The sequence below is a fragment of the Myodes glareolus genome, chromosome 10, assembly GCF_982192425.1.
Source record: "Myodes glareolus chromosome 10, mMyoGla1.1, whole genome shotgun sequence".
NCBI classification, from domain to species: Eukaryota; Metazoa; Chordata; class Mammalia; order Rodentia; family Cricetidae; genus Myodes; species Myodes glareolus.
Window position 1 is genome coordinate 61,733,970 of NC_142035.1, and position 144,179 is coordinate 61,878,148.

The 144,179-nt window shown below is 40.1% G+C and overlaps 1 protein-coding gene across 1 annotated transcript; it reads right to left on the reverse strand.

Annotated features, from left to right (window-relative positions):
• Positions 1–6,258: 6,258 nt before the first annotated feature.
• Positions 6,259–82,975, reverse strand: Spred1 (sprouty related EVH1 domain containing 1). Its single transcript, XM_085696486.2, has 7 exons — positions 81,981–82,975; positions 42,490–42,664; positions 25,972–26,140; positions 23,957–24,003; positions 18,836–18,994; positions 13,048–13,149; positions 6,259–11,173 (listed from the first exon to the last, which is right to left on the reverse strand). The coding sequence occupies exons 1-7, from the start codon at positions 82,010–82,012 to the stop codon at positions 10,526–10,528; spliced, it is 1,332 nt and encodes a 443-aa protein (XP_085552612.2). The 5' UTR covers positions 82,013–82,975; the 3' UTR covers positions 6,259–10,525.
• Positions 82,976–144,179: the final 61,204 nt, after the last annotated feature.

Sequence of the window (144,179 nt, forward strand, 5' to 3'; positions counted from 1 at the left end):
TAAACCTGGGCTGGTATGTATGGGACCTATGTTTGACCTTTAGAAACCAGAGTTTGTTGTTTGGATTTTAAGTGTGCTGGCATGTGCCTGCTCCATGGCAGCCAGCCTAGCTTACCTGTCTCCTCCCCCTGCCAACATAAATAGACTTTTGGATTATGTCTGAGGAATGATACCCAAGGTTGACCTCTGACTTCCTCATGCAAGAGTACATTATACCAGCATTTTACATATGAGCATGTTCTCTCTCTCTCTCCCTCCCTCCCCACCCCTCTGGTTCCAATCTCCTTGTCTGTGCTTCCTTTCTCTGATCCCCACCCATCCTCCCACCCTTGCACTGTGTCCACTTGTATGTAGAAAAGTGTGAAATATGAAACAAGAACACCCTTTTCTGTTCCATTCATTCATACAAAATAGCAAGAACTTTATTAGTGAAATCTTGTTATTTATCTATGCAGTAGTTTTATTACATGGAAATGAACCATGTGGAGAAAGAGACAAGAAACTGAACACTATGGACCATTATTTGCAAAAAGGATGATTTGCGCTGGAGAGCAAAGTCAGTTTCTCTAAAGACAACATTGAATAGATACCAGGAAAGCCCAGTCTTCCACACTGTGAATAAAAAATAGAAATAAAAAGGATATACTCTTCTAGGTATGGAGATGAACATGAGCGAACACATAGAGACAGACACAGAGACATCTGGAAGACTCCAGGGTAGACATGACTAGTAGATTGAGCCAGACCATGTCTGTGCGAGTTTGGGGGTGAGCAGGAGCAAAGAGGACAAAATACAAAGAGCCTCAATGTACCCAAAAAGGCTGGATTATATAGAGAAGAGCAGTTGCGGAGAGGGTGGTCCAGCCCCTGGGACTCAAGTTTAGGGTGGGGGACAGGGTGTGCCAGCCAGTACAACTGCTCTGATGTTAATAGGCACCTCAGCCTCTTGTTCCAGGTTGAGACCTAACACGTTATATGCTTATTTGACAGTAGTCTAATCTTAGGTTCTTACTTTGGCCTTAAGCTGCTCCTTCTGGGTTGTTTTGTCTCTTCGGTCTTGGCTCCATTTTACTTTTTCCTTTTTAAAATTAAACCTTAAAGGTATAACATTTTATCAAGTACTGCTCTGGCTATATCTTACATGTTTTGTTATTTGGTATCTGTTAACTATTGTTGTTCGGGTTTAAATAACAACACCTTTGGCCAGGCGGCGGAGGCGCATGCCTTTAATCCCAGGACTCAGAGGCAGGAAGGAGTTCCAGGACAGTCTGGGCTGTCACACAGAGAAACCCTGTCTCAAAAAAAACAAAACAAAACAAACAAACAAACCAAAAATAAACCAAAAAAAAACCAAAACCAAACACAAAACAAAAAAAAAACCCTAAACATAAAAATCTCAACTTCTTAAAAAAATTCATTATTTACTTTGTATTTGTGTGCCTATGTGTACATAGTTTTATATAGAGAGGTCCGAGGACAACCTGTCCTTCTACCATGTGGGTTCTGGGTATAGAACTGAGATCCTTAGGCTCGGTGGCAATTTAACTAACCTTTAGTCCTTTAGCTATCGAGTCATCACCATAGTGCTAATCTTAATTTTGAGAGGTCTTACTGTAATTTTAGTTACTTTTGCAGTGCTTTTAATGTTTCTTCTGTGTGTGCTTGTGTGTGTCCCTGTGTGGGAATGTGGGTGCACAAGTATCAGTATGAGCATGGAGGTCAGACCACCTCAGGTGATTTGAGACAGCATCTCTTTTTTGCTATTTTCCATTGCATACGCCAGGCTAGCTGACTTGTCAGTGTCCAGGGATTCTCCTGCCTCAGCCTCCCATTTTCCCGGAGCCTTAGAATTAGAGGCATGTGCTACCATGTCTGTCTTTACAAGGCAAATGAGTACTCCAAGGCCTTTAATGTTTCTTATTTAACTTCACTGAGATGTCTATAACCAAGCCTTCTGAAAATGTTTTATTGCTCAAAAGTCATTTTTATAAAGTTTCTTTGTATGAAAATAAAGCATGTTTCACACTTAAATATTTTTATGTGTTTGTTTCCCCCACATGCATGTATGTATATATATGTATATATACACACATATATGTATATATATACATATATATGCGCACTATGTGTGTACAGTGTCTGCCAAGACCAAAAGAGGGTATCGGGTTCCCTAAAACTGGAGTTACAGGCAGTTGTGAGCTGCCACATGGGTGCTGGGAACCGAACCCAGGTCCTCTGCAAGACCAGCAAGCACTCTCACCCACTGGCTAATGTCTCTAGTCTCAGATTTTGCAATGTTGGAATATGGTGTGTATTCATTATGGACAGCTTTATTTTAGCTCAGAATTCAAGAGCTGCAGGAGCTTATGGCAGCTGGCCACACTTTCTCTGCATCCAGAAGTAGTGATGAATAAATGCTGGTGCTTAACTGGCTTTCCCCCCTTTATATAGTCTGGGACTGTCTTCCCACCTCAGTCACTCTCAACTAGGTAATTCTTCACAGATGCTCTAGAGATTTGTTTCCAAGGAGATTCTAGATCCTCTCAATCTCGATGATAAAGATGACAATCAGGATTAACCACCAACCAGGGAACAAATTAAAAGCCTAAGAAAAGAACCATTCACTGGAAGAAAAGGGTTTCAGATATTCAGGAGTTAAGTATCATGATAGTATGTAGGCCAGACCAATAGATTGGTTGTTGAGGTGCCTGCTTATTGTGCTCAGGACAGTGAGTTCATTCTCAGAAACACAAACTTTTAACAACCTTCTCCCTCCAAAGGGAAACGACTTTAATCAACTGCAGATCAAGCTGCAGGAAGTAATGGATGAGTGCCCACATTTGCTAAGCACAATAGACTTGAGGTTGCACTATGACCAGGAAGCAAACAGAGGCCTCTTTGTTAGCATGTAAGGCATTGCACAAACACGGTAGGTACAGAGGCTCACCCTGACTTTCTACTGTCATCTTCTAAACATTCACAGCAGAATTCTTTTAGTGGCATTAACACCAAAGTCAGGAAGGATTTTGTCTCATTCATGTGTATGTGCTTGTATGAATTTATGTGCACCATGTATGTACATGTGCCCACAAAGGTCAGAGGAGTGTCAAGATCCTCCGGAACTGGAGCTGTGTGTGCGCTGAGAAACAAAACTTGACCCTCTGTTAAGAGCAGGTAGTGCTCTTAACCCCCTTTCCATCTTTCCATCCCTGCACTGACTTCCCTTTGAAACCTTAATATTGCTTCAATGTTATTGTGGACACAGCAGGGGTAAAAGAATGGAAGCAAGAAGCACTTACATAAGCGGAGGAAAAACAAACAAACAAAAACCACCCAAGCCTAGAGTTTGATGGGAATGGTGCACACGAGAAGCTGTACTGTTGGGAGCTGTGCACACCTGAGCCTTGTTCTGAGATGGGAGCTGTGCACACTTGAGCCTTACACCACTCCCATCTCAGTGCAAGGCTCAGGGTGATGATTAGGCCAACTGGATGGTAGCGGTGCAGCGGTCCATCGAGGCAGAGAAGAACAAGGACAAAGGTCTGAGGGATGAGGACAATCACTGAGAACTGGAGCATCCTCAACTTTCTGGAAGAGACACACTCGGGCAGATGAGCAGCTGTTTTAATGAAGGTTATGATGCAACTCAACATCCTTGCAGAAATCTCTACATTTCCTTGACCTGTTACATGCAGCATTCCTGTCTTAAGAGTGCCTTACAGTCCGCGATCTGAGTAAATCTGATGACTCCCTCAGCATCTCATGAAGTAATTGATCTTAAACCGATTTTCTCCTTTCAGAACACCACATCATTTGTAACCATGTTGCTTTCATACTTCAAGTAGATCTACTAACTAGCAGGGAGTTCATGAATTCACTGTTCTTTTAAATTTTAAGAGTAAAAACACTGGCTTCCCCAAAAGGTCTTCTAGGTATGAACTGACATTGCCTAAAAAAACACATCTGTGTCATAGATTCTACAAATTGATTAGAACTTTTTCATCATGGAGACTTGTAATTTTGCAGACCGGGAATCAGAATTCCTTTAGTAACTATTTACCATGCCTCTTCCATATCAGGTAAAACCTTTGGGATGAAATTTAGCAGATGACTCTATACCTTGAAGCTAAAAATGCCATCAGATAGCATCTGAGACCTTTAGCAATGCTTTCCTCCTGTCATATCCCTTTTTCCCAAGGTCCCCACTCATGTATGTGGGGGCTGCATTTATGACTGAGCTTTTGTTCTGTGACCACCAGTTTATTCGATAACTTCCACAGCAGAATGTGTCATTCAGGGTAACCCGAATCCATGTTCCTAGGCTATGTTCACTTAAATCTGGCTTAGAATAAATCTCTCACTTTCCTTTTGGAACAAGAGCTGTGTGTTTTGTGTTGATGTGGCCTTAGAAGAACGGAAGGTGGAGGGCTTTTTATGTGTATATGCTAAATACACTGTTAAAATTCCTTTTTATGAATTCTTCTGCAGACTAAGTTGAAAAAAATATTTTTAGAGCACAAAAAAGTAGGCAAGAAAGTATGGAGGACAAAAGTTCTAAGATACAGCAAACCTTAAAAAAAGTCAAGTTGATGGCTCCAATATGACAGTATGAGTTAATAAGTAATGGGAAGAAAGTTCAATCAATTTTCAGTTGGTCCTGTCCTTCCTGCCTACTCATACACAGCCTCTTAACTGTTGAAAATTATTTCCTTAGAGCAACCCCAACTTTTGAGGGAAGACAGTAATTTTGTCATGTTTAAGATGTAACCCCCAATATAAACTCAACTCTTGCTCCAAGAGGCTTGTGGGAAAGCTGACAGGAACAGCTCACCATTCTTTGAGTGGTGATGAGAGACTCAACTGGAGAGTACTGTTCTTCCTCTCCCTCAAGGGGAAGTATCCGGCCCTGCTTTGGTGAAAAAGAACCCCTCCAGGAAAATGGCACCAGTGAGTAATTCCACATTAGATGGTATCCAGCCTTTACAGTGAGAGTTAGCCAAAGTGCCCAGGCCTCAAGAATTTCCAAGAGCTCTACCGCAATTCCATACTCTCGCTTTTATGGGATTCTCCATGCCTCAGTAAGATGGCTGAATAGGGGTCCAGGAATGAAAGGGAATAGAAAAAACCGACTCCCTTATGACCCAATTCCAGAATAAACACCTATCTGATCCTATGAAGTACATCTCCATCTGCCATAGAGGAGTAAACTGCACCAGGACTCTATAGTGTTCTCTCACGGGACCTAGGAGGATTTCTTAACCTCCCCAGTCTAAACCGTCTTAGAAAAGAGGAGCCATATACTTCAGTTAAGTAAGGATTAGAAGTGACCAGATATAGGGTACTTCATGGAACAACAAAAGTCCTAGTTATCTGTGTTAGACTTAATATTTCAAATGGAATTTTGAACCATCATTTACTTCAAGGATCTAAAAACTCAGATCAGAGCAGTTACTTTTAACTAAATTCACGACAACTATCATAAATTCAGATTTTTAATTATTTCTGTGCATGTACATGCCTGGATGAATGTATGATGTGGGTGTGTGCCCTCCATAGTAAGAGTGTATCAGATCCCCTGAAACTAAAATTACACTCACTGCGAGCAGTCTGAGGTGCCACACCTTTAACCACTGAGCCATGTCTCTAGCTGTCTGTCTCCTTAAGGAGGATTACTGCATACACCACTATCCTGATGGCATCACAGGACAACTGAACTTACCTGATAGAAAACTGTTCTTAGACTTGGTATTGATTTGATGTGAATAACATAAGTAACTTTCTGAAAAGACTGTAAATAAGCATGATTCTGTGCCATACATAATCAGGTTATAGTTTGTTCTTCAAATGACCAGAGCTGTAACACAATAACCTAAAAGCATTACTCTGGTGTTGAGATGTCACAATTGAGACTGTCCTAGCAGTTCCCCCTTATTTTTGTTGTAATACAAAGGCAAGTGGCTAGTGTACACACACACACCCAGACATCTTGCAGTTTGTTAAACATTTGCCACACATCTTTAAGGCGGCTAATTCTAGCAACTGCAGCACCGGGGCAAACCAGTAATTATGTAAATTAACTAGCAATTATCTGGAATCAAGGGTGATGTCATGAAGTTGAACTGCAGGTGAACTTTCAGTTAGAATATGGCTCTGAAGAATGAAACCACATTTCAGATGAAAGTGCTCAGTCCCCCTGCTTTCTTCCCCAGTGATTACCACCTTACACAGCATATGTTCTGAAGAAGTAAGAGAACGCCCTTTTAAATTTCATGATTGGTTTAATCAGGTAATTCCAGGGGAGGGGAAATCACTGAAACAAATCGTCTACCGGCTGATAAGTCCAATTACATGGTATGATGGAACAAAAGCAGTTACAAACTTGTATGTGCATATTTACATTATATACTCACAACTCTCAAGCTAGCTGACTATGTGGAGAGATGCATTAGGACAGCAGTTAAACAGGCTTCCACTGCTTGTTAGAGAGGATGTGGTCAGGCTCCTAGTGGGGTAATATACACGTGAGGCACTTCTGAGGTCAAGGAAATAGAAAGCAAAACATCCTACACACTGGAAATGTTAACACAAAAATGTGTGTATCTTTAACACAAAGGCGTTCAACTAGATTTTTCTTGAAAAATTTCAAAAATTATCAACTTTTGCAATTGTAGCTTTTGGGAGGATGGATGACATTAGTGTACCAAAGCAACCAAAAGGTTTCTAACTGCTGGGCTGTTAGGCAACCGAGTTGGTAACTCTTCTTCCCTCCCCGCTCACTTTTTGGTTTGTATAAATCGCCTCTGCTTGTCAGTGTGCAAATTCTTGATATTTGTAATCTGACTCACCATAAAACACACACGGCCTCAACGTCGCTTTCCAGTGTCCCCTAATACTTACAAGTGTGATTCTGGACGTCAAATCAAGAGTAAGCAACATTTAGTGATGAATTGGTTTTATCGGTTAACTAAAGTTCTCCAAGTTATTTTTCAGAAAGAGGTTACACTTGCTCAATGCACTGTTGGACTACAAGTAAAATGACTTTAAAGCACATTAATCCAAGTTACACATTCCAAATATAATCAAGACATTCAATTTCAACAGAAGAAAGATCCATAAAATTCTCTACATTGCCCATTTAGAGGAAAGTACATGTTTCCTATACTCTGAAGACTAACGTGAGTATAAAGAAATACCTGTGTGCCACTTAATTAAGGGGAGAGGGGAAGAGGGAGAGGAGAAGACTCACCCAAGGAATGAGATGGCACTATACACATGAACTGAAAGTGCATTTGTATTATTTCAGAAGCTCACTTTAGGCACTGCTGAATAACCAATGAAAATAGGTAGTTTCAAGTTTTTCCCTTTAAGTTTGAGGCCCTGTCTCATTACCATCATCTACTCGGAAACACACACACACTCTCTGGAGTTGTCATGATAAAATACAGGCAATTATGTTTATTTTTTAAAAATTCTCCCTGACTGGCACTGGGAAGAAAATAGGAATACCATTTTGGTAATGGCTTCTGAGTTAAAGGAACTGGTTGTATAAATGCTTCAGTACATACGTAAGTCTGACTGCCAGTTCCAAGCTTCAATAAATATTTTAAACAGGATATGTAAGAAAAAAGTGCTTAAAATCTTCCAGCAACTAAAAAATGCATCAGAGTAAAGATTTATTTACATTCCTTTGAGCTGTTCCTTACCCTTGGTTTCTCTGGTGGGCAGTGGGCCACCCTCTGAACAGCCCTTTATTGGGCAGAGGCCACCTCTTCTCTTGACACTGGTCTAAAATCATCCAGCAGGTGGCACTGGAACTCCACAAGTACTCCTGATCAGCAAATCAAAGGCTCTGAGGCCCCTTTAAGCCACAAGAATCACTTGAAGACCAAACAAGCCCACCAGGTAGAATTCTTTCTGGTCATACCATTTCGGTGATTTTCAATATTTACTTTACTTTAATAGTTTTGTTGAGCCATCGGCTTAAACTTTAGACAAAAGAGGAGTTTTAAAAGGAAGCGCTCAATGGCGGTGCCGAATCTGCACAGCAAATGAAAAATCATTCCTGAATCCACCTGCACATGCTTGGGAATAGGATTAAACTGTTCATCTGATCAGAGGGACTCAATATTATTACATCATCAGCTACTTTTCTGCACTGATGTGAATTCGTATATGCTAATTACAAAAATCCAAGGTAAAAAAAAACCAATTTCATTACCATAGTTTTTAATGAAGAGAAATGTTTAAAACTGTAAAGGAAAAAACGGGAACAGGATGGCAAACTCTTAGCAGCAAAGTGGTTAAACAAACTGAAAATATTAATGCACAAACATTAAAATATTAAAGCAGGTATGTTGCGTATAAAATACAGTAGAGAACCAGGAGATGCACTATAGTGACTAGTGCTTAACAGAAAAACGATTAATTTTGTTTTTATATACACAGTTCATTTCCACGGCATTTCCTATATAGCCAGCAAGTTATAGTCTTCAGTTATTCACGCCTTGCTCCAACCTGAATTATAAACGCCACACTTACAAATATGAATATTCATTCATAAAGAAAACCAGTATTTCTATTTCAGCAATAAAAAGGAATTTTGAAAGTTAACAGTCTGCTCTAGGAAACCAAGTTTATCTGAAAACGTCAGGGATGAAGATCATCTGTGTAGCAGCCTCCAAATATAGAAACAGTAAAAATAAGACTTAAAATTGCTGCTACAGTGTCTGGTTTTGGATTTAGTTCATCCAATTGATTTTTAGTACAAAACTAGAAATAACCTCTTCTTCATAACATCTATAGTTATCAATATATTTTTCTTCTTTTCAATGTGAAATAATACTTCAAGATGATCTATATACATAATGTTGTCAGTTCAAGCTGTCATATAAATATAAATGCTTTCTTAAAAAAAGTATTTTACAGACAGATAGTGTTATATATACATTGTTCAGTTTGATTTGGGGCAAAAGAAGAAAGCTAACACAAGCTTAGGTGTGACACACAAAATGAACGGCACAGAAATGACACTGAGAAACTGCAGAATGAACTTCAAATGGTAGTGTGATTTTCTATCACTTCAGAGACTTTAAGCAAAAAAAGGAAAAAAAGGCACACTGCTCAACTGTCAAGGGAGTATATCAAAGAACCCCTCATATGGTTAGAATGTAATGTAACATTGTTTTTTTAAAGAGACAATTTGACCCCAAAGCACTTTTAAATGGTTTGCTGGAACACACCATACCACTCTGTAAATTGAATATCCCATAATACAAATGCTCTGTGACAGGATGTGATGTGCAAGCTCTTCCATTCACAATGGCGGATTAAATACTTTCTTGGGAGAGTTCCGTATACATTTTAATGCAAAATAACTTTGCTCTTGACTAGCTGAAATAAAATGCAACTGAAAAATGTTATCATTGTTATGTGAGTAATAATAAGCACAGAAGATTAAGCTTAAAAACAATCAGTGAAACAGCTGTGCACATTCTGGCTTAGCAGAATGATAAATGGAGACTCCAGAGGAAACTGCTTCACATTAACTATTCAGCTAATGCTCCCGCCTTGTAAAACCTTTATAAAGGCAACTAAGTTCTTCTGAAGGAGGAAACTCTGAAAGAAAACAACTTGCTGGTTGAATACCACAAAAACAAAACAACTAGAAACCCTCACTTTCTTCTATGCTTACTCAGTCTCTTTATATAAAAATAAGTGTTATGTTTCCATCAGAACATTAGACAATTACACCTGTGCTTAAAAAAAATTGGTCACTCAAGGCTATTAGAGTATTTTAAAGAGTTTAGATTTCCAGAATGTACAGATAGTAACTCAATATAAACTGCAGCCAAAGAGAAATGAGGATGAACATATCAAATCTTTCACATAGATACAAACGTTATTAACTAGATGAGTTAAATACTCAAAATATATGGAATGTGGTGGTAGATATATGCACATCTACCTCAGAACTAGGAAGGGCAAGTTTAATATGTCATAGTTCGTACCTTACATTTAGTTAAATATAAACATTTGTTATTTATACATAAAACTGCTTTCAAAAAACAACTAATACATGATTTAGTTGCACTTGTTTTATCTCTTTTAATTTCCAAGTATTAACTTTTCTGTACTGAAACCTGTTCCTTAGTGCACTTTTTAGTTAATGTCTTAAAAAAATCAAATCTTTAAAAAGTCCCGTCACCTAGTGCATAAATATAAAAATGCCAAAATTAATCCCTTTTAGTTGGATCATATTCTATGTTGACCTTTTGTAGTCAATAACCAGAAATGACTTTCTTCTGCCAATGATCTATGATCTGTCCCAGAACAGGCCACGCACTCAGGAAAACATCAGGCATGGCTAGCATCTGTAAGTCACAAGAACTGGTGAGTTCTGCTTCCTCCACGCACGGCCCCAATGAACCAGGCAAGATTCCATACTGCTTGCCAACAGCTTCCACAAATCCAAGTTAGCTAATTCCTGGAGATGAAGATTTTAAGCTCCTGCTGGCCCTAGACTGCTTCACCCAGCAGCCTTATGTTTCCCACCACAGCACCCACATGCCTCACCACAGCGATGGCACATTCTCAAAGGGACGTAGCAGCACATACATGGTACAATAAAGGACAGCGCTACCAGGGCTAACCATCTTAGGCAGAACTTGTCATCACTAGTGTCACATGAACAAGGGTCAGAAAAGTCTCCCTCTGAGTCTGACATACAATGATACAGCATGCTCTCTGCACAGAGCATGCAACTAACTTGATATATGCATCTTTTAACAGGATCTGGAGCATCCTGGCATTTCCCCCTGCCATTTTCTTCATGATTAAACCTTTCCTGGCAGTACACGCAGCGAGAACGTTCCCCATCCTCTTTTCTTCGTTTTGACTTAAATTTTAACGAGGGAGGCTGTGTCTTAAATACCACAGAGTCTTTCAGGGAACTTAACTTAGTTTCATCTCCACAGTGGTAGAGATAGTCTGATTTTTTACTGTCTTGTTTAGAAAATGGAATATTGGAGTCAGTATCATCTCTCTCCAAGTCATTTTTCCACATGTCCGGATGTCTGTAGTCTGCATACCGACGTATTAAGATATCTCGAGGATTTATTCTGACAATCTCATCCTCATCTTGAAAGCTGACGTGTCTGATTGACTTCAAAGGGACCTAGACAAGATGAAAATTACATAAAGGACTATGACAGTTAATTTTATTTCAGTTTGGTGGAGCAACCCTATCTAGGGACTCATTCAAGGAGCTCCATGACAAAGTTTTGGATGAGATCAACACTTCAGCTGGTGGACCATATTCAATCAGATAATACCTAAAACTAAAACTATCTCCCTGCATGGCAAGAAATTCTGCCATTAAAACTTTGTAATCAGGCTCCAGTTTTCCCCCATCTCCAACCCAATGGTTTATCTGTAGATTTTGGGCTTTTATTTCTCTTCAGTAGAAATAAATATCTGGAGATAGGGCCTAGGACCTTGCGTCTGCTAAGCAAGCTCTCTACCATTGAGTTACACCAACTAACTCTTTGCACTTTTTATCTTGAGACAGGGTTTCAAATTCAACTAAGCTATCTAGACTGGCCTTGTGTTCTCTTTCCTCTTGCCTTAGGTTTCTTGAGTAGCTGGGCTTACAGGTCTGTGCCATGAGATCTGGACTAGACTTTTGGTTTGTATCCCATTACTGTATGAGCCAATCCTTAAAACAGAAGATCCATCTACTGATTCTGTTTTACAGATTTTTAGTGCCAAGAAGATGGTTGCTAATCTCGTATCTTTAAAAATATAGACACGGGTAATGATTGCTGACTAGAAATGTTTTATGATACATGTCAGAGCCTCAGAGAAACTACTGGTAGAAATATGTTTATAAAGTCCTCCTGGTGGGGACTCAGATCGAAACCAGAACTCATTACTGGACACTGGGAGAAAGAAAGAAAATGTAAATGACAAGATCAATCATGTTTGGTACACTTGGAAGGTAGAACTTGTACGTAACAATATTCAGCAGAAGTGCTGAAAGTGTGGCAGTTTTCTCTTTGCTGCTTATATCATGTGTGAATGGCAGGTGTGCACATGCACAATGGTAAAGGACTTGCTAAGCAAATGAAACTCGAAAGTGGATAATTCCCAGTGTAATTTTATTGCAAACAATAGGGAAGTGGAAGGATTCATAAAGTCAAACTGTGCCAGCATGGACTAAAGAGGTAGGGTAGGCAGGATGAAGAAAAATGTTCAATCTCTGGGTCTCTACAAAACAGGTCAAGAGTGCTGCGTGGCTACAGGCATACTTCATCCTTTCAGTAAAGAAGCCTGACTCTGAAGGCAGGGCTGAAGTATGTTCCCACAGTTTAAGAGGGAAGGCTAATCTTATACTGCAGTAGACTGTGCTATCTATGGTATTCTATGACCCTGATGGCAATGCTGATAACTAGAGTGAAGGGGAAGCAGGGAGGACCACCAACTCAAGAGGGCAAGAAGAGACAAACACAAAATCAAAGATGATTAATTTCAAGTCCAAAAATTAAGTGAACTGCTTTTTATTAGAGTTTGACATCTTCATTTCAGTTCCTCAATTCTGTAATGGGACTGACTATTTCTACTCTGTATTTTCCCTAACACTGTATTCTAGAAGCCATCTTCTGTCTGGTTCACAGGCTCACAGCTGGAGAGTTTTGTCTCAAGACGAATCATTCCCCAGGGTCATAATACTTTGTTGAGATGACAGTTCAAGACTTGGGAATTAGCACAGATGCTGGAGTGAGACAAACCCTTCAGGACTCTTGGATGGAGATGTATATTATTCTCTGTGTGAGAAGGGCATGTGAAGGCCAGAGTGTAGAGTGAAGGATGCTCTGTACTAAATTAACAACCTGAGTTCCTGTTTTGTCCTATTTGATGATGTAGATTCAAAAGCCACTCAGACTGTAGAGTTTATGTATAAAGACACAGTAGATGCATACTGAATAAGTCTCATATACATGGATGTTGAACTGCAACATTCAAACCAAGAGATAAATGAACATTACTTACCCTATTTTGGGACTTTAGGCTCCCACACTCCTTAGATAATTGCCGCTGTACATATTCCATACTTCGGCTCTGAATGTCTAGGCCTTGCTGACTGAATGGTATCTAAAATTTCAATAATTTCTATTTTAAGTGGCAGCAGTATGAATTTCCTACTTTTAACAAAACCAAGTACAACATACACTTCAAGCCTTTATACCAGATAAGGTTGTAAAATCACGTCTAACCAGCTCATTCCCATCACACACATTAAAACCCCATTTTAATAAAATGCAGAATCGGCCTGGAGATAATAGTTCAGCAGTTAAGAATACTTGTTACTCTTAACAGAGGACCAGGATTTGGTTCCTATCACCCACATGATGGTTCACAGCCATTTGTAATCCAAGCTGTTTTCTGGCCTTCACAGGAATCAAACATATTATGTTTCCTGTGCACATATGTTGTGCATCATATATGCAGGCAAAATATAGAAATATTTTTTTAAAAATAAAGAAAGGCAGAATCATTTCTTCCCTATTTTATTCTTGGAAAGAATTTTTGTTGTTGTAAAAATGCATTTAAAATTCAATTTACCAAGTAACATCTTGCACCAAACAATCCAACACCCCTGCAAAAGAACACCGCTACCAACAACGATTAACAAAAATGCAAACAACATAGAAGATAGGTATGGTGGCCCATGCCTGTAACCCCAGTACTTTGGAGTCTGAGATAGGACGATCACAGGAGCGTAAGGATAACCTGGACTACAAAATTAGAGTTCTAGTCCAGTCTGGGCTACAAAGTAAAATCCTGTCAAAATAACAAAAAATGGGAGGAGAAAATGTGCAACCCAAGAATCTATCAATGGTTGCCTGTAAATACACAACACAGCAGGCCAGGAGATGGAGCATCTGAGTGGGAAGTATTACTCAGCAACAATGTGTCAAAACAGGGCTGCTAAGAGCAAAAGAGGCAGGGTCAGAGAAGGACAGGACAATAATATTTTCTGAGGAAAACTCAGAAAATAATGAGTTTTCTGGAGTGATGAAAATACTATGGAACTGAATAGTAGTGACTGCCCAACCTTGTAAATATATTAAAACACAAAAAAAATTCAAAAGGATTAATTTATGGTATATAAATTATGTTTTATAAAAAAAAAATCATGAGAACAGTCAATGTCCTAATAAGATTTCTTAGCTTGAGTTGTAAAGAACATTTAAGAACTGAAGATTATGGTTAAAATTTTATCAATTCACTTTTTAGAATTTTATAGTTAAATTAAATATACATACAAAAATAAAGGATATAATGAATTCCCATGTTGATCATCATTACTAGTATTTCAGTGATTCTGTATTCTATTGTTTTACTGAGACATTCTGATCCAAACCCTGCTACACTTAATAAAAGTGTAATTTGAAAATAGCAACACCCATTCTATATGAAGTATGAGGTTTATAGGTAGAACATATAAAAATTCAGTAATTAACAGAGAAAGAGACCACTATGGATTAAAAGTTCTGGTAAGACTCCATGAAGGAAACACAGAATAAACTATTTGTTAAGCTAAAACAATAATAAATAGAGGAGCATTATAGAGAAGGAAATAAGAGCAAAATGTCTTGGCTTAATATAATGACCTCAAGTTAAATAGTAAGTATATACAGTCTTAAGGGCCAGGGATTATAGCTCTGGGGTAAAGAATTTGCCTAGTACATACAAAACCCTGGTTTCAATCCACAGTGCTAGAAGAAAACAAACCCCCCAAATATCCTGAATATTTATTTTATTTTATTCTAGGAGTAGACTTTAGAAAGTAAAAATGCCTATTTTCATTTATTATCCCTATTTTACTATCTCAAGTCACATATACACGCCCCATATAAACACATACACAATCTGCAACAATTCAAGTTAATGAATCAATAATGCATGTTGTTCTCTCACATGATCTGTAAGTAAGACAAATGAACACTTATTTTTATGCTCATTTAACAAAGCTGTTAAAATACACACCTCAAGTGCTGCTTTTGGAAACACTGAGAATACATGCTATTTCTATTATCTTTAGGATAGTCTATCAGCTCAAAAGGCAGAAGATACTTTTTCAAAGGGATTCCACTAATAATGGCAACAAAGTGGTACAAAGCAATAAACTTGATGCCCCTTCCCCCCCCCAAAAAAATCAATTCAAAAATCAAACACCATCAGTCTGGGATGATTCTGAAAGCACTTGTCCACATCAGCACTTCACTGCAGCCCTGAGTCTAAATTCACCCAAGCCAACTTTGCATGGTATATGCCTTCACTTCAGGCCAAGGAGCACTGCCTGAAACACTCTGGCTTAGACCCAAGACCGTATTATGAATGGCAGTATATACTGTACATAAAAGACTTTCTGCATTTACAGAATAATGGTTTAATTATAAAATGGGCCTTACTATTTTCTTATTTTCCTGCTGTCATTCCTCAGCATGAATCAGCAGTCTATCTTTAGATTGTACTGTTAGAGTATTTTATTTCACAAGTTGCTGTCTTATGTCTTTTGTTTCATCAAAAAACCCTAACCCTAACCAATTAGGAGATTTATCTCCACATTTCTGAAAAGGCTCTAAACACACACCTGCTATCTTGTATTTGTAAGAAGTGGCATTCTCAGTATTGACAGTTATATGTTGCGGGAGAATTGTCTGTATTCTGTCAATCTTATTTTAATAAACGCTGATTGGCCAGGCAGGCAGTATAGGCGGGAAAGCCAGACAGGAAGTAGGAGTGGAGCAAAGAGACTGGGAGTATTCTGGGACGCAGGAAGCTCCCTCTGCCATTCCTGCACAGGCCACCAAAGAGGCAGGATGTAACCTACCCAGCTGAGAAAGGTACTGAGCCGTGTGGCTAACGTAGATAAGGATAATGGGGTAGCATAAGTTATAAGAGCTAATAAGTAGCCTGACCTAATGGGCCAATCAGCTTTATAACTTATAGAGATCTCTGTGTGACTGATTCTCTGGGACTTGCCGGCTGTGGGGTACCAGGCGGGACAGGTACCCCAACAAGCCGGCCCTCATGCTACAGTTATAAAATAAAATCTTCATCAATTCAGAAATTTTTAAAGTCACACAATATTTTGTCACAGTATTAAATACTTAGGCAAGATTTAATTTTATGTTTATAAGTGTTTTGTGTGCATATATATACACATACATATACATGTACATACACACACACACATATGTTTATGCATCATGTGTCTGGTGCCTGTAGAGGCTAAAACAGAACACTGGATCTCCTGAAATTACACTTGTGGGTCCCCATATGGGCTCTTGGAATAGGACTGGGGTCCTCTGGAAGAGCAACCAGTGCTCTTAATCACAGATCATTGGCTCATTTTTGTAAAAATCTTATTAGCGCACAAGTTGCATTTGTCTCTGGTAAATGGTAAATTTAAATATTGCCAAGAAGGTATTTTAAAGTAAATTTCTAAGTTATCACTTGTATACCTATTTTATATCCATACATACCAATGGTCACACAAAATTTTCTTATGCAAAGAGGGGTTTTAAGAAGGGCTGGATCAATCTGTTATGGAGTCTTTTACAGTACACCAACATCAAATATTCACCTATGCACTCCCTAAGAAACTCGCACACGTGAATAGCTGGAGAAAAGAACTATCGCCAATTACAAATGCCCGGCAGAATAAAAAGAGAAGTGTAAAGATCAAGATTAGCAGAACACTAAGCACATAAAAACTAAAGTAACAAAGGGTAAAAGTAAGGGACAGGCTGGGATGCTCCTGCATTATAGGGTGGTTTCTTGGGTGCTCTTACATTTCACAAACCTCTGGTAATGACCTCAACTCATAAACACTATCTTGTTCATGGTGAAATGACTGCCATGAACTTCAAAGAAAAGCATATTATGACTTAACATCTTGAAACAATGTACTTATCTACACAGACGATTTAAACAGCCCATGAAACACTAAAGGAGCCAAAGAAAAAGTGACAATTATGTAAGTATTTCTGAAGGGAAGACGATAAGTTAGCATGGGAACAATTTCCCACAGACCTCATTTCTGCACATCTACTGAGTATGTACATGGTTCATCTTTGTTTCAGGCCTTTTCAAGGATATACACTAATATAATGAATCTCCTAAAAGATAATATACTCTCTCTCTAAAGGCAGGATTGTGTAGTACCCAAAAAAAGGAAGACTTAGGTAAAATAGGCTGGTTACAGTCTTGACTTCCTGAAGTTCAAGGTTCTGTTTTAATTTTTAGAATTTCATATAAATTGATACATATATTTCTTCTCTTCTTCCAATTCCTTCTGTGTCCTCTGCTACTCCCTCTTAAATTCTTGGTCTCCTATTCTTTAATTATTATTGTTACAAGTACACATATAAATTTAGAAATACAACTAGCTGAGTGAGTCCCTTTGGTATTTTTCATGTGTTTGGGATTAGCTCAGCAAGGCCTCATTCCTGAATTCTCCTTCTTTCAGTAGCCATTAATAGTCTATACTGTTTCATCTAGAAGTAAGTCCCTGTGAGAAATCCCCTATGCTGGCATGCCAACTGGTGTTCAGTTTTCTTGCTTAGGCAGCCATGTTGAGAGTCCACAGGTGCAGCTTCCCTCTCATATACAGAAGATACTATCTCACAGTACACTAGATGTAGTAGTTTTCTAGCTCTTTAATCTTTCTTCCATGTTCCTCAAGCCTTAATTATCTAAGTTGTGTTTGTATTGTAGATGTATCAGTTATAGCAAGGCACACACACTATGGCCAGCTCTTCTCTGCATTCTGACCAGTTGTGGTTTTCTGTGACGGTCTCTGTCTGTTGCAAAAAGAAGCTTCTTTGATAAGGGCTGAGAGAAATTAAACTGGTTTAGGAAAGTGGCAGGAGGGGGCTCTCCTCTAGAGTCTATGACTTTACCAGCCACAGAGAATTCCCTCCTATTCAGTAGACCCAATGTCTAACCAAGTATCTGTTGGCTACCCACTGAATATAAGCATCATTATTGCATCTTTCAGAATATTCTTATCATTATGAAGGTGCTACACCTAGGTAGGTCTACTAATTACTTTTCTCCCTTGGCAGCTTGAATAGCTCCTTCAAATACTGTGAGAGCAAGACCACTTTGTTGTACATCTTGAGCAAACACCAACCTGGCTTTAGGAAACAAGGGAAACAACATGAAAATGAAGGCCATGGCACTACACTGTACTGAGAAATAAGGCTCTTTGTGTCTGACCAAACAATCTTGTGTCTTTTGGAGGAATCTATAAACATGGCAGCTAAATTTGGTAGCAAACAACATGAAAATGAAGGCCATGGCACTACACTGTACTGAGAAATAAGGCTCTTTGTGTCTGACCAAACAATCTTGTGTCTTTTGGAGGAATCTATAAACATGGCAGCTAAATTTGGTAGCTAAGTAAGGTAACACTCTAGACCTTACAGTTCAACAAGGCAGCTGTACAGTCCTTTTGAAAAGGTAGCTTCTCTGTTGTAGAAAAGGATCTGTTAAGCTAACTCTGAAGCAGGCAAATAAATGTCCAAAGCATATTAAGTCCTCTGAACACTTAAAACTCCAGTAGCCCAGATCATGACCTATTGCATGAAAAGCCTGTGCTAGGATGAGCTTCTAAAGTCCTCCTTTAAATTTTGCATTCTGATTTTTATGTAGCATTTCCTTAATCTCAAGTCTGAATCTTGGAAAAGGGACTTTAATTTTAGTTATTTTGAAAAACAAAATGAGGTATGATATACATATGTATGAATAGTACGCATTTTCTTACCTGGCTGCCTTGGCTTTGCAAGTAGACTCTTCTGGCATTCAGATCTTCAAAGGGTAAAGGTCTTATGTCTGAGCTTCTGTAAGGCTCACTGGTAACAACTGTCTCTTGCTGGAAAAGGTGATCTTTTACTAGGGAACGAGAAGTGTCCTCTTCAGTGGTCTGATGGGAACAACAACACAGAAGAACACTTCAGCACAATTAGTAAGTCTATGCCATTAACATCTCTATGAAAGGCAATTCCCTGAACTCAAAAGTACATGCCAAAATATGAATAAATTCAGAACACTTAAACTTCATGACTACAGACCTTCTCATTAAAAATAACTCAGAAGAAATGAAAGGCTACTGTTCCATAAAGATACAATGATAAAATCTTTAACTACACTGAGTAGTATAAATATAGAGATGATAAAGAAATTAGGAGGAAAATACAAATAAATATAACAATTTGCAAATTAAAAATAAAAAGCACACAGTACAAGCTATAATGATGATACAGAGAACAGAAACATGAACACAGTGATCCGTGAACAGAAACATGAACACAGTGGTCCATGACCATGTTGAACCTGCTAAAGACTTACAGACACTTAAACCATAGACTTAGGGAGGGCATATACTCAACTAGTGATAGTCATTTAAGGCATTTCAAAATATCACAAAAATGTTTATAAAATAAATTGTTACTTGAACAAAATACAGCACACTATAAAATAAAGTCCTGGGTTATTCCATTTCTTTGCAGTGTAGATTAATCTATTTACTACTGTCTCCATTAATGTGTAATTATTTGAGAAGAGATTTTGACAGTCAAGAATAAATGGCTGAATACTGTCACTGACTCAAATTATTACTCAAACTATCCTAAACTATTCAAGGTACAAGATGTATACTTTGTTTCTTAAATACGTTTTGAAGAGTTTGTTAATGCTACTTCTAAAACAAACAAGTAAATTACATAAACTGACCAGGATCTTTTAAATTTATAATATTTTATTTATTATAAAAATAAAGTAAAAGAAAATTTTTGCTCTGGAACCACATAGTCTCCAGTCATTAATTTCTCCAGAATTCACTTTTCGAAATTATAAAATAACTATAACATCTAGTGAAAAGCAGTCATTACACCAGGAATCAAGCAATTAAAAGTTTAAAATATACACAAGGACCAACTGCCAAGTAAAGCCAACTATGTCAGAACTGGTTAACTCACATTTTGACCTAATTCTCCTCACAGTTGTCCCAGACTAGTATGACGATTAATGCTAAACTTGAAAGGAGCTGGCTAAACACTGTTATTTAGCAAACATTTTCTGTCAAAATATATTTCAAAATTGGGAAGGGCAAAAAAGAAGAAAAAAAGAAACCTGTCTATCTGTAGAAGACCTTCAAAAACAAACCACTCAGTCACTCACAAACTGAATAGAAGACGATGTAAAAAAAACAAATGGTTAAGAAAAAGGACCTTGGAAGCTTTGATTCATTAAATAGGACATAATTGACTCATTAAAATAGGACGTAAATTTAAATGTTCAACTAACTTTTTACTATAAATTGGGTATAGTATCAGTCTTAGAGATGGTTGGGATACTTACAAGATAGAAATTTAAATAAGCATTAGTTGCATCAACAAAATATAAGGTAATATCTTTAACAATAACTTCTTTTACTAAAATACAGTCTAATTGAGAAATCGTTTAGGAATTCTAAATGAAAGCTGGGCATGTAGCTTAGGATACCAGCACGCACTTAGCATGAGCAATGCCCTGGGTTCCACCCACAGCACAGCAAGGAAGCAACAAAACTTTTTTGTCCAAAACAAGCTTTACTTAAAATATGTATCTGAACAAAACAAACAAACAACAACAACAACACGGTTTTACAGCCCACTACTACTATGCTGACATGGCTAGAATTCTGTGCTTCTGTGAAAACTGAACCATTTATACGGATACACTTAAATGGGTCTCAGCCAATAGAATAACTAAGGGATCATTTAGATGAGAAATGACCAAACAGTGTTTGAAAGTGTCATCCATATGATGTACAATAAGGCATGTATTACTTATATTATTATGAAAAACTAACATTTCAGACAATTCTGAACCAGGAAGTCTATTTTTATGTTGTTAATTTCTTTTAAAAAATTGGACTAAGCTTTTACCCTTACTTTTGATTAAAAAAATCTTAATATTTTAAAATAATACAAATATACTCTACCAGTAAACTAGTCATTTTTTTAAAAGTGTAATGTATCGTTTCCCTCTCACCTAATATAATGCTCTACAATATTCTACACCTTTGCCTGAGATTTCTAGATTGATGCACAGGAACTCTCTATGTCCTTAATGACTTTGTAAACATGTGACCTTCCCATCCACTTTCCAATCTAGTCTGCCTGAAAGCCCATTATCCTTCTTCCCTATCTCATATTAGTGTGATTCAAACTGATCTTTTCAGACTCTGGTCTACAATTTTTCATTAAGACTTTTATTTTTATACTCAAAGTCTTATTAAAAGCCCCAAATACCAAGGCTGTAAGAAACTGGGCACATGCTATCGAGGCATGGATGAGAACCAGAATCCCCAGAGCATCCTCCTAAGGTTAAGTGACTACACAGTCCACAGGAATGCACTGCAAAGTTCAATAAAGTTCAATTTTATCTGATAAGTACACTACATTGCACTTGCTCAAGAATTTTATTCTTGAAGTTATCACAAATTAGCTTTGAATAATGTATGGCTGGATAATATCCGACAAGACAAAACCTTAATTAAGTATATATACATATAGTAGTTGAAATTGTATGCTCAGATTTTGTGACCTTATAAAGAACAAAAAAGTTCCATAATTCTTTTGCCCTAACATAATCACAAACATGTTTATAATACCAGCTCATTTTAGAACTGGCCGCAATCAATTTCTATTCAACAAATCCCCTCAGGCAAATTTTTGATTAAAATAAATTAATCCCCTCAGATACACCTTTTTCTCTGAAGACAGGGTCTCACTAATATGTAGCCCTGGCTGTTGTGGAACTAGACTGGCCTTGAACTGTCAGTCTCTTGCTATCTAGGGCTAATGATTCCCACGGTTCCCTTAAGTTTTTAATCCTGCACTTTTCTGAGAGTTTTGTCTAAAACACCACTAGCATATAATATTCTACTTAAGCAACCTCAATGAAATAATTGTGATGAAATAATAGTAAAGAAAGAAGGAATGTCAAGAAATACCTGCAGAAAATATATCAGAAAAACCAGTCCATGTCCTGGCTTAGATAGCAGAAGAGCATTCCAATGAAAACTTAATTTGGCCTCAAGGTACTTTTAAGTTTGTAGAGATTCTTTACTCTGTTTGTAGATACAGTTTTGAGACAATAAGCAGTAAATCCTTTTTTCTTTCTTTCTTTCTTTTTTTTTTTTTTGGTTTTTGTTTGTTTGTTTGTTTTTTAAGACAGGGTTTTTCTGTAGCTTTGTAGCCTGTCCTGAAACTCACTTTGTAGACCAGGCTGGCCTTGAACTCACAGAGATCCACCTGCCTCTGCCTCCTAAGTGCTGGGATTAAAGGAGTGCACCACCATTACCTAGCTATTTCTTAAGTAACAACAATGTTTGTGATCACAGCTATAAAAGACACCAGACGTCAAACATGAACAAGATAAAATTTTTAAACCAAAATAATGGACCTGTTCTCAAACTATTCAAAGATGGTTGAGAAAGAAGCAAATTCTTCCTGGTAGCTCATGGCAAATGATAAAGACACTGAATTGATGAGAACAGGAAGGTGTTCTGCCACCAAATACTCTTCTATCTAACAATGATGACAAAGAATAGGATCTTACCATCTGTGGATAAATTAATGAATATTCAAAATGAGGTCTCTGCTCTAACATTTAATCCTTCCAAGAAATTAATTTAAATTAGACAATTTTTTACTTCTACTAAGCTGAAAAAAATTAAACAGGTTATATGCTATGCTTTTAAACTATATTCTAGCTGTCTTTACAAATGACTGTCAAAAAGCAACACATGGGTTAATGAAATGGTTCAGTGGGTAAAAGCACTTGCCTCCAATTCTGATGACCTGAGTTCAACCCTTAGAACCCATAAGATGGAAGGATTGACTTCCTAAAGTTGTCCTCTGACTTCTACAGTGTACTGAGGTGCATGCTCCCTATTGCTCTTCGTCTCCCTTCCTCCACTCCCCCCACAAAATCTCCCATGCCCCCAATCACTTATTCTCCAAAACTCTGGGCATATCTGTCACTAGATAAACTATACAGCATTAGGGTAAATTTAAGAATTCTCTTTCACAGTTTTAATCCTGGACAGACCCTTAGAATAGTGTAATTGGTGGGGTGGTGAGGAGGAAATATAATGGTTACTCTACTCTTTCAGAGGACCTGGTGTGGAGGGGGACATCTTATTCCAAGCACCTACACGGAGACTCACAACTACCTGTGACTTCAGTTTCAAGGCATGTGACTCCCTCTTCTGGCACTGCTTGCACGTGGTGCACAGACAAACATCTACACACATAAAATACAAATAAGGACTCTCTACTCATCTTAAGGAAGTTAGCGACTCTGTTCACACAACTGTTTTCTAAATAAGACCATCTCCACAAAACTCAGCAGCTTAAACAACTTCCACGACAATTTATAAATTGAGTCAGAAATTTGAGAACAGCATAGATATACAAAAGTAAATAATCTCTACAAACTTAAAAGTACCATTAGGTCAAATTTTTTTCATTGGAGTGTTCTTCTGTTGTACAAGTCACATTTAAATCAATAGAATGAGTAAAGGAGATTTTTCCTCAGTGTGTAAGATGATGCCCTACAGAGAAAGGACTAGGGGTGTGAAAACCCAGCTCAATATTGCAGCATGAATCTGACCAGCTTCCATCATGCCAGTCTGCCCGCTTCAGACTTCAGATCTCTACAACTTTATGAGCCAATTCCTTATAGAAAATAAACCTCTCTAGGCAGTGGTTCCATTCAATCAGGAAGACCTAGGTAAATAACATTATCTTTGAAATTTTTAAGTTGTTAACATGAATTCTAATGATTTCCTAAACATGTTTATGTTTTAAAATACCTTTCAAGCCAAACTACTTACTTGTAAATCGTCTTCTCCTTCAGCCTCATTTTTTGATGCTGGGCACCCTAAAATAAGAGGTCAAAGTTAATAAAGTATATATATCCCCTTAGATTTCTATATTGAAGGTTGACAATATCATTATAAAGATCAGAGATTGATTTCTGGGTTGCCTGCTTACAGATTCAAATACCAGACACTTGTATTTGTTCCTGTTAGAATAATAAAATGACTTCTTTCATCATCTCTTGGCAAATTTCCACTTACTTTCTTTTACAGCTAAGCAGACTTGTTATATTTCTCTGGATGTTTAAGTGATGTCAAAATGTGACTAATACAGTATTTAAATAGTCTAATCCAGGAAACACAAGCATCCAAAACCAAGATTTTAGTTGTTCAAGTTAAAAAAGAAGTCAAGCTTGACTTACTATGGACAGTCAAGGCTCCACTGACCAACTTGTGGATATTCATGTCTGCTTAAGCTTTTATAGTGTTGAGTGTCTTTAGTTACAATAAATTAATACAAAATGACATGCAGTAGTAGAGTACACGTCATTTATGTTCTAGACATAGCTAGCATGAAGCAGGCATGAGATGAAAAGAAATGTGCTCCTTGTAAAAAGTAGTCTTTTGGGGGATAAAAAAAGTAACAGAAATTTAGTAAGTTTAGAGAACTTTGATGATGATGAGAAGGATATTAAATTTTTAACAAGACAGGCTGAGGTGAGGCAAGCGCGCATTTCCTCCTTAAACATAAACTGGCACAACATTGTGAACCTGATTTACTCCATCTTAGAAAAAGAAGCATTCTCGTACAAGGGCATTTAAACCTGTATTCATACAGGTTTAAAAAAAGGGGGGGGGCCTGGAGAGATGACTCAGAGGTTAAGAGCATTGCCTGCTCTTCCAAAGGTCCTGAGTCCAATTCCCAGAAACCACATGGTGGCTCACAACCATCTGTAATGGGGTCTGGTGCCCTCTTTTGGCCTGCAGGCATACACGTAGACAGAATATCGTATACATAATAAATAAATAAATAAATAGATAGATAGATAATTTTAAAAATCAGTTCAATGTTTAAAATATATTACTTTAATTTGAGGACTTATGAATAATGATTCTTCTCTTTAAAATACTTGTTTTATAAAACTTAGCTAAACAATTAAAATCAACTGGGCAGCTTTAGAAAATATGCCAAATTAACCAGCTTCACATACTTATCAAAACATACTCAGTATTAGGCATTTTCAAGCTCATCTCTAGTTTTCTCCTAAGTAGTTTATTTCTTCAAATTTCTCTGAATTACCACCTTGCACTTCCCTACTTTCTGTCCGCTTGCTTTTTCAAACACAGTCTCATTATTCAGCCCAACCCAGGAAGAGCTTGAGCTCTCAACGCCCTGCCTCTGTCCCTGAGCACAGGGCTAACAGTTACGTTTGACCACACTGACGTTTTTGTATTAAAGGTTTTTCCTTCTCAATTAGGAAAAAAAATATTGGTTATTATCTCCTATGGGAAGAGATGGGTTTAAATGTCTTTTTTTAAGCAAACACACATCAGAACTATGGGAAAATAAGTTCTCCATTTAGAATCTCCATGTCTGGGGCTGACCATCATTTAACAAACTGGTAAGATATTAAAGGGGACAGATGAGATTGTAGTCTCTGCCAAATCTCAAGAAGACCAGAGTTTTATAACTGAGTATCTAGAATCTAGATATATGTGAGTATTACAAAGTTTCTTTCTATCTCATTAAAGAGAAAAGAGTGTAATATTCCATGACACACACTGCTGACAGGCTCTTCACAACACCACCTTTGCCTGGTATCAAATGTGACTGGACAAGCCAAGCAGCCTTCTCACTACTCATTACTCTTTACTTACTATGTCCTTTCAAAGTGTGGGCACGTTAACAGACAACCTTACTTGATTAAAGGACACAACTACTTTAGGTCAACATTAAAAAAAGAACAAACACTTACTACTATCTATATATAAGGTGTAAACATTCAGAAAATTAAAAAAAAAAACCCTACCTTGAGAAATATCCTCTATAGCTCTTCGAATGCCTCGATCAAAAGCCCTGGCATCAGCAGGACTTTGAAAGGTAAGGCCGAACTTCTTGTCGTCGATCTTCCAGTGGTGAAATGTGGGAGTGACCTTATTATAAACGAGGTCTTTTTTAAGCATACATTCCAAAACCACCTGCCAAAAGTCAGGTGCCAAAGTTAATGAACACACAAAATGCATCTAATATAGTTTTGACATAAACACTGAGGACTATAAAAACAACGAGCGTTTTTAAATAAAACGAGCTACTGAATGTAATCTTCACAAAGTCAACTTAATAAAGGGACTAAGGAGATTGTAAACAGAATGTGGATTATGCTATCATTTAAAAGAATAAAACACAGTGCTGCATACAAAATTTCCAATAGAATATACTTAAAATTGTTTCTGAGAAAGCCTGGGAAATAGACACAACAGAAGTGGTAATAACAACATGACGTTTAAAAACCACTCTCACCCTTTCTCCTTGTGTTTCTGGGTATCTAACAAGCGTTCCACCATTAATTACATCTTCCAGCCATTCCTCTTCTAATTTCTTAAGAGACCCATTACAGAAGCAGATCTAATACTTAATTGCCGTTTTAGTAGCTTGGTTATTGGTTATAAAACTTTTTCCCCCTTTGAGACAAGGTCTCACTGAGTATGTCTGACTGGACTGAAACTTCCTAGGGAGACCAGGCTGGCCTCAAGCTCACAGACCGCCTGCCTCTGCCTCCCAAGTGCTGGGACTAAAGACATGTGCCACCATGCCTGGCCCTGGGTTGCTAACTTCTCAAAGCTCTAGCTTCCTCATTTTGAAAATACAGTAACAGTATTAAATACACCCTATAATTCTGAATGAAAGTCTCATGGAATTTGTGGGATAATGCAGCTTTGTTTCTTCATAGTTTATTTTTTCTGAAATGGTTCAGGAAAGTAACAATAATAGGTAAAATGCCTTCCTCCCTTTTACTTGGGTTATCTATTTTTAATATCCTCTCTATACATTCTAATGTATACAATTTTTATTTTATTTAATTTCTGTTTGTCTATTTTTGCAGTGCTGGGAACTGTATTTAGGGCCTCACACATGATAGGCAAGTGGTCTACCACTGAGCTATATTCCTAGTCCAACATTTTTGCTTATTTTATTCTGAACTATACCAAGGAGGTAATTATTTGATGCCCCATTGCTCTTTAATACTTGAGTGTCTTTCTTAAGACAAGACTGTTCTTGTATGTAACACAGTGATCAAAGTTAACATGGAGATACACTTTTACCTAAGCTTTAGTCCATATTCTAATTTTGTCCGATAATAACATTCAGTATAGGGTTCATTCTAGGATCAAACATTATATTGTCTTTAATACGGGAGTCTTTGTCTACCAAGATGGTCAGACAACTTTCTATCACATTTGCTATCATTATTACTGTACAAAAGAGAAAAAAAATACACGTTAAGATTACTCTATAAGGCTAAAAGAAACCAATTAAGAACCACCTAAGCACCACTCAGATCACATACCTATTTTATTTCTTCACACTAGTCATAATGACTTCAAATCACTTTGCTTCCTAGTCTGTTTATTCCTAGTGCTTCTAAGACTGGGAATGCTACAAGGACTTGGACTCAGCTTTTTTTCTTGCCAAATTTTTGACCTCAAGTCAACATTTGATATGTACACACACACACACACACACACACACACACACACACACACACACACACACACACACCATGCTCAAAAACACCATGCCCGCTTCTCTGGCTATCACCTTCACTGGCATGCCTTTTCCACACACTGCTAACAATCCCCTCAGTCAGGGCAACTACTCTGTATGTGAAATATTTTCTTTCTTTCTTTCTTTCTTTCTTTTTTTAATAGAAAGTATACTTTGCTTTAACCTTTACAGTCTTCTCAAAACTAGGACCCAAAACCAAAATCCTAACCATGGCTGGTTGCAGACCAGAGATGGTCCCACTCCACCCATCTGACTTCCTACTCCATTCTCATTTCCTGCTCTGCTCTCAGCTCCCTTTACTTATCTGACAAAGACTCTAGAGAGACGTCCCAGAGATGGTGCAGCATAGGTCACTTTCTTTGCCTATACTTTATTAATACTTCCTACTTTAAGATCTCAATGCACAGCCAGGCAGTCCGGGTGCATACCTTCAATCCCAGCACTCAGAAGGCAGAGCAGGTGGATCTCTCTAAGTTCAAAGCCAGCCTGGTCTGCAAAATGAGTTCCGGGACAGTCAGCACTACACAGAGGGTCCCCGTCTTGAACTCTCACCCTGCACCTCGCAAAGATCCCAATTCATACAAACATTCATAAGAAAGGCCCTTCCTGACCTCTTAGACAAGATATAGTCTGATAAAGTTACTGACAGTGTAATTTCAAATTGGGCATTTTTAAACACCTCCTTTCGCTAAGTCTATAAACTGTATCTATGTTTGGCTATCGTATTTTTAAGCACCTCCTTTCGCTAAGTCTATAAACTGTATCTATGTTTGGCTATCACTGTATCCCCTAATCCTTACAACACAGAAGCAACCTTACATATCTAATAAACATCCTTCCTCAGAAAAATACACATGTGTACAGTTTCTTCAAAAACTTGCAGGCTTTATGTGTTTTTCAGATCTCCACCCACAGAATTAGGTTACACCAGGAGACAGTTGGTTTTCACAGGTTCTGTAGAGTCCAGTGGACAAATGTTTTGGAATTTTGGAAGTCATTATCAAACATTCAATAATAAAACCTTATAGTGAAATAAATTACACTGATTACTGCTTTGCTTCATGTCACCCAGTACAGGGCAGTCCCTGCCCTGCTCCTCATTTTTTCAAACATCATATTCAATGACACTGTTTAGAGTGAAGTCAGAAGGGCCAGAAGTGTAAATACTATAAACCACTACCTCTGTCCCATTTGAATGTAGTTGTTAAACCTTTATCATCAAAGCACTGGGACCGATGCCTGTTTGATAGCAAGTCTTGTTAACTTAGTGCTGGGGTTTTGCTGATGACTGCATGTGTGGAAAAGTATTCTATGCTGATTTACTATTCGCTATACAACTATTTTTCAGAAATAAACTATAAGACCCAAATTAAGTTCTAGAACTCAAAAATAAATATTGTAGAGGTGTTAATTACTATAACACTTGTACTGAAATTCATTCATAAATAAAGGAAATGCAGTATTTTAGAAAATGGTAAAGTGAACTTTTTGAAAACAGGAAGATCAAAAAAAGGTTTGCTTCTAGGTATTATGTAGCATGTCACTAAATCTTAATGCCTGAAAATATTACTGAGTTAGTTCTTCTGTTAGATTTCCTAAAATTAATACTTTCAAACTGTTTCCTTTTAGATTAAAATCTCAATGTGATCTACACCACTATCCACCACTAGTTTCCAAATGCTATCTTCTTGGAGATATATAAAAAAGGAAAACGACTTTTAAAGATGAACCTGGAAGGATACTGAAGAATGGAAGGAATAATGATGCAGACTTTTGGACACACTTCTACCCAGAAGCCATGCAAACACTGAATTCATGCACTACACAACAGGTACAAGGGTAACAACATACCAACTTATTATGAACCAGAAAGAACTCAATTTGTTTTTGCCTATCTACTAGGAATTAACTTGCTGATATTATACAATACATTTAATGTAGCAGAAAGATACTCTTTAGGGCTACAATGGTGGTAGCTACTGAGGATTTAAGAGCAGTCAGTGGAACAGAAAGACAAGTTACCTATTAATTACCACTACCACCCAACCAAAGCCTTTGTGAATAATCTTAAGTCTATGTCACTGAGAACAGGCTGTGTCAAACAATAGTTACATAAATCTCAGACTCCATGTTTGAATTAAATAACTTCTTTTCCATTTAAGTCACATAAATTACAAAGCTGTTTCACATTTGACTTAAAATAACATTAACTGAGGAGGAGAAGGAGAGGAGAAAGAAGAGCAGGGGAGAACTCTATTTATAATTATTGGAGTTTCTTTACAAGAGAAGATCCTGTATACAAGAAATGAATAATTCCAAGTCCCATTAAAATGATCCTAAATGCAACTGCCACACATAATAAAAATATGTTTTAAAACCGCAAGCAGTATTATTGTGCCATTCAGAAATGCAGTTACAGTTGAAAAGCAAGGCCAGGAGCTGGCTCCATGGGTCAGACAAAGCGTCTGTGGCACAAATGTGAGGTCCTGAGTAGAATGCCTCTGAAACCAACGGAAAGATGAGCATGGCAGTGCACATCTGCAATGCCCGTGTACCTACTGTGAGTTAGGAAGCAGAGGCAGAATTCCTAGAAGCTCCTGGACCTGCGAGCTCAACACAGTCAAAGGCAAACTATTAAGACAACCTGTCTCCAAAAAGGTAGAAGGCAAAAAGAAATGTTGTCTGACTGCTACAAATATGTCTTGGGATGTGTATACCTGTACAATATACCTCCATGGGGAGGTGGGGGGATGAGGTGGAGAAGGAGAGAGTGAGACTGTATGCTTCAAATATATCTCTACCTAATTTTAATTCATAACTCAAAATTTTTTCCAGGATTAAGTAGTTTAGGAAATGGATGAATTTCACCAGGTCCCCATGATCACCTTAAAGGACATTAATGAGTTAGTGAGACAGAAATTCACAGAAGAATACAAATATACACATACATACAATTAGCCTCATTCTCATTTCTACCCAAGAGAAAATCTTATCCTAAGTTAATAAAATATAAAAAGCTATTGTACATATTAATATAATATTAAATAAAAAATAACCATAAAAATACTTTCCTAAAGTATTTTAACAAGAATTTCCTAAAGTAATTTGTGACTGATCCACTTAGAATGTGATTAGTTACCAAAGATCAAATAAAAGAGCTGTATTTTAAAATCACATTAGTATTTCTTTTAACTCAATCATTAGCAAGTATACTTAAGTTAGGAAGTAAAAATGTATTATTCTGTTAAGGTTAAATAGATATTAATTATAAAAACTATATAAAACTATAGTGTGTGTAATATTAGTTGAAGATGTATTACATTTGTTATGCTGCTGAATATCTGTTTAACGATGCAAAGTTGTGTTGCATTCTTTTATTCTGCATTTGCTTAATTGTCAAGCTGTTTTACTTTGCCTGTCTAAAACACCTGATTGGTCTAATGAGCTGAACAGCCAATAGCTAGGCAGGAGAGGGTAGGCATGGCTGACATGCAGAGAGAATAAATAGAATGAGAACAATAGAAAAGAGGGAGAAGACAGAAAAAGAGAAAAAGAACACCAGGTGCCAGCCACACCGCCAGCTACAGAGAACGAAGAAAGGCAAGACATATAAAATAGAGAAAGGTAAAAGCCCAGAGGCAAAAGGTAGATAGGATAATTTAAGTTAACAAAAAGTCGAGAGAAACAAGCCAAGCTAAAGTCTGGCATTCATAATTAAGAATAAGTCTCCAGAGCTGGAGAGATGGCTCAGAGGTTAAGAGCACTGACTGCTCTTCCAGAGGTCCTGAGTTCAATTCCCAGCAACCACATGGTGGCTCACAACCATCTGTAACGAAATCTGGTGCCCTCTCTGGCCTGCAGGCACACATGCAGACAGAACACTGTAAACAAAATAAATAAATAAATCTTTTTTTTAAAAAAAAAAAACTACGCTCTAGAATTTAAAAAATTCTAACACCACCAATTTATTAAAATCTAGTATTAAAGAGGAAGAGGAAAAAACAAGGTCTCTGTGCCATTAAACAGAGTTAAACAAAAGTGGAGAAGGATGGTCTATTAGATAATTTTCTTTCTTCTGTGACAAAACACACGAGGACAGTAGATGAAAGAAAGGTTGTTCCAGACTCCGTCTGAGGGGTAAGGCACAGCAAGGCAGGAAAACATGGTGACAGAACACAAGGCAGCTGGTCACATACCGAGTCCATAGTCAGGAGGGAAATAAAGAGAGACAAATACTTGAGCTGTTTGGTCCTTTTTTATACGGCCCGGGTCCCACCCCACAGGATTGTGTGGCCTACATTCTGGGTCTCTCTTTCCCTCCTCCTCAGTTACACCTCTGTGGAAACACTCTCAGAGGCCCAGAAGTGTATGTCCAAGTCCATACACAGAGTTAATGAGCACGATTATTTCTAGTAAAGTGTCCAAAATAACAATACTGAGTTATGAAAAATGGAACAAACAGAAACATAACACTCACTCCCAAAGCATGATGAAAGATGGCGAGAGAGAAATGTGGTACAGTGACTCTAAGTCTGTGGGCCCTACACCCAACGACAGCTGGATGGCTTCCCATGCCTATCATGTTCTGTCCACCTTACTTTGAAGAATTAACTGAGGTAACACACAAGGTATTCAGAGTGGTGTTAACTGTCAACTTTATAAAATACAGACTCACATGGGAGATGGGCCCTGAGCAAGCTTGTGAGGAATTCTGTTGATTACATTAATTGAGTGAGAAGGTCTACCATAACTATGGATGGAGCCATGCCCTGTGCGGGGATCTTAGACTATACAAAATGGAGAAAGCGAGTGGACGACTAGAAGTACTCACTGATCTCTGCTTCTTGAACTGTGAGAAAATACAAAATAGAAAGGGTAAAGTCAATTTGGACAAGACCATTATATTTCATCTGTCACCCACACACTGGAAACAAATGTATGAAAGATGGTCTTTAAGATGTGTAACATTTAGATGAATTTACTCACAATATAAAATATATCTTGGCAAAAGAGTCACACAGACTGCATTCTCTAGAATAAAAAAAAGTAAAAATAACTCAATTCTCTACTTCTAAACAGTTAATGAATCAAGGAAATCAGCATGAGAATCAGACAACAAGAAAATAACTACATATAAGAGTGGAGGGCAGTGCATGAGGAAACAGTTTTGCATACATAATGGCCTAGGTTTCAGTAGAACAGGAGTGAGGAGGGGAAAGGAAGCAGGGGGATGGGATCCAATGTGGGGTAACCAATATTTAAAAGGAGTTTGTAGCATAGAAATCTTGGCAGATAAGAAAACCAGAAAACAAAAGAACTTAATGTCAAAAGTACAAAATAAATACACTTTTTTTTTTAGTTTAAGAATTTAGAGATCTAAACAAAGAGACTAGATGACTCATCATAAATGCAATTCCTGCCAAGGCCCCATAGCCTTCCTGCAGACAGAGACAAAAGGAGCACTTTGACTTTCTATAGAAGGGAAAGACTGTGGACCTACAACAATCTTGAAGAGACAAGACTACAGTGGAAGGACTCCCTCTCCTAGGTATCTGTGCTAATGCACAGTACAGGAGCATGGGCTACAGCATCTGCAGGAAAACTGTCAAAGTAGAAGAACAAGAGAGAACCTATAGAAATATGCTTAGAGAGAACCTATAGAAATATGCTTAACTATCTTAAAGGAAGACAGAAAGGTGACTCAAGGAGGAAGGACAAAGTTTTCAACAAATGCTGCAGAGAATTACAATCATCCAGCCCAAAGACAGAGAATCTTAGCTTACCTATAACAGTAATTAAAAATTAATCTAAAATGGGTTTAAACATAAAATACAAAACTATAACGTGTAGGACAAATTATAAAATACAGTCAGAAATAACAGACAATAAAACAGTTTATGGATTTGACACTAAAACAGCAGTCTACTAAAAGAAAAACAGATAAATGAACTTTGGCAAAACTTAAAGCTCTGTAAGAGCCTATTAAAGGATGAAAAAGAAAATTACAGACTGGGAGAAAACATATGCATAGGGCACATTGTTCCACGAACAACTACCATCCAGAATAGAATCAGTACTGGAGCCTCAATAGAAAGAAAGTACCCTAGTGAGGAAATGGGCAAATGACAACAAATATCTCACCAAGAAAGGATACTATGCTACCAGAGAAATGCACATTAAAGCTACAATGACTTTGACTTTTCGTTAGATGCTTAATTACCAACACTGAAAAGTGAGCCCATGAAATGCTGACAAGAATGCTGTGAACACTTAGGGACCTCTTGAGCAAATTTAACACAGCACGGCCACGTTCAGTACAAGTTTAGCAGCTTCTTACATCATCAAACAAATAACTATCACATAATCTAGCAAACTATATTTTGATTATTTATCCTAGAAAAAGAAAAGTTATGTGCACAAATAAACATACAGTTTATATAACATAAATGTACAAGTGCTCACAGTAGCCTTATATATGAAACGTCCCTAGATCAACCTAGAAGTTCATTAGTCAATGACTAATATTAAAAAAACTATACTTATATTACAAAATACTAACAATAAAAGATTTTTAAAACAAGTTATACTGAATGAAAAACAGACAATCCTGAAAGGTTGCATACTTACAATTCCACTTTTATAACACTTTGGAAATGACAAAAATCATAGGAGTGATCCAGAGAACAAACAAATCAGTGCTTGCCAGGCTAAGAGTGATATGTATGTGGCTATAAATAACAACAAGGAGGAGTCGTTGGCTGCTTTGTACTGTGCCTGTGAATGTTAATTTATGTGATTAAACTCTACAGATCTAAATACAATAAAAAATTGACTAAGGTTAAGACAGAAATCAAAAGGTAGTTGTCTGCATGAATATTCTAGTATAATATAATAATATAGCTTTTTAAAATGTTATCTCTCATTGGGGAAACTAAGTAGAGAATATATACAGGATCTCTTTACATTATTTTTATAACATTAATAATCTAAATTTAATAAAATTAAAGTATCTATGAGACACATTCTAAACCAGATTTCATAAAAATTAATATCAAATTCTAGTGGCAGGTGAGAAAGACAAAAATGCTACATCCACAAGAAAGATATCTCTCCAGGTAACAGCCAACATCATACTTCTATGTACAACAGTAGAAAGTCTATAAATTCACAAAGATAACAGGAATCCTTAACTATTAATAATACCTAACGTTATTCAGAAAGATCTACTTAGTGTCTAAGAAAGAAAAATTACAGGAAGAACTTTAAAAGACTCTAAGAATGGTAGAAAGAAGATGGCAACTTTTATGTATATATGAAAAAGATTAAATGAATATATACCTCTATGGCTTAAAGAGAAACCATTCATACTTCTCAAAGTAAATACAAAAACACATTCTACAAGAAAGTAATAACTAATGAAGACAACTGGTGTCAGCAAACACCAAACTCTCTCTACACAGTTCTAATAATATAAGAAAGTACATTTGCCTAGAAACCTACCAAGAGTTAAGCAGGAAGCTGCATGTAAATTAACTGAGTCCCTGCAAATTCCTGTGCTGCAGCTCTAACCTCCAATGTGGCTTTCTCTGAAGACTGTGAGGAAGTGACAAGTGTCAAATGAGATTAGACGCACAGTGCCTGAATTGTTATGAAGCAAGTGCCCCATTGATGGAAGAGATACTAGCACTCCTCCCTAGGCCAGAGGACTTGAAGAGAGTCTCCCATCAAGGAAGTGCACCCATTAGAAACATAAGCAGGCAACATCCTTGATCTGACTCTCTGACACCTACAACTGCAAAAAACATAAGTCATCCAAGCAATACTGTATTATGGCAGCCTGAACAGGAAGCTGTGCACATGAAAAGACAACAGTGAATGATAAAATACAGACAGTAGTGATATTAATTAACCAATCAACTACAAATGTAGATAGCCAGGTTATAATTAAGAGTCTAATAAAAGTAGTGGAGAAAGCTAGCATGGAGCACCAATAATTTCAATTAAAAATTGAAAATTTTTAATTTTTTATTTATTTGGACTCTAATTCAGAAATCAAGAAGGCTACAGAACTTTAACAGCCATAACAGAAGTGTAGCTCAGTAGTAAAGTTTTTGCCTAATAAATATAATAAGGTCTTAAGTTCACTATCCAGTACCACAAACAGTGAAACAAAAAAACAGCCTACAATTCAAAAAATAAACAGAGCACATACATCAGAATGGGAGACCTAGTATGAAGCACTAGCATGGGCACTAAAGAGAAAGACGATGCCAACCTAACTAAGTGCAACCCACCATACCAGTTTAAATCAGTTCAGTGTAGTAGATTCCAAAGAAAATCAGTAACTAATGAACAGACTGATGGTCATCATTTAAAACAGACAATTGAATTTTAAGATATGTGAAACAAAGGCTAAAGAAAGATCAAAGTACAAAAGGTGAAGCTGTCTGAAAGAGGAAATAAAGGACAACCAAAAGGGTAACTAGCTAGATTCCAATCCTAACTTTCAGGAACCAGGTATCACAAGGCTCCAAAACACAACAAACAGTAACGGTAAGAGGCAGGGTTTTTCCTCTTCAAGAGGCATCGGCCACATTAAAGAATTTAATTTAACTGCTGTAAAACTACTTTTGAAAGAAACTCACAAAACTTACGAGTATTCACAAAGATACTGAAAGTGTAATTTCCTTCTGCCATTGGTGGATTGACCGGAAATGCACAGGTAAGGACAGACTGGGTGAACACTGCTGGCATTTGTCCCAGTTCCATTTATTCAAAGCAAAGCTGATTTTCTTAAAGAACTCTACTTTTGGATTGTGGCACCAAAATGGACCTGGGGACACGTGAGCATCTACTTACAGTCTTCCTTTCTACAGTGTTTTTTTTTTAAATTAAACTTTTTAAATACTTATTTTATGTGCATGAATGTCTGTGGATGTACTGTGCTCATGCCTGAGGCATAAAGGTCAGGAAAAGAACACTCGTTCTTCTGGAACTAGAATTACAGATGGCTGAGCTCTGCCATGTGGGTTCTAGGCATCAAAGCGGAGTCCTCTGAAAGAACAGCCAGAGCTCTTAACCCTGGGGCCATTAGTTCTATACTTGTAAGAGTAGGCATATTCTGAAGTTTAATATACATTGCTTCAGCTGATCTATAGGTACTCAAGCAATAACATGAAAATACCTGATAGTATATCCTTGAGAAAGATAGTTAGCTTGAGAAAGCTAAATAGATGAGACAAAATGGTAAGGCCAGATCATTTTCTTTTGACATAAGAAAATAAGATTCTCTGTAAGAAAATAATTAAAAAATAGAGCTACGTAAAACTGGGCAATAAAAAAAAAAACCAGGAGGCTTCTCTGTGGCAAAGTAAAAAAGATACAGAGAAGGACAACAAAGATCAAGCAAGAAAGTCTGATTCAACAGTAGAGATCACATACCATGGTTCATCCTTGCGTCAATGACTACTGTTAACAAATATTTTGATTCCACTTACCAAATCCAAAATGCCTGAGATTTTATATACTATCCAAAACTAACACCATAACCATATCCTACTTTAAGAATGCTCAAGCTATGGAAACCTCAACATACAAACTAAAATATAAATCATCTTCACACAAATGTTACCCAATCTTCTCAGTCAACCTGTCATTGGCTACTCTGAGTATTACCCAAGTTCCTGACAGAAAAACTTCCTACACCATTTCTTCTAGCACTACCTAGCAGGTGTTTAATATATACTTTCATTAGAATGTATATACTGTTGGAACTAGAATTTTTTAATTCATTTTCATAATTCCAATTTGCTGTGGGACAATGATCTTGTACGCTGTAGAGATTTATGAGTTATACTGCTTTAATAAAACACTGAATGGCCAGTAGCCAGGCAGGAAGTAGAGGTGGGCAACAAGAACAGGAGAATTCTGGGAAGAGAAAAACTCAGTCTGTAGTCGCCACCCAGATGCAGAAGAAGCAGGATGAGAATGCCTCACTGATAAAAGGTACCAAGCCACGTGGCTAACATAGATAAGAATTATGGGTTAATGTAAGTTATAAGAGTTAATAAGAAGCCTATGCTAATAGGTCAACCAGTTTACAATTAATGCTGACCTCTATGTGTTTGGGATTCGACAGATTATATTTGGGAAGAAGCATGTATATGTGAATATATATTTATGCGATAGCAACTGATGAAAGAAGCTATAAATTAGGAGAGTGGGGAGTACAAAGGAGGGTTTGGAAGGAAGAAAGGAAAGGAAGAAATAGAACCCAAATACAATCTCAATATATTCTAAGTTTTAAAATGTAGTTATTAAATGGACATGCTGTATGATGTTGCTTTTATAGTTGATATAAAAATTTACCAACTTGGGCTGGAGAGATGGCTCAGTGGTTAAGAGCATTGCCTGCTCTTCCAAAGGTCCTGAGTTCAATTCCCAGCAACCACATGGTGGCTCACAACCATCTGTAGTGAGGTCTGGTGGCCTCTTCTGGCCTTCAGGCATACATATAGACAGAATATTGTATACACAATAAATAAATAAATAAATATTTAAAAAAATACCAGCTTATTGCCTAGTACAGAATGGATGAGAAAATAATTTACAAGACAGGAAAAAACAATGCTGATAAAAATTAATAAAAATGTTAAAGACAGAGGAATTTAGTGAGCTTAGAAGAAAATTACAGGCAAAGTAACTGAATAGGCATAAAATTTAAGTACAAAACTACAGAGCCCCAAGTGGAAGAGAATAGCCCTGACTATCAACCATATCAGAAGAACCTGTTGGAAAGAGGACCAAGGTCAAGACAATGAAGAGTCCTCAGGAAGAATGAGAAGGCCCAGAGGCAGAAGAGCTGCTTTGGGGAGAAACTGTGAAAGTCAGAGCTGAAAATGGAAGTCAGAGGCTGTGATTTGCTGAGGGTGGCACACAGAAATAGCACAACACCTCTACTCCCACTCCTCCCTCTTCCTAACTGTGATATTCCAATTCACACAACAGTGTCTTTCAGGAGACAGGACTGCCGAGGAGGCCAGACCCTAAGAAAAAGCTAGTGAAGTCCTTTAGATTTTAATAGAGCACACGCCTACAGTACTGCCATTTGACAGTGAAGCAATTCAGAGGTAACATGGGAAAAGCTTAGCAGGAAAATTCTTTTCTGTACTTTTACCAAGTTCAACCCAGAGTTTTAAGATTCCCTAACATAGAAAAGGGGTCAGGGTCAAAGCGACTGGTGTTGTATAATTATTTTATCTTCTTCCCAGGAAATATTCTAATTTGGTCTTGGTCCTCAATAGAAGGCAAAAAACCAAAAACAAACAAAAACCCCCACTTTTAAAAATACCATTGTTGTTGAAGAAATGAAAAACTATTTTAGTGAAATTTTAGCTTTTATAAACTGTTTATCCACAATCTAATTACTCATTAATTCTAAAAATAATTCTTTGATCTCCTCAGCAACTTCCATACTAAAAACAAGCATCTTCCCTCTTTTCATTTCAAAATTACATTTGCAATCACTGTTTACATTGGTAGCTATTTTATAACCTTGTTCTTGTTTACAAAGCACCCTAAACAATTCCCTTGTTTTAGGAAGGCCTCCCTGTATCCTCCTCTTGCACTGTATAACCTTTGGGAAGCATAACAAGTAACCACAAATCAAAGGCTGGGAAGTCAGTCTTCCATTAAAGCAAGGTTCTGCTCACCACTTGAGAGGAGAAGGCTGGCTTTCTTAATTCAAGTAAATGTTTCTAAATTCTTGTAAATATTCTTAAATACACCTAGTATGTGTCGAGGTCAGCCGTGGCCACGTGCAACTTTTCCTATTATTTATTTTCTTAAAGGATGCAAGTTCATTCAGGAGTCTAAAAAACAAGAACTTCACTTCTTTTATTCACCAAACGGACTGAATGCTAAGATTCAGCCCACAAAAGAGTATAGGAGAGTTTCTAGCAACTTATCACAAGGAAAACTATTAAAATACAATGTTTATTTACCAGGAAATCCTTTAAAAGAAAACAATTATCAATTTGGAAAGAATTTTATGGATTTCCAGATTTGCAGTCAGGGAGCCTTTGAGAAAATAGCGTTAGAATTAAAACCAATCAACAAAATAAGTCATAGAATCAACACTCTCATCTTAGAAGTCCTGTTATCTCTTGGTTTCAATGCTCCTGTCTCCTTTGCCTTGAGACTGTCTACTTTGATATTTTCAAGACATACCCATGAGTTATTGCTATCTTTGTCTCTAAGTCCTCACAACCTAGAACACTTCATTATAGCTAATCTCTGAAACAAACAATGCAACCTTCCAACTGTATGCAATGTCTCCTCGAGGCCAACATTTGATCTGCTTATTGTCCCTGCATCACAAACAGTCAACAGTTAAGTAAAACAACAGGTGCTTTGATTCCCGAGGTCAGTACTTCTGGCAGAAAAACCCATCTAGTCACTAACCATCATGGATGACCCTCTATCCCAGGAGGAAGTTCTGTGCTTGCATATGTGTGTTCTCCCTCTCTTTCCCTTTCTCCTCATTCCCTGATTTCCTATTGTTGAAAATAAGATTGTCTTCTAAATTCCAGGTTAATTTTTTGCAGTTGTATGGAAGAACTACATACTAAACACTCACTGTCTCCATCAACCTGAGCTACCTCAGACCAGCCTCACTTCAAATTATACTGTTTGGGTTCCTTAGTTAACTTTAGTAAACCGTATCTTATATTTAGGTCATCTTATCCTATTGATACTTAAAAATATTTCTTACTTAAAAATATTTCTCCTCCACGTTTTATTCCATTCCTGAAGAAACATTTTATATCCTCCCTCTTTACATAGTTTCTAAAATCTACAACTTCTTTTAAAAAATATTCAGCTATCAAATTAGAAACATTATACTCTAGAACAAACTACTTGCAACATCATTATGGTCACTTAGCATCTCCACGTTTAAAATATGCAGACACCATTTCTATGTGTGCAAAGAACCACTTTTAAACTTTATAAAGTGACGCATTAAGTTTATTCCATTTTCCTCTGATTTAACTGGAGCTTTCCTCAAAACTAAACATATTCTAGTTAACTTTGATCCGTTGTGTCATGTGCACCATTAAGAAGTAATTATAAAACCACAAGACACAAAACAGTTATCTTGGGAGGATTTCAAGATGATATAGGATAATTCTAACTATGGGAGAAATCTGGGTAAAGATTAGCAACTTTCTAAGTTACTGAAATGATCCATCAGTTAAAAACATTATGAAACCCAAAACCCAACCTAGACAAAGAACATTCAAAATGTTCATATACAAAACAATTATTTACATCTCAAACATCTGACAAGAAATAACACAGGCTAAATATGCTTATGAACTTATATAACAAATAAATTAAAACGATTTCTAGTTACTTTAAAGGATCTTAAGAAATTTTTAACACTATTTCTATTTTGCTTCTACGTATATGCTCTTTCCTTGATATAGAAATGACACTAATGTTACTCAACTTATACGCTGTAGTTTTTGGTTCTCAGATAAAATGAGAATAAGCTGTTCACATAATTTAAAAAGGACAACTAACATCAAGAACTAGATTATCATTTTAAAATATTTTAATATAAGAAAACATCCACAAAGGTAAAAACATAATTTTGTTGAGATTCAGACTAGCCAGTAGGTAATCTTATGTCTTTTTAAAAAAAATGGGGACTAGATAAAACCTGAAATCCCAAGAGTCTAAGACAGAAGTAAGCAAAGTTTCTCTTTAAGAGGCCACACACTTAAGGCCTCTGTTGTTGCTACTGAACTGCCTTCATAGTGTGAGAACAGTTACAATAATTAATGACTTCAGCCAAAGTCAAAACAATCTGTACGGGGCTAGAGAGATGGCACAGTACTTAAGAGCACTGACTGCTCTTCCAGAAGACAGAGTTCCATTCCCAGCACTCACATGCAGCTCAAAAACACCTGTAACTCTAGTTGCAGGGGACCCAACACCCTCTTCTGATTTTTGAAGGCACCAGATATGCATGCAATGAACAAAAAATATGCAAGCAAAATATATATATCCATATATGTAAAATGCAAATAATTTTTAAGTGAGTATTTATGGATGATAAAATTTGATTTCACCTAATTTTTAAAGTCACAAAATTATGACTCTTTGACTTTACTAACCCTTGCTTTTTGAGATAAAGTCTAACTGTGTAGGTCAGCATAGCATAGAACTATGGATTCCAGGCTGACCTTAAACATCATCATCCTCCTGCCTCAGCCAACAACTGAGGTTACAGGTATGAGCCACCATCAGCTCATCAACTTCCATCAAATCATTAAAAATGTTTAAAACAACACCCTACCCCACCCTCCGACAAGAAAACATCACCAGCTCATGGTCTGAATAAAAAACAAATAAAAGGAACAGGTGGCATGCCTGAATCTGTCTTTTAGACTAGGAATTGCTGATCCCTGGCCCAAAGTGGGGAAGGATGAAGAGCTATTCATGAACATTCTGGAGTTAATCTATACAGTAAAGCAGCAGCCCCATGCAATTTTGTGTACATTACTGTCAGATCCAGCCAGACACAGGCGCGTATTGTTGTCTTTAACATAAACATAAAAACAACTCCCAAAAAATAAACATTGAGTCATAGACAAAATTAACTCTGACATAAACGATATACCAGACTTTTAAACAGATAATTCCATTTCTTCAGAAAGTATCCTAAAATTACATTGATAGCTGTATTAATCATTACCATTTTGTCCCTGAGTCTCTCTCCACGGATAAAGAAGTCTGCACAGCCATTCTCTTCCTGATGAGGGACTCTGAAGACTGTGACGCTGCTCAGTCCGCTCCCTCCGAGTGGCAGCCATCCACCACTTGAGTCATCTCTGGTCATCACCACAGCTCGCACTCGTGCATAACTATTCCTGAAACAGACACAAGAATCAGGAATTAGCTTTTCCATAAACAACAAGAAAGCCAGCGTGTTTTGTCTGAGAAGCCAAAGACCACAGTAATTGCTATGTAGCAAGTAGTATGTTTATTACTTACTTCCATAATAAGCCATAGGGGAAAAAAACTAACTGAAAGGGGGAAACCCACAAACTGAAGGTTGTTCTTTATTTTAAAGGTTCAACTCACAATAAGACTACAGGACTATTTTAATTCATCATTTTGGTAAATAGAACATATCTGGATCACGCTGTATATGTGATCATAGATCCAAAAGAGAATTTATCACCTTGCCTATATTTATTCATTTGTTGCAACATTATAAGGACAAAATATTGCTGTATTTATTTTAGTTCATTTAATTGTTTCTAAATCCCCAACTTTTCTGGAATACATTATAAACAAAACGTTGAAATAAGCATGCTTAGACTTAGAAGCCCATTTTTAAAATCTTCTACCAATGAATGGGGAGCCTACATCATTTTTTAAAATCACAGAGGGATATTCTGTTTAGTCATCAATCAAACATATCTGTGGAAACCTTTCATGTCTTCATTTTGCTCCAATCTTAAGAGACTAGTTCCATTTCGTAATGCTCTCCCTAAATTAATGACTTTTGACATAAAACCTAGGATAGTCACTTAATGCATTAAGTGTCCTATACAACTGACATGTAAGTCCTCAGTTTTAAAACTTTTACTGATTATTAATAAATAATCTCAAGTATGCGGGATACAACTTAGATCTGTGGCTAATTATAAATATCTGCTGAAGTTCTACACAACAGTTCTGTACCTCTTACTGTACCTCTGCATGTTCTAAACTGCTTGTCGCTCACATGGTACTGCACTAGTCCAAAAGTTCTTCCCTGGCTTCTATTACTTCATTATTTTTCTAATTTTTAAAAATTATAAAATCTAATTACATAATTCCCCTCTTCCCTTTTCTCCCTTCAAGCCCTCCCATGCAAATCTTTATTTTTTTTTTTATCGAGATAACTTCATACACAGTAGCATGCATCCACTTAGTCTATATCTGAAGTCTATAGATGTGTACATGTGCAGCTCGGTACACGTGTTTGTGTCCCTCCAGAATGCATTGCTATTTAAACCCAAAGATGAGGGCATGAGGCAGTGGAGTATTTGGGTCATGAAAGCAAAGCCCTCATGATGTGATGAGCTTTAGAAAACGAGCTCTGAAAGCTACCTCATTCTTTCTCCCATGTGATGACACAGCTAGAAGGCGGCCACCTATGGTCTTAAAAAAGAACTCCAGACAACTTCATCTTCAATTTTTCATCCTCCAAAAGTGTGAAAAAGAAATGCTTGTTGATGACAATTCATTTCATTTACACTTTAACTAGAAGTGTAGCTAAAGTGTAGAAGCCCAAAGGGACAAGATATGTAGAACCATCACGGAAATTAAGATACTTCTGCTACATCAAAGAACTCCCCTGTGCCTTCTTTGTTTTTATTTATAATTTACAAATAGCTTGGCCCATGCTAAGCCTTCATATACTTTGACGCAAGTAGTATTATCATTATACCTTTTTAACTCACTACATTAAGTGTTTCAGAAGTTTATTTTGTAAATTTTACTAGAGAGTCTTCTAGTTGAACCACTTCTTTCTTACAGTGAGAAGAACTTGAATTATTTCAGTTTGTAAGTTATGATCACGCTCATATACAGATCTCTTTTTCTATAACCCTGTTTTTGAGACAGGGTCCCATGTAACCCAGACTGTCCTAGATCTTACTATGCAGCCGACAGGGACTATACAAGTCTGTTATTAGCAATGCTTTTATGTCTCTTAATTACTGAGAAATGCAATTATTAGGTCACAAGACAGCTGCATGGTTAGCTATATTAAAAGTTTACAAATTGTTTTCCAAAGTAGTTCTAATTATACATTCCATCAAAAAATGACAGCTTGTGTTCTGCATCCCTAATATCCGATGTTTTCAATATTTTAAATCTTACTGTATTTAGAAGCTCTTTATACATTCTGGACACAAGTCTTTTAACAAAGTATATTACACTGCCCTGCACTGTGATTTAAGAGTGAGGCTTTGGTGGACCATGGTGGCACACACCTTTAACCCTAATATTCAGGAGGCAGAGGCAGACTGAACTTTGTATGCTGGAATGGCTTCCAACGCAGTCTAGTCAACATAGCAAGTTCCATGCCAGCCAATGCTACAAAGTAAGACCTTAAAAGGGGAGGGGGGGGGAGAAGGAGGAGAAGAGGAGAAAGAAGAGGAAGGGGGGGTGTGAATTCTAGTCAAATGTCCTTAATTTGAATCTAAGTTTGGCCACATACTAACCAGGTCTGTGACTTCTGGAAAGATATCAAACCTTCTGTGCCTAATCTCTGAAGTAATAGCACCCATCCTTATTATAAGCAAACAGTCCCTGACCCACAATAAATGCTGTACTTAAGTAGATGACAGCAAAACATTTAAAACTAAGGTTGCCTCTGTACTTATTCAAAGTCAGGCACTGATGACTTTCTATCGCTAGTCAATGTAAGTTACAGAAGCTCTGATGGCACTGGCTTTACAGGGAACCACTATGTGCCTATGCTTTCAGTACCCAGCTCTTCAGTCTACTGCCAATCTTCCCTTTGAACTGCTTAGGGCCAGGAGCACAAAGGCTGCATTATTACAGCTTCTGGAGGCTAGATTCTTTTAAGGTAAATGAAAGAGTTCTTAAAGGATTTCCGTTTTGTTTTTAATTTAAAACTAATATGGTACCTAAACTTCTGATCTCTGTTCTCATTTGAACAACTGTTTTAAAGTATTCATTCACATAAAGTAGAATTAGCTACTACAGCACAACACAAGACCGTGCAATTTCTAAACAAACAGATTTATTTCCCCTAGTTCTGGAGACTAGGAAGTCCTAGATCAAGAAACAGGAAACTTTTGTCTCCTAACAGTCCAGCTTTCTGCCTCTAAGATGTTGCCTTAAGCCCTGTGATCTCCAGAAAATAACACTGGTCCTAAAAGCTTGTGTGTTAAATGCTTGGTGTTCAGTTGATGCCGCTCTTCAGAGCTGAAACTTTCTAAGTGGGACTGGCTGTAGGAAGTCAGAGTACACACTGAGACCCTGTTCCTGGCCCACCAAGGTTAAGCAGCTCTGTTAGATGATGAGTTCTCTGGCATATGATCTACTCTACCACAGACCCAAAGTTCCTGGGCAAAATGATCATCTACTGAGATCTCTGAAACTCTATGCCAAAATAAGATTTCTTCCTTTAAAGTTGTTTTTCTCGTGTATTTTTCACAACAATCGAAAGATGACTAGCACAGAGATAAAGTTAACTGTGTTAAAGTTCTGTAATTTTATCTTGTTAGCAGCTAATATTCTGTTAACTAAGCAACTAGAAAAAGTTGTTACCAAGCACTGTGGCATAACACTGACTCTTATAGAGCTGTAATTGGCTTGCATTAGTTTCATTTTCGTTTCTGAAAACAGTAGTGTAGTTTTGCTTCTTCCCTGCATGTGTAGTAAGAGTATGGTTTACTTAAGATACTCAAGGGGGTGAAGAGATGAATCTGCTGCTTAGAAAGCACAATGCTTTCTTACTTTCAAGTACTTACAGGACTCAAGTCCACTATCTACCACTTTTTGGGGTCTAGTGAGATGGTTCAATAGGTAAAGATGCTTGCCATCATGCTTGAATGACCTTAGTTTCATCCCCAAGACCCATGTGGTAGACAAAAACACATTTCCCCCCAAGGTCTCCTGTGACCTCTACTCCCATGCCATGGCACAAAACCTTCTAAGAAATAAATACAACTAACTTTTTAAATCTTTTTAAAAGGATTATTGTAAAACTTACTTATCAGGAAACTGTTACCCTAGTAATAGGGCTTGGATATTATCTATTAAAATTTTCTTGCTCTTTAGACCAGAAATTTTTTTTTAGATCAAAAATTTTTTAACTTTCTTTTTATTTACTCACTGTGCCTTTCCCATCATGCGTCTTGATCCCACTCATTTCGTATCTGCCCTTGCCCTTGCAACTTCCCCTCTCCCCAAAAATAAAATAAAATTTAAGAGAAAAAAAAAGAGTCACACAGTAAACCCTTCTACCCATGTATCTTTACTTACAAATTTTCATTGCAGAATCAGTGGTCTGGTTTGAGCTCTCTGGTTTTTGCTACACTATCAATGCTGGGCCCTCATTCTGACTCCTCTTGGATTTCCTGTTTATGCCCTGTGTCATGGAGATCCTGAAGCTTTGAGTCTGCAGGACCGGCCCTTTCATGTGCACCCACAGATCACAGATGGGAGTGAATGTTGTGGTGGGCCAACTCACAACCTTGGTTCTGGGCCTGGGTAGTTGCAGGGCTGGTCAGCCTGCCAGCTCTCCCACTTTTACTAAGGTAAGCTCTTCAGCATAGGCCTGGCTAATTTACCCCAAGCAGAGATGAACAAGGGGTGGAGCCAGTTCTGCTTTCACACCCTCAGGGTTGGCTCGCCCACACCTACACCTTCAAGGTCAATTCTGCTGTGTTGCCTTAGTGTGTGGGAGCCACCCTCCCAGAGTGCTGCAGCTGGTGAGGGGCAGGGACAGTTCTCTCACTCTTTATGACCTCAGGGGCAGCTTTCCTAACTGCCACAAGCATTTGCACAAGGGGTGGGAGGTGGAACGGGCGTGGATATGCAGATGACGGGCAGGGCCAGATCTCCCCAGCTCACTCTCTAGGTTCACTAGCACTCTTGTTAATAGGGTCAGCTCTACTGTGCTGCTCAGGAGAGATGCAGGGTCGACTTTTCTTAGTGCTGCAACTTCTAAGGAGGAGGGTCAGCTCCCTCACCCACCACAGGTGAGAGTGGCAAGTGGGGGGGGGCATCTTTCCCTCTCCCCAAACACCAAATGGCAGACAAGTGGGTGTTGTCATCTAGGCCACTCTCACACCCTCAGGGCCAGCTTACCCATACTTCCTCCTCTGACAATATGGTCAGCTCTACTGTGCTGCCCAGGTAAGAACAGGCCTGCTTTCCTGAGTGCTGCAGCTGGAGGGTCGGCTCCCTCATCTGTCACAAGTGGCAAGAGGTGAGGGGGTAAGGGAGGCCATCTCTTCTCTGCCCATGACACTGCATGAGAGACAAGTAGTGGGAACAGTTCTCCCACCAGCTTAGAGACTGGTTAACACAAACCGCCACCAACTGGGTTGGCTCTATTGTGTTGCCCAGGTGAGGTGCAAGGCCTGCTCTGGTGAGGAGCAGAGGCAGCTCTCCCGTCTTATGACCTTGGGGCTAGCCTTCTCCTACGTGTGTGTGGGGGGGGGGCTCCTTTTCCCCCTCATGCCACACTGTATGGTAGATGAAGGGCCGGGCAAAATCTCCCATATTCTCCAGGCCGGTTCACCTGTGCCCCCACCACAGGGTCAGCTTCACTATGATACCCAGAGGAGGTGCAGGGCCTGCCTTTCCAAGAGTTAAACCAGAAATTCTTAACGTCCCATTTATATAACTCTTGGAAGGAACTATGAATTCCCAAACTGTTTCTTTGTACTTTGAAATAGTATTAGGAGCGCCTTGTCACTGATTCATCTCTTCTGCCTCACACACACAGCTCACACACCTGTAATGAACTGTAAAGCTATTTAACCATGTGTGTACTTCCTTTTCTAGAGATAGCACAGTTTTAACCACAACTTTTCAATTAATGTAAGAACCATGGCTACACAAAACAGAATCTCTTGTACTGCTCTGGCTTCTCTTAGGTCTAGCGCAGAATATTTCTACTCTAGCCTATCTGTGGTTTATGCTTTGGTTGACTGTCCAAACGCCTGTAAAATAAATTGTTTTCCTAGTTGTTCCTTCCTCTCTGCTTCTGACTCTATCTTCTTCTACAATAAACCAACTGACTCAAACTAAAAGTTTCATTTAAATTTCTGGCCTCCAAGCAACAATATAACACATTCCTATTACCTTAAAGACACTGGATCTCTGGTAATATGTCCCAGCACCAACAGGAAATGAATACAAAAGCATGAGAACTCTCTATCCATCATCTGGCGAAGGATGGAGATAGAGACAGAGACACACGTTGGAACACTGGACTTAGCTCCCTAGGTCCAAATGAGAAGCAGAGGGAGGGAGAACGTGAGCAAGGAAGGCAGGATCAGAGGGAACCTTCATCCAACAATGGATGGAGATAGAGACGAAGACCCACATTGGAGCACTGGACTGAGCCCCCAAGGTCCAAATGAGGAGCAGAAGGCGGGAGAACATGAAAAAGGAAGTCAGGACCGCGAGGGGTGTGTTCACCCACTGATACAAGGGGGCTGATCTAATGAGAGCTCACCAAGGCCAGCTGGACTGGGACTGGAGAGGGAGGAGGAGAGGGAGTGGGGGGAATGGGAGGGTATGGGGAGGAAGTGGAAATTTTTATAAACAAAAAATAAATTTGGCAAAAAAAAAGATGGGAGAAATGTGGTGGGGCCTGTTTCAGATACAATTATGTACACAGAACTGTAATAGCTTCCCTCTCAAGTAAAGACCAGGAAAGCAGAGGATGTAGAGACAAGATTGTAGGAAGGGGCTAGAGGAGGTCAGTCAGGAAGGGGGGGGGGGGTTTGTGGAGTGTGACTGAATGTAATCATAGAGTATTGTATATAGGCATGATACTAATTTGCTCAAAAAGTAGAATGAGTAACAGACACTAAAGGGAACTCAAATAATATGCAATGTTTATATGCATATACCTATATGTTCTTTATGCCTGAGTATTCTAGTATGGTTTCTGCTGCTGTTAAAAAAACACTGACCAAAAGAAACTTGGGGTACGAAAGGGCTTATGTGACTCATCTGTCTGACTTATCTGTCATCCAGGGAAGTCATGGCAAGAACTCAAGCCAGGAACCTAAAGGCAGGAATGAAGAAGAAACCATGAGCAAAGCTGCTTCTTATATAACCCAGGACTATCTGCCCAGGCATGGTGCCTACCACTCACCAGCTTGGCCCTTCCACTTCAATTACAAAACAAAAAAATGTCCCACAGCCATGTCCACAGGCCTATTTTATGTGGGCAACCGAGATACCCTCTTCCCAGATAACTAGTTTATTCCCCGTATTTCCTCTATCAGATTCAGGGCATATGGCCTTGTGCTGAGCTCCTTGATGCCATTTGGAGATATGTTTTGGACAAGGTAATAAATATGGATCTATTTGAATTCCTCACATAGCTATCTACTTTGACCAGCTAAAGATGTTTTCTTCTATACAATGTGTATTTCTGGCTTCTTTGTTCACCAATGGAATTGAATTAAAGACCCAGATCTGATTTTTTAACGGTTTCTACATTCTAATTTTTAAAACTACATTTTGAAATAAAAATGTCTCAAGTTTTAAAGCAATGCAACCAGTCAACTATGATAACCTTATGCTCTCTCTATCACGATTTCCTGACCGGTAAGGTAAGGTAATGCCTATTATCACAGTATTATGAGAAATAAATGAAGATTTGAAATGCTTAGCACTGTGTATACTCATACTCGGATGGCTAGTAAATGTTCTTATAATGATCTGATTAAATTAACCTTCTAAGTTAATAGTATGAGCATTCTGGAAATGTCTCATTTTGTATTCACTATGGTTTTGTGGAAGAAACCCAGGAGGCAGTGCCCTTCTCAAAACTTTTAAACATTATTAACTCTAGCTAAGAATCAATAATCAATTTTTTAATTCTGTCACTAATTGTTTAGAGAATGGAAACATATCTAACCAAGTTAGGCATCTGGAAAGCCCTCAAAGAGAAGCAGAATTCATTTTTTAATCTGAAGAATAGAGGTGTTGAATTACCTCTATTTTATGAACCAAAGTTCTGACTGACAATATCATCAACTTTCCAGAGCTCACAATTAAAAACTGGCAAGTAATGCCCATAATCTCAAATCTGAAGAATACAGCAGAACAATCGTAATCTCAAGGCCAGCCTGAGATTACTAAAATCCTGCCTTCAAAAAATAAATAAACAAACAAACAGAAGAACCATGGGAGACAAGTGAGTCCATAGAGTACTTGCCATCCAAACATGATGACTTACTTGAGTCTGCATGTCTAGCACCCACATAAAAAGCCTGGCACAACAAAGCACCTGTAATGCTAGCACTAAGGAGATAGAGAAATAGGATCCCTATAGTTTGATGCCTATAGTTTGGATCAGCAGACTCCAGACTCATCAGAAAGAGACCCTGTCTCATAAAATAAGGTAGAGAACAATTAAAGAAAACTGACACTGATCTCTGGCTACCAACCTAACATTCTCAAGACCTAGGTTGGTCCAGCATAGAGATGATAAGAGGGAGAAGGAAGGGGGAGGGGGACAAAGAGAAAGCAGCATTAATACTAGAATTCAGGGTAAAATAAAAAAAAAACCATTAAAGAGCAGCAAAATAAGATAGATTTGACTATTATACATTCCTATACAACAAAACACCATAAACAAGGTACTAAAGTAACAAAAGTAAGCAGCAAACTGGTGGAAATAAATACACACACACATTTCTACTGTAGCTACTGACAGAAAAATGCCAACTAAGTAGTTTAAAATAACACAAATTTATACACCTCCGTGACTTGGAAGTTCATAGTTTGGGTAAAAAACAACACATTCGCAATGCTGCAGTCCTTTCAAGAGGAGTCAGCAGAGAAACAGCTCCTAGAGGCTGGTAACATTCTTCAGCCCCTTCTCCCCTCAAAGCAAGGAACTCTTTTTTCATATGAATCTTCCTGAAGTAACTTCTCTCTGATCACAGTGCCACTGCCGGGAAAGTTTACCACTTTTAGGAACCTATGTGATTAGACTGGGCCCATTCAGGTAATCCAAGACAAGCTCTCCACAGCAATGCTAATTGCAGTCACACTTTCAAGGTTGCTAGGTTTCAAGGTTTAGTTAAGAGCCTTTGGGAGGCAGGGGAGAAATGAAAAATGAAAAAATGAAAGATATTAGTTTTCTTTACCACAAATAATACAAACAAGCAAGTAAACTAACAAACAAAAGGTACGCCAAAACTCTATGCAAGTATTAAGTTTTCAAAGAACTTAATTTAGAAAACAATAAGAAAAAGACAACTCCAAAAAAACAGTAAACAAGGAAGATAACTCGAAGGGGAAAAAATAAGTTTATAAATAATACCCACAGGCCATAAAATAAAAAAGAATCTAGTTTTAATTAAAAGGATGCAAATTAGAGATGACCAAATACCAAGACATTTGCTAGCTCAACAGACAGTGAGGATATGAAAATACAAATTAGTACGATAGGTTTTAAATAGAATTTATGAATACCCATCAAAATTTAAAACACAAACATTCTCTCACTCAGCAGTTCAGCTGCTCTCTTTCTTCAATGATGCCCAAACCTACTACAACACCCTACATAACACACACATCCTGTCAACTTGGAAACTGTTTCCTGCCTATTTACTACTTATAACATCCTATGTCTCACTAACTTGCTCCAAAACTGCAATCTTTTCACACTCCTTTCTAGAACACACAACATGTGGTCCTTCTGAGGGTGCTAGGCATATCTCATGAAATCAAGTAACCGTTCTGTAGAAATTAAAGGAGCAGCTCAAAGTCTTGCCTAAAGAAAGGCTGATGCTCTCTTGTGGGATACCTAAGATGTAAGACGTCTCCTAAGAGAGGAGCTAGGAAGAGACAAGCAGGAGAGGGAATTATTTTGTAAATGTTGTCAAGGGGGATATGAATCCAAGACTCAAATAATGGACAGCTGATGACTAATGTGGTTAATAGTAAGTACTTAGAGCACAAGGCAGGCACCACTCTGTTTTGTTTTGTTTTTTTTTAACATAGGTTAATATAGCTATCTGAGAAATTCCTTCTTGCCAGCTAGGAAAAAGGCACACAAGTCTATTCTCATTTCTAGCTTTAGTAAAAATTATATTGCTCAGCCATTATTACTTGGTATTATCTGTATTACCAAAGATATTAATGAAAATTGTGGGTTTATGGGTAGGATAAAGTAATACTTTTCTAGCTACAAGCAGCAGTGGCAAGTGCATTTGGTGATCACTGTTCAAGAAGATTTGGGGATCATCCTGAAAAGGAAAATTCTTTACTCTCAACATTGAAAGATGGCTTTTGCTCAGAATGGAACAGCAAAACTTGTTCCATTTAATTGCTAGGACTTCTGAAAACACTGTGAACTCTAAGGTTCTGTACACACAGCTTCATTTAGCAAAAACGAAAAGCACATACTTTTTTCTAGGTTCATCTAGGGGCAAATACTTAGCTATATGCATGCTCAGAGTTCATATAACATTTTGGCATTTAATGGCAGGTAAGTGAAGCAGGCTGTAAACAGCTAGCCTTAAGGGTAATGCAGTCAGATTGAGGATACAAGAAAGATATGAAGTCAATGACAGGGACCCAGATTCATCAACAGACTAACAAAGAGGAAAGCCGAGTATGTTCACAAAGAGTATAAAAACCACCATCTCAGTGTTCTAAATATGCCCAACACCTCAAAGTCTTAGAAGTACCTCCAGGTATTTAATAAATACCTGAATAGGTGAAGGCGGGAGTAATAAAATAAAAAACATAAAGGAGACATAAAAATGGCTAAAATTCTTCTATAAATACCTTTCAAGAGTGACTCTGGCACATAGATGCTACAAGGTGACTTAGTCAAAATGAGAATTCAGTCAGAATTTAGCACTCCTCAGTGATGTGCATACAGACAGTCACAAAGTGCTGCCAGCATTTTATCCACAGAAGGCAGTTTAGAAACTTCCTCTTAAGAGGCCACACTAGTCTGGAAATAGAAACTGTGAGATTGTGGGACCTCTGAAATTTTTAATGCTCCTTCCTCTTAATGCACTATAAATCGATTTATTTTTCACTGAAAACTGAATGTCCTTACAGCAGCACTGTCCAATAAAAACAAACAAACAAAAAAAACAACAAGAATTCAAGTTACATAACTAAAGAGGGCAGCACTGAAATGGTGAGTACATTGCTTCAAACACCAACAGGCTGAGTAAAATGTACTCAGAATCAACTTTGTTGAAACTGTAGGTACAGTGACTAAGCAAACATCAAATCAAAGAGGCGCCGGAGGAGGGGGGTGGGTCCTAGCATCAAGGCTAACCTGAACTACATTAGTAAATTCAATAGCCTATGCCACTATGTCAATTTTGACAACTGTTCTGTAATAACATGAATGTAAATTGATAGGTCCAATATTGGAAATTTACTTCAAAGTGTGAGAGGGGAGGGACTGGGAAGATGGTTGAGCAGTTAAGGTTACTGGCTGTTCTAAAGAACCTGGGTCTGGCGACTGGAGAGATGGCTCAGCGGTTGAGAGCATTGTCTGTTCTTCCAAAGGTCCTGAGTTCAAATCCCAGCAACCACATGGTGGTTCACAACCATCTGTAATGAGGTCTGGTGCCCTCTTCTGGCCTGCAGGCATACACGCAGACAGAATATTGTATACATAATAAATAAACAAAAATTAAAAAAAAAAAAAAGAACCTGGTCTGATTCCCAGCACCCATATGGCAGCTCACAACCCATACTTGGGGACCTGACACACTCGTCTGTCTTCTGGTATACTGTACACATGAGATACAAACACACACACATACACTAAAATAAAAAATATCTTTGAATGTAAGGGGATACTATAAAGAAAGTAGGCATTCTAATACTCAAATAAACAAATAAATAAATAAATAATATTCTTACCTTTGAATTTTCTCCTGCAGAATAATCTTTTCTCCTATATAAAAAGTCATGCACATGCTCACATGTTGGCTATGAAGACTTCTCTTTTATATTTTTAGGCATTTAACATCTATTTTACTGTTTTTATAATTCCGTGATGTCATCTAGCCACTCTTAATTGTTTTCAGCTGAACAAAATAATTAAAAACCATCAACCTACACTGGGGTCCTCACAAAATGAAAAGGGAAAACCCAGATACTTTTTTATTTATTTATTGGTACTTTTAGTTCTAAAGTTATAGTTTAGTGAGGATGAAATGGGCTCCTGTAAGCAAAGGTAGATAAAAGCTGAGTTCTACAGAGGAACCAAAATATCTGTTTATAATCTCACGGACAGCTTCAAGTCATGACAAGGAAAGAATATTAACTTTGTCTTTCCACCAAGCATGTAAATCAGTCAGTCCTTCCAGCCCGACGCTGTTCATCAACAGACAAAATGTCACCTAATAACAAAACTGACAGTCCAGACAGTCACATTTGAGCCAAGTGATTCAAAGTCATTTTCCACAAAGAATGGATTTGCTTAACTGTTTATTGCTATCTAGAATAGAAGAGCCACTAGATAAATATGCACCCCTTACACTTCCTCATTGCAGTTCACTTTATTAATTATCAGTTTTCAGAATATGGACACTGGTTATATACAGTATCAATTTAATGATACCCTGTCTATGTATGATGTATTGAGAAATATCAATATAAGTAACATCATTTTTTATACAGACTTTTTAAAATTTTTAATAATCATTACCATTTATTTGTTTGTGTGTGTGTGTGTGTGTGTGTGTGTCTTTATGTGGGAGTTCCTGTACCACTGTGCATGCCTTTCTGTCAGAGGATACTTTACTGGACTCAGTCTCTCCTTCCACAATGTAAGTACAAGATCAAATGTCTTTAAGTACTCAACCATTTTGCCAATCCCCTTTTTGTTTTCATGGCGACTTATAAATCTAATAAAATCATTAGTGTTTAAAAAAAAAAAAAGTTACCAGAAGAGGCAAAAATAAGGGAGAAGGAAGACAAGAGAGAATACTCAGAAATAACAGCAACTGTATCTTGGGTCTCAAAGTAGAGCACAAACTAGAGTACACAAACTTGGCCAGCTGAGAGCTAGCAGAGGATAAGTTTTAAGAATGGAAATTCAGGGCACATACTCCCTTCAATCAAACCTTCCAACTGATCTCTTTTCTTTCAGAGATTGGGCACTAACAATACAATCTCTTCTGGTAGCATTTCCTGGTAGACTACAGTAATGAAGTTTTTCTTGCAGTGAGATATTCTTAAATTTATATAATATATTATATTATATATAATTAATATATTTATATAATATATAATTATATATTTATATTATATATAGTTAATTATATATAATATAATATATATATATATTAGCACTTAATTGTACCTAAGTCAAAGAATAGAGTTTAAGTAAGCCTCAGTATTTAAGTGGTAAGATATGTGCCTATTAAGTCACCAATCCTGGGTTTCATTCTCCAGCACACACACAAAAGATCTTCGAATTTCCTCTCAGATCCAATCAAGAAAGTATATTTACATTTTCACATATTCTATCAAAACACAAAAGCAAATCATTTTAATCTCATTCTTAAGAGTTCTGGGCTGCTGGATTCCTTTGGTGAAGAAGTTACAGAGGACTCTCTTGCACTCACTGATACACACACACACCCAAATGTTCATGTATACAGTATACAAACGTCAGTGAGAAATTTCACACATCCTTAGCAATTTAGATTCTCAAGTGCAGCAAAAATACTCCAAAGAAAAGGGACTTATTTTTTAGATAAATTAAACTATTTTAAATTTGACTCTAGCTAAGAGTTCTTCACTGCCCACCACCTCATCAGCTTTAGGTTCAAAACATTCTTAGAGCACCAACAAAGTATCTCTTCTCAGTGTTCAAAAATCCCAGGATTGAGTTCTGCTGTCTAATTAATAATCTGTCTTGGTTTATTTGCTAATTCCTGAACCAAACACACCTAAAGAGTTAACCTTGACTTTTAATGAAAAGGCCTGAGAGTGAGGAAAGGATGATTTCCTAAAAAGAAAAAAAGGCACTCTCCAGGGGCTGGAGAGATGGCTCAGTGGTTAAGAGCATTGCCTGCTCTTCCAAAGGTCCTGAGTTCAATTCCCAGCAACCACATGGTGGCTCACAACCATCTGTAATCAGGTCTGGTGCCGTCTTCTGGTCTGCAGACATACACACAGACAGAATATTGTATACTAAATAAATAAATAAATATATTTTTTTAAAAAAGGCACTCTCCACATGGGCACAGATTTAATAAGAAATATGGAATAATCTAAATTAACAAAAGAAATGGATTCAGCTGAATAGGAATTTTACTGGTAGACGGCCTTATATATTAAAAAATAAAATTATTCCAGGCTTCAATGCTGGGGAATATGATTAAATTCTAAGAATAATTACACTTAAAAAATAGAATCAAGAAAGCTTGGAATAACCAGAAAACAAAGATAGAAAGGCAGCTAGGAAGATGCTATTTGTATCCTGATACTATTTTAATGCTAAAGCCTGGGAATACAGCATTGTCTTTATAGAACGAGCAAGAAGGTAGAACTTTGTATCTATTCCTTTCAACAAAACTGGGGCAGAATAAGCATTAAAAGACAAAGGGTGAGACAAAAACTACAGGAATCAAATAATTTCCAAGACTACAAACCTATAAAGACTGAGAGCCCAGCAGGGTGAAGAGAAGTTGCTAATCCAGAATAAGCACCCAGCATGGTATTACGGTTTGGCCACCAGCCTAGGGGTGCTACTGGGAGATGGTGGAAACCCTCTCCTAACCTACACCCTCATCCTAGGAGGTGAGCAGCTTTGTTCTGTGTTGTGTTACTCTCCCACAGGCCCAAAGTAACAAAGCCAAGCAGCAACAAAGGGATGGGTGACATGCTAAAAGCGTCCAAAGGTAGTGACAGAAAGTCTGAGTGACAGTGCCTATTCACATAATATTTGATTTTTTTCAATTAGACAATCAAATTCACTGAATTTTTAAAAATAAAATGATACATTAAGGCTCAGTTGGTAAAGTGCTTGCCACACAAGTAAGAAGACCTGAGTTTGGATTCACAGCAGTCTTGTAACTGAGTGGGCACAGCTGTGTGCACCAGTGCACCCAGGACTGGAGAAGCAGAAATAAGAAGCTCATGGGGGCTTGGTGGTCAGCCACTCTAGCTCAGAGTGAGCTCCCTGTTCTGTAAGAGACTCTGTTTCCAAAAAAGAAAAGAAAAGAAAAGTGAAATCTATCACTGAATGTTGCCCTCCAGTCTCTCAACACATGCAGCCACATATGCACACACACAACACTGCATTAAGTACCAAGTACTCAAGATAAATAAGACACAGTTCCTGTCCTCAGAGTACTAACAATATAGTGCAGTTTAATAATGTAAGGAGAATAATGTCTTGAGGTGCTTTACTCTAATGGAATTATTCTATGTATTTAATGGACGACACTCTGGAAGTAAATCAGAAGCCTGTGAGAAAGACGGTAAGTCAGGCCAACTTCTGTGAGAAAGACTCCTTTGAAAAGTGAAGTCAGTGATAGGAGTATGACACATAACAGAGGTGGATAATTTAAAATATAATTAAGGTCAAGATAATGGTTTTATTTAAAATTCAGACGTGAATCCTATGTTTAAGAATAATTTGAATGCAAAAGCAGTAATAAACTGGCACAATAAATGTGGAGCACTCATCTCTTCAGTAACAGGGACATAAAGTCCAGATTCTGGTATCTTTTGGTTAATCCAAACCACTTTAGAATCAGCTTTTTAAAAAGAACTAGTAGCTATAAAAAAATTTAAATTTTCTCAGTGGCCTACACACCTGTAACAGTGTCACGGGTCTTAACATGAACAAAAAAACCTTTGAGTTGGGTAACACTTCAGGGCTGGAGGCTCCAACCATCTAATGAGTATTTCACTCCAGCTGTGGCCTTGTAGGAACAGAAGCACAGTTTTGGGAAGGTTTCAATCTATTTAGAGAAATTGGACACCTTGCTCATGTGAAAGCTCCTGGCTTTTTAAATGATGGCTCACTTTAAATGATGGTCCACTTTAAATGTGGACCAGGTGAATTCCACTTTCCAGTTTGTCTTAAGGTAATGAGTCCTTAGCACAGTAGGGTTGTATATGTTTCAGCCATTTTTATGTTGGCATAAACCTGGCTATAAGTTTTGTTTTGTTTTTTGAGACCAGGTCTGATATTGTAGCCCAGGATGGTCTGGACTCACTAAGGAGCCAAGCTGCCTAAGAAACAGTAACCTGATTCAGCCACATCATGTCCAGCTCAATGACCTTTTCTAAAACTACAGAATAAAAACTACATAAACTTAGCACACTTCAAAATCTCTAGGCAATATAAACAAAAAGCTTATCACTCTTTCCTAATGACTTAGCTAAATTTAGTTCTAACGACTTTTTGTCATTTCAGTATTTAATATTTAATCGTTCAATATCAAATCCAGAACTTAAAAGACCCCAGCAAACTCATTAAGAGGGTCTACCTTCTTACCCCCAATGCTCTCTCACTGTGTTTCGACCACAACTGTTGTCTGAGGTTTCTGTCCTACCCGGTTCCCGCAGTCATTAAGTCCCAAAGAAATCACACTAACTATAAACTGATTGGCCTATTAGCTAAGGCTTCTTATTAACTCTTACAACTTACATTAGCCCATTATTCTTGTCTATGGTAGCCACATGGCTCAGTACCTTTTTCAGAGAGGCAGTCTCACATCTTGCTTCTTCTGTGGCAGGCTGACAACTGCAGAAAGAGCTTCCTTCTTCCCAGAACACGCCTGTTCTCATTGATCCGCCTCTACTCCCTGTTTGGTTGTCCCGCCTATACTTCCTGCTTGGCTACTGGCCAATCAGCGTTTATTTAAAATATAATTGACAGAATACAGACCATTCTACCACACCACACAACATCATCTACTTCTTAACTTTCTTCTACCCTAGTGTCTCCACTTGATTACCCCAAAAATATGTAATTAATTGAATGCTTGCTTCTTCAGTATCAGCTAATGAGTCCTCCTTGCCATTCTAATACTTATGACTGAGATAATCTATAATCTAATTTATTAACTTAAATATTTTTGTTCCTCTCCTATTAACATGGCCAATGATTCATGTAAAGTGGGCCTTTCAACTGTATCTCTCACAATATCATATGGGATAGTAGATGTTCAACATGTAATAACTGAAAGCCAAAGAGAAATATGAAAAGTCCCAATCTTCCTCTCAGTTTATTAACATATCATATCTATCAGTCTCTATGAAGACAGTAGAATATTTTGTGGGTTTCGTCCTAGGAGAAAATTTCAATATGCAATAATGTTGTTGTACTAGTAACTCAACCTCTGTTCCTAAAGCAGCTACTAGGGTTAAGTATCCCCCATTTTCTTACAATTTATTTTATGTGCTTTGGTGTGAAGGTGTCAGATCCCCTGGAACTGGAACTAGACAGCTGTGAGTTGCCATGTGGGTGCTGGGAAATAAACCTGGGTCCTCTGGAAGAGCAGCCAATGCCCTGAACCACTGAGTCATCTCTCCAGTCCCAGGAACATCCCTTTTTAAGTTAACTTTTTTAGGTTTCTATGGCAGGGAAGCACAAGATTCCAGAAGGACCTCCAATGATACAAAGAGGTACAAGCAGCTACATTCTTATAGGCCAGGCAAAAGCCATTCAATATGGAAATTTCTCAATCTGTGTCACTCAGGAAAAAAAAAAAAAAAAAAAACAACCCCAGGCTTAGAGACTAGAGTCTTTCCAGGAACCAGGTGCTCTGCATCTAAAGAGCCAAAGGAGGAGTAGAATATTAATAAAGAGGAGGAAAGGATCTCCTGATAGATTCCTAGACAAAGACTATGAGGCAAGAAAATGTTTCGGGTGAGAAAATAATACTGTAAGAAAGACAGTTCAGTGCACAACACATGGTCAAACTAAGCCTGTTCTTTACTAAGAAAAACACCTTTTGAGCAGGGAAATGTAAAACCTACACTTAAAGAAAACCTGTCTTTGCAGATTAAAGTAAAAAGTGGGGAGGGAGCCAAGTGAATGAAACACAGCTGAGAACTATAAAATCAGGACAATAACTGGAAAAATGAGTCAGAAAATCAAATGGCAAAAAGGCATACTCTGCTGCTCCACTCTCTAAGTTGTACTTCTATGCATTTTTCAAGTGACTCTAACCTCCACAGTTAGTTATTCTAAACAAAGACTTAATGGCATAATCACCTCCACTCTACCTATCACCCATGCGGCCTGTCCCAGACAGCACTATAATTTATTGCTGTACATCACTGTTATGTTCTGTTATACCTCTTATATCTGTGCTCTACAGCAGGGAAACAAGATTCCAGAAGGACGTCTAAGGACAGAGAAGTATAAGCAGGTACCTTCTTGTAAGGCAGGGAGAAAGGGATACTCTACTCCAGCAGCTGTCTTGGGACAGGTGTCTGGGCTGAGATAATAGCACAGCAGTGCACTGATTAATTTGTAAAAACTCACAGACCCTCTTCAAACTCAGAGTGTCTGGTAGAGAATAAGCACTAAACAAGTAAGTTTTAATTTTAATAGGGGAGTGCTTTTCCTTAAGAGTTTTTACTGATTATGCAACATATATAGTTTCAAAAAGAGCACAGAGGGGCAGCAGAACCTGTCTATCAGGCGGCAGGAAGAAAATAAAGATGCAATATTTAAAATATTGTGGTCCAGATGAAACAGTGAGGCTCTTCAATATACAGTCCGTAATATACATGCATCACAGTAATTTTTTTATGTCACTAACTCATAAATGCCACCCAAACGTTTAAATACATTTCTCATGCCAAGGATCAAAGTAACAATACACTTTTAAAACAAAACAACAAAAAATAGATAAAGGAATGTAGTCTAGAAAATACATAAATGTACTCAAAGTATTTAGTTGAGACTGCAATTAGGAATATCAGATCTGTGGAAAACAGAATGGCTGCTCAATAGTGTTAAAGTAAAAAGGCAAGTTTTCTGAAGAAAGGGCTTAACTCGAAGCTAAAATTAAAATGATGTATTATTAGAAATTTTCATAACTCAGAAGTTGGAAGTTGAAGGATCAGCTGAAGGTCAGCATCAGCTATAGAGTGAGTTTGAGACCAGCCTGAGATACACAGACTTTCTCAAAAGAAAAAACAAACAAAAATAGCATCAGAGGACAAGCAGAGAAAAGACAATTTACAAGATGAATGTCACTGGTGTTCAACTTCACTAAGAAATCACTTTAGTAGAAATTAATTACAATTAAGATGACTTTTTTCACCTACTGAACTAATGAAAAATATCAGTACAATCCATTCTTCTATAAAGCTTATGGGAATGTAGGTATCCTACATTGAGTATAGTTTGGCAACACCACCTCCTTACCCCCCCCACCAAAAAAAATAAATCATCTAAAACCTATACATACATATATACCCCCTCAGAACCAGAAATTTTACATCTAAAAATTTATTCAAGAAAAACAGATATACTCAAGACTATGCATAAAGCTATGGTGATTGCAGATTAATAAAGAAAGAATGGAAGGAACTTACTAGAGGCTCATCAGCAAAAGACGAAAAGTAAATCTTCTGTGAATAAGTGTTATTACGAAGCAAACTATGTACAAGTTGACACAGTAAGGATGAGGAGGTAGGCTTTGAAACAGCCAGCAACATCATGATCTCAGTTTGAGATAATTTCTACAAGTGGATTTGTTCCTGAGTCAGAACATGTCATGGCAGCCAGAAGACACAGAAGTTACGTTTATTTTCTTCTTTTACAACAGGAAAAAAAAATGAAGCAAAATAATCCGAGCTCTAAAAATATTAAACTGTCCATTCAGCACTGAAGATTTCAGTAACCTACTATGCTTGAGAAACTGGGTTCAAGACATATTTAATTCTGACAATTATGCATCTTGTATAAGAGCTGGAGCAAGATTTTAAATCCCTGACCTCTTGGTTCTGCTCTGTGACTTAATTAGATGTGCCTAGAAAGGAGGCTGTATTTACGGAAGTAATCTTTGGAAGGGGTGGATACTCTCTATTAGCTGCAGTTTTACTAGTGTTAAGTATAAGCACATAGCACCTATAGAAAATCAAAAAAAAAAAAAAAACAATTCCATAATCAGGCCCCCAAACATCACAACCTTAAAACATGTGATTGTACCACACAGACATTCATCTCCATGTGTTTACCACACACAGTTGCCTTGAACGTCTCACTGACCCCTTAATGTTCAGCCACTCACAAGTTCACGGAATATACTAGATGCTACCAGAACTTTTGTAACAAGGATCAATGCTGGCTTCAAATCAGCATTTAAATACCGTCAAACCATGGTTCTTACTCAGAAAAGGAAAGGCATGTGGCAAAAAAAAAAAAAAAGCCATTACTAGGGGAAAAAACACTTTCATTTCTGTGGTCTTAGTAAGTCTAAGATTTCACTAAAGACATACAGAACACATTTTCCAAAGCTACCAACCGACACAGATAACTAATTCTGAGTATCTTCAAGACCCACGAACTCAAACCATTCCATTACTATTTATCTTTTTAGGTCAGCAGTTTTTATATCAAACAAAACTGGAATGAATCAAGGATATTAATCATGGCTTTTACATTTGCATAAGGAATTTTTAGCACATTCCCTTAGTTGTATTTATGGACTGTGTGAATACGTTGTGAAGCATTACGGATACAGTAATGCTGATGTCCACCAGATTATGACAATTTAAAAAATGCCAAGTTGATTTTTTAAAATAAGTGAAAGCTTTTCTATCCACAGAAAAAGCATGCACCAAAAAAATCATGTGGCGTTTGAACCCTGGGCCCACATATGCTAAACACAGGCTCTGTTTCTCCTGCCCCTGAGCTACATAAGAACTAATGCTTGGCTGCCTCATCAATGGCTAAACATTAGTTGCACAAGCCTGCAAACAAGAGGAATAGAATTTGGATCCCAGGTACCCATTTAAATGCCAGGCAGATGTTGGGGCACATCTGTAATCACAACACTTCAGAGGTAGTGACAGGATCCCTTGAACAAACTGGTTGCCTAGGCTAACCTGACTAGCTGAAGGGGTGAGTTTGGGGTTCAGCAAAAGACCCTGTCTCAGTGATAAAGTGGAGAGTGGTCAAGGAAGACACTGGACACTTAAACCTCTACCGCACATGCGAACTTATTCCCCACCTCCAAAATCAAAAACAAACAAAAAAGCCTGTGGGCAATTTCTGTGGCACAAACTCAAACATGCATACTGCTTTGTCAGAAATAACTAATGAAGGTCAATTTTTTTTCTCCATTTATAAATCTCAAGCTGCAGAGTATTTCTCTAAAGCTAAGCACAGTTACATTTTTATACAAACACATTTTTCAGGGAGTGAAAAACTGAAGAAACAGAGCAGCACATTAAGCACAGCAAGCGAAAAGCATGGACCCTAAGCAATTATAAGGAACCTCAAAGAACTAGACCAACTTGACATAAAACACACTACTCTATTTTGGAATTAAAAAATAAAACAGATGATCAATTTTCTCTCTCACTTGGAAAATATGGTGACTTCTGAGTTCCTAAAACAATCCAATCCATCCCACCCTCAGACAAACCACATTAGGAACTTAGTTTTTGTCTCTAAACATAGAACAAAAGTCTGCTCTTTTCCCTTAAACTTTCACCTGCTCATTCTACGTTTACGCCCAGGAACAAAGTGTGATTCATTCTTACCAAGTGAAAAACATCATGAGACTCCTATTATTTGGAGCTAGTTCACTAAGTTTCCTCAAAGTTTCACCTGACCAGTTTCTACAATTTGTCTTCATCTAATCTACTTTCTGAATAGCACATTGATGGATTAAAGTTACCATAACAGTTATATGTGTGTCAGGAAGTAACTAGTAACATTTGAGATAAAGATGTTAGATGATAGAGTAGGCACACTTCTAATATAATTCACCACATTCTCTTTGGGACACCATCCTCTCTCTATTACACTCCCTAAATTAAAGTCAATATAGTTTCTTAGAAGGTCACGGCCAGTACTTTCCAAGACAATCATTTAACCTTCCAGGAAAAAATAGTTTCAGATCCATGGATGACTGTAAATCTACTTTAAAAGCGTTTTTGGTATGACCAGACAAGATCCTGTCAGAAATTTTCAAGGTGACCTAGGAAGAAACTGATACAGCCCAAACCTTTAAAGTGACCAGAGGTGAATTTTACTCCTTGTAATACTAAATTCTCAGTCCAAGAATGTTTTCATCATTCATTTTTGAACATGTAATGCATGAATGATGAATAACCTCAAACTAGTGTCATAACAAGTCTGTTCTATAAGAACACACAGGAGTTTCTCAAACATGAGAATGTGCTGTGTCTGTTCAGAGTTTCCAGTGGTTCCCTGGTTGTCAAAATAAGTTCTCTCCATTCCTCTATCTCCTAGAGTAGCTTCATTACCAATGGACACCACTGCGTCTGTTACAAATCCACAATCCAAATGCGTCCTTTACTTGTAAGACAATAAGTTAGCATTGGATTATTCTAAATCATTTGGTTTTGCCAACAGTCATTTTGGATTATGCTAGGGAAATGGAGTTTGCAGGTCTACACACAGACTAACTTGGTAGACACATTTCCAACCCCAAATCCTAAATAACCCCTCAAGAGGAAATGAGGTAATTTTCATCACTTCCATGTCTCTGGAAAAGATAGATTTGACAGCCCAACTCAGTTGTAATCATTACCACAAAAACAGTAAGACGTTTAGATTAAAAGCTGGGTCAAAGATGGTGATAGTGATTCCCTGGGTAATAAGAATATAGACGTTTTATTATCTTTGCATTTTTTTTTCTCTTTGAAAACTTCAAAACACAAAAGCATCTCACTCAATGCTATTTGAATACTCTACTTCTTGCCAAGATGCTACCTATCTACCAGGAGCACCGAAATAGTGCTTTTACAAAAGATTGAATCATGGATCTGTGGCAGGGATTTAAGAAAAGGTGCCATCTTTTCCAGGGCTAACTATGAGTATCTATGATCTATCCCTAAAAACAAAGGAGATGATGATTTCCCCAAAATAAATTATTTTAGGGTCATCACACATAACATATTCATGAAAACAGAAGGTAGAAATTGGCTAGGCAGTTTAAGGTGAAAGACCCCAAAGTAAAGTGACCACTTTTATTGGGGAGGGAGAGGTGACATTTTTCAGTTGGGACACTGAACTGACAGTAATGAAGACAAACTTTCTACTGAAGCAGACACAAAAACCATACAACCATAACAGTTTGAGTTAAGTACCTTATAATCCCAAGCTTTAGTATAGTCATTTATTTAAATAATATGGTCTTTGAACTAGCTAGGTTTTAGGTCAACTTGGCACCAGATACGGTCATCTGGGACGAAGGCATCTAAATTGGGAAAAGAAAAAGGTGCCACTACAGGATTGGTCTGCAGGCAAGTCTTTCCGACAATTTCTTGATTGATGATTGATTTATGAGGGGCCAGCTCACTGTGTGTGATGGTACTCCTTGCCAGAGGGTAGCAAGATGAACAAGCCATGGAGAGTAAGCAACTCCTCCATGCCTCCTGCCTCCAGGTTCCTGGCTCTGCCTTGAGTTCCTGCCCTGACTTCCTTTAATGATGTACTTTAAAATGGAAATGTAATCAAAACAAACCCTCTTCTCCCCAAGTTGTTTATGGTCATAATGTTTCATCATAGGAATAGAAACCCTAACTATGATAGTCCTATTTAATAAAAATCCTTTTCCATTCCTAATTTCCTCACTTCTGTGAAACAGCGAAGACCTGTAAATTACCTGACATGATTCCCATGAATGTTTAGCATGTGTTACTTAGAGGTTATTCTACACTAGGAACTTGTTGGTATTTATTCTTATGATGATGAATACTACCACCAGTAATAATTTCAACAGAAAGCTAACATTCTGGTACTTTCTATGTGAAAACACATGCTTTGTGACTGGTTCCTCTGGGCTAGACTTGAGTATTGCTATTTTGAATCAAAACTACTCTGATCAACCCCAGTAAGATCTCGGGAGACTGGACTTATTAAGATTCACTAAGATAGTGAAAAACAAATAGATCGTGCATACATTTACATGTTAATCTGTGATATACACAAGAAGAAAATTCCCTAGGAGTTCTCTAATAACAAAGATGAACTTTTGTTTCCAGATCTGTTTTACTACTAGTGATTAAATTTAACAACACAGTTGTACTTTACCCCACTTCATACAGAATTTCATTTAAAATTTACTATCAAGCATTTTTCTGTATGATTTATTACCAGAAGCATAATGTATTTCCTTCTTTTAATATAGAAGCACAAATGAAGATGTTATGCATACTTTCTTGTGTGTGCAGACAGACTATAAAATATCAGCAATTGTGCTCAGTAAGGCTCAGCAAGCAGGAATCAGTCTACTACAACAAAAAGTAACAACAAAAAAAGTCTTTTTGTAGATGTTGGCCAGAAGAATGTCTCATAAAAGTTATTCTGAGAAAAGATTATTTAATGATAAACTCCATTGTTCTTTGAATCAAGTAAAAGCTGAGAAAGGATAAATTAAACGTGCAAGCCAAATAAATAAATAAATAAATATTTAAACTGTCCTTTTAGAAAGGACAGTCAGAAAGTCTGACAACAGAGGTAGTACTTCACAGCAGATGGTGTAAAAATAAATTTAAATGCACCTTTTACTGAAATGTCCTATCTTTGACAAATCACTGAAATTTAAAACAGCATTGGATAAACAGTAAGAATTAAGCAACAAACAAAAAACGTTTACAAATATTTAACAAGACTATATTATAACACCTATGAAATGACAGGACACTAAATAGGGCATTGGTAAATGCAAAAATGAAATTAAGTCTAGTAGTGTATTGTATTTACACATTACATAAAGATCCTAAGCCACCTAAGAGTATAGAAAATGAAATAGCAACAATCATCACACCACCGCCTGTAGATAGTAGCAGTGTCAGCAGACAATATTATCTATGTGTTAACTGTTTCATTCGACTATGCAAGATACTAGCATTTTGGAATACTGACTGAAGGTTTGTGTATATTCTTTGTAAACTGATCCCCACTTTTTGAGGTCTAATATATTTCAAAAAAAGATAGTTTTCCCCCAACTTTACAGAACTACTTTGAGATCCTGATGCTGCAAGAAACAGACACTTGGTCTCTGCAGTTACCCAAATACACCTTCAAGTCTATGGGAACAAACTGCACTGTCAACTTAGAATTCTCGGCCTAAGCCAAGGGGATCAAAGAGTATTTGGATTCCAAATCTAAAAAGAAAAAAAATTGTTTTTAAGTATTAGCTTTGTCACTAAACATAAGATACAAAAATATATGACTTTAATGAAGCAAAACAGCAATATGAATAGCTATAATTACCAATAAATGCCACCTATCTTCCAACAGCTCTTTCCTCTAAGACAAAAAATTAACCCCCGAGGCTGGGAGGTGGTGGCACAAGTCTTTAATATCAGTACTCGGGAGGCAGAGACAGGCAGATTTCTGTGAATTCGAGGCCAGCCTGGTCTACAAGAGCTAGTTCCAGGACAGTCTCCAAAAGCTACAAAGAAATCCTGTCTCAAAAAAACAAAAAAAAAAAAAAGAGCTAGTTCCAGGACAGGCTCCCAAACTACAGAGAAACCCTGTCTCGGAAAATAAAAATAAAAACAGACAAACAAAAAAATCAGCCCTCAAGAATACAGCGGTGGACAAGAGAATGACAGACGAGTATATTCACCTCATCTCTTCAATGTTTCTACCTTCACCTTTTACCCATCTGAATGGAAAGGGAGAAGTAAATACAGTTCTGACTGTTCATGGCCAATGATTAGGAATTTGCAATGCCAAACCTGTTCTTCACCTCAAATAACCTTTTGTCTTCCAATCAATGAAGCTTTCTGGAGCATAACTTTTAGATCAGCACATCTACTTTTTACATTAAATGATGACCCAACTGGGCAAATACTGTCATATATCAACAATTACAAAATATTCACTTCAAAGCTCTTTCTAGTGAAGGAGTACCAGAGAGTGTGTGTGTGTAAAATACCTGAGCTATTACTCATACTGTTTCACCCACAACATATAAAATATAAAGGTACAAAAAAATTATACTTCCACAGTACTCATTTGATCTTTTGTTCTAAGCCGTAACCAACACTAAGTCTTTAACCTTTAAGCAAGATAAAATTTATCCTGCCATATGAACTTTAAGATAAATCAGTCAGCAAAGATTGTAGCTATATAAATCATAAGACTTCAGAAATGTAAAGGTGAGTACACATGAAAAAATGTCTTTTATAAATGATTTCATTTCAACACTTTTTCTCATCTTGGGGGAAAATATACTGCCCCTGGAGTTAAATCATTATCCAAGTCCTACAGTACAAAGAGCTAGCATTTATTTCTAATAATTGAAAAGAATTGTCTGAGAGAATGACCCAGGTTCTATTCATCCATATCCCCTATACTTACACCTGGAACATAGTATATGCCAAAAACATTAGCTCCTCTCCTTCCACCAGTATTTTATAAATGCTCAATAAATGCTTGCTGTGTTACCACATTCAGTATCAACAATGGTGACTGTGCCAACCCTAGAAACAGTAAACAATGTGGAAGATGAACTGCATCTGACTAACAAATGCTACAGCACCCTCATTTCCATCTGTCTGGCTGATACAACCATACCAGCCCACCATTCTAATGCCCATGAATTATTAAGCTCTTTGGATCTACTGTGCTGAAACATTTAGTGAGCTCTAAGATATGGAGGACTTACATAATGACTTTTAATTAAAGTATACTTCCTTACTGAAGAAGACAAACTTTTTTTTATATGACTTGAATACTTTAATGTTACTGACATTTAGATTATCATACACAGTATGGAGATAATCATTTATTACTGGGTTCTAGCATTTTGCCATTTAATAATAAAGTAAATTCTTCTAACACTATCATTTATCATTTTGAAATAATTACTTTAAATAACAAATTAACAAACAAGAATCCGGTGCTGAAGAGATGGCTCAGTGATTAAGATTACTTGCTGCTCTTGGAGAGGATTGGAGTTTGGCTCCCAGCACCCATGTCAACAGGTAGCTCACCTGTTACTCCAGCTCGAGGAGATCCACCTCCTTCTGAACCTCAGTGAACACCCATACACAGGCAAACAAATAAAAAATTAAAATTAAAAAGGGAAGAAAGAGGAGAGAGACAAAGCAAACAAACAGCAATATAATACAATTATCGACTGTGCACCCAGAATATCATACAGACAACCGTCTTCAACCTCAAAGGAACAACCAAGAATGTTAACGAAGCAGCCTGGCTGCAGGTGTGTAGACAACCTGTCTGGGGGTTAGTGCATTTCAAGTCGACTCCAAGTTGGCTTTTATAACTTTTAACTATAGAACAATGCACATGTGTGTTAATCATTTCAGATTTTTCAGTTACCTAAATAGTTACTCCATAAAAGTAATTAACTGCAAATAGAATTATATAGTAGAATATAAGTGTTACTCAACTGTTTCACAACTTTATAATTAAAAAAAGGCAAAGTAAAACAATGCTTGAAACTAATGATGTAATGAACAGGAGACTAAGTCAAATTACAAAACAATTAAAACCACTGAGCTAGAAATCATCAGAGCAATCTTACTCATTATATCATTTGGGGAAACTGCAATTCTAAAAATATGTTTTCAAAAGATTACATATCAGACAATGCTTACTACTATATGGACAGAATGAACCACCAGCACTCACTATCATGATTACATAAAGGTCAAGAGATGAGTGGAAGCAAGTGAAAAGACAAAGAGATTAGGAAGCATAACTTCAGTAATTTGGAGAAAGGAAAAATATAACAGGAAGGGAACCAGAGTCTACTTGCTGAGCTAACCAAGTCTAAATTCCAACTATCATTTATCAGCCTTACCCTACCAGGCTTCAGTTTCCTCATCTATAAAATGGACTTAACTATACCTACACCATAGGGTTGTTGCAGTAAATAAATTCATTAAATATGTAAAATAGTTCACTAACTCAATTCAGTATCTGACACATGTAAACACTCTAGGACATTTACAGAAATTCATTATCTGATATTCAGACAGCAGAAAAGTGGAGACTAAACTGGATCTATGGGGGAAACAATTTGGTAGTTTTTGTTGTTTTAGAGGGAATATTGATTCACAGACTTCAAAAGACACTCTAACTTTACAATCCAAATATATTCCTACATTTATCCCAAGAGAACACTTAGCAAATATGTACCAGGAACACAAACAAGAACATTCATGACAGTAAATATTTGGAAACTCAAATAACCCCAGGAAAGAAAACACAGTGTGTTAACAAAAGGAGTATTACATAGTAATACCAATGAATTTAAAACAGCATGTTAAAAATGTTTAAATATGCTAGGTGGTGATCATATTCTAGACAGCTATTAGTCAAATATTTAAATAATAGGACTGCGGAAGTCTATACAAGTGCCAATAATAACAGTATGAAACAAGAAATGATTTATCCAGTTTTGAACACCTAACAAGGACTGAGGGTTAAGTATAACCTGCTTTGGTAAAGAATAAAACAAGACAATGCATGTCTCACATACTAAAACATCTGATTTGATCCATGTTAGCTACTAATCAAAGTGATAAAATCTAGGAGGGCTTACTTTAGAATAAAATATTCACAAAAGTTAAAAACCTCTCCAAGAATGATGGCTCATATCTATATAATCCCAACATTCAGAAGACAGAGACAGAAGGATCAGTTGTTCAAGGTTATTCCCTGCTACCGGGGAAATTCAAGTATCTGGACAACAGGAGACCCAACCAATTAAAAAAAAAAATCACTTCTCATGTTAAACAACCCCTTTTTTTGTTTCCCCAAGCAGAAACCAAACTTAATAGTTGATGTTTTTCTGTCAGCTTAGTGATTACATCTACTGATCACCATCAGTAGTGATCACCATCTACTGATATTTTAATTATTGTTTGTAACGCCACAGCCCAGCAGCCAGCACCCCAACAGCCACTGAGTACAAGGCCTAGTGGGCTTCCAGTCCCAGAACCACAATATGTGGGTTCTATTTACCAACAAAGACTCAGAAGTCAGATGTGGTGAAAACCGGCTAGAATGGCAAGAGACTCTTCCCTTGTCGCAGAACCAAAAGGAAGCTCAAACTCTAGCCCTGCCCTTTTCTTCCGGTGTGTCTTCTCTCTCCAAATTCCTGGCTTCTCTATGGTTAATTGTGGTCAGCTAGTTGCTGGCTCCACCCCAACTCAAGGTAAATTTTATTGACAGTCTGGAGAGTCACAGTTCAATGAAAACACCCCACAACAAATAATAACTATCCCAGGGCAAACCAATGGCACGAAAGGGTTTTTCCTTCTTACCAATCAATTGTCCTTTTGCTAGATCAGCATGCCACAAATGTGTCTTGACATTTACTACCTTATCAGCTTTTCTGTTTTACATGTCAAGAATAATCTCCAAAGTATGTTCCAAAACATGGACAGTTTAATCATTAGTAACTGACAATATGTATCAAAAGTCTATGGTAATGACATTTAACGTAGCAAATGTACTATGCTGGTCTACTGTAGACTAAAGATTTATATGAGCACACAGATATAATGCAATCACTGATTAACCTTTTGACTAAGATGAAATGCAAATAATCTATAAACATCAACATTCAACACATACTAAAAAGGACTAACCTTAGTTTAATGCCTTTTTGCAAAACAACTAAAATTACCTACTTATCAGTAACACTTCTACATTTTAGCTATTCTTCCTCAAGCTTTCTTAGTAAAATGCAAAATTTTCAATAGGTTGAAAAAGAATATGATACAGATATCAATATATTTTTCTGTGATGAAAGAATGGAATTGCTCCAGATCTCTGTTCAATTCAGAAGTGGCTAGTAAAACTATGATATTAAAAACTTAGCTCCCTAGGAAATCACACTACATTCCAAAGTCTCCTGCCTCTGTCCTAAGGCCATCAGCTTTGCCAGAACAGAGACCTTTTTCACCAGCTATGGGACTAAACTTTCCCAAGCCTCAGTTTTCTCACTTTTATAAAAGGGCAAAGTTAACAGCAATGACATCTACTACAATAAGTAGCTGCTATGAAGCCAAAAATCTGTGTCTTCCTCAAGCACTGTACCACTGAGCTATAGCCCCAGTTCTGTAAACTGTTACGCCCAAATCCATCAAGTCCCCCAAAAGCCAAGGAGACCGAGTCCCGTATGTAAAAACAAAGAGTCTTTATTTTATGCAAGTTTGAGAACTCAGTCTCTCCATATGTCCAACTTATTGGAATAAATGGAGAGCCCCAAGCCCAGTTAGAGTTGGGTTTTTACAGTAGTAAATGTGGGGGTGAGGGGTTTCCAAGGTTTAGAACCCCTGATTGGCTGACATTTGTCTAGGGGTGTCCTGGTGAGTGTGCTAGCAAATGATCCTATCTACAAGGGTTGGAACATTAGGCATTTCCTTTGGATGGTCTGTTCTGGGGTGGTGCTCAGGTCATCTCAGTTTGTGGTTCTTCCTGCAACCAGATATTGCTTCAGGGTAAACGACTGAGACTCGGGCCTCTATTAAACTTATCAATGACTGATTCCTACACTGGCAGGTGACAATGGTTGAAAGTAAAGAACTTCCTTTGGGTGATCTGTTCATATTTAGCTTATCATGGCTGGCTCCTACATAAACTAATTCTAACAATCCCTCAAATATTAGTGATAATTTAATTGAGTATTTGGAATCATATGGCAGTAAAAATACAAAAATGAATCTAAGACATTTGGAGACTAATTTCACTCAAAAAACAATCAACAGAAAAATATATTATCATTAAAAGAAACTTATGTTCTTTGACAATTATCATCCTTTCACAAACTTTGATGGTTTCTGGCAGGAGTGAGGATGGGGAAGGACTCAGCTTTCTTTAAGGGACTGACCACTGGGAGTCTGACCAGGCTCCAATGAGGACAACACAAATTAGATTTGGCATATTTTTTTCTCTTTTCTTCTTCTTTCTGTTGGAGGTCACAAGAGTAACAGGATGGATGGACATGGGAGGACTAGGAAGTGAGTGTTCAGGATGCATTATGTGAAATTCTCAAATAATCAATAAAAATATTATGTTGGGAAAACAAAGAAACTAAGGTACTGGGGAGATGGTTCAGTGAATTGAGAGTGCTTGCTCTGCAAACGTGAGGATCTGAGTTCAAATTTCTAGCACTGCATAAAAGCCGGTATAGCCATATTATCTATAATTCCAGGACTATGGAGGACAGAAAGGATCCCTGGAGCTTGCTTGCTGGCTGACAGCTTCAATGGGTTTAATGAGAAAATAAGAGTAATAATTTGAAGAGTGCTAGAGCAGAATACTAAACATCCTTTTCTGGCCTTTACACACACATCACACAAACACACAAGTGCGCATTCACACACACATGCCCGTGCCATGGGAGGAAAGGGGACAGAGAAAGGCAGAGAGATGCTGCCCTGGAATTTACTATGCAGCCAAAGCTGTGACAACTTAAAATCCTCTTGCCTTTCTGCATTCTGAATGCTAGGCTTCCAGCTGTATACCAACCATACAATGTTATTTGTAATAGTAAAGAGCTGGGAATCTACCATTCATTAAGGAGAAAATAGCTATGTAAGTTTTTGGTACAATATGATGGTATATTACAGTGTAAGAACTATTAACATAAGCATATAAAATAATCGTTATATTAAGTGTATTATCAAGTATGAGTGAATAATAGTTCTATTGTTTTTGACCTCTTATTAAAATCTAATTTAACAATAACTTTATATTTACACTAGAAAAACAAAATTATATACACATGAAGCTTATGTTTATAAAAAGTCTGAAGATTTTACATTTGCCTTTTTGAAAAATAGATCTTTCTTCAACATTAATTGCTCCTACCCATAAACCAAAGTCAATTAAAAGTATTCATTTTACCTTTTTTGAAGACAGGGTCCCACTATGTAAACCACATTGGCCTCAAACTTAGAGATCCACCTGCAGGTCACCAACTTGCTAGGATTGGTTTCCTTATACTTCCTGATTAGCTAAATGTATTTAAGGCAGGGTAATGCAAGAATGGGATGAACTGAATGAAGGTAATCAGTAATTACAAACCAAACTATTCTTTTCCTTTGATATGCACTGGAGAACAGACAGCACATATTATATAGGTTGTTCAGACTCAAAGCAATACAGAATGTGTATCTCATCAGTAAACTGTTTTGGTCACTAAAGTTGTTTGCTCCCTTGTGAAATATCAAGACTTAAAAAAAAAACCTGCTAAGGAAAACAAAGGGTGGTTAACCTTAGCCTGTTTCATTCACTCCCTCTCTTTCTTTTTAAACGCAAAGTTGACCAGTATTTTGGTTTGATGCATTGATTAAAAATTATCTGTTACATATTCTCGATTTCTACCTGGTAGGATTTTGTTGTTGTTGTTGTTGTTAATCAAACAAGCCTGATTTTAAGTTCTAGATTTACGCTCATTCAACACTTTATCAATAAACTTCAAATTAATTCCTAAACAAACTATATAGTTATATATCCGAGGAAGTTATTTCTAAATTAGCAAAATAAAATTACCACAGAGTAGCAGGCTATATATCAGGGCTAATGATATATTAACTTTTTGCTAGTTCTCGTGGCCAAAATTGATAGCCTACTCATAAACTGACAAATTCTTGGTTGGTTCAATTAAAGTTCTAACAGATTGAACCAAGAAGGGTGAAGTTCTAGCTAGCAAATCTTTCTCACCAGTAAAAGATCTTAGCTGGATCACAGCTTACAAAGCACAGGTGTTTACCTCTTGAAATAACTGAAACTGAAAAGACTCACTTCTCCCATGAAAGTAAATTTCTGATCCCTTTACAGCGATATAAACTGTCAGAAAGATGGCCCTTCCCACCTAAATGAGGGACTAGCATCAAACCTACCAGTACCCCCACAATGTATTCAAAGAGGTTTTAACAGGCCCTAGAAAAATGCTTTCGACAGACAGGTTAGGTTTGCTGTTGTTTTTTAATGAAAGAAAAATGATAGAGAACTAGTCCTTCCCAATACCAGTTCTGTATTTGCCCACTCTTTCCTTGATCTTTGCCCAGAACATGGATGAAAACGTTCACGATACATTAGTATTATTTTGCTTGTTAGAGGCAAAGGCAGGCAGATCTCTGTGAACTGGAGGCCAACCAGGGCTATATAATGAGACATGGCCTCTCTCTAATTAAAAAAATAGTTTCTTCATTCCAATTATCATAGACACAAATTTCATACACCTAAAGACTAGTTCTAGAGTGTTAAGGGTATAGTTACATACACCAATCTGGTCAAAGAACAATATCCAAATGCTAGAGTTTAAATTCTGAAACTAAATAAATGTGTTGGATTAACATGTTTTGATAAATGACCAAGTGAGAATGACTTTCTGGTGTGTTCTTGGTCATTAAGCAAAGCTTAGAGACTAGCATAATGTTAATGTGTTCCTTATGGAACTCTTCAAGTTGGCACTGAAGCCTAGTAGCTTTTTCTTTACCTTTCCAACTAATCTATGTTAACGGGGTAGGATGCTTAATCTCCTTACAATCCCCAACTAGCTGGATGTAGGAGATTATTTAAATTCCTTGAATCTAAGAAGCTGAAATATATAGTGGGACCTCATCTCCCAATAACAACAAAATGGTTATTAAGCCAGCTTAAAATTTTCTGATGTTCAGATCAGTTGCTCACAAATTATTTTTATCTTTTTATTCAAAATTCACATTTTTACTTTACCATGCTCAGACAGCAATTACTTAAACAAGTCAAAAATAATATAATAAAATTAGCAAAATCAAGTGAAGTAGTGTGTCTACAAAATGATATCATTAGAACAAATCATACACTATTAGCATAAAAGGGGCCCATAATGCTTAGTTCAAACTCCTTCAATCACAAACTGTTACCAACTGTGACCCAGAGAGGCTATCACTCACCCTTGATAGAGAACTAGTTACAAGAAAAATGTCTCCCAATTTCAAGTTTAATGTTCCTTGTATTACACTAAAGTTCATAACAGTTAAAAGTTAAATAGATATGCAAATGACTTTTGAATAATCGCTTTCAGTCTATTTATAATGCAGTATTAAAAAAAATTCTAGATACCCTAAACTGTAATTTTTGTTTTTTTTCTAAACAAACCATTTCTAATTTACCACCCAGCATATTAAGACAGTCTGAACAAAATTTCACTCTCTGCTTTAAAACTGACATAATTTTCAAAGACAAATGGACAGACATTTCAAAGCCTCAGTAGTCTCATATTATTAAATTTTTCTTTCGTGTATGGCAATTTAATAAAAAGTTAAAAATGTGACCATCTCAAGGAAAAAAAAGCACATACTGATGAAGAAAAAATTTCAAGGTCAAACTTAATATTGTTCAAGAAAGGAAAACCCACAACAAACATTCCAAAAATATTAGATTGGTACACATCAAAATATATCATACATTGGACATACAGTAGCCACTAAATGTGACATTCTAGAAAGACAATTAAAACATAGCAAACTATTTACATATATTAACCTATCATAAGTATCCACTATGAAACTCCACTCCAGTCAGAGTATGTGTCTGTGAGTGAGTGTATATAAACATGTTACATAATTCTTAAACAATGAATTTTTCACAGTGCTTGGCAGAAAGTGAAAAATCCAATATATGAGTATCATCAAACACACAGGTAAAGGAATATGCATGCAGTTACATAACGAAATATTATAGTCCTTGTTATTTCATGACAGCACAGCAAATAAATTACTCATCTCTGAACTGGCTTTTGTTTTTGCATGGGTGGGTAAACTATTTTGCAAATTGTCAGTTTTAATCCAAATGCAACTCTTCTAGAAGGTTAGAGAAGAAATGCAGACCTCTCTGTATGACCATTCCCAACAATTAGTGAGACCTATTAGGCAAGTTCAAATCACCCTAATCAGAGCAAGGTTGTCTGTCAGTCTTTCTCCTCGAATACTTCTCAGTCACCAGCAGCAGCATACGATTAGGATGCCGATAATTTCTACACTTTCCCATCAATGAATTTCTTTATTCCTAACCAGTTTCTTATTATTTGATACCATGTAGAAGCCTCAAAAGGAAGAAATTTTCAAATCTTCGAAACTGATAGATGACTACCCTTTTGTTGATAGAGTGAATAGCTCAGAGGCCAACACAATGATTACTCCAAAAGTATCTAGGATAGTTTTAGGTCCCAACTATTATTTCTAGAACTTGAGGAAATCTAACATGTCAAAAAGGAAGTCAATTTTGTCCTTGGGAAATAAAAGGGTAAATCTTCTTTAAAAGATAACAATAATTTTTCCCATAATCGCTCAGTCTATTTTCTAATTAAATTAAATGACCCCAAATGTATAAAATCACGCGCATACACACACGCGCACACACACACACACACACACACACTCAAAAGTGTATAATGAACATTATGAAGTAAGGGGCGATAACAAGCACAGAAATGAGTAAATGATTACATTATGACTTAAAAATCTAACTGTAAGTATGGATCTACTACACAACACAGGAGGACAAAATGTTGGAGAGCATGGCACAATTGAGTCTCCTGAAGTAAAATTATTTCCCTGAGTTTCTTTTTTGAAAAATTATTTTGAGCATGATAGCATAAAGTTTAAAACAGACAACCTAAGACCAGAAAGTTTTGCATCAAATAGGAGGAATAAAGTTGAAACATGTAAGCTAGCATTGAGTTCAATTGAACTCCAAGCAAATTTTACATTATGTGTCCATAATATCTACATAAACATACATTCCTTGAATAACTGTCACACAGCTTCCCAATGTTTCTTTCCATTCAGTTCTAGAATACTTTCTAAATATATGTATATAATGTATGCATAGAGACACACACACATATATATACACACACATACATACACAACAAATGAAAGAAAATTCAAATACTCACATGCTCCCACTGTGAAGTACATTGGCAGGAGAAATGGTTCTAACCCAGACTTACCTCAATTCTAATTAACCTCCTCTAAAATTACTATAATCCCAACTTGGTATTAAAAAGCCTAGTATACTGACATGGCAGGTGGTTCTGGCTTATTTAAGCACAATAAACAAAATTCTTGGTTTTTCAGCTACTTCACTCCTCCAAGTACTTTGGTCCAACTGGCAATGGGCATGTAGTATGGTAGTCACTAAACACAAGTTACAAAGGCCTTTAGGTATTACATCACATGTCCTGAAGTGTTCAAAATTCTATTTAAAAGGCTAATTCATTATATACAATATGATACAACTTTATCTACTGGAATATCAGTTTCTGCAAATGAAAAACATGTATCTGGGTATCAATTTCTGTAAAATGAAATATTCTTTGAAAATAAAATGTATGGCAGCTCCTGTACTCGAGGCATAAAGCAGTTTACCCTAGAGTACATTTACTGCCTTTCGAAAACTCAGATTAAAAAATTCTTTTATTACATTTATTAGTGTAACTGTATTGGGCACACAGGTGTCATATAGGTCAGAGGACAACTTCTGGGAGCAGGTTCCACCATGTAAGTGCCAGAACTCAGATCACTTGGCTAAATGGTGGAAAGTGCCCTTAGCAGTTGAGCCACCTTGTCTTTTAAACAGGAATGTGAAACAGTCTCAGGCCCATCCCATTCTCATTCATTTCCTCATCTGACTTGTCACTGTTAACAGGAAGCCTTTTACATAGCACATCTCCCACTAACTCTTGATTAGATATGAAACCACTTCAGTTAGCTATCTCTCTGTTTAAAAAAGTCTAAATTCAAATAATGGTTTTCAGAATGAGGATTCTAAAAGGCATTATTATACTTCAGCACAAGGGCTATCTATTAATTTTAAACGGTTAACACTTCAAGAAATTGGTATTTTTCACCTTATTAAAAGGTTAAAAACAAAGAAAAATAAAGTGTTAAGAACAAACTCTACTGTAATTAAATTCCTATGAACTATGGTTTAAAGAAAAAAGGAAAAAATAATACAGGCCCATTTTAAACTATATCTAAGTCCTTGTGGGTGTTACTATATCTCATGCTTCTTCATAATGTATGATTACAATTAATGAATTTTCATTTCAAAACTTCACCTCCTACGTTAAAGATACACAAATGACCAGATTAAAATCGACATTCCAAGAAAACCACTCTGTGGTTGAGCTAAGGCACAAGTAAACAACGTCAGGTCTAGCAGTAATGATTACCATTTTCTAACATTAAAAAAATTTTTTTTTGCCCTATGAAGAACCTTTTAGTGGATAATACATGCTAAAATAGATTACTCTTTTCCTACCCAAACTGATATTTCAAGGTTCCTGGGGAGCAATGTATTAATAAGGTAGGATGTATTTTTGAAAACAAATTTAAAAATCTGGATGAATAATTTCCAAATTGTTATTTCAAAACATCAATATCTTGAGGATTAAAACCATCAGAAATATTTTCTCATTTTAGTGCAACAAAGGTTCCATCCACTGAGATCTCTCTCACACACTTACTTGCACTTTCAACTTACTATAGTACCCAAAAAAGGCCCGTTTTGAAACAATCTATTATATGCCTGCACTAGTCCACATCCCATCATTTCTTCCTTAGCCACAGCAAGGCAATAATACTACTCCCTAAACTACTAAACTGGTAAAACATCTTTCTCTATCTCTAAAATAGATCTTAAGATTTTATCACAGCTGCTTTCTTCCAAGATACTAATAAAAGTTCCAGTCATTCCCTTTAGCATTTCCGCAGTTTTTCTCCTAACCCAGTACTATCTGAGACAGGCGTCTTGATCTCGCTCAAAATAGGTCTAGTGTGCGGAAGGCAATGACAGTGTACAGCACTGTGAATGGACAGCCAGGTATTTTATGAATGGAGGCGATCACGTGATCCCAGCACCTCCCCGAACTGATATTTCCCACATAACTGTGTCAACATTCTGAGAACTGGGGTAGTTGTTTGTGTGTGCGTTTGTTCTAAAATTTAATCTAAAACTTCTAATTCTCCTCACTTCCTGAAATCAAAAAGCGACATAAAGAGAAACAAGCTTCGAATGTTTTTCTTAGGAAACCCTTTCAAGTTGTCCAAGGTGATGGATGTTTAATTATTTTTTTATGAATGAAGTGTGCTATGCAAATGAGGGCGATTCACAAAAAGAGAGAACATGGCGGCCACTTCTGCTTCTAAACTGCACTGACTGCAGCAATCCACCTCCTTCCACACCCGCTCCTCAGTCTGTGCTTTTCGAAGAGGGGGGAGAACGCAGCTTGGCATTTTTCTAGCTAGTTTACGTTAAACGGGCTTCGGTACTGGCCTCTGAAGCCTTCTCGAGGAGGTCTGACTTGAGGAATGTACCTTATTTAAAGGAATGCATCCTCATTTAACTCTTCATGACCCTCCAGAAACAAACAAAACTTGAACTCAATTACAAGAAAAACAGACACCAATATTCTGCCCCAAATTAACTCTCTGCTCAACAGAAAAATTTTGCCGCACCATTATTCCTCCAAGTGGCTGCTACGTTAAAGCAAAATATTTGAGAGGCACAGTGCTTCGTTTCGAAAACATAAGGACAGTCCAAATAAGCAAAAAACGTAAAGTCATGGAATGCTCGAGATGAAACTGATGAAGTCACCAACGCGCTCGGCAATGTAAACGGGGCTTTATCACAGACGAAAGCCAAACACTAGCACTCAAAATTCTTAATTGTTCTTGATGAAGACGGGTTCAATATTCGCAAAGGTTAAAATAAAAAAAGCTCAACATCGCCCACACTCCAGGTGTACTTAATCCTCTTTAATTCTTAAAATGTTTCCCTAACCATTTAAAAAAAAACTGGAATCGTATGGGTCAGAAGTTTAAAAAGTGGGGCAGGGGGCGAAGGCTTAATCGGCATTTAAGAGTCATTGAGTCATCGAATTAGGATTCAAGAGCAGTTTGCGGCAGGAGGTGCGCCCACACATCAGTTTCCGAGCGAGAGCTGAGAAGGGAGGATGGCTGGGTGGTCAAGGCATGGGGGGGTGCAGGAGCGAAGGGCAGGCAAAGGGTAGTTTCTACTCCACTTTGAGCCACCCACACGACTCGGTCTCGGGGACGTCCGATGGCTACAAAGCCTCTCTGCTCGGCACTCGAGTGCCTTTTCCCCAAGCAGGGAGGCGAACGCAAAGCTGGAAAGGGGGTGCTGCCACTAAAGAGCACGGCCCGACACATCGGGCATCTATCAGCTCCGGGGCCGGGCGGGCTGGGGGAGGGGGCTGCCCACGGGGCTCACCCAAGCCAGGGCTCGCTTACTCGTTGTCAGAAGTCGCCGTCTCCTCGCTCATCTTTCCCTCACCGTGATCCGCACAGGAGATGGAGGAGCAATAGCAGGCGGGGAAGCAGCGGCAGCGGCGGCACCGAGGGGCAGCAGGCGGCGGCGGCGGCGGCCGGCGGGGCGCGCGGGGAGCGGCTCGGGGGCCTCACCATGGTGGACGCCTCACCGGGAGCGGCGCCCCGCGAGCCGGGCAGCCCGGCCACCCCCGCAGGGGGGCGGCGGCAGCGAGCGCGGCCGTGGCGACCCCAGCGGTTCGCTGCGCCGAGGCCGGGTGCGACGCCGAGACGGCGCGGGCGGCTGCGGGCACTGGAAAGGGACGCGGCCGGCGGCTGAGGCGGTGCTGCTTGCTCTCTCAGGGGCGCGACGACAGGAGGGCGACGGGGGCCGGCGGGGGGCAGCCGAGCGCTGGCTGCGGGCGGCGGCGCGGTCCCGCCGAGGTGCCGCGCACCATCTCCCGCCTGGCCGCCGGCTGCCCGCGCGGCGCGCCCGGTCGGCCCTCAGGGGCTCCCCTCAGACGCGCTCCAGCTGGGGGTGGCGGGCAGGGCGCGAAGCGGCCGTCCGAGCCCGAGGGCACAGCGCCGAGCGGCGGCGAGCAGGGCCGAGACCAGCGCAGCTCCACGGGCCCGCTCCTCACGCCCGCGAGAGGGGAGCTGCGAGGGGGGCGGCGGAAGCTCTCACGCCGCCCGCTCCTTCCGCCGCGCGAACCGGGGGCGCCCGCGGGAGAGGCAGGCGAAATAGTCCCTCGCGACTTCTGGGGCGGCGGGGCTCGCGCGGGAGCCGGCGAGAAGGCGAACGTGGGGCGCGGCGCGAGCGGGCGGCGCGGGGGCCTCCTGCGAGGTGGCGGGGCGGGAGAGGAGAGACCTAAAAGCCACGGCCCGCAGGCGAATCACTGCAGCTCGAGATCGTGGGCAGCATAACAAGTTTCCAAAAAGTAGTTCCCTCCTCCCCTCGCTTCCCAAATCGTCGGGCAGAGGGAGCGGGGCGAGGAGGGCGGCGGAGGGATATACCGCTGCACCGCGCGCGTCTGCGTGCGCGCGCTCCAAACTCTTGGCACGCCGCGAAAGGGGGCGGGGGTGGAAGCTCCGAGCAGAGCTGCTCCGGGACTGGCATTGTTGCGACGCTCAACTCCCCGTTACTCGGCCTGGAATATCCAGGTTGTCTGTGGAAGCGGGCGGCATTAGCCGGGTTTTCCGGGAAGAAATCCGAAGGCCACTCCGTTCTGCTCAGTGCGCGTGCACGCGCGCGCGTGTGTTGTGTTTTCCTTGCAAAGAATGGAACTGGCATGAGTTCATCTCTAGTTAGTGGGGGTTACAGACCGGGACTGCAAAGCGAGCTCCTCCTGCTGTCCCTTTAGTTGCATTGCTGCAGTCCCCTTGCTGCTTGCACGAGAGAGAAAGAGAGAGAAAGAGACTATGAGTGTGTGTGTGTGTGTGTGTGTGTGTGTGTGTGTGTGTGTGTGTATGTAGAAAGAGTTGATCTCAACACCTCGCAGCGCGATTGTCGCTGCGCAAACAGCATGCAATGCAAGGCATTCATCTCTGAAAGCCCGAGTGCTTGTTAATGGAGAACGGCTTCCATTGAAGCCCGGGGTAGGCGGGTTACATGAATCTGGCGCATCCAGCAGCACAGGAAATAACTCCCGCTGCGAGTGAGGTTGCATAACTATAGCGCAGGAGATGCCTGTGTGGCACGAACTCCGCCGAACGCAGGCGGAACGGTTGTTGGATAGGCAGCTGTCACGTTTGCATTGTCAGAGGACAATGTATGCAGTCATCCCAAAAGGTCTTTTTTGCGTAGGAGCCTTCTAGGATTGAGGACTGGAGCCTGGGATCTTTGTGACTGAAGGGCTAGGAACTCCTGGCTCTATAAATTCTATTATCTCTTCTCTATCTACGGAGTCAGCCTTTATTCTAGATGGCCTGGGAGATTGAATCCCAAGCGCTCCCAAGTTGCTGTCGCGTCCCTCCAGGCGCTGCTCGAGGCTTCTCACTTTGTTCTTAAGTTTACTTGACCTCCAGGGAAGGAAACTTGCGGCTCCAGCCACCTTGAGGGATAGAACAATTACAGAGAAGAAGAAAGAGAGAGGGCCTCCCAAGGAAACCGACACTCTCCTGCCAAGGGTTTCCAGGAAGCCTCAGAATTGCTGCTCTCCGGATGAGTACACACCGGTGTGCTAACAGTATTGTGCACATAGGAGTGCCTAAGGTATGTTTGAGGAAGAAATGAGAGCGCTAAACCAGCCAGCCGTGCACCAAAAGCCCGTACGGTGCATCAGTGAGGCTCCTTTATATAACTGCCTTCCGGCCACGTCTGCAGGACTGTTTATCTTCCGAGCAAGGAAGGAGCAGCGGTGCGGATGGGAAAGAGAAGTGCGTGGAGCCTGCGCTGAGATCTCTACCCCTACCATTTTGAACTTGATTGTGATGTGAAGAACCTGACCGCGGGAGTGTTGGTACTAGTCTGTCCTCCAAGTATTCTCGCTAACTAGCTTTGCCCACTCAAGTTTAAATCAGTCTGGGCCTGGCTGGCAATTCCCCATAAGGTTGGGGGTGGGGGGAGTGGGGGAAATGAAGCAGGAGAATTGCAAGTTCAAGGTCTGCCTGGATTACAGTTCAAGGCCAGTCTGGTTGATTTAGGAAGACTCTCTCTCAAAATTTAAATTTAAATTAAAAAGAGGCCAAAGATCTAGCTGGGTGGTAGAGTACCTGGGGTGGGGGTCAGGTATACGTGAGGCCCTGGACTAAATCCTCAGTACCGAGGCTGGAGGGAGGCTGGAGTCAAGTCTAATCCTTCATAGACTGTTCTTAAGTCACTTAAACTCTGCCTGGTGCTGTGGGGCTAACAGCACCTATTTCACGGAGCTTTTACATGGGATCGCAACACACATAAAGAATTTAGAACAAGCCAGTCAGTGGTGGCGCACGCCTTTAATCCAAGCACTCGGGAGGCAGAAGCAGGCGGATATCTGTGAGTTCAAGGCTGGCCAGGGCTACACACAGAGAAGCCCTGCCTTGAAAAACAAAACAAAGAACTGAGAAGACAAAGTTATTAGCTTATCCAGCTCTCACTGTGTTTCTGTAAAATAGAAGTTGTAAAGCCCACGTCAGAGTGACGGCGTGTGAAGTCAGATGTGAAGCACTCAGTATTGTCCAGTCATTCAACAAACAACCATCCATCATCTTCCGTGCGCCCCAAAAGACACGTGGCCTGAACCTCCTTAGGCCATCAGCAGTGATAACCATTAGAGTTAGGATGCAGGGCGAAGGTGGCCATTTGCAAGGCAGCTTTCCCTTTTGTCTGAGGATCCTGTGCAGCACAGAGATAATCAGACCCGGCTCTGGGGGAAGATGAGAAAACTTTGTGTGGCTTTGTCTAGCACACACCAAGCACCAAGCAATATGCTCTCTCCGCTTACACACACACACACAGGGAGAGAGAGAGAGAGAGAGAGAGAGAGAGAGAGAGAGAGAGAGAGAGAGAGAGAGAGAGAGACCTGCTGGAAGACTCAATGCAGTCAATGGCCTCACCTCAGTTTATTCTGTGCCCTCCGGACAAGACGCAGTGGGTGGTCAAGCCATCAACTCCTTTTAGTTAGGGTTCGTCTGTGTCCATTTTAAGAGGACATTTGTAGTTCCCACCTCTTACCAGTAGTGGTTATATACATGTGTATGTGTGTGTGGTGTGTGTGTGTGTGAGTGTGTGTGTCTCCTTGGTCTAGGTCCAACCTATAATAAAATATATTTTTAATATTATATATGTGATATTATATGTTTTATGTATTTTGTGTTATGTGTATATATGTGTGTGTATGTGTGTGTGTGTGTATAAATATATATATATATGGCTGAGAGGGGCAGGCAGCCTGTCCTATAGTGGTGCTGACGTGTGTGTGGTGATATGGCAGAAAGACTTCTGCTGCAATTCTTTCTGCTTCAGCCCATGTTCAAGGACATTGAATGCCTCCATGCAAAGTTTGCTGCTGAGCAGGACTGGGAACAGTTCCACCAGCCTCTGAACTGCTGTCAGTTTTGGTGGGCAAAGTGGGCGAGTTGGCAGAACCTTTCCTGGGGAAGTCTGATGCAGAGCCTGGTCCTCAAGCCTGGCTGCCAAAGGAAGGAGCAGCCCTTCAGGGGGAGCTTAGTGACGTCCTCCTCATCTACCTGGTTCCATTTGTAGCCTGTTGTCATGTGGCTTTACCGCAAACACTAGTCTCTAAGACAGATACCAACCAACTATGTTACCCAATCCATCTGTCCGGAAGTTCTGCCTGCAAGTACACAGACTTGCCCCATTGGACCATCTTTGAAAGCCAGGCTGTGGGTGCTGTAGACCCTACCCGTGAATTGAAAAACCAGGCCTCCACCTAGAACCGTGGTGTCTGAACAGCAGAGATGGACTTGTTCTAGTCTGGTCTTACTAAACCATGTATCTGAGGCCTGAAAAGACTCTTGGACAAAGGATAGTCTACTGGTGTTTCTCTCTCAGTAAAAGGTTTAAGGCAAAGGGGGGGGGGGGCAATCAAAGGTAATATATGAGACTTTATTTGTATCCTGATTTGGCAAGTATTTTAAGATAGATGATTGGAGAATGTTGAATACTACCTAAGGATTTGATGAGAATAAAGATTGTTTTAAAGATTGCCCTTCATGGCTATATTTATTAAATTCTTACTTTTCATATATGTATATTACAGTAGTACAGTTTAAATGATATGGTATCTGAAAGTTACTTCAAAATAAAAGACTTAAAAAAACTGATGATGCAAGATTGTCTGCAGATAAATATATTTCCTTCACTATATTTTATATTGAAATCTTCCACTATAAAGGTATTTCCCCCAGTCTTCTGTGAACACTCTTTTTTGTACTTCTTTACCAAAATGCTGAGGATCAAACCCAGAATCTGCGTGAACTAAGCAGGTACGTTCCCTCCGACTCCATCCCCAGTCCTGGCAGTAGTGAGACAGCTTTGTAATAGGGCCAGTAGCTTTCCTTTTTCAGAAATATGACAGGTCCTTCACAGTTTTCCTCCCCTTTCTTTACAAACACCTTGTCATCCTGTCTCCTAACACATCCCTAAGTAAAACCATTGCTCTTGCCAGCACCAAAGGGACAGCCTCACATGTTGGCCACATGCTAAGGACGCCACGGTTGTACCTTCAGTTCCAGCTCTGTGCAGTTGCTACTAGCCAAGGATTCTTTTTGTTGTTGTTGTTTTTGTTTTTCGAGACAGGGTTTCTCTGTCGCTTTGGAGCCTGTCCTGGAACTAGCTCTTGTAGACCAGGCTAGTCTCGAACTCACAAAGATCCGCCTGCCTCTGCCTCCCAAGTGGGATTAAAAGCGTTCGCCGCCACCACCGCCCGGCCTAACCAAGGATTCTAAGGCTAGGTTCAGATTGTTCAAGGGAGGGGATGTTTGTAGTAGCTTGATTGTTTTTTCCTGGGGGAGGGGGCCTGTGGAAGGAGGATGGCCACAATTGCTAGTTCCCAAAGGTGGCTAGCTCTCTGTACTTTGTCCTCAGCTTCTTAAACTTAGTCACACCCGCTTAACCCCAGCCAGTTAGAAGGGAGTGACCATAACCTAGATGTTTGAGTGGAAGGAACCCATTCCTCCCTAAGTTGCTTTTTATTTTTTGTAACCACAGGAAGGAAACTAGAATAATTATGAGTAGTGCCAAGGGTCAAAGAGAGAAGAGCAAAAACATGATTGTCAAGTAAGGCCAGGATGGGATCATTTCAGAAACGCTGTCACCGGTGGGTCCAAAGTTTCAGGCAGGTAATCATAGTTCAAGCCTTGTTAATACGCTGAGAGGATCTAGCATTACCTAAGAGACATGCCTGTGAGGGGTTTTCTAGGTTAGGTAAACTGAGGCAGAAATCCCCACTGTAACTGTGGGTAGCACCATTTCACAGGCTGGGGGACCTGCACTGAATATAAAGGAGGAAACAAACTGAGCACCAATCCCCATCACTTTCTGCTTCTTGCGCATAGATGCAGTGTGACCAGTCGCCTCAAGTGTCTTCCTCAGCATGACTGGCAGAGCCTGGCCCGTCAAGTTTGGCTTCTTTCGTCCAGGGTATTTTGGCACAGCAGTGAGAAACGCAGCTAGCAGAGGTGGCCAGGGTGGTAAATGGTGCCCTGCCCTCTGCCCTCATCAGCCTTCCCACACTGCACTCCATAGTAACCCGCTTTCCTAGGAACGTGGATTTCGTCTTCTGAGGCTCTTTCCTTCTTGCCTTTACTATTTATACATCATGTTAATGCATTGATGACCTTTTTTTTTTTTTGCTAGTTATCTTTTTTATAAGTATATATTTGTTTTCCCTGTTAAACTTTATGGGACCTAAAAACAGAGGCTAGTTTCCTGTGTGTGTGTGTGTGTGTGTGTGTGTGTGTGTGTGTGTATTCTTTTTACTAATAGAGCTTTCGAGGCAGAAGGTTGTGCCAAGGTCTAATCCACATACATAAGTACAGTTGTGCAGCCTGAGTCTGGGCTAAACCCAGAAGTCCCTCGCACTTCCTACTGCGCTCGAATATATGGTAGTTCGGCATTTCGCACATCCCCTGTCTGGTGCTCCTCACTCTCAGCAGATATTTGTACACTTGGCAAGCCCAAGAGGAGAGAGCCATGCCAACACGTGAGGTTCTCTTAGTACTTAAAGGACGAGTTCCCTTCCCTTTCCAAAATTCCCCTACTTTAGCACTGTTCCTTTGGGGTTGTTAGTCGGCAAAGCTGACAGTTTGAAACCAGGTCCTAAAGGACTCTGTTTTCATGTTGCAATATGCTTTGTATCATGAGTCTCTCTTTTTCTTCCCTTTCTCTCTCCCATTTCCACCCCCTTCCATTCTTCCTTCCCAATCCCTCCTTTTCTCTCCCTCTCCCCTCCCTCCCTCTTCCTTTCCCCCTTCTGTGGTATAATCAATACATTTCTAAACAGTTTACTTGCCTCTAGCGTGGGTCTCTCTTCTTCACTGAGCCTCCGTGTTTTTCCAAACTAATGTAAAGAATAAAAGGCAAGTGTGCTATTTTCTTTTTCTCCCTAAGGACAGCAATTGTTAGTTTGCTGGTATCCGGTATGTGTGAAATCAGTTTACTTTTAATGCTATAACTGCCTTTTACAGGAAGTTTCCCCAAGCTTCGGATGAGTACAAGGGAAATGAGCAGTCTGCGATTTCCTTTATGTTCAGTGTAATCTTAGCAGGGAGGATGCTTAGCAGACCCTGTGCTACTAAATAAAGCTCTCCGCTCTACCACCATCCTCCCAGATGGCTGCGGCATTCCCGTTCCGTAAAGGTTTTGTTCCCTTACAACAGTCATGAAGGGTTGAATATGCATCACAAGGGAGTTCTAAGGCTCTGTGCATGCAAGACGGATTTATTAATAGTATAAGAAAAGAGTCTAGGTAGTTCTCAGATTTTTGTTTTATAGCAATGGCTTTCCCTTTAGTGAGTAATAATTAACCTTTGCATAGGATTTTAGTGTCCTTTAGGACCTAGGCTCCTTATGTCCTTGCCCAGAAAGTATTATTACCAACCCCAAGCTACAGAGACTGGGATTGACAATCAGGGAGGTTAAGATATTTGTCAGGGGTTTTTATAGTAGTAAAGGTGTAGTTGGAGCTGGAAGGGAAATCATGTGCTTCAAACCCCCCGCCCCATCTATGTGTTTCAGTATTTTTATAGACTGTTTCAAACATAAGCTCCTAGCTGGGATATGCTTCTATTTTGAGTCATTGTTCTTTTAGATGATGGTTTAGCAGGAGGATGCTAGCTTTAGCTGAAAGGGGGATTAAATTCCCTAGTTGTTATCAGTTGCCTTCTATGGGAAAGAAACTCAAGTTTCCTTCTTCCGTCAGCTCTCATGGTGGGCCCCAGAGACTTCTGAGGTCTCTTTTATAAATTAGTAGTTAAATTAGAGCCTTAGTAGCAAGCATACGTACTTCCCTCAGAAGGCAAAAGCATCTGGGTATCTGGCATCTTTGTGTGTCGCTGGCAGCATTAACAATCATGGTGGCTGGAAGCCATGTGTGGCTATTTATTCCTGGGAGTATTAGGGATATTTCAAGAGCTCAACAGATACATATACTTAGTGGACAGTCAATACAGAACATTTCTATTAGTACAGGAAGCTCTTTTGGACACTTTAGAGTATAGATGTGTTGCTATAAATAACATAGGGACTTATTCTGTTACTAAAATGGACATTCACAATGATTATGCCTTCAAATGTATTATTACTAACCTACATGGGGACACTGGATTTCCTCTTTTGATATCCAATTATCTATTTATTTCTACCCACTAAAGGTGAAAGAGAGGATAATTTCATAATTAAGGTCTTTGATAAGCCCACGGGAGGTATCTCTCTGTTGGGAAACATAAATTCACTGATTTATTTGTTTTATAAAAATACTTCAAGCATCCATCCTTGCAAAGCATCATCTGAAGTCTGTTAGAAATGTCAGCTCCTCGCCTCCACCCCATCCTTACTGAGTTAGAATCTTCACTTAACAATATTCCCCAGAGAACTCATCTGCACATTGGTGTTTATGAATCAATGGTGCAAAAATTAATCTGTGGATAGTAGTATCTTTTGCTAACACTCACTGAAAATCTTGTGTCTCACACTTGTTAGACTCTGAGAATACAAACACATAAGGCAATTGAGTCACTGATCTGGCTCCTTTCCTGGTCCCTACAAGCGGAAAAGTCTTTGCCATTGCTGCCCTTTGACCTCTTATTTGTAGTCTGCCTTAGACCCCCCACCCCACCTCCCAGCACCTTATCTTGCCTCACCTCTGGGTGGGACACTGTTTACCTGGTTCTCTGCAGTCTTAGGGCTCCCTTTGAGAGCTGTGCCTCCCAGTAGGCAACAGACCTCTGGGGATGGCTGTGAGGGATTTTCTAGGTTGGGACCTTTGATGTGGGAACAACTAACCTCAGTGTGGATGGCACTATTCCATGGACAGGGCTTCTGGGCTGCATACAGAGGAGAAAGCTTGCTGAGCACTGAAGGCGTCCTCTGTTTCCTGGCTGTGGATGCCATGTGACCCGCCGCTTCAAATTCCTGCTGCCATGCCTTCCCCATCAGACGTTCTGTAGGAACTGTGAGCTGAAATAAATAAGCCCTTCCTTATGGAGTTTCCCTCAGGTTTCCCCCACTTAACATTATAAAATAGAGTTAATACTGTCCCTTCTTCCTTGTTTGTCTAAAATTTACCTAATTTCCCAACAAACAAAGCCCAGTCTTTTTCCCCTCCAGCTCCCCCTGCACTATTGGGTTAGAATTTAATTTGGTCTCCTTGTAGGGTTTGTGTAAAGCTCAACACTTCTGACGACTCATTTAGAGTTTCTTACAGTTCTGCGTGTTGTAAGAAATGGCCAAAAAAGCCCCAAAACAAAAACAGAAAAAGTCTTGATGACTTAATTTACATGCAACCTTGCTACGTTTAACAGTTCCTTATCTGGTATACAGAGTGCGTGTGTGTATATATGTGCAATTGTAATTTGAAACCACGATGTAGATGTTTAATTGATAGAGGTTTAGAAGAAAAGCTAGAAAGGAAATATTAGTATTTGAGGGGAAAATGTTATTTCTCTGAAATAGAATCTTGTACTATCTAAATGTTTTCTTTTAAATGTTTATTTGTGTGTTTGCTGAGGGAAGCATGAGTCTGGAGGTTAGACAACTCATGGGAGTTCTCTCTTCCATCACATGGGTCTCAGGGTTTGAATTCAGATTATCAGGCTTGGAGGCAAGCTCCTTTACCCACTAAGCCATTTTGCATGCCCTTCCTTTCAGTTTGCCCATGTTTCTATAGTTATACTGTAAGACTGAAGACCAGGAAAAAAAAGCTACTGTAACAGTCTCTATGAGACAGTCAGGTGGCACATTTCTCAGTGCCGAAGAGGCTGGACATGAGTTACAGACTAAGACTGTGTTTCCAAAGAAAGAAAAGAAAAGGAATAAGAAAGACTATGCATGCGTGCAAGGTTAAAAATTGAAACAGTGCTCATGGGTCTTGAAGCTGAAGAGTGTGACTGCAGTCCCTGGTGGGATCCACAGGGCCGCTTTAAGTCCACGAGGAGCCCCACAGTCTTAGGAGGATGTGCAAGCACAAGGCAAACATTTAGTCAATACAAGACGCCGTAAGACAGAATGCCTAGCGAGAAATAAGCTAACTCTTAGGACTTTCTTCCATTGAAGTTTTTAATAACATCCCCAAATGTGTCCATTTTGGAAATCTATTTTGTTATTGTATGATGCCATACCTTTATCTAATAAAAATACTCTTACAAGCTGGGCGTGGTGGTGCATGGCTTTCAACCCAGCAGGCAGGTAGATCTCTGTGAGTTTGAGGCCAACGTAGTCTACATAGCAAGTTCCAGGACAGCCAGACCCTGTCTCCAAAAGGAAAAAGAAAAATAAAAAATAAAATAAAATAAACCTTATATAAATTGAAAAGAGATTGTTACAAGATGAAGTCTCCAATTCTATTGACAACTGTCCAGTTGCCACCTCATCATACAGAACTGTCTTTATCCTCCTCAGTCTGAAAGTCCAGGCAGACCCGGCTTTCCTTCACACTGAAGAGCCACCTTCAGCTCTCAGTTCCTTATCAAAGGCCCTATAACACTTCACACCCTATTTGCCTCCTGGACTTTAGCCAATCTTTGTTTATTTCAAGTTTCCTTCCTTTGTTGCGTTGTCCCAGACTTCCTCCTGGGTCCCTAGCCAAGCCGAGCCACATCCTCTGAACAGTCTCTGTTTTACCTGCCTCGCTGTGCTTACGTATTTAAAGCTCCTCGCTGTTTCTACAGAATCATTTAGAATTGATTTGGGAAAATAAAATTGCTTTCTATAAATATGTGACTACATCTTAGCATGGCGTAGCTGCGCTTGTTTTGGGCCACAGGACCATTCTTAACGCCATCTGTTTAGAATCTGTATTTAGGTGCCTGTCCTTCTCGTGCTTCTCTGAAAGCTCAATATTCAGATGGATCAGTTTGTTGTGATAAGAACTTATAAAGTGCGACCCGGATGGGCTGTTGTCAGAGGTGATCGTGACGTAAAATTTACTATCGTTGGTGGGATGACTTTGCCTTTATATTTGGGGAATTCATGTGCGCTCAAGTGAAGAGGTGGCAATAGAGTCTGACACACTTGATCCACATTGATGGAGTCTGAACCAGAACAAGGCAATAGCATTCATTATCACAGCATGAGCTGAGGTGTGTTTGAGTATGAACACATGCAAGCCACCGCGCATGTGTGGAGATCCGAAAACAACGTGAAGGAGTTGGTTCTCTTTCCACATTTCTGTGGCTTCCATGGATCAAACTCAGTCCACCATGCAAGTCCACCTGCATGCTGAGCCGTCTTGCTGGCCCCCATGTTTCTTTTACTTTTCATATCTCTAAAATGTCATTAGCTCATTTAGTTGTAGCAACTACCATGCCTTGGCTCAGTATTTTTTTTTAAGTTATTTTTTTCACCTTTACTCTTAATACATATTTTACGTTTTAATATTGAAGTATTCATTGGTGAAGACCTCTTCTAAATATCTGAGTCACCTGGATTTTATTAGCAAGCAGTATTTTGGTTTGACCCTTGAAGGGTTGGTTTATGGTTTATCTTTATAAACTGACAGAAGATCTCCTTGTCAGGAAAGTTCATTTGTTGAGATATTCACTTCAAATACCAGCTTCATACTATAGGTGAAATAAACACAGTCCTGGACTTCAAGAAACTTGCAATCTAGTGAAGGCATCGACCAGTCAAGACTGTAAGTGAAGAGTTAGGAGTGAGGTATCATGGGAGCAACACGCTTCGCATCACAAAAGTAAGAATTAACAGTAGGTTACCATGAAGCACTATTGTGAAACATAAATAAGAACAAGGAAGTGAAAAAGACAGCCTTGAACTTGACTCTGTCCGTGTAGGCACGGAGACCATGAACAGGAAAGTGCTGACTGAGGTCTGTGTAGACTCAGCTTCCCCAGGGCCAGCTGGTGCCCAGAGATCTGACGAGTGTGTGGTTGTTCTCTTTTCTCCCGCACTTTTAGACACCAAGGCCACACCACAGGGTGTGAGAATGTCATCCTACCCTCCCCTACCTTCTGCTCCTCAACCTGCCATAAGTGGGATGAAGCGTGATACTGCCTAATATCTCTCTGGTACCACACCGTGATCCATAAGTGTGGACTTAGCTAACTTGAATTTTTTTTTTTTTTTTAGTTGTATTTTCTGACAATTGTTTGTCATATCGGTCCTTTTGGATTAGGACAGCAATCCAATCTAGTTAGTAAGTAACCTTTTCCATAATGAAATATGTTTTGCTTTGATTTCTAGATCCTAAGTGCCAGCAGCTGTCCTTTGTGTTACTCCTTAGTCAGGCCACCTGCCTGACCACTCCTGCATCCATCCCAGGGCCTCTGCGCTGAATCGTCCCTTTCTCTTTTCTTCTGAGTGGACGTAAAATTTCTACACTACCTATATCTTCTTGGGGTCTAATTTTATTATGTAAAAAATGATCTAAACTGGGCGGTGGTGGCGCACGCCTTTAATCCCAGCACTCGGGAGGCAGAGGCAGGCGGATCTCTGTGAGTTCGAAGCCAGCCTGGTCTACAAAAGCGAGTTCCAGGACAGACACCAAAGCTAGAGAAAAACCTTGTCTTGAAAAAAACCAACCCCCCTCCCCCCAAAACAAACAAACAAAAAGTTCTAAAAGTTTCTAATGCGTAGTCTCTTAAACTACTCATAGTGAACAATATTTGAAGGCTGAGGCAGGAGGATTGCTATCTGTTTTTAACCAGCCTTGATTCCATAGCAAAATCCAGGTTCAGGCTCAAGTACAGGTACATTTGAGGTCAGACTGACACTCTGCTTCCCCCGCTCTCCACCCCGACCCCAAAATAACAGAAAGAAAGAGACCAGGAAACTAACATCCTAAAATATATTTTGTCTTCCCCAAATGTCTAGACTGCACTCTCGCCGATGTTAGTAGATGGGAATCGCATGCGGTGAGCTAGAAATCTGAAGGAAGCGCATGTGAGTCGAAGACCTCAAGTATAATTCTAGATAATCATTCAAAAAGAGCACAAAATAATATCAAATGGTGAAATCACAATGGCCTAAACTCGGATTTCATGGACTTGGAGCTTTCCATCCTGGGATGATAAGGGTGTCAGCTGCTAAGACCGGGAATCACTTAGAGGGTAAGTGATGGATTGTCTAGATTAGACCAACTGCTGGACCAAAAGGGATTATCCTGATTAGGATAATTGAAATGAGAAGGTCTGCCCACAATGCCCTGGGCCAGAATCCTGCACTGTACAAAAGCAGGAAAATGAGCTAGGCACAAGTATTTGCCAGTCCGTGCTTGCAGACTAGAGATGTGGTGAACCCGATGCCTCACGCTGCAGCTGCTGGGCTCTCTGGCCGTGATAGACCAGATGCTGGAGCTGTGAGCAGAAAGGAACCTTTCTCCCTTAAGCTGCTTTAGTCAGGATGATTTATCACAGAAAGAGAAAAAGAAATCAAGATACCCACCCCCTCCTCAGGAATTCCAGAGAGCAAAGAAAATGATACTACACTGCTTTTAAAATTAAATTTAAAAAAATTAAACTAAACATTCCTTGTGAACGCTAGGACCTCTGCCAGAAGTTACTGCCGAGGCAGAGGACAGCAAGTCTACATGTCTTCCAGGGACTACGGTTAGTAGTTGAGAAGATGTGAACTGAGATCCTTCCCTAGATATTCAAATGTGCATGCAGTAGCCATGGGTTTGCTTCTAGCGCTAGTGTATCATGCCATGGTCATGCTTTATAGCAGTATTTGTTCTTCTAGACAGTCATATGGTTACACAGCAAGGTACCTGTTGTAGAATATTATTTTAACTGTGTAAAGATGTGTTACATTTGTTTTTGCTGCATTAATTTGGTGATGTAAGAATGTGTGTTTAATTATGTAAAGATGTGTTGCATCTGCTTCACCTTGTCTGCCTAAGGCACCTGATTGGTCTAATAAAAGCTGAATGTCCAATAGTCACACAGGAGAGGGATAGGCAGGGCTACTGGGCAGAGAGAATAAACAGGAAGAGAATTCGAGGCTCAAGAGGAGAAGAAAAAAGAATGAGAGAGGAAGGAGGAGAGAACAAGGGACAGGCTCCTGGCAAGAAGTCAGGCAGATACCAGACAGACAGACGCAGAGAAGCAGTGAAAGTAAGATATACAAAGGTAAGAAAGGTAATAAGCCCTGAGGCAAAAGGTAGATTAAAGAGAAACAGGTTCATTTAAGTTAAAAGAGCTAGCCAGAGACAAGCCTAAGCTAGGCAGAGCATTCAAACTTAAAATAAGCCTCTGTGTCATGATTTGGGAGCTGGTTGTTGACCCAACAGAAAAAGCCTAGTACAGGTACTGGCATCTATTTATTGTTCTATTTCTATATCATTTATTGCTCTCTAGTAGGTTTTATTTTTTCCTGTGAGAAACAGCACTTTCAAAAAATTTTGTATATTTGCCTTAAAAGTACACTTATAAAAACAAACATTTCTCTCAGAAAAATTTACGTAAGTAGCATTCCTAAATTCAAAAGGAAGGACGTTTTCTTTTTTCTGCTTTTCTTCCTTCTTCCCTCCTTCTTCCCCTCCCTCTTTCTTTCTCCTTCCTTTCTTCCTTCCTTCCTTCCTTCCTTCCTTCCTTCTATGTGATAGGCTCTTGCTATGTAGCTCATGTCTACCTCAGCATCCTGAATATAAATACCACAACTGACTTGAGAATAAGCATTTTAATTAAAGATAGAACTACTTGTCCCTCCCACTAAAGCATTTTTTAAACCAATTATTTTCTCATTAGTATTGAAAGGCAGTACCATTTTCTCTGTCATACACACAAAGGATATTGATCTCTCTTAATTTTTATTAATGTGACACCCTGCCAAAATACTCTATTGCTGCTTTGAGTGGGTTTTTTTGTTTTTGGTTTTTGTTTTATACTTCTCTAATCACTAGTTTTAATGTCATTGACATTTCTACTTCAAGGGGCACCATGACTTACCCGCTTCTCATTTATTTCTTTGCCTCAGTTTCCTGTTCCGTATCCTTAGCTTATAATTGTAGGAGCCAGCCATGATAAGCTCTATAGGAACAGACCACCCAAAGGAAGTTCTTAACTTCCAACCATTACCACCTACCACTTAGGATCTAACCATGATAAGCTCAAAGGAGGCCCGAGTCTCAGTAGTTTACCCTGAGGTAATAGCTGGTTGCAGGAAGGAACACAAACTGAAATGACCCAGGTACAGAAGATCCGAAGGAAATTCCTAACATTCCAACTCCTTGTAGATAGGATCACCTGCCAGCACACATTCACCAGGACACCCCTAGACAAATCAGGAGTCCTGAGCCTTAGAAATCCCTCAACCCCACCTTTACTACTATAAAGACCCAATTCTATCTGAGCTTGGGGCTCTCCAATTATTCCATACGCTGGACACACGAAGAGACCGAGTTTGCAAACTTCTATAAAATAAAGGCTCTTTGCTTTTACATACGGGACTCGGTCTCCTTGTTGGTTTTGGGGGGGGGGACTTTGCGGATCTGGGCATAACAATAATGAGTAACCATGGTGACATCACTTATTTTAATCTTTTCTGATGGTGATTTTGTGGGGCTGGGGATCCGGGCTCCATCCATGTTAGATAAGTGATCTACAACTGAAACATGCATGTAGTCCCTATGGAAACGCTCATATATTAGTAGAAGGTCGTTTTTTTTTTCTTCTGAGAAAAATAATAGACAAATGAGGGTATCATTTAGAAACACTTTTCCAGTTTTCTTTCCAGTCTTTAGTGTGATTTCATTTTTTTTTTTTTTTTTTTTGCTCTGGACACACAGAATGCACTGGGCATTGTAGTAGCATCACAATAACTCTGTAAATCCAAAAGAGCTATTACAGGTACATTTGTTGCCCCAGCATAAAGCTGTTAAATCAACTCCCAGAAGCAGGTACCCCGATGTTTTCTTTCCCAAAGCAGGAGTGAGCAATAACTCTCCAAAGAGATACTGTAATGGTAAAAATAAAGTGGCCCCGGTCCCTGGGGGGGCGGCAGTGAGCATCAGGCCACGAGGGAGAGCAGGTCCAAGGTGGTGGTGGGGGGTGAGAGACAGACGGATAGTTACCACCATGCAGAGAGAGGATTTGGGTATAGTTTATTCAGTGGGTTGTGGAGGGGAAAGGGAATGGGGGGAAAGAGAAAGACAGAGAGAGAGAGAGAGAGAGAGAGAGAGAGAGAGAGAGAGAGAGAGAGAGAGAGAGAGAAACAGAGGAGAGGGAGAAGAGATGAGCCACGGCAGCAGCCCTCTCTTCCCAAGAACAGGAGGAAGAGCTGCTTCCCTGCAGAAGGGAGGGGAGTGGGCGGGGCTTGTCTCTTAAAGGGACAAGACAGACCATTACAGATACAAACAGGTGGGTGTTTCTAAACTCTACAATTGTGACTCATGTTCTATAATGGTGGAAAGAAGAAAATATAATAGTTAACGTTGGATGCTCACCACCTACCTTGGTGCAGTTCCCCTTGCTCCATATAGATTCAATGTTCACCTCGCCACAGAGAGCACACTAATGTTGGATGCCCACCACCAGTCCTGGTTCGGTCCCAGTTGCTCCATAGATGTTCAATGTTCGTCTCACCACAGAGAGAGGGGTGCTCTTGGTGTCATCCCCAGTTCAGTAGGAAGGAAATGAAAGCGGATAGAGGTTAAAGAAGCTGCAGTTGGTTTCACGAGAAAGTAGCAGAGCTCTGTTTCCAAGTCAGGCCATCTGGTTTCAGGACCACAAGGCTCCGTCTTCGTGACCAGAGTATAACTAAAACAGGATCAGAGAGGAGAGAAACTATAAAGAGGTCATAGATAGAGAAACGAAAACAGTGAGGGTAGAGGAGGCAAACAGACAGGAGAAAGTAAATGGGGAGAGTAAAGAAAGAAATGGGGAGAATTCCTTCCCAACTCCGATACCACCAACTGAACCCCTGCGCGTTCGTGCCTAATCAAATGTGCTACACTTTTAAGTTGGCCTTAGTCACCCGCCCCCCCCACCTTAGAAACTAAGAACTCAGGTGAGGGATGTGTCCCCTTGCCCGCACACACTCATCTGCAGAAGTCCTTCTTCGGCCTTGGAAACATCCCTGGAACGTCTCACGTCACCGTACTCCAGTTCTCAGAGACTCAAAGGGACCCGAACTCTTTGAAAGAAAGGTATAATACAAACTTCCTAAATAGTTAGAAAGCGTGTTCTTGAAAACATTCTGGAAGAGCCATCATACAATTCAGAATTGGGTTTTCGGGGACTCTCTAATTCGCTGGACCCACTTATGCACAATAGAAAAGATAGTAGGGGATCATTTAGTAAAATGGCCCTCAGCTGAGAGCAAGCTCCCTCTGTGCACCCCCCCCCCCATCCAGAGGACTTTTGGTGATGTCTGGAAATACTTTTAGTTGTCACAGCTCAGGGGCTGAGTGGGAGGGAATATCACTAGCATCTAGTGAGAAGTGTCCAGGGACACTCCTAAGGACAACCCCTCACTGCAGCCAATTATCTGGCTCAAGATGTCAGCAAAAGCAAGGTTGGAACCCCATTTTCTGAGAGACAGAGGTACCTAGTCTCTCTCTGGTAGTGTGGAATCTACCAAACAAAATCTGGGGGACACACAGAGCTCCTCTTCTCTATCCATTTTGTTTTCTTTCCTTTCAACTCCTTCCTCTCTGGCCTAAATTCAGAACATTCATTAAAAACATAATAACGTGAAATAGAAATAATAAAAATGCTTAAGCCGATGTATTTGAGTGCAGTTTCTTGCCAGAGTTTTCTCTCTTTGGCCTCGGAATTCTTTGGATAAGTATTCTGTGAATGATATTATTTGGAGGTCTCTTTATAAAGCCATGGATTAAAATGAAACACAGCAGATGTTGAAATAACAATAGCATAAAGGAGAAGCGTCGTTCTACTGAAAGCATCTGAAGAATAATTATTACCCTCGAATTAGACTGGAGTATTTCTTACCTTAGCAAAACTTACTTTCCAGATTTGAACAGTTCCTCGTGCATATCTATTAATGATAACCTACACTATTTATATGAGGAATTTTAAAAAAGTGTTTAGGGGTAGTAACTGAAATTTATAGACGATTTAAAATATTGTACGCCACACCTTCTGTTCAGTCTGTTCTGATCTGTTAGATCGTGAAGTCTCATAAATCTTTTTAGTAGATGTGGAACCTGAGAACTCAGGTTTACTTGCTTACATAAGCAAGCTGAGGTGGTTTGAAAGAAAATGGCCCGCAAAGGAAGTGGCGCTCTTAGGAACTGTGACCTTCTTGGAGTAGGTGTGGAGGAAGTGTGTCACTGTGGAGGTGGGCTTTGAGGTCTTCTATATGCTTAAGTCACACCCAGTGAGACAAACAGCTTCCTGTTACCTGCAAGTCAAGATGTAGGATGCTCGGCTACCTCTCCAGCAGCATGTTTGCCTGCATGCCACCATGTCACGTGAAACCATGTAGCACGTGGATTGATGTTCTCTGAGTCTGGCCAAATCTAACATTATTAACACATTCTGATTCCGCCTATCCCAAGATCATTTTTTTCTTTTAAAAAAAAATCACCTATATTCCCATTAGTAACCTTAAAATAAGTAAATAAAATCAAGGTACAAAGCATATGCTTTGCATACACTGCTCTAGTAATATGCTATTTTAATTATAAAAAACCTCTAAAGTAAAACTTTTAGAAAATGAATGCAATGAAAAGCAAATAAAAACTCCTAAGATTTTTTTTTCCCCTAAATTTCAATGGATGTAGCTCTGTGTAGCCCTGAGGTTCTTCTAGCCTTTTCAGACCGCTGGAGTCACAGGGTCATCTTTTCTTTGCTGCATGCTTTAAATTAGGACACAAGGCTCATCTGTGCTTCTTCAGAGGTCCATTCGGAGGGTCCTCTTGTCTGATCAGTGACAGATGCCAGTCACATCGCAGACGCACACAAAGGCAAATGAGCCAGCAGCAGGAGGTTATGGTTCTCACCCACCAGATAGTGCGGTGCGGCAGGCAAGCCGGCCTCGGTCTCTTCCTTACCCATCAGGAGGAAAGTTCAGATCCACTGCACGGCATCAAAAGTTTCCCCACACGTCTTTACACAAAGGCCTTTATCTCAGAGTCCCAATGCAATAGGCCTCTAATTCCATTCCGGCACTGCTTTTGTATGAGTTGTTAAAATATGTAGTAAGCTCACTGGCTGAGAAAGCAAAGCTCTCCTACTACACAGTAAAGAAACCCTGTACGCATGAAGGTAAAGAAACCTTGGGAGCGTGAATCGTAAGCATGAAGGTAACTTATAAACATACTACGAAGTTACTTGCTATGTATGATTTGGCCGAACACATTCTAAAGGGTCGATTCTTTGCCTCCCTTTCACTTCTTACCAAGACCTTTTGTGGTGATGGAGCCCTTTGTTTCATGCTGGGACAGAGATACAGTGAGGGCAGTATTCATCTTGATCTCAAACTGAAGGGGTCGAGCTAACAGATATTTTAATTCCTTTTTAAAAATAAAGAGTAAGGTTTAGAGGAAACACATGAGGCCAAGTATCCAGATTTAAATAGGGACAGATGCCTCTTTCCAGCTTCCCCAGGACCGTGGAGATGGCAGCTACACCACATGTTTCTGTCTACCTTTCATATTCAGGTAGGGGAATGCGTCATTTAGCATCCCGATGTCCTAACTTAATCTACAGTTGTGGTGCCCATTCTAGGAACTCTCCTTTTGACAAACATTCCCTTTTTCAGTTCGATTGTTTTCTGTGATGTGGAATAATTCTGTCTGGTCACCCCCTAAGCTTTTAAAATCAACTCTTTGAGCATGAAGAACATGTGTGAACATATTGGGCATAACTATTTTCATCTCAATTAGTATATCATTTATTGGCCAAGTGGCTGATAGAATTTTCTGAATAAGGAGTTAAATATTCACATAAGGATTCCACGGGATCGTGTTACATAAAGGCCAGAGATGTTCAGTTGTCAGCGTCAACTGGGATCACAGATCTGAAAGTGATTCTGTCTCACTACTTTACCAATGACTATGCCCTCCCTTCCTCCCTCCTTCCTTCCTGGCTATGTTTCCCACTCAGGTTAAATTCAGCTAATTCAGGTTAGTAGCTGAAGGTGGCTACTAATTAGTTGCAGGTCTGTCCGCTCTCAGCTTCAGACACGAGAAAGAGGCCAACAGAACCTTTCTAGCGCCGGTTCTGAAACTTCTTGGAAAAATCCCCTACTGGCTCAGTTTAGGAATGCTTCTGCCTGGACGCATACTGTCCCTGGTCAGTCAGACTGGACCGATGTAGTGGTCATTTGTTTGGCCCTACCATAATGACATGGATGATGGAGTTGAATGGGGGCAGTTCCCCTGCTAAGTTAGAGCCAGGCGAGCATAACTATCTAGACTTGCCAAAGACATCACTTAGTCCATGACCTTCATGCAACCAATGATGAAAGAGGTTCGGCAAGGTGGGTACCCCCAGGCCAGCGAGAAAGCCAGAGCTGGTTCCCAGGTGTCCTGAGGGCCAGGCACATGTGTTTTTATTCAGCAGACATCCATGAACAGTCACTGGGGCCCACACCTGTTCAGGAAACACCAACAGCAGAATTTCTTATCCTGGTCCTACCGCTTCTTAGATTAAACCAGTGCTTGCCTCCTCCTCCACCCCGGTGCAATCCTGGACAGTGGTGGGCACTCAAGCCAACACTTCACACACGCTTAGTCCGAGGTGCTAGCAGGGAGTCGCAGCCCCAGGGCTAGAGAGCTGCTGCTGCTTCTTCTCTTTTTCTTTGTATTTTTGCCATAGTCCCTAACCTTCCTTACTAAAATTGTCCCTTGCCCCTTCACTGTGTTTCCACATGCCAACTGACTCCCAACATCAGCTTCTCTAAGATCCACATGAAGAGTGACTGACCGATCTGATAGGTACAGCCTTGAGAGCCACAGCAGACACCTACGGCGGGCTTTTCGGAGGGGAAGGGTATGACATCCTGTGAGAGGCGCACTGGATGTGTGAGGAGGAAGCACACCTTAGTAAGTGATTATTATACCCCACCTAGAGGAAACACACCTTAGTAAGTGATTATTATACCCCACCTAGAGGAAGCACACCTTAGTAAGTGATTATTATACCCCACCTAGAGGAAGCACACCTTAGTAAGTGATTATTATATCCCACCTAGAGGAAGCCCACCTTAGTAATTCTTATGCCCCATCTAGAGAAAGCACACCTTAGTTAGTAATTGTTATACCCCACCTAGCACTTTACCTCAAAGAAAGAACGTTTCCATGTAGTGATCACAAGTTCTTTGTTGTTTAGAAGAGGTAGGAGGAGAAGAACAGACGAGGCCATATAGGAAATCAACTCTTGGTTCACACTCACACATCAGGCTTTCCATTTTCTAGCTAAATGACTTCCAGAGATTCACTCAGCTTTTTGGTGCCTTAGTTGACGTATTTATAAAATAATAGAGACTGAATAATATGGACTGAAATTGCAGGTAGTCCTCACTCTGCCGTGTTCTTTAAATGCTTCAGAAGCCACGTAATAGGAATTTTGTCCCAGTGTCCTGAGTATCCTTTTTCATAATAAATGGTTATACAGTGCTGCAAGGCCAGGAGAATGAGGGCTGCAGTTCACTTTCTAGACCAAATACAGTGGCGTGGTCTCTGGATACCAACCAGTACTGTTAGCTTTGCCTCCCTTTGCCCCCATCATCTAAGAATGCCTCTTTGGGTGGCTAGACCTTACCTTCCATTGGCTTTACATAGGTGGACACCGTGCCTCCAAGTGACTCTCTGCCCCACTTCTTGCTTAAGGTATTATAAATATGTGATGGATATAAGCTGCAGTTCTCCCCTGCATACAACAGAAGTTGAAGAAAAGAAAAATAAGGCGATGTCTTAGTTACTTTTCAATTCCTATGAAGAAAACATCTTGACTGGAACAGTTTATAAGAGAAAGTGTTTAATTTGGGCTCACAGTTCCCGAGGGTTGGACTATGGCAGTCATGGCTGTGGGCAGGCAGGGATGGTGCTAGAGCAGAAGCTGAGAGCATAGGTCTTGAGACACACCTATGAGGCAGAGAGAGATAACTGGGGATGTTACAGGAAGCCCACCTCCAGGGACAGCCACACCTCCTCCAACAAGGCCCTACCTCCTCATCGTTCCCAAACGGGTCTACTAACTGGGGACCAAGTATTCAAACATGAACCTATGGGGGCCAATCCCCCTCAAACCACCACAGAAGACATCTTTCCCTTTCATTGGATGACACTTTTTTCCAGGCTCGCATGAACTTCCTCATAACTTGACAATTTATTTAGGTTATTATGATTCCCACACACACACACACACCATATCAGAGCATTTTTCTATCTGCTATCTGATTTTATTTGAAAAAAGGAAAAGAAAATCTTGAGCCCAGCAATTCCACACTACTGTGTTCCCTTGACTACAGCTATGCCTTGATGGGCCCTGGAAGAGACAGCATATGAAATGCGCCAGTTCCCAGAGACAGCCAACAGTCTCTGCTGCTCAGTCTGGGTAGACATTCCTGGAAGCAACCACTCAGGAGTGCTACTTTTAGAAACAATAGCAGCTAAGATCGCTGCTGGAGCCAGGACACAAGGCTTTATCTTTCCTCCGTCTCTTGAATAAGCTGCCGTTTGAGGGTGCTTACTGAGTTGATAGCCGAGTGGTAGTCTCCGCGCAATATAGCCATCGGTATTTTTCCATTGTCAAAGTATGGAGTGGCCTCCGAGCTAATCTGGCATAACAGACTGGAAATGGGCGTCAGAACGCTTACATAAGATTTTATCTCAGTAACAAGTTGATCTGACCACATAAACATGTAGTTCCGGCTAGCACATAGGACATATTCAGTGAATATTAATTATTATTATGAAGGTGGATTGTGTACCATGATTTATAATGGTGAAAATATAAATATGCCATGTATGTATGTACATATGTGTATATATTACCCTGGTAGGAAGTCACTAAACTGTGCCAACAGTGCTGGATTGGGGGTGCATCAGAATTAAACAAAGAAACTGCTGAAGGTGAAATTATCAAGCCCCACCCAAGAAATCCTAATTATTTCTAGAAAGATTCATAATAGAAGAGATTATACCACATACAAGCTCAGTAAAGAAAACATTGATTTTGCTTAAAGCATGTTCCTTTAAGTCCAACATGTTTAGGTGTTGGCTTTTCTTAACTAACCATTGATATGTGTACCTTAGCAATGGACTGCTGCTTGCTTAGCCCGTGCAAGGCCCTAGGTTTGATCCTATGTACCACGGAAAGAACAAGAAGGAAGAAAGGAATGGAGGGAACTGCCGCCCATCAACAGCTTCTTGTTCAATCAACCTTCGTCTTCCTACAGTCTTGTTTTTAAAGGACATTGTAAATCCTTCAGGTCATTGGAAACAGACTTTGGTTATTATCTTTTGTTATTCAATGAGGTAGTTTCCTCCCCCCCCCCACACTGATATCATTATAAAAAGTATCCTTCATTCTCTAATCTCATTATTCCCTCTCTTTTCCTCTGGACAGTTCTTGCTACTTCTTATCTATCATCTCTTTATAGAAATTGCCTTAATACACAAATAGCATTTCTTCCAAAGAAAGACAGTGAATTCGGAACGAGACTTCGCTCTCGGGACTGTCTTTCGGTCTGCTTTCTCTGGGGCCGTTTTCACAGTGAGTGCGTTGAAGGCAGAGGGCAGACCGCAGGTGAGCCCTGCGAATGCATTTCACATCCATCTCTAGGGGTTGCTGCTGCTGCCCCAGCCCCAAGGCAAATCTCTGTTCACCTGTAGTTCTGCTTTCTCTGCTTGTAGTTCAGTGCAGTGTACTGGTTCAGAAGCAACTGACACAGCACTGGCGTTTTTTCCATGATGACACCCCGTGTCTTAGTTAGGGTTTCTATTGTTGTGAAGAGACATTATGACCACAGCAACTCTTATAAAGAAAACATTTAATTGAGGTGGCTCACTTACAGGTTCAGATGTTCAGTCCATTAGCATCATGGCGGGAGCATGGCGGCATGCAGGCAGATGTGGTGGTGCTAGAGGAATAGCTGAGAATCCTACATCTTGCAGGCAACAGGAATTCAACTGAGACACTGGGCAGCATCCTGAGCATAGAAAACCTAAAAGCCCGCTCCCGCAGTGATGCACTTCCTTCAACAAGGTCACACCCCCTCCAACAAAGCCACACCTCCTAATGGTGCCACTCCCTATGAGATTATGGGGGTCAGTTGCATTCAAACCACTACACCATGCTTCAAAGAGCACCATGAGCATGCCATGCATGGACATGAGAGATTCTAAAGAGATTCCTTTTTTTTTCTTGGACGCTTACCGTATACAATTGTTGCCTGAGATCGTAAGACCAACACAGACTGACTCTGTAGGGATGCTCATATACCGCATTTTAGGAAGTGTGTTGAAGTCCTAGTTTTTTTGGCTTTCTCAGGAAACAACTCTAACAACTGAAACTTACAAGAATGTAATACTGTGTCGCACGTGGATGGCTCTGATCACTTTCCCTTAATATTGGGTTACCCGTTTCATTGTAATGTTAATCACCCGATTTTATTTATTTATTTATATATTTTTGTGAGTGGGTGTGTGTGCATGTGTGTCTAAGCATGTGAAGGCCCAAGGATGACGTCTGAAATCACCTGTCATTGCTTCTCCCATTGAAGAAAAGTCTCCACAAACCCATAACTCAATGATATAATAATCCGGCTAACCAGCTGTCTCCATCTTCTGAAACCAGATGATAGGCAGGTTGCCACACCCACCTGGTGTTCCCACGGATTCTATTTGTAGGTGAGCATGTATGCGGAGAACCGAGGTCACTGTCAGCTGTCTTCCTCAAGCTCCGCCACCCTTACATTTTGAAATAAGATGTTTCTCTGAGCCTGGAGTTCATGGATTCGGCTAGACTGGCAGAGCAGCAAGCCCCAGAGATCCTCTTGCCTTCAACTCCCCCGTGCTAGGATTGCAGCTATATAACACCCAGTTTTTTTCCTAGGGTGCCAGAGATCAAACGCAGGCCCTCGTAATTACCTGGCAAGCATTTGCTTACCTTTGCTTACTGGGGCATCTCCCCAGTCCCTGCCCCTTCATTTCTTAATAGTCTAGCTTCTGAAAAATTCCAGCTTTGAGTCAGGCTAAGAGGAAGAAAACAAGTTCCTAATATAGCCAAGAAATCTATGGAGAGCAGGGTGTTGTGGCAAACACCCCAACTACAAAACAAAAGCGGAAATACTGGCTGAGTGGGGAGAAGAATGTTCTAGAGGGAGGAAGTGCGGAGATGACTAAAGAGAGCAGACTCTCAAACCGAGTCCTATTCGCTGGGGTTTGCCAAGGTCGACTTGGCTTGCACAGCCATTGGTGGCCTCACGAAAGTGGGGCTCTTGGCCTGGTCGGTCTCAGTCTCCAGTAGGACTGTCCCCAAACCACACTGACTATCCACATTTGATTCTGTCTGTGTGTGTTAACTAAGCCTTAGCGCCTAAGAGCTCTGGGTTGGACTTCAGCTCAGCCACTTCTTAGATGGGTAGCCTTGAGTGCATCCTTAACCTCTCTAACCTTCCTAGTCTGTGTGGTGATATCACATAATTCTGTTGTGATAATCAAGGGAGCTAATATATGCACATCATTAGCATAAGAGTGGAGACAAAGAAATATTAATCACATTGAAGCTGTTGTTATTGTTTTTATTCCATAATTACCTGTTTATGCAATTTAATAAATATTTATTGAGTTGAGCTACTTAAATGAAACAACGATCAGTCAGTTAGCAGTGTATTTCAAATAGAGGTGTATCTTTTTCGACAGGTTTGAATATTTTAATGTCCTAACTTACATTTTACATCCAAACCAAAAAGAGCAATACAGAAACATGGAAATGGAATGGCGTACTGCACAGTTGCTACAATAGCTAGCACACCCCGGTGACATACATGCTTATGTTTTTACATTAGTAGAGTTTGATATTGTTTGGTAAGATTTTGTATGTTGTCTATTTATTTAGACAGGGTCTCACTATATAGCTCTGGGTGTGGTGGAACTCACTATGTAGACCAGGCTAGACTCAAACTCAGCCTGTCTCTGTGCTCCAGATTGCTGGGACTAAAGGCATGTGCTACTATGCCTGGCTTTGTTCTTTCTTTTGAAGGCTTAGTTTCTACGGAGATAAAATACCTACTTGAAAATGGAGTGATTTAGCTCAGTTGCAAAGACCAAAGGAGTATGAACCTTCTCTGTGCCCTGCTGCCTAGCCATGAATCGCTTTAGGAGTAGTGAATTAAGCTAGGTGACAGGTACTGTCTCTAGCTGACTTCATTATTCCATTTCAGCTAAGTAAATGTTATTTGTATATATGCCATGCCCTGGACATCAGGGATTCAAAAATCAGCAAGTCCTACTGTAACCCTGGGGAATAAAAAACAAGATTGTAAAGGGGTCAAGTGCCTGATCATTGTGCGTTTGAGGAATGCAACTGCATTCGTATCTGCCTGCTACAGTGTAGGGTCTTCTCAGCCTGTCTTGGCTATACCATTCTACGCTCTCGTGCAGATTGCAGATTGCTGGTTTATTCAGTTAGGTAGAACTTTATTTTTCATCTTATGAGTGACAGCCGAACTTCATGCCCTAGGACCAGGAGCCTGACTGAGCTATTTGCTAGGACCCTGAAAACTAACGTTCTCTGTCCCACAGGCAGATGTCACCACATTGGCGTCACGCCTAGAGCAGGCTGTGGGACTCAGTGACAGTTGCAATCAGAGCGTGGAGCTGGAGACAAAGAGGCCACAGATCAGGAAATCACAGTATGATGGCCCACAGGGGCGAATGTTTTGATATGAGTGCAGCGCCATTGCTGCTTAGGAATTATTTCTTTTAATATCATTCACTAAACACACCTCATCCTGTTTCATTGCCTGGAATTTAAACAATTTTTGGTCAGCCAAGTGCTTTGTTCAATTCTACAAAGTTATTCTATACTAAAAGCAAACTCCAAACATTGAAATAGCCATTCAGCCTTTCCCGTGGTTCTGGGTCTGTAGTTCATAGGTTTAAATGCTTACTCTCACTTGAATCACACCTAATTTTTGAAGTCCCCTTGATTTACCATTCATCCCAGACTAGATTAAATTTTTTATATTTGGGATACCAGAACTGATTTCCAAGAGAAATCTTCAAGCGAACATTTTCCTGTGTTCCAAAGATCATTGTTTTATTTTATTAAACAATGAAGTTTCATATCTATATCTGGTTTCTAATAGTTATACATGTGCATGGCTAATGGTCATACACATTTGCATGGATTAAAAACTAGGATTAATTTAAGAGAGATGAATACAAAAATGCTGAGAAATATAAATGAGGATAAAGTGTGAGATTTATAGCTCAGCGTGTATTCCTTTTCTTTTTGCTATAACAGCTGTCTGGCACTATAAGATAGAAATGCTTTGATAATGGCAGAGACATCTGAAACTGTGGTTGAGTAGAACTGTGGTAATACTAGGTGTCTTAGTCCATTTGTTCTCACATACAAATATCTGAGACTGAGAAATTTATAGATAGCTGAAAGTAATTTCTCACAGTTGGAAGTCATGGTAGTTTCAACATAATTGGACCCTCATAAGTTCATGTGAGTGGGCATTGTTGGGAGACATGGTTTTGGGGGAGTAGGTATGGCCCTGTTGGAGGAAGTGTGTCACTCTGGGGGCAGACTTTGCCGTCTCATATATGCTCAAGATACCTCCCAGTGAGACAGATCACTTCCTATTGCCTGCAAGATGTGGAACTCTCAGCTACTTCTCCAGCACCACATCTGCCTATGTCGTCATTCTCCCCGTCATGATGATAATGAACCGAACCTCTGAAACTGTAAGTGAGCCCCCCCCCCACCGCCGCTCCCAGTTAAATGTTTTCCTTATAAGAGTTGCCATGGTCATGGTGTCTCTTCTCAGGAATAGAAACCTAACGAAGAGGCTGTACGTTTTAAAATCAAGATATACTTGGTCTCTGGTTTCTGCTTCCAAAGTGTTTCCTTGAACATTGTGCCTTCACTCGTTGCAAGATGCCAGAGCAGAAGCTCCGTGTTCTCTTGATTCTGAGGACCTTCATCCCATTCAGGATGGAGGATCCTTCTGGACCTAGTCGGCTCCTCAAGGCCTTGCCTTTTAGTGTGTTCCATTGGAGATAAAGTTTCAACCTGAATTTTGGAGGGAAGACAAACATTCAAGTTCTGGATGAAGACAAGTATAAATTCAGGGCAATAAGAGAGAAGGGTCCAAGATTCTGAAATAACATCTTCACATAAACTTAAAATATTGCCGCTTAGGGAGCAACTGTACTATTGCTGTAGAATTAAACATTGCAGGGTGTTGCTGGGAAGAAAGTCAGAATCACTGTGATAGATTGAACATTGGGTTTGGGCTTCTTATTTCTGTCTCTTTTGTGGTCACGAACAAGTTACTCAACCTTTGAGACTCAGTTTCTTGATGCTATCTCCTTCAGGGATGGTTAGAAGGCCAGAGATAATGTGTGCGCTTATCACCTGCTTCCTAGATACTAAATAACAGCTGTCGTGATTATGTCATTATCTCTGTATCTAAACAATCACCAATAAGGGAAGCCGTGCCAAACTCCTACTGCACCTAACTTTTCCTCTTCTCATTAATCAGGAGGCCACTTGGTAAGTTGTCCCTAAGACAGAATGTAGCCAGCGCTAGAGGAAAGACCAGCCTGGGGTCCTGTTCCCCGTGGACTTTGTACAACTAAGAAAATGAAGCCCATTTATTTAATTTATACCGATCTTCTTGGCACCATGTGAAGTCATCCTCTGAAGGAAACAGATAACAAGCTAATTTCCCAAGGAGAGAACAACAATTAGCTAATTCATGAAGGAAGGTTGTAGCTACAGAGTTCTCAGTTGGCGGAAAATCGCCACTTCTTAGCTCACACACCAGCAGACCAAGATTCCCAAGCTGCTACAGGAAGTGCAGCTGAAGGATCGATCCTACCATAAATAACAGGGTGGTGGGGGGTGGGGGTAAGTTTGGGATGCTACAAGGTGTTGTTAATATTTGCACAAAAACAGAAAGCCAAGCCTGGAAGGGATTTAACAGCTCGTTTGTTCATACCTTAAAAAAAAAAATGATATGGAAACTAAAAAGTCAGAGAAAGGAAACACTATCGTCAATTCTCATGATAGGAGGAACTAGTTCTCATTATGATCTTACCTCCACCCCCACCTCCCCACCCCGAGCCAAGGTGGGGCTTAGGGAGAAGCATAATGTGTGTGTGAGGGTTCTAAAAGCCACTGGCCTTGCTAAATTTAGATCTGGCTTCTGCTTATGTAATTTTCCTTGTGTTTTCAATTATTTACAGGGATATATTATTTATATACGTCTAGAACTTGTGCTTTTAGCACTCAACAAGCAGGAATAATTTATAGGCTTGTGAGAGCTTCCTGTCCTTCCTTTGCAGATACGGCTCTTTTTGCATTGTTAATTAATTGTTACATTTCAGTCTTGTGCAACTTCCTTTCCTGGCAGTCCTGTGGTAACTGGCCAGAGAGTTATCTTCCCAGGCACATTCCAAAAGCCAGGTTAATTTCCCTGTCCGTCATTTCTCAACTTTCGAAAGCCCTACGGCATGACCCGGCGGATGAAGGTCCTAGACACCATGAGAGTCTACCAGAAAGGAAGCTTGCTTTTTTTCCTCTGCTGGAAGTAGAAGTTACTTGTTTCAGCTCCCCTCCCCCATCCTGTTTTTTAAGTAGTCAAGCTACTGAACTGCCCCTTTCCTTCATCTTTATTCCTGCTGCTGCCTGGCTCTGACTTGGTGACCTGTGTCATCCCGGCTTCTGACCATTCAGGCTGTCATTTAGGCGAATGCATGAGGTTAGGACCCACATTTTGCTTTGCTCAGCCTCCTTGACTTCCTCCCAGGTGGTCCTAACTGGCTTTTTATCGCGGGTGCTTTGATGGCTGTAATCTTGCTGTTTAGCTGAAGCCTGGAGGACAGCCACTAGGAATTTGACTTGGTAGGTGCACGGGAGAAGCGGCTGTCTGTGGAGAGGGCTAGGCAAGGTTCTGGTACCCTGTCCTAATCGTGTTTATCTTCGAGGACAGGATATTTGAAGGCCAGAAGTTCCTGTTTGGGTGGGCGACCCAGAAACTGATCAGAGCTCGGATGGCCACCATCTTAGTGACCGCCAGACAACCTGTAGAGTCACTGTAATTCTATCCACACGTACAAAGGACTCCTCCCTGGGAGCTCCGGGACAGCTGGCAATAAAAGAACCAGAAAAGGAAAAAAGAGTTGGTATCCAAACTCCGGAAAAATCTCCAGAAAATACATGAAGGTTGCTCCGCGTTTAGGTTCTCCATCCCTTCATCTTAATTTCTCTTACACTGTATCTTTAACCCCCTGACCCCATCAGGGTGAAAGGTGATTTGTGAGTATACCTCTGACTTCTGCTTGTGGTGTCACTACTCAGCAGACCTTTGGTGATGTTATTGGATGATTCTGGAGGAAGGGGGACTCAGATTGGGGTAAAAAACTGGTAACATTGAGCTATGAGGTGCAGGCCCTCATATAACTATCATCTCATAGTTAGGAGCATGGCTGGTTGGCAGCGCAGGCCTCACTTTTCTTCAGGGAGCAAATAGAAAGTTCTTGGGTCTTTCTCCCCAGCCTGGAGAATGTAGCTCCCTCTTTCCCCACAGCTTTTGGAGAAATGAAGGCAATGAGAGCAACAAGGATTTTCTCAGGGGAAAGTGGGGAACAACAGCGTAGTCATAGAGGCTCTCTTTGTATGGTCGCTATTAGTCAAAGGCAGGAGACAGTTGGCTGAGACAGAGGCCCCAGAGCTTGGCATTTGCTTTGAACCCCTTCCTTCTCTTTGGCAGAACCATGAGGTAAGTAGTTCACTCTAGAAGGCGACAGAGTACCTTACCACACCCATGGACCTTCGTGAGGATACAGACCATCCTCACAACTGTCTTGACATAGAGATACTACAGCCTAGCAACCGAATAGTTCTGAGGCAGAAGAACCACTCAGGGACATTTTTCTTTCCTTGGGCTTGCCCGTGTTTTTATTGGCTACTTCATGGCACGGCAATAATAATCAATCAAAACACTGGCTATTGACTGACAGTGACAGGTAGATGAATAGGCATCTTGATGACAGCCATTGAACTCTCCAGACCTGGATGTGTTCATAGCAGGGCCCCCTTCTGCTGTGTGACATATGTTTTAGGAGCCCTGACAGCGACTGTCAGTCAAGGCTTGAGAAATGTGCCGGGATATATGTACTTCATAAATGTTCCAGGGGCCCTAACAACGGTTGTCATGGCTTAAGGAATGTACCACAATGCCCCTGGTTAGGTAAAGACTGGAGAGCCATAGCACAGGCTGTCTGGGATCTCCTTCTGAAGGGTTGTTAGATTTCCTTTCTTTCTTTCTTTCTCTCTCTCTTTCTTTCTTTCTTTCTTTTTCTTTTTCTTTTTCTTTCTTTCTTTTTATTTATTTTAGCTTACTGCAGGGAGAGATGCCAGGAGGTGCTAGTGCCGTGTAAGGACAACTAGACAGCCAGAGAACACTTCTTAGTAGTAGCCAGTTAGGCCAAGTAGGCAGTAGTTGACTGTGTAAAAGTTGAAGAAGAGGATCCTGGGGAAAATGTTATAAAAGCCCCAGGAAAATTCATTTGGCTCCATAGTTAAACCACCTTCAATATTGAGTAATGTTAGGGTGCTCCAAGTCTGGGTGAATATAGAAAAAGCCTTTCTGTGTGGTGTCCTAATCCTGTATCTTAGAAGTTTATCACACAACTTCTGCTGACCCTTTGGGGAGTGTTTAGCATTTGGCTAAATTGTATATTAAATAGATGAAACCAGAGGAGATGGGGAAAGTAGCCTTTTCCCTTCTCTAATCCAGCCCTTCCGAGGCACTCTGCATTCCTCGGTCAAGGCCCCTGGGTAGTTCCTCAGGCAGTTCCTGCTGTTTCTCCAAACCTGTCTGGGTGTTAAAACTTTCACCCTTTTCTTGATAAAAATCTAGAGATCTTCTTATCTCTTGTTTATAGCCAGAGGTTAGGCCTGGCTTGATTCAGGAACCTTCCAGGACAAAGGGAGTGTAACTTCTGTTTTTCCTCTTAACCTTGCCTTTCCACCCTCCTGGGCCCACACTGAGTCCAGGAACTTTTGGGACAGATGGAGAGGCAGGAGGCAAAGTGGAAATGAAAAAGTCTTATTGAAACAGGGTACTTTATGCCCATAATCCCAGCATCTAAAGAGGATGAAGCAGGAGGATAGCTACAAGTTCCAGGCCAGCTTGTACTAGAGTGAAACATAGTCTTAAACAAAACAAAATGTAAACAAAAACAAGCAAGTAAAGACGTAGGTAGAAAAGGGTAAGGTCTCCCCTGAAAGATGTCATGTGATTGGAGACCTATTCCTTTAAAACGTCAGAAGCCTCTTTCTGGGTTTTTCCTCCGTAGGGTGGGTCTGTGGGTTTGTTCAGATGCAGATGTGGCTTTTCTAGTCTCTGTTGTAGGCCTTTTATGGCTCTCCCGAAACGGACATTTACCCCTCCCCAGCTCTCACAGAATGTACCTTCTAAGATAATCCTGCCCCAGCAAGCCACAAGGACTTTTCTACAGCAAAGATATTAGTACCTTCGTGGGTGATCATTCAGCTCCTTGGAAAGTCTTGGAAACTTCGCTGCACAGAACCCTTGCAGATCGTCTTGTTCCCACCGGAGCCTTTCTTCTTGGCTCCATCATAGCAGGTCATTCCTGACACCCTAGGTGATGGTTTGTGTTTACACAAGGGGTGCACGGTTGTGGCTTCAAAGTGAAATGTTTGGGTGTCAAGTTGACAAGGAGTGGAGTTGTCATGCTAAATCTTGATGGCCAACTGGTTGGGATTTACAGTTGGAAACAAATACCAGGGCTTGTCTGTGAGAAAGTTTGTAGATTTGGTTAACGGAGATGGAAAGACTCACTGTAAATGTGGGTAGCACAACTCTGTGGGCTGAGGCCCTAGACTGAATACAGAGGAGAAAGGAACTGAGTGCCAACCCTCGTTGTCCTCTGCTTCCTGAACGTGGATACAGGATGACCAGGAGCTTGAAATTCCTTCTGCCATGCCTTCCTGGCCAGGATTGATCATACCCTTGAACTCTGAGTGAAAAAAAAAAAAAAAAAAAAAAAAAAAAAAAAAAAAAAAAAAAATCTTTCCTTCCTTAAGGTGGTATTGTCAGTTCTTTTGTCCCAGCGACAAGACAAGTAACTAAAACACCTTCATTCTGGCTGTCAGCCTTTCTTTCTAGGCAGCGCTTACACGCACGGGTGCATCAAGTCCCAGGGAACACCGAGACCTCTGCTACTAGTTTTTTCCCTGTTCTATTGAAGGAGTAGCAGGCAATGAGCTCTTGAGGGCTCACTACCGACAAGGAACCCACCTTGTCTCCCTCTGGTGAGCCTCCACCCTCTCCTTAGTGTACTTTTTCTTTCTTCTCTATTTAGCCTTTCTCTAGACGTGGGGAACTCCTTGAAGCACTAACTCAAATGTGAGCATGACTGGTCTTTCGCCTCTCCCCTCCTTCTCTGGTCAGTCTCTAATGTTCACATTATTAATTTGGACTTTGTTTTCTTCTCTTAAAAACATACCCGTCACAGCTTGTGTCATCTTACATATAGACCCGCTATAATTCTTATGGTCTGGAATTGGTATTGTACTGTGTAGCTAGTCCCAGGTTTCCGTTATTGCCAACACTGCTAAAGTAAATAGTGTCTGTATATTTTTGGAGGCATGTCTGCAGAACAAATTTTCGGAAGGGAATCACCAAATTTATAAGTGAATTTTAATGTACCTTGCCTGTTTATCAACCCTTTTGAGCTTCCACACAAGCCATTAGGCTGTGGAAAGTCCATGGTTCACACTACACAGCCAGGGGCGGCAGAAGCATGTCAGTCTGGCAATCAGAAAGGTGTTACAATGGGTTATATCTTCCTTTGTGCCCACTGTGAGCAAGGCTGTGGTTCTTCCCACATGTTGGTCAGTCTTTTGTCTCTTTTGGTTTTCTTATGCTTATGCTTGATTTTGTATTCATATTTCTTGTATTGATTTTTAAAAAGCATGTCATATGTTAGAGGCATTTGTCTTTTCTCGCATGTCAAGTGCAAACAGTGCCTCCAGTTTTTTGATATGTTTGCTTTATGTGTATCTGGTTTTTCAAGGAAGTTTTCCAGTGTTCTGCAGTGAATTTCATCAGGCTTCCTTCTGGAGCATCTGGATTTTATGGCATCCATAGGAAAGCTATAAGGTTATAAAAGATATTAACCCATTTTCTTCTAGTGGCTTTATGACATAGTTTTAATTGATCTTGTGGAATATATCTTGGGGTAAAAACTAAAATAAAAGAAAATGTGACTTTTTGTGTGTGTTTCACAGACCCAAGATCTCTTTAATACCTTATGCTTTACTAGATACTGGTAGATAAAAATGTACATTTCTTTTTTTATTTTACAATTTTTCTTTTTTACTTTTTGTTTTATTGGTTTGTTGAGGCAGAGTTTCACGGAGCCCAAGTTCTGAAACTTATTGTTCAGCTGAGACTGGCCTACTCCTTCTACGTCCCCAAGTATATTGATAACAGGCATGCATCACCAGCTGTGAGTCCCCCTTTAAACACAGCTTCCTATAGCTAAATGCGAAGATGAATCCCAAAGGCAATGCTTTGTTGCTGGAGCTGATGCCCATCGTGTGCTTCCCAGGATTCTTAGCCCAAACCTTCCAGGTACTTGGTTCAAGCACCAGGACCTGTGTGAGTGGCAGTTACAGTCAGCTTCAGATTCAGTGATGACTGAGGCGAGTGTAGTTGCTCCACATCCATTTTAAAGCGGATGCAGAGAAGGGAAGTAATAGGCCTAAGGTCACAGAGCAAATTAGGGTGTTGAAATCCAAGGTCCTGGGCCCTTTAGCCCGTTTCCCTAATCGCTGGACCCCATCACGTACAAAACACAGGTAGAAAGCATCCTCTCCTCATTGCATCACCCCATAAATGACATAATCCACAACAAAAACAGCCAGAGGGCAGTGGAGAGGGTAAAGCTCAGCCCAATGAAATGTGCAGATGTTCCAGGGAGTCGGGAAAATGGCCTGCTCACGGAGATCATATATAACTGACAATGTGAGTCAGACTTGGGCATCACTCAAGATGAATCTTATCCCCTTAATGAAATTGCTGATTGTTTTGACTTGTTCCTCTCTGTCTTTTCCAAGTTGCTTGACGGTGCGCTCCAGAGACAGTCTTGCTGGTCTGAGGCTCTGTTCTCAAATGCTGAATTATGGAGTGCATTAAGGCGCTGAGAAGATCTGTTTGGAGAGGCAGGAACCCAGTAAAGCTTCTAATTTTTCCATGATGACTGATGGATTTGGAGCACTCTGAAGGGGCGGCTGCATAATGCTAAGTGTTTAACACGCGCCAGCTTTGTCACCTGACGTGAACCCTTTGATTCCAATCCCCTAGTCCTCACACGCTCAGCAAGGAGTGGAGGGGGAGGGGGGCTGCTGTGGTAGGGTGTGGGGGAGAAGGGAAGGATTTCTGACTTTGGAAGCAGGGAGAGAGGTAGGAGGGAGTGTGGGCAGGGGCAGAGAGGCACCAAAGAAAACCTGCCTGTGTCTTAATTACCTGGCATATTCCCTGTGTTGGTTTCATAGGTCATTGGATTTCTTCCAAAAATGTTGTTTTGCAAAGGGTGTGTGCAGTAGACTCATTGGTGAATAGGCTACTCCTTGCCAACAGCAGGATGTGAAAGAGCTCAGCTCCAGGAAGGTCCCTGTGCCCAAAATGGTGGGGAAGAGTCGGAAATGGCCTCCATCTGACCAGCTGCTATTTTCTCCCAACTCAAGTGGCTCTGGGGATTGGTTCCAGCACCTCATATACTGGAAGGCTGTGTTTAATCTCAGGTGCCTCAAGTTCTGCAGCTAGCCTGTGGTTTGTGCGGTCAGTGCAGACAGCACCGACTCCATTGGCGTTACAGGCAGCGATTGTACTCGTCGCAGGAATGGTTCCTTCCTGGATGTGCTTTTGACCGCTGTGTCCTATGAATCCTGTTGGCCAGAAAACCCTCCTCCACCCTAGCACTTAGTTAATAAATACGACTTGAAATGCAGCCAGAAATGCATATGTTTGCTGTGCTGTTAGATTTCTCCTTGAAAGGGGAAGACTCTTTTGAATGTGATACACAAAAGATTCTATTAATTAAGTGAATTGACAATATCTCCCTGTAGGATGAAGAAAAGGTAACGAAACACATTGTTATGCCACTGATTGCTTTGGTGGGGAGAGTTTATTGTTCATGCTTCTAGGAAAGAAACCACCACTTCGACCCCTCAGTTGTTCCTCTTACCCTTGTGCTGCGCACACAAAACTATTCATTAATGTCAACAAGACTTATGAGACCATATCCGGTGGGGTGGAGGCAAGAGGACTAGATCCCAAAGTCAACATCTTTGCAATACATTCCAAGATGAAAACGATCAAAGTCTCATTACCCTTCAACGACTATAGCAGAAAACAAACTGGAGCATTTCCTACTCAGGTTAAAGATGAAACAGATTTCAGGCTTGGGTTGTTGGTTTTTTTTTTTTTCTTTCTCTGAATTATATTTATGTATACAGTAGACCTTAAAACATTTTAGCCAAACTTATCCCTAGGTATAGTTGAGTATGTTCATTACAGCTCACTTGAAAAGAAGACTTCTAGAAGTAACTTAAGCCCAGGAAGATGAAGGGGGAAGGAGGAGCCACCCAGGCAGGAACACACATGAGGAGTATAATCAGAAAACGAGATATGTGTCAGATAAAGGAGCTAGGGAGGTACCTTTAAGACCCTGAAAACAAAGGAATTCTTAGCTTGCTTTTTCTTGAGTGAGTCTGTAGCTGACTTGAAAAGATGCACCCCTTCCCCCCACCCAAGACCCAGGTTCAATTCTAAAACCAGGATCCCTAAGACCTCCCCCACTATTCTAGGCGACTTGCGTTTTATCCTTGGTCAGTTTCATTGTGCCCTCTGTGTGTCCCTGAAGACTTATACACCACCCTTCTTCCCTCTGGGCTTTGTGGCGAGGACTGCTCCGGAGTCCATCAGCAGAGTGCCCTGTCTCTGGCTTTTGCTTTGGTCTGGCTAATAGGCAGTACTGGCAGGAAGTCAGAGGAAAGCAGGAAGGTGAGATGGATAAAGTATTCTCACTGCCCTTCCCTCCAGACCTTGGCTGGAGGGCCCTGCCCATAGTGTGGGTTCTCCTAGGGCTCAGCCCTTTCTCCCGTCCCCTGTGTTTCCGACTGCCATTGCTGGTAGCCTCTTTTTAGTGTGAGTGTAGGGATATTTTCCATCTCTGTTGGCTTTCCTTGGCCGTCATTTCTCTGTCTTTTACACACTTCAAGTGAGCCATCTGCTTTCTGCCACGATGACTGTTCATACATCCATATCAACGGGCTTCTTATAACAGAGCAGTCAGTTCTTGGTCTGGAACCAACCATTTTATAATGTTGTGGGTTTCTGGTAGTGAGGCATTCTCGAACCCTCACCATTTGGCTCAAGATTCATGCTGTGTTCTGGCTCTGGCACTGCCCGTGTGAACCGCTGTTATGGATTTGCTGCAAGTCCCCACAAACCAAAGTGGCTGGTCCCCTGGGCATTCCCGGGGGCTAGTCATGTGGGTAGCAAGTGGGCAAGGGGCAGACAGATAGACACACCATGCAGATGGGTTTGCTACAAGCTGCAGGGGTCCCAAGTAGGGACGGGGCACGAGACTGCGCGGCAGGCTCCATGTGACTGCAGCGGGCAGGCGAGAGAGATGGATAAAGTAAAGTTAGATATTTATTAGATGGGTTATGGAGAGGAAGGAAAAGGGGGAGGGGGAGAGAGAGAAGAGAGGGAGAAAGAGAGAGGAGAAGAGGAGAGAGAGAGACGAGGGGGGAGGGTGTGGGGGAGGTGGAGAAGAAGGGAGAGCTGCCTCATTGAGAGGGGGGACAGGAAGCAGGAAGATGGGGCTCTGAGGCTGCAAGCAGGAAGGGAGTGGGCGTGGCTTGTCTCTTAAAGGGACAGATTATTACAGCCTCCAGTGGCAAGCTTGACTTTTCTGCTCCAACCTTCCCTTGCTTTGGATCACTTTTTAAGTGAGTGAATTCTATGTGGCATTCACTGTGATGAACTTTTTATGTGCTTTATCACTTCTTTGGAATGAATAGTTTCTGCCTTTATCCATATCTTACAAATGAGAAAAGCAATAATAAAAAAATTGCCAAAGGTTGCATATTTAGTTAAAGCAGGGCTTTAAGTCCTGCTCTAAGCTGTGTCCTAGCTCATCCCCTGGCTTAAACCTCAGTGCTCCCAATAATTATACCCGTGTTTCTGTGTACATCGGTACATAGAACATTCCAGCTCTTCAAAACTTAGCTACTGATCTCACAGGGACTTGTGGCTCTCACCCATCTCCTGCTCCTGTCCCAGTCAGCAAGATCTGTCATAACAAAACACCAGTGGGGGGCTTAAAGAATAGAATTTGTCTCTCATTGTTCTGGCGGCCAGGAGTCCAAAATCGAGGTGTCCCAAATCATTCTGAGGTATAACTTCTATCTCTTTGTGTGCACACAGAGTTCTTGTTGTGTACCTGAAGTAGCAACGTGAGGGGGAGTGAGCTGTTCTCTCCCCCCACCTTCCTTCCTGTCTCCTCCATCTCTCATTGTCCCTTGATGCTGGGGATCAATTCAGGGTTTTGCACATGCTAAATAAGTATTCTACTTCTGAGGTGCACTCTCAGCCCCTGATCTTAGGACACCAGTTCTATCAACTGAAGACCCTGCCCTTATAATATCTTTTAGCCTCTGTCACTTCCTGATGAGTTCTGTCTCTAAATAGTGAGGGTTTCAACAGATAAAGATTAGGGGAGCACAGTTTAGTCCAGCACAATATCTTTCTTTTAGGAACTGGCCTTAGCATTGGTTCCTGCTCTACTGTGATAGAAAACAAAAATAGAAGTCAGATCTTTTGTGTTAGGGGGAAAGTTCTCTCTTCCTCAATTATGGGGAGATGGATATTCTCCACCCAAGAGATGACTCAGTAGATAAGAGAACTTGCTGTGAAATCTTGAAAACCTCAATTCATATCCCCAAGAGCCGTGTAAAAAGGGCGTGATTGTGCATGCCTATAATCCAAGCAGCACGGTGAAGAAGCAGAAATAGGAGACTCAAGGCCAGCTTCAGGGAGAGACCCTCTCTACAGGGAAGTGGGTAGAGAAGGGTAGAGCAAATACAGTGGTTAGATAAACATGGCCCCCAAAGGCTCACATATTTGAATGCTTAGTCATCAGGGAGTGGCACTCCTTGAGAGGGATTTGTAGAGGTGGCCTGGCTGGAGAAAGTGTGTCACAGGGGTGTGGGTGGGAGGACTTTGAGGTTCAAAAAGTCCATTCTAAGCCCCGAGTCTGCCTGTGGATCGGGATGTGGAACTCTTAGCTCCTTCTCTGACTCCTCTGCCTGTTCACTTCTGTGCTCCCCACCATGATGATAATGGATTAACCTCTGTAACTATAAGCAAGCTCCAATGAAATGCTTTCCTTTGTAAGAATTGTTGTGGTTATGGTTTCTCTTCACAGCAATAGAACACTGACCAGGCAGCAAACCACCTGATTTCATCCTCCGGTCTCTTTGTATGTAGGTGGTACATACCCCTTTCCCCCATCTCCCATACGTGTACATACACCATCACATATACAGGCACAAACATAGTAAATAAAACCTCCCAAGTACTTGGAATGAAGTTTTAGACAGAACAGCAAGGTTTGCAGATACCTTAATCTAAATTTAAACCCTGACAGAACATTGGTTTTAAAGCATTCTGTGCGAATTTCAGGCAGAGAAATATCAAATCACGCTCCTAAGAAGTGCTTACTTAACTTATTTCTGAGGCAGACTCTTCTTGCGTAGTCCAGGCTGTTCTTAGACTCTTGTCAGTCTCCTGCGGGCATGGATTATGGGTGTTTATGACTGTTTCGCCCTCCCCTGTTAGGGGTTAGGAATTGAAATCAACGTATCATGCATGCTAGGCAAACACTGCACCCCTGAGCTTACCTCGTATTTAATATTCTATTTTGAATTTGCTTGTAATTTCTGAAGTAGTTTGCATACAGGGAGGAGATGTAGAAGAGAACGGCCATTGGTTGATTAAAAAGATGCTTAGTGGTGCTGAGGGGAGAACAGGGGACTAGGGCAATGGCTCAGCAGCAACAGTCACCTGCTGTCCTTGCAGAGGACCTTGCTTCTGTTCCCAGCACCCACATACTGACTCACAGCCCTCTGAAACTCCAGTTCCAGGGGGATCTCATACCTTCTTCTGACCTCCATGGCCACTGAACATGGACATGGTGCACAGTCCTACATGCAGGCAAAACAGTATAAATAAAATACATAAGAATTTGAGAAATTGGAAACTGGAAAGTGGTAATCGTGAAGAGGGAGGGGTAGAAGAAGTGCTTTGTGCTTTGACAAACTTTTCAATGATAAATCCTATCTTGAGAAATGGGGCCGTATAAGCAGTTTATATCTCTTTTCTTTTCTCATTCCTCAAAGGCCTTCTGATCTATTTGTTTCTTACTCTTACCTCTGGAAGAGACAGGTTTACTATCTGTGGTGAAGCGTACTAGAGTTAGCTAGTTCTTCCAGAAATGTTGATGCTTGACATGAAGAATTACGGACATCTAAACATCCCAGCACATAGGTGTATGGATAATCTGATGGAGAGATCATATCTCTCTGTAAGAACAGTTACTATTTTGTGTGGACAGAGACAATTAGAATGTTTTTACACATTTTTGTTTGTTTGTTTTTTGAGACTGGGTCTCACTATGTAGCTCTGGCTGTCCTGGAACTCACCATGTTAGACCAGGCTAGCCTCAAACTTTTAGCGATCTGCCTGCCCTGCTTCTTGGGTTCTGGGATTAAAGGTGCATACTACCACACCTGGCTAATTTTACACATTATTTTTAAATTAAGAGACTATTGTTCAGAGTGGTTATATTTGTGTGTGTATGCACGACTGTATGTTTAGTTAGTGGTATGTTAGCACAAATCTATCTCTTTTTTTTGCTTTATGAGATCCCACCTGCAAGAAAGAAGATCCAATATACTCTTAGTAGTCCAAACTGCTTGCATTTTTCTCGATTTCCTAAGCATGCATTTTTAAATTTAATTAGGAAATAATTTAAAATATATTTATTGTCTATTTTTATGTATGTGTGGGTACATGTGCATGTAAGCAAATATACATGGACACGCACATATGCCGCAACATGTGATTAGAAGTCAGCCTCTCAGTGTGTGGGTCTTATCAAACTCAGACCTTCAGGCCTGGCAGGAAGCACCTTTAGTGACTGAACTGTGTCTCCAGCCCTTAGGCATGTTTTGAACAGAGAGAGTGATAGAAAGAGAGATGTGGAGAGCACTTCTGGGCATGACAATTACGGCAGGGCGACTGGCTCTTTGGATGGAGGATGCACGGATATAGGATGCAGTCTATGCTGAGAGACAGCCATGAGAGGACTAGTGGTCCAGCTATCTTCACCGTGCTGTAATCTATTATCACTCCAGCATTTCAGGGTAGAGTCCCATTTCTTAGACGTTCTTGGTCTGTAGTTCTACCACTATGGGCTGGTTTTCTCTAACTAGCTCCAGTTACTCTTGCTAAGTCTAAGTCTATTGTTTCTGGTCCTAGCTAGAGGAAAACACAGAATCAGACGGTCTCCACATTTCTTGTCTTTGAAAACTTTCTCTTGCCTTTACTAAGGACACTGCCCTCCCTTGAGTTAGAAAAAGGTTACAAGAAGAAAGAAGACAACGGAAAAGGTATGGCCTTAGACGAATGTCTTCAGAAACTTTCTTATACCCTCTGGATTTTCTTATTTTTTTACTTTTCTCATTTATTTTCTTCAATAAGGGGCTACTCCTGACACCCAAATAGGAAATGGGACACCCATAAGTACTAAGGAAGAGTTTGGTGAACTAGAGTCTCAAGTGGTCACACCGATGAAAACTTACCGTTTGGTACCCCAAATGCAATGGGACTCTGTGCAACCCGTCCTACCTTGAAGCTTCCCCTCCCTGTTTATACCTTCTGACTCACACTTCTTCAGAGAAGCGCAGAGGCACCAGGCAAACTGCTTACACAAGGTGTTTTCTCTTTCTCTTTCTTTTCAATGGGTGGAGAGGAAGACTTTCAATTCCTTTGTTGGTCTTTCTAGCCTCCGTGCCGAAATTGTGAAGTTCTGAAGATATTTTCCTGATAGAATTTCCCCCACAAGAAAACAGCTCTTGCCATATTCTTTTAGGAGGGCAGCATTTGTGCGTGAGGCCCGCAGACATGTTGCTTCCAGCTGCTCTCTCGCCCTTTCATTCTGGACTATGGGGAACATGAGCTTTGGTTTGTGTTCAGCCTGTCTCAGTAGAGCTTGTGTCCCCCACAAAGGGGCTATGACAGAATATGACAGTTGGAGACTCACAGACCTCCTCCTCACACTGACAGCTAGAAAGCCAACCCATCCGCTTAGACCAACGGACTCTCGATGGATCATCACATGTGTCCATAGTAGCCCGAACATGGGCAGATCTTATTCGGGATGTTTCTGTGAAATTATTTTTGCTTTTAATACATATTGAAATTTGTAGACATTGAGTAAAACAGATTACACACTTTAGTTTGGATGTGCCTCATTCTATCAAGTAAAGGCCTGAATAGAAAAAAAAAAGATTTTATTTTATTTTTTATTTCCTCAAAAAAAGAAGGAATTCTTCTGTAAGACTCTCTTTAAGACTGGACTGCAATCCTCAACTTTATATTCATGAGAACTCTTTTTAAAAATCGACCGACCTTTTCCTGACCACACACTTTCTCTTAGTATACATTGACTTGTTCAATTACTCTTGAGTACTCTAGTGAATGCTTCTCTGGACATTACTTAAAATTGGCCATTAAAGTTTATTTGAAGCCAGCTTGAGAGCAATAATTTGCTGTGTCACACCTGGATAAATGGGCAGTTCTCTTCTGCTCGGGCCATGGTTCCACAAGAGGCTGGTATGAAGTATGCTGTCATAGGTAGGCCTGATTTAATCTCTATGCCTTCATTTTGTAAGTCCATATTCTAAGTGTGTTGTTCCATGCTTATTGTGTTTTACTGTTTCCAAGGAAAGAGTCAAAATAATTAATGTGGTCTATGGTAATATGATCATAGAATTATCCAAGTGTTGGGAAGGCATGGGGAATGCTCTTAATAAGGTCAAGGGTATCTGCCTGACTATCGTTTCTTGCCCCATCTCACCCTTCATAGCTTCACCGTCTCCTCTACTCACCTTGGATGCCGTGATCCTTCAGCTGAAGCATCTTTTAATGCCTCACTTTATCTGCTTGGAAAATTCATACATGTACATATGTATGTACCTATGTACGTATGTATATATGTATTTAAGACAAACAAATTCAGTCTTAAAATTACTAAGAAATCCTGTATGCTTTAGACTAGAATGAATCTTTTTGTTGTTGTTGTTGTTGTTTTATTTTTGTTTTTGTTTTTGAGACATGGTTGCTCTGTGCATACCTGGCTGTCCTGAAACTCACTTTGTAGACCAGGCTGGCCTTGAACTCAGAGATCCTCCTGCCTCTGCCTCCACCACCCAGTTTAGATTTATGGTTTGACAACAGTGACCCATATTCTTTTGAATAATAGAGTTCCCGAATGAGCCATGCCACTTGAAGAGAGGAATGTGAGGGTGCAGAATTTTTTTTTAGTTTGAAATTTTAGGTAGTCCTTTGACACCTATTCACATGAAAAAGGGAGTCAGATAAAATGTGTGGCACCTTCACGTTTCATGAAACAGAGACTAAAACCTCATATTTTCTGTTTGGATGTGACTTCAGTGAGTTTCAGACACAAAGGATCAAGCCAACTTATCTTTAAGTGATCCTTAAAAAGCAATATAGAGCAATATAGATGCCTGTTGTGGCTGACAAGAAGGTAGTTCTATTTTGTTTCAGAAACACAATAGTCAAAGAGTGGGACTCCTTCCCTGGTTATCAGGCAATGAACAGACAGCACACAGACTGTGGGAAACGGCAAAGCTTGAAACAAAGCAGCCAGACAGTGCTGTCTGCTGAATATCAGACCCCTATGGGCTGCTCCAAAGCCAGCTCTGGAAGACGTGACAAAGCAGGGCTAGATCAGATCAGATGCTCTGACACAAACTGAGGAGACCACCCTTTCTCTGTTAGTGTAACAATCTGGGCAAAACCTCTCTCTCTCTCTCTCTCTCTCTCTCTCTCTCTCTCTCTCTCTCTCTCTCTCTCTGCTGAGTGTATGTGTGTATGTGTGTGTGTGTGTTCAAGATGCGTCTGCGTGACTCCGAAACCAACACAACTTGGCCATGTAGATCATGTGTACATTCTGAGTGAATAGGGCCCTTGATCACATTCCTGCCAATTATGCTGTTCTCAAAAAAGATCTGAGCTAAGTCTTAACATGTCAAGAATGCTCCGTGGAAGAAGAAGAAGAAAAAAAAATCCAACAAAAACCAATAGTGAAGAATTTTCAAAAATAGAAGGAAGAGGGACTTATGGGAGCACTTAAGTCATGACTTTTTCCAGACAAGTCATACTGAGGTAAAACAACCATTATATGAGTTATTATTGCATGATCTTATATTAACTTTGGGTACAAAGCTTTAGGGACTTTAGAAAACATCATTTTAGTTCCTTCCACAATTGTCTCTCACGGTGTTTACCTTATTCTGGCCAGAACAACCTGCGCCAGGAATTCAGTTTCCTTTCCCATATCTGCACCCCCCCCCCCAGGCCCTTAAACTTGAGTTGCTAGAAAACAGGAAATCTGTCTTATTACTCCTTAATTTCCAGGCAGCTTAATTTCCAGTGGACACGGAACTGGTTTGAGTGCAGAACTTCAGCAGCTGGGGGCCTGCAGCATTTGGAAGATGCATTCTGGAGGGCAGCCTCGCAATTCTTAACGCGCAAAGCTCACCTGCTAGCCGGAGAGAATTTGTATGTTCTCAACTCAAGCTCTTGGCTACAGCCCTTCTTGACTTGGACCAGATCACCCATCTAACCGAACTGGCATTCTTGTTTTTTTTTCTTCCCTAAAAGTGGCCTTTGGGAACCTGGTAGCAAGTTCATCATCTATGCATAGGCTATGCCGTTGGCACAGCCAGATGCGAATCCCAGTTTTGCCAGTTTCTGGCGTTGACCTTGGGCAAATTTCTTAATCTCGCTAAGGGAAATAGTCTAGACAAATTCCAGAGGCGGGTGCCCGTGGCCCGAGGGCGTTTCCTGTTGCTCCCAGCACTTGCGTAGGTGAGCTGGGTTCATTTAGAGGCAACAGGACGAGGATGGCCGGAAACCATATAGCCCATCTTTCGGGCACCGCGGGAAACCTCAGAAGGGAGGCTGGTGTTGTCCTAAGACTTTGGCATGAGCTGTTGATTCAGAGAAATAGCATAGAGACAAGCAACCAGGTCTTGGAATTGCTTCCTGTATGTGGAAAGGTTATTAATACTCCCACACAATCCACCATAGGGAATTCAGGGAGTCGCTACTGAATCTTCCCAGGAATCCTCCGTCTTGTCCCTGTGCCCTTGAACTGCGAAGGAACTTCTGGAAACCCCCAGACACTGCTTCCTCTACCTGGATCGTGAAAGGAAATTATCCTTCTAGGCTTTTTTTTTTTTTTTTTTTTTTTTTTGGATTTGGGAAATACAATTAACTGACATTTCTGAGAAGTCCCATGTGAATCACTCTAATGAAACATGTTTTTATTATTATATATTGGCATCTTGCCTTCTCAGCTGTCTTCTGTGACATTTCTTTATATTTATGCATCCCAGAAAGTACCAACGGGGACAGAGCTCTAGGGGCTGTTCCTTGGGGGTATTATTCCCACATCATGGTTATTAGATCTTTAAAGAACTCCCTTGCCAGGGGCCACAAAGCAGTTGTGCAGGTGAGGCAGAAGTGCCAGGACTTGCTTTCCAAAAGTTTGCTGCCCTGGAAAACCTCTCTAGCATTGTGAGGAAGGAAGCTAGACCCCCGGCCGTTGTACAGTTTTGACACTCTGAAGTGACTTGATCATCTGACTTGCCGAAAGTCCATTTACTTAAAAAAAAAATTAGTGAGGATTTTTATGACAAAGGAGGCAGCATTTTAATAACTGTGTGATTTGGTGAATCATGTCAGTGACTCCTTACATAACAGGTATTTCCCTCGGGCCATCCCAGTCATGAGATAGAGCTGGGATGTCCCGCTGTAGCGAATTGATTGTTCTGCCCCCCTTGCCCATGACCTGTGGGAACATCCATCTCCTCCAATTCCTTCCTGGGCTCAGATGGAGGAGATCCTTTCGGGGGTGGGTGCTTAGGAACTGCTGTCGTTCCCACGCATTCGTCTCTGTCTGGCAGCGCTAGTGTTTCCTGACCTGGCCTCGGGCCACAGAGCCATCTGCCAGTCTTGTCTGCCCTCTTTCTGATACAAAATGTTCCACACACTAGTACGGAATGCTGTTTCTTCTTTATTCCAGTGGACATGGCCATTTCTTGTCTACCAAAGGCAAGAAGGCACTATACTTAGTGATCACTACGGAGGTTCTTCTCTTCTGGAACGAACCATCTCAGCTTGCCCACTGCATCATATTCCCCTCTTAAGGGAGAATCATCTTGGTTTGCCTACTTTCCCTAAACGACAACCCCAGGACATCTTCCTCCAGTCATTGTTTTCTCTTTCCATCAGACACTTATCCCAGGATTGAATGAGCAGACTTGGTTAGGGTTGTGTTGCGGGGGTGGGGGAGTAGAGGGTGTGGACTTTTGTTATACTTTCTTGAAAGGGAAGACTCTAGGACATTAATGAAATGATTGATGTCTATATGTAGTCTTTGCTCTGGCTTCCTGCAAGGCAGTTTATTATATTACTCTCATGAATTAAGGTATTTTTTTGAGACAGAGTCTTAATATGTAGTTCTGTTAAGCCTTGGACTTATTGTCTTCCCTCTCAGACTTTTGAATGGTGGGATTACAGGCAAGACCCTTTTAATTATTTTGCGCTTGTGTTTTATAATTAATAGACTGTTATAGAAAAAAGTTAGATTTATATAGCATTGAACAGACAATATAGAGAGTTTCTGTATATCCCTACTATATTAAGTGCTAAATATTTGGTTTTGGAATTCAAGGAATTTGGGATAAATAAATGCAATCTTGTGACTACATTTCTAGCTTGTTTTGCATAAGGCATGCAAAGCAATTAATAAATTCAACATCCTGAATAGATCTTGTGCCATCAGGGCAATTTTACTAAATGTGCTAATTGCAGAAAACTTTCAGTCATTTGAATGAGAATCACAAGTAATGAAGAATGTTTATTTCACAGTTCAACATACCTTTTTTTATCTTTTTTAGTTTAAAAAAGATCTAATATATCCAAATAGCATTCTAACATTAAGTAGGACATTCTAATTGCTGGTACCCTTCCAGTTACCTCTGTTCTGTGTCCCTATCCTAGTCTAGACCATTTATTCAGAACCATAAATTGATTTTTTAAAGCCACGGTTGCAGTCTGGAAGCAGAGTGGGAACTCCATTACTGTGTGGTTTTGTCTTTCTCCAACTAAATCTCTCATGCCCATAAAGGGTTGGAGAGTTTGAGGTCTACTTTAAGAATCTATTAATGGCTGAAAGATCGATGAAAATGCTGCAAATATTTGTTGATTGATTGTTAATAGAGAAAAAGGCTTCGACTCCCTCACAATGACTAGGAGGAAGTGTAGGAAGGACGAAACACCTTCCTTTTTAATTAGACAAAAAGGGGGAAATGTGAGCAATTCCTTACACTGTGTGAGAATTACTACAATTGGTTTAATAAAGAAGCTGACTGACCAATAGCTGAACAGGATAAAGTTAGGCTGGATACCCAAACTGAAAATGATGGGAAAAAGAAGGGCGGAGCCAGAGGAGTCACCAGCAGATGCAGAGAGAAGCAAGATGGGCATGCTATGCTGAGAAAAGTCACATGGCAAAGCATAGCTAAGAAATATGGTTAATTTAAATCTAAGAGTTAGCTAGTAATAAGCCTGAGCTAATGGCTGATCATTTATAATTAGTACGATCAGTGTCAGTTATTTAGGAACTAGCGGTTGGTAAAGAAAAGTCTGCCTACAAATGATGCCCAACGTCCAGCTACATATATCGACATAAGACCTGAAAAAGGTTCTAAGCAGACAAAAATAGAGCCAAATGTGACTTCCTAGTCTCATGTCATTCAATGCTGGCCGTGGTACAGAGACAAATCTCCTGGCAGCTGCCTGCATGCTCAAGCAACAAATGTGCCATGAGCTAGGCTATGTGGCAGGTTTAAGGTTTTGCTCATACAGACAGAAAATATGTATGTAATAAAGCTAGTTTAGATGGAAAAATACTAAACATGTTACAATGTGTTTAACAATGTGTATAGGCTTCAGGAAAAAAATGCATATAGATGGTCAAAGAAAAAAAGAGTTTAAAAATAATAGAGAAAAGTTTTTAAAGGAAGAGCAAAGTCATAGTAATAAAAAGAATAAGTCACATAAATATGAGAAACACACAGAGTGTTTAGATCCTTTATGTATTGTTTTGTTTTTAAATTTTTTTGGTGCTAAGAGACACTTGATTATGAAAGTTAAATCAATGTATGTATTTAAAAAATATCTTGACTTCAAAATGGAAGTCAAAATGTATGAGACTAGATTCAATGATCTTGTTCTGAAAAGAAAAATGGGTTATATAGAAATGATAGGATAAAAGGATAGATTATTGAATCTACTTTTAAAATAAAAAAGCAATTACTACTTTTAAATATTTTGCATTAGTATAGATTTTGGTTTTTGATACAAATTTAAAGTTATTTTTGCTATACTATATGTATGTTTCTACTCTTGTTTGAGGCATTTTGCTTATGCAACTCTTTTTAAAATGTAATGTATAGCCAGGTGGTGGTGGCACATGCCTTTAACCCCTGCACTTGGGGGCCAGAGGCAGGCAGATCTCTGGCAGTTTGAGGCTAACATGGTCTACCAGAGCTAGTTCTAGGATAGGCTTCAAAGCTACAGAGAAATTCTGTCTTGGAAAAACAAAAAATTGTAATACATAATTAAGAAATTACTAGTAGTAGTTAGTCATCTATAACTATCAAATGTATAGTCATATTATATATGTTTTTAAGGTTATACAGATATATTTAGGTAGATAGATGGTCTTCAAACACTTCAAAGACATACAGACTATGACATTTAAAATGTTTTAATAACATAAGATTCTTCTTGACACCAAGACAATTCTGCTCCTGGCAACACCAATTTACTTCGAAGAAGATGATGGGCATCAAAAAAAACCACTGTATGGGACTTGCTTTCTTTATGGCAAAAGCTAGCCATTAGGGCAAAAATAAAAACTATTCTTGCCTCAATTGCTGATAGAATATTGTTCAAACTGGACCAGCAAGACACACACACACACACACACACACACACACACACACACACATACTGCCAAAATTTGCCAAATCAAGGTAGAACAGTCCTTCAAAATTTCCTGCTTCTCAGAAAAGTCTGTCAGATAAACAAGGTCTGTAGGCCAAAGATGAATGTACCAACATTACAGAAGAACTTTGGGTGACTGTCTTCAGACAGCCAGATATCCCTGTCATTAGGTAACATTTCACCTTTCTGGAGTCTTTAATGGAATTGAAGATGAGATAGTCATAGTTAAAGTTTTCCTTAGTTATGATAAAAAGTGAATTAGATATAAAACCTTATATTCACAAAGATAAGATAAATAAAGAGTAGTTTCTCTAATTTTGCCAAATACAAATAGATTGGATAGTGCAACTATAATTTTACTTGATAACTGTTTTGTTGTATATAATTTTACAATTTTAAAATCAAAACCTTTCTTTTTAGTTAGACAAAAGGGGGAAGTACTGTGAAGTAATCTTTGTGCCCTGTAAATATGTATTGCTCTCATTGTTGATTGGCTCAAGCCTAGGCAGGATTTTCAGGGCAGAGAGAATAATTGGAAAGAAGAAGGGTGGAGTCAGAGGAGTTTGCAAGCAGATGCAGAGAGAAGCAAGATGGGTATGCCATACTGAGGAAAGACACCAAGTCATATGGCAAAGCATAGATAAGAAATATGGATTAATTTAAAATGTAAGAGTTAGCTAAAAATAAGTCTGAGCTATTGGCCAAGCATTTATAATTAATAGTAAGCCTTTATGTGATTACCTAGAAGTGGTGTGGGGGACAGAAACTTCTGCCTATACTTTTCAATCCAGCTACTTTATTTCTCATGTTTGGGCAGTTTCTATTTACCTCATACCTCATAAATGCACATAAAGGTAACAAGTTGGACAGGGGCAACTTGAATAAGAACTGACTTTTATTTTCAATCGATAATTTAAGTGGAGCAGATGACTACCACTGTCATGAGTTGTGAACATTATCAAGGCAGTTTTCTGCCCCAAATATCTTTCCATTGACTCTGTCACAGACACTGAAAGGCAGCCATTGGTTGCCAAGATAAAGACTTTGTCTTTTCAAATATTATTAAAATAATAAACATTTATTATGTGAGAAAAGCGAATCTCAACACATTAGGGAATACTTAAAGTATGAATGCATGAACTTTTTATTTTGAGAAAATTTTAAAACTTGAGATAACTTCAGACTCATGTAGTTGGTTGGAGTGGTACAGAGTCCTCACACTTCCCATTTAGTTTCTCTGCCTTGTGTGACTACAGTACAGCATCACAACAAGGAAGTTGATATTGATTCTGTTTGTAGTCTTTTTTTTCTGATTTCCACAGTTTCACATGTACTTCTTTGTATATATAGATATGTGTATGTATGTAAATACATATATTTAAGTATATGCAATTTTATGATATGTAACTACATATGGCCGCCATCATAGTCAAGACGCATAGATACAAAATTCCAATCTTCATGATGTATGCCCCCCCTACTCCTATTCACCGTCCTGTCTCATGTCAACCACTAGTTTCACTGAACGTGGAAAAATCAAATAGATTTAGTTAGCCTAACTAGAATCTTCACTCTTATCAACTAGCATTCATAGTGCTGGAAGGTACTTTGCAAGCTACCGGAGGAGAAAAGTAACTATCAATATTACCCAGCTACAAACCCTTTGACCTACAGCAACAGCCTGCTTGTAAGATATACTGATGCAAGAGTAGTACAAATGTTGTGGAAGTGATCGACCACTTTTTGATGAGATTTGAGCCCCACTCTACCTGACTGTTGTGGGATATTTGTTTACACCATGTGAAGATGTATTGCTGTAATTGGTTTAATAAAAAGCTGTACGACCAATACCCAAGCAGGAGAGGTTAGGCAGGACTTCCAGACAGAGAGAGAAGAACTTGGGGAGCATCTAGATGTGCAGGAGGCACCAAAGAGACAAGGAGGGAGTCGGACATACATTATGGAGGGAAGAAAATGAGCCATGTGGCAGAACATAGATTACTAGAAACAGGTTAATTTAAGTTATAAGAGCTAGTTGGGAACAAGCCTATACTAAAGGCCAAGCTTTCATAATTAATAATAGTTTTCTGCATCATTATTGGGGGATGGCAGTCCCAAAGGAAGTCTAACTATACCTGGCACCGCTAAAGTGACCAAGAAGAAACAAGAAGGACACGGGCCCGCAGAGAAACCTAATGTTCTTATTCTACTCAAGGAACATGGTAAGGAAATGGCTCCAAAAGACATTACTATACCCATAGATCAGAGAGCATTGTCAGACTTCAGCCAAGAAATGACATCTTGAAGAAGGAGGTAATAAACACAGACATCCACAACTGGATGTTCAAAGAATGAGAGACATTGGAGCATTCAGCCCTAAATGAGATGCCTGTGTTAAGCCTTTCCTCTCAAAGCTCAGGCAGGGCTCTCTCTATTCAGAAGAGGAAGTGGAAAGATCATGAAGGCCAGAGGTGGTAGATGACTCCAGGAAAACTGTGTCCTTCTGACACAACAGGCTGGGTACATATATGACCTCTCAGAGACCGTGACCGCACATGTGAGACCTGCACATGCGAGACCTGCACAGGTTCAAACCAGACAAATTCCCAGTACTGAGATGCAAAGACTCCCCTAACTAAGAAGCTGTTTGCAATTGATATGTTCTAGGGAAGGGGAAGTCAGATTTCTCCAATGACTATAAGTGGGTATATCAACCATGCTGCAGGGCAGACCCTGTGTCTTGTAGTGTGTGTGTGTGTGTGTGTGTGTGTGTGTGTATTTTGTTTTGTTTGGATAATTACTTGCTTATTAGGTTTCTTCTTGGTTTTTATTTTCATCTTTTGTTTTTTAATTTGAGAGTGAGAAAGAAAGAGGAAGAGGAAGAGAACAGGTTGGGTGGGTAGGAAAGGAAGGAGGACCTGGCAGAAGTAGGGGAAAGTGAAGAACATGATCAAAATATTTAAATAAAATTTATTAATTTAAAATACTTTTGAATTTTAAAAATGCTATATCTGTGGAATCCTGAATATGAGACCAGACTGGTTTTTGTCACCTAACATAGTTCCCTGAAAACTGTGTGCACCAAGAGCTTGTTTCTTTAAAAATATTACTTAAAATAACATATAAGAATATATTTATTTATTGCTATTTTATGTGTATGAGTGTTTTGCCTATACATGTGTGCACTATGTATGCAGAGAAAAAGTGGCTACCATATGCATTCCTACTGGTAGCCATTGTGTTCCTTTTCTGGGTACGATGGATGTAAACATTTGCTGATAAGAAGGCGTCCTGTTGATAATTTTATATATCCTGAGGATTTATGACATGCATCAAGGCGTTCCAAATAAATCTCCTCTTAGAAACCCTTGGCAAGAGAGAGGGTTGATCGGAAAGAATGGGGAGTTTTAGATTTACAGAGCACTTGGGGAAGATGCACCGTTTTCCAGTCTTTTCAGAGGTAGAAGACTTTTCTTTTCCATCACCTTCCTTCGCAGAGTTTCCTAGCTGGTGTTGCACACTACCACTGTAAGAGAGCAAGGAGTATGTTCCAGGATTGCTTCCATCAGTCTGTTTTTTTTGTGGGGATCCATGGATGCATTCTGGCATTGTGGTGGGGTGGAATTAAAATCCTGGTCCTCAAGTCTCAGTTTACATCTCTGGGCTCTAGTCCAATGTGTGATTTGGAAGTCTAGTTCTCAAGATTGCTCATTTGAAGAAACTTGAAGTGGCCAAGTACTTGGTGAGCATCCCCAGAAAGGAGGCAGGAAGTCGTACAGGAAGGAAACTCAATTCACTTCTGCAGTTCAGTAACTGCTAAGCCCCCCCCCCCAAACTCTGTGCTTCTCTTTCCTTCCTTCCTTCCTCCCTCCCTCCCTCCCTTCCTTCCTCCCTCCCTCCCTCCCTCCCTCCCTCCCTCTCCCTCTCTCCCTCCCTCTTTCTTTCTTTCTTTCTTTCTTTCTTTCTTTCTTTCTTTCTTTCTTTCTTTCTTTCTGCTTTTCATTTAGGAACAGGTTTCAAGCACACAGAATAGTACAAAGAGCCTTTTTTTCATAGTCACCGTTTTAATCACGCTATCCTGTCTTTCCCTAGATAATGCTATCTGAACTCTTGATAGTGAATTACAAGCATTGTAGGGCTTTAGTCCTACACTATTCAGCTGCACTTTCTAAGAACACAGCTCTCTCGATCAGCACTATACACATTATCAACTTCAGGCGAATGTCCATTGATTTTCTTTTGTCTAATTTTATGCATATTCCAATTTCGTGGGTTGACTTAACAGTGTCTCTCTAGCACCCCCACTTCTAGGACACAGCTACTTGTTTTTATAATTCCGTGGTCTCTTTTATTCTGGAGCTTTATACAACTGTGTGAATTTGGGTTCTCCTGATCCTAAATTCAAACTAGGATTGAAAACACACAGAAATGACTTTAGGGGCAACGTTATGAAAAATCAAGCAGGTCAACACTGGAAGTATGCAAAGAGAGGCAGAGATGCTACTGGCCTGCCTCCTGGGAAGGAGAGAGGGGCCTAGGGGTTGGAATGGGGTGAATGAAATGGGGGTGGGGGGAAATGCATTACAGCTGGGAGAGAGTCTCAGCCAGGTTCCCTAGGAGTTCCAGAGTAAGGTTCCAACTGGAGGAACCCACTTCAGGAAGGAAGGATCCACTTGTCTCCTTCTCTGTTGAGTCCTTAGGGGAGTGTTCGTTTCTCAGCATAGCTTAAAGATGTAGCAGCCAAAGGCCACGGGCAGAAGGCATCAGTAATTATGAAAGACGTAATATCCTTTGTGCTTTTAATAAAGCACTCTGTGTTAGAACCCAGTTGGTTTGAAACATTCCTGACTGCCCTCTCCATCTTTTAAAGAGGTTATTACTGCTCTCTTCTGAATCTCGAGGCTCCCTCAACATTTGTATGTTGGGACCCACTGTTCCATGTGGTAATGAGGAGAGGTGGGTGGGGCCTTTCTGGAAATGATTAGGTTATGAGATCATAATGGGATTAATGGGATCGGTGTCCTAATAACAGAGGACCGGGAGAGTTGTCTTGTCCCTTGCACCCAACCTTCTGCTGTGTGTAGACACAGAAGCTTCATCTGTGAGGAACAGGCCAGGCACCAACCGTGCTGCTGTGTTTTGACCTTGGACTCCCTAGCCTCCAGAACTATGGGAGATAAATTTTGTGTTGTCGGTAAACTAGCCACCCTAAGGGGTTTTCCTTTACTGCAACATAATGGACTGAGATATTGATTACTCTCTATTGGCGCCCCTCTTCTCTTACATGTTTTAGCAGGCAGCAACTGTTTGGAGACTGCAAACAAGTGGATGCCACTGGCAGAAATGATTACGTGGTTAAAAGTTTACTTTTGGTGATGTTAGTATCTGAATCAATAGACTGAGTACAATGGGTTGTTTTTCCCAGGGTGAATGGGACTCTTATAATTCATTGACAGCCTGAATTGAATAAAAGCCTACGGGAAAGAGAATTCTCTCTGTTTGGCCCTTGCAACCTGAGATACTGGCCTTTCTTCTGTCTTTGGACTCAGACTTGAACGACTGGCTCTCTTGCTTTTTAGTTTCAGAACTGGAGGCCTGGAACTAACCCACTTAGGGTTTCAGACTGCCGAGGGCAGATCTTGGACCTTCTTAAGGTTGGTCATCATTGGAACCTGTTCCTCACAGTCAACCAATCTCCCTCTCTCCCCCACGTCTCCTAGTGTAGACATATATTTGCTGTTTTTGTTTCTCTACAGAACTCAACTTCATACCCTCCTGCAGCCACATAGAACATCCTAAATCGATCGTTATCTGAGCTAAGGAAAAGGCCAGCTTTTGGGTAGAAACATCAAGCAGGGAATCTACCTTTGTGATGCCGATGACATATATGTAACCTTCTAAAGAGCATCTAAGGATGCTCCTACCAGACTCCAAGGGTGCAAACAGCTATGTGTTGTTACACTGGTAGCAGATGATTTGTTCTACTGAAGTGCAGCTCCTGCGCTGGTGCTGGCCTCAGGCTCACGGGAAAGGAGTGTTAGAACTGAGGCTCTCGGGTGCCGGGCATGCTAGACTCAGGCTCACCCCGTTCCTTCCTTTCCTTCTCAATTTGTAAGACAAATGGCCACTAAGTGTCTGGTCGTCTTTTAGAGACTGAAGAATGAAATAGCTCTTCCTATCTAAAATTCAAAAAAGCTTGATGTTACTGGTTTAGAGTCTTGTGACAGGTTGTTTTCCCAAACAGCTACGGTGGCATGTCCGCTCTGTGTACCCTCTTCGGAACCAGAACACTTTATACTAAGGGGTGGAGTTCACCTCTCTCCGTGGGCTTGTGAGTTTGTTGTAATCAAAATACCCTGCTAGACTGGTAGAGTTTGCTTTAAAAGTCAAATAAAAAATAGAATCTTTACTCATGAAAAGTCTGTCTTCTAGCATAGGAAACCCAGAATAATAATAATAATAAAAAAATAGCTGACAGTGTGTGGTGAAAAAGGAGGCGGTAAACAAATGCTGTCAGGGAGATGGATTAGGAGAGAGGCCACCTCGACGAGGGGCAGGGCTCTGTCGCACAGGAACAGCAAAGACTGGGAACACCTCGGCTTGTTGGAAAAATATACAAGTTGAAGATTGAAAAGTGGGTAGCAGATACTTGGAAAAGAGAACAAGACAATAATTCAGGACAATGGTGGCTCTGCAGTCCCGGCGGGTTGTAAGAGAGGCGCTCTCTCCTTTCACAGGACACAGTCTTCCGGGCATCACATCCCTGGGCATTGAACCACGTCCCATCTTCTTCCATTTTATGCATGAGACAGCTTAGGCTGGGAGGCCTTAGAAACCTTTCTGGTTTTAGTGCAAGTTTCTGGTGTGTGTGTGTCTTTGTGTCTGTGTGTGTGTGTCTGTGTGTGTGTGTCTGTGTGTCTGTGTGTGTCTGTGTGTCTGTCTGTCTGTATCTGTCTGTCTGTGTGTCTGTCTGTGTGTGTGTATGTGTGTGTGTGTGTGTATGTGTGTGTGTGTGTATATGTGTGTGTGTGTGTATGTGTGTTTGTGTGTGTTTGTGTGTGTGCGCGTGTGCTGAATACAAAGGAAAACAGAACTGAATGCAAACCCCTGGACATTTTGCTTACTTTTTTTTATTATTTATTTAATGAGCTGATATTTAATTTTACAACAATCCTGGAGGCTAGCTGCTCTTATCCTGGTACCAGAAGTAAGCCAAGGCTCAGAGACACCAGGAAACCCGCTTCAGGTCATAGTGAAGGTGAGGTAGGATCCGGAAACATAAACCTTCAGAGGCAGTAGCGGTTTCGGCAATCTCCGACATTCCTGCGGACAGCTGCTCCACTTCCTCCAGGGAGTTTCGAACAACCCCCACCCCGTGCATGCTTGCAGAGTATCATCTAGATGTTGCCCCCTAAGGCACTGACGGCATAAATATGGGAATGACCGATAGGGTTAGCACCTTCATTAAAAAAAGTGAGTTGTTAACCTCAAAGAATTTTCTGGTTTCAGTTGGTAGAATGTGAGAGGAAATCCCCCACCCTTCCTAAGGGGCACCTCTAGGTCACTCAGAGCTGAGCCTCGAATCATGACTGTGGCCTCATTAACCACTTCAGCCTCCCTGACCAAACGTCCCTTCTTGTATGATGGGTGCCTGCTGAGTAATATTTGAGATCACTTTCATTGGGAATGTTTTATGATTCTACAAACATCGAGCCAAGATGTATAAGGTGGGCAATCTACTTTAAAGACACTTTGTGCCGTTCAGACTTCTGTGTTCTTCAGCTTAGCAAGTTCATTAGTTCTGCTCACACAGCAAAGATTCAGAGCCAAGAAGAGGAGGGTTTGGTGAGGAGATGCTCTGAGGACTTTGGGTACCAGGTCTGAACAGTGATGGCACTTCCAGAGTAGCTACTAGCAGTCTACGGTTTCAAAACTATTACGGTAAAGCTGCTCTTCATACGGAGATAAGCACATTTACTGTTTCTGACACTTTACTGTTGCCTTAGGTTTTCCTTCGCTAAGGACATATTGTTTGGTTGATGCCTGTGTTATTCCTACTAGGTGAGATAGACAGAAGAATCAGTCTCAGTGATTTACCTCATCGAATGCTGTAAAATTTAAATTATATAAGACAAACCACACACACACACACACACACACACACACACACACACACACACGTACACATGTGCGCAAAAGCAGAACCAAATCTGCTGTGACCTACACTTGCACAGACCAACAGAGATTGTGCCGTTAATTACTCTCTCCCACTTTCTCCTGGTTTTAATAGCTACTGGTAATAGCCACTTCCTAGGGAATCCTGGGACTGTTAGGTAGCTTGCCCTCCCTATCTATATTAAACCATTTGTAACAAGTGAATATGAGGGACCTGGCAAGCAAGTAAATTTATGGCCTTAATTTTGTTGCCTGGATTGAGTGCGTGTGTTCCAAACTGTTTTTTAATTGCTATGACCTTGCCTACTGGTGGAAGCCCAGGAATTTATGAATTGTTATATAAGATCTGCTGATAGATAAGTTCTTATCTGCAGAACAAGTTGACTTTCCATTTATGCTTTCCCTACTTGCTTGCATTTATATTTGGGGAAATAGCAAGCAACTCGAAACACTGTGTTAACACAGAGCTTCAAATAAGCCGCACGCTTGATAGCGTCCCAAAGTGTTTGCAGCTTTAGTTACCTTTGCCTTCTCCCTAGTACTTCACTCCTTCGGGGAGAAGAGAGAATGCCAAGTTTCCTTTAAGTTCTTCCTTCAAACACAGCTTTTGAATGACAGTCCTTTATCGCAAAGGAAAGAAAAATTAGTTATAGTCATAATTCAGAACAAACTTCTGAATAACATGGATACTAATTATTAGCTAGCTAAAAAAAAAAAATAGATCCAGATTTCTAGCCCACCCCACTTCCAAAGATCCTACAAGTTTACTTCTGGTTCTCTCTGCCCATCATGGTTTATCGGCGAATCAATCCCACACCAGTTATGCTTTAAGGGGTTATTTATTTTTGGGGGTAAAACTTACACCATAAACCGTCAGGAACAGGAGCCGGGAGCAGGAGCCAGGAGCAAGCACCGGAACCAAGAGCCGGAACCAAGAGGGCCTGATCCGGAACTGCTTCTCTTTTTAAAAGAGAAATATACCACGCCCCAGTGGGCTGGTATTTCAGCAGCTATTGGCTGACGGAGCGGAAGTTGCTCCCCGCTGCACTGTGGGCTCGTATTTCAGCGACTATTGGTTGAGGCAGCGGAAGTTACTCCCACAACAATGGTTGTTTTAAAACTTTATGCTGACCAAAAGCAGGTCGAGAAAGTATTTGAAACTGTGATCAATAAGATCCTCATTATTTGATAATGCCTAAATCTGTCTATAACCACATTTTCTGCCAAGGTGGCACAAGTCCTTTAGTAATATTTATTTAAAAAAATAAGAATTCAATTATTAGACAGGGAAAAGGCCAGCTAATCTGAAACAAGCCTTAAAGAAACACATTTGTTAACCACAGACAACAGGGTTTGTGTGACATAACTTAATACATTTTGGGGGAAAATAACAGTTCTTAAGTAATTACTGTCTTCAAGTGATGACATTTGTGTAAGTTGCCTGTACTTAGGACTTCCAGAAATTCTTCCAAGGTGTAGTATCTTTCAAATGTCCTTCAACTTATCATCACCACACTTTATTTATTGCGGTTGTTTTAGTCATATAAGTAGGAAAATGCTCATATAATTCAAAGTGAGGAGTCTTGTGCAGACCAGCATCTCAGCATGGGAAGCAGCATTTAAGCAAGACACGTGCTTCCAGATCTGGCCACTGAATAGGACCATTGTTCTCCATCCAAAGCTCGTAGTATAGTTATCTACTTGTTTGCAAAACTGCTGTAGATCTCTAGGTCCTTTTCTGAAGGTTCTCATCCAGTATTTCCAAGGTTCTATTTTATATACATAAAATGTAAAATATATTAATGTATCTATTTCTACAGTCCCAGTCTTCTATAGTTAAAGAAAAAGGTCACAGTTGGTTCTGATGCACACTGATCCTGAAGTCTTAGGTATAGTTGAGTAACATTAAACGTTTTCATTTCTTCTCTGCGAAGTCATCTGTGAAAGGCCATACTTATATTGGACTTTGGAACAAGGCAAACTTGTAAGCTCTAGCATTCATGGTAGAAACTTGGGGGAAAATCACTCACTTTCGATGAGTTTGAAGGCCATATTTTCCGAACTGAATGCTGTGACTATAACATCTGCTAGTTTGTGTTTCATGTTTCCCATGGTGCTTTACTTAGTAAACACATAGCAGAGGATGGCTGTGATAACTTGTACCTGAGAGACCAAACACAAGAGACTGCTTACCTAAGCTGGGACACCTAAAAATTGCAAAGCCCGGTTATTGACACAAAAGTATTTGGAAATCAACAACTAGCTACTTTGGGGACAGAAGGAAGTGGAAAAAGAGAATGAGTCTTCTTCAGTATGAAAGGAGATGTCTGAGAAGGAGATTTCTTTGAAAACAAGATGCAGTAATGAAAACTAGTTAATGACCAGCCTCTAGCAGAAAGGTTATTGCTACTCTCAGCTCTCACCCTAGTGGATATGTGGGTTTTCTTCGTTACTCAGGTTTCTGTTCCTGGAACAAATGCCAAGAAATCAACTTGACAGGAGAAAGGTTCTTCTCTGGATCAAAGTTTTGAAGGTTTTAGTTCATGATCAATGGCCCCCATTGCCTTTGAGTCTGTGGTGAGCTAGGACAACATGGTGTCACAGCATAACGGAAGTACTCATTTTATAGTTGGGGAGCAAATAAGAAGAAAGAGGAAGAGGTTGAAATTCCTCAGTGCCCGTCATACCTCAATTACCTGTAGGCCTCCAACAAGCCTGCTTCTGGAAGTTTCCACCATATCCTAATCGGGTAAAACTACAAAACAAGCCTCTCCCCTTCCTCTCTCATCATTTCTGTGTGCGTATTTTACATTAATTTTATTTTATTATTTACCTATGTGTATGTGTCTTAGTGTGTGTACACATGTATTTTTGTGTCAGTGGAGTCCAGAAGAGTGTGTCTGATCCCCTGGAGCTGGAGTTACAGGTGGTTTTGAGTAGCCTGGCGTGGGGTTGGAAACCCAAGCCTGGTCTTCAGAAGAGCAGCAATTACTGAGCCAGAGATTCAGCTCTCTGTCCCCTACACCTGCGTCTCACCAGGACCCCTTCTCCTAAATTACTAAGTCCACTTTCCTCTTGTCTCGGTCCACTAACCCAGGCTCAGTGAAGATTTCTCCCCACTTCTTGAACTTAAGTTCTCCTCTCTAATAATTAAAACATATTCATTCTATTATTTTGTAAATATTAGCTTTGCCTTCCCAAATTATTTTCAAATTTTCAGAGGCAAACGATATTTTTCTTAGCCCACATTTGTGTCTTTTCCCTCAGCTGGTCCCACAGAGACTCAGATGTGAAGAATGGTCTCATAAAAACAGACTGAGTGTCAAGAAGCATCATCTGTGTGTGAAAGAGGTAGCCAGGGAGGCATCTTTAGTGGCTAGGATGCTATCAACTTAAATTCAATTTCTACCAGCTGTTCTTTGCTTTCCAATAAAGGCAAACAAAGCATACAGATTATGTTATCCCTCCATGGACCAATTTTGTTGACCCGTTTAGATTTCTTTTTTCTTTCTCTGAATAGTGGCTTGCAAGAATTGTTTACATGTTAGAATGATTTGGAAGTTTTAGAAAATTCTCACATGCAGAATATACCATGAGCCAATTAAGTCAATTTCTACAATTGTAGCCAAGATAGCAATATATTTTTCTAAAGTTCATTTGGAGAGTCTACTGTACAACCAAGATTGGGGACCACTGTTGGAATCACACGATGTAAAGTATGATAAAGAGAACTCCCAGATTAAGGAGTAGAGAGTTGATTCAGTAGATACGGGCACTTGCTTCCCCAAGAATGAAGACCTGAGTTCAAATCCCCAGTACCCATGTAAACATCAGGCATGTCACAAGGGACCTGAGGTCAGACTCTCAAGACCAACATAAAGGACCAGCATGACCACAAGCCCCTGTAGTCCCATCACTGTGGGTGGGAGACAGACGGATCCATGGACTTACTGACCAGTGATTCTAGTTCAGGTTCAGTGAAAGGCCTCATTCTCAGAGGAATTAATTGGAGAATTATAGAGTAAGATACTCTATTCTTTTCTGACCTCTTCATGAACCTACATAGGCATGCACACTTGCATATTCTTATATACACACACAGACATAAAGATGCAGGCAAGCATGTGAGCATATGTACATACACACAGATAGACAGAGAGATGGATGGATGGATAGACAAGTGGACAGACGGACAGATGGATGGACAGACAGACAGGTAGATAGACAGACAGACAGACAGACAGACAGATAGC

What these genes read in the sequence shown, in the direction of transcription:
- Spred1 (XM_085696486.2), bottom strand. Translation starts at nt 82,012, where the DNA reads ATGAGCGAGGAGACGGCGACTTCTGACAACGA. An exon ending in AGAGACTCAGGGACAAAATG is followed by an intron (nt 26,141 to 42,489) that starts GTAATGATTAAT and finishes GACTTTTGGCAG; the next exon opens with GTGGTTTTGGAATGTATGCT. An exon ending in TATAGAGGATATTTCTCAAG is followed by an intron (nt 24,004 to 25,971) that starts GTAGGGTTTTTT and finishes CTCTTATTTTAG; the next exon opens with GGTGCCCAGCATCAAAAAAT.